The 144,179-nt window shown below is 41.7% G+C and overlaps 1 protein-coding gene and 1 non-coding gene across 6 annotated transcripts; both read right to left on the bottom strand.

Moving 5' to 3' along the window:
- Positions 1 to 9,470: 9,470 nt before the first annotated feature.
- TRNAQ-UUG (transfer RNA glutamine (anticodon UUG)) lies at positions 9,471 to 9,542 on the bottom strand. Its single transcript has one exon. It is a non-coding gene; the product is annotated as a tRNA-Gln (tRNA).
- An 85,808-nt stretch (positions 9,543 to 95,350) lies between these two features.
- Positions 95,351 to 143,683, bottom strand: AKAP11 (A-kinase anchoring protein 11). 5 transcript variants are annotated; one of them, XM_061133187.1, is made up of 12 exons: positions 143,664 to 143,683; positions 132,480 to 132,589; positions 126,652 to 126,768; positions 123,457 to 123,504; positions 121,828 to 121,962; positions 116,732 to 116,996; positions 111,222 to 115,719; positions 108,947 to 109,102; positions 105,730 to 105,813; positions 104,911 to 104,957; positions 101,488 to 101,648; positions 95,351 to 99,138 (listed from the first exon to the last, which is right to left on the bottom strand). In XM_061133187.1, exons 2-12 carry the CDS (start codon positions 132,537 to 132,539, stop codon positions 98,998 to 99,000), a joined length of 5,712 nt encoding a protein of 1,903 aa, XP_060989170.1. In that variant the 5' UTR covers positions 132,540 to 132,589; positions 143,664 to 143,683; the 3' UTR covers positions 95,351 to 98,997. The 5 variants fall into 5 exon arrangements, with proteins under 5 accessions (XP_060989170.1, XP_060989168.1, XP_060989169.1 ...); XM_061133185.1 differs by lacking the exon at positions 143,664 to 143,683 and adding an exon at positions 143,468 to 143,601; XM_061133186.1 differs by lacking the exon at positions 143,664 to 143,683 and adding an exon at positions 143,438 to 143,558.
- Positions 143,684 to 144,179: the final 496 nt, after the last annotated feature.

The following is a 144,179-nucleotide window of genomic DNA, read 5'->3' as shown; positions in this document are numbered from 1 at the left end:
GTGGCTTTTCAGTACTATATATTTACAACATCTTATAAATATTTAGAATTATCATAATAATGGCTCTGCTGACTCACAATAAGTTCTGTATTTTGTGTGGGGACGATTGCCAAATTGATAATCTAGAAAATTGGAAAACCCCGTCAAATTTCATGACCTGTTGGTCCCAAAAGAGTATCTTTCTAATTACGGGAAGAGCCTGAGCACTGAATTTAGCTGTCTTGGAAGTTGATCTGAAAAGATAAACATCCCAAAATTTACCTCTTTGGAAAAGATAAGTAAAAGAAATATTTTCCACTGAAGACTGTGTTCATTGAACTGTATTTTAAAAGCCAAATAGTTCTCAGGACATGTATTAAAAAAATCACAGAAACATGAAGTGCCCACCATGCTTGGGAATGGGGTTCCAGACGAGGATGGAGAAACAGTGAGTGAGAACACCAAGAAATGATGCTACCCATGTACGATCACAGTGCTCAAGAGTGAGCCTGGACTGCTAGAGAAGAAGCTTGGACTCGATGCCAAAGGGTAACGGCTCTCCAGTGTGGTCCCTGGACCAGCAGCATTACTATCATCTGGGAACTTAAAAAATGCAACTTCTTACATATCTAGGTACAAGTGATTCACCTGGCTATACAGCAGAAACTGACACAGCAGTCAGTATAAAGCAACTGCACTTCAATTAGAAAAGGTTTTTTTAAAGAAAGGTAAGGAAAAAAATGCAACTTCCACATACAGACGGCCAAGAGACACAGCATCACTAAAGGTGTTGGAAAGATGCTCAGCATCACTAATTATTAGAGAAATGCAAATCAGTGAACACTGGGGCGTATGTACCCTCTTGAAACATGTTTTTCTGTGGATACATGTCCAGGAGTGGGATTGCTAGACCGTATGATAGCTCTGGTTTCATTCTTTTAGGCAACCTCCATACTGTTCTCAGTAGTGGCTGTACCAGTTTACATTCAATGAGATATCACCTCACATTGGTCAGAATAGCCATCATCAAAATACCTACAACTAATAAATGCTGGAGAGGGTGTGGAGAAAAGGGAACCTTCCTACACTGTTGGCGGGAATGTAAATTGGTATAGCCACTACTGAGAACAGTGTGGAGGTTGCTTAAAAAACTAAAAACAGAACTGCCACTTGATCTAGCAATCCCACTTCTGGGCATGGATCCACAGAAAAACATGTTTCTAAAGGGTACATACACCCCAATATTCATTGTTGCACTATTGACAATAGTGAAGACATGCGCTCAGTCACTTCAGTCATATCCAACTCTCTGTGACCCCATGGACCATGGCCCGCCAGGCTCCTCTGTCCATGGGATTCTCCAGGCAAGAAAACTGGAGTGGGTTGCCATTTCCTCCTCCAGTGATAAAGTATGAAGTGAAGTGAGTGAAGTGAAGTCGCCCAGTTGTGTCTGACTCTTTGCAACCCCATGGACTGTAGCCTACCAGGCTCCTCCATCCATGGGATTTTCCAGGCAAGAGTACTGGAGTGGGTTGCATTTCCTTCTCCAGTCAAGACATGAAGCAATCTAAATGTCCATAGACAGATGAATGAATAAAGAAGATGTGGTATATACGTACGATGGACTATTGTGCATGTGTGTGTTAGTTGCTCAGTCGTGTTCAACTTTTTGCAACTCTTTGGACTGTAACCTGCCAGGCTCCTCTGTCCATGGAATTTTCCAGGCAAGAATACCGGATTGGGTTGCCATTCCCTTCTCCAGGGGAACTTCCTGACCCAGGGTTAGAATCTGGGTCTCCAGCATTGCAGGCAGATTCTTTACCATCTGAGCCACGAGGAAAGCATACACAACAGAGTATAACTCAGCCATTAAAAAAATGAAATAGTGCTATTTGCAACAACATGGATGGATCATCAAACTGAGTGAAGCAAGTCAGACAAAGACAAATATATGATAGTGCTTATATATGGAATCCAAGAAGAAAAAAAAAATGATACAAATTAATTTAGAAAACAGAGGCAGACTCAGAGGCAGCCTTAGAGAAGGAACTTATAGTTACCAGGGGGAAGGATCAGGAGCAAGGGTAGACTTGGAGTTTGGGATTGACATGTACACACTGCTATATTTAAAAGAGATAACCAACAAGGGCATACTGTAAAAAATAAATAAATAATTTTTTTTTTAAATGCAACTTCTCCAGCCCCAACCCAGACCTACTGAATAAGAAACTCAAGGGCTGGGGCATAGTTACCTGTGTTTTAACAACCCCACCAACCAGGGAACTCTGATGCTCCCTGAGTGTGAGAACCACTGCCATGGGGAATGATATGATCAGATCTGGGTGTGTGGGAAACAGACAAGAGGGGAAGGACTTGAAGGTGGGGAGGCCTGGAAAAGAATAGTGAAAGCATTGGTTCATTAGGGAGTTCTGTATTTTATCTATGTTTTAGCAAGTCTAAGATGTAATCAACTATTAGTCACACCATTATTTTATTTATCTCTAGGAAGAAAATGTCTGCCAATTTAATGTTAACACAATGTCTCTTATCATTTGGAATTTTTGTTTTATATTTATTGAAAGGGTTCTGTTAGATTTATCCTGACAGAATTTTACTGTACATCACCCATGGGCATATATGGAAAGGAAAATAAAAGCAAAATAATTTATTTAAGGTGTTCCTAGCACTTTTTCCCATTCAATGTCTGACTCTTCTGGAGTATTTTTCCACTCAAGAGCCATCTGGGGGTTTAATGATGCTTCATTTCTTTTAAAAGTACTCCACAATCAGGGACTTCTTTGGTTAAGACTTCACCTTCCAACACAGGGAGTGGGGGTTTGATCCCAGGTCAAGAATCTAAAGATCCCACATGACTCATGGCCATAAAACCCAAACCATAAAACAGAAACAATATTGTAACAAATTCAATAAATACTTTAAAAATGGTCCACATCAAAAAACTCTTTAAAAGTGCTCCAGTATTGTCTCTTGGAGAAGGAAATGGCAGCCCACTCCAGTATTCTTGCCTGGAGAATCCTGTGGATGGAGGAGCCTGGTGGGCTACTGTCCACAGGGTTGCACAGAGTCAGACATGACTCAGGCGACTTAGCATGCATGCATGCTTTGGAGAGGGAAACGGCAACCCACTCCAGTGTTCTTGCCTGGAGAATCCCAGGGATGGAGGAGCCTGGTGGGCTGCCGTCTGTGGGGTCGCACAGAGTCGGACACGACTGAAGCGACTTAGCAGCAGCAGCAGTGTTGTCTCTGGGGTGTGGAGCTGCTGAGGCCCTCTCTGCAAGTCTAGGTGCGGGAGTATCTACCTCGTGACTGCTGCTCAGCCAACAGAAACTCGACGACGCATCCTGACTTGGGAAATGTTAATGACTGGGAAGTAGTGTCACTGACTCAAAGGACATGAGTTTGAGCCAACTGCAGGGGCTCGAGAAGGACAGAGGAACCTGGCAGCTGCAGTTCATGGGTCACATACTAAGGGACTAAACAACAAAGAGTGGGAGGTGATGGGCCTCTTAAAATTGATGAATTCCCAGTGAAAGCTAATCAAGCCTTAAGGGGCAGGAACAGGAGTGAGAGGAAAGAGGAGGCAGAGACCAGCAACGTTTCATGGGTGGATTCTAAAGCCTATGGGGCCAATTAGATACTGGGGGAGAGGAAGGCAGATGACTCTTCAATTCTAATCTGAGTAACTGGGTGGCATGCCCTTAACAGAAATAAGAAATTCAAGAGAAGGAGTAGATTTTAGAGCAGAAGGGAAGAAGTGGGTAAGAGTAAAATGAGTTCAGTTCCAAACTTTTTTAAGTTTGAAGATCTTGAAGGATAGCCAGGTAGAGATGATGAGGATGTACCTGTGAATACAAATTTATAAACTCAAGCACTGGGGGTTCATGGTGAAAGATACATAATTTTTAATCAGTAGCATTTAAATGGTAGTTGAAACCAGGGGGTTGAGAACTCTTCCATGGTGACTATGTGGAAAACTTGAAGTGAATTGGTGGCAGAACAAAAACAAAATTGAAGACTTGGATAGAAATAAGAAGGAGCATCCAGAGAAAAACTTGTTAGATGATGTCTACATATTTTGGGAGCTCCTCGAAGACAAAGCTGTCTTGTTTCTAGTCTGAGTTACCAGAGTTTTCCTTAACCCAGTAATGAAAAAGGTGGCTCAAGGGCCTAAAAGGTAAACCTTTTTAGGGAGGACTTGGCCAGTAATACCAAATGTGACAGTTGATCCTTTTAGATCAAAGGGCTGCTAAATTTAGTGAATCTAGTTTCATTTCCAGCATTATCACCTCATTTTACAGCTAAAGAAAGAAACAAGAATAGACATGCCCAAGGTCAAAATGTGGCTGGTGGGTGAGCAAAAGCAGGACACTTGTCTCTTCACTCTTGTCCTGGGGCTATTTCTTCAACACTGAGCTTTTCCTCTCAAAGATGGATTATTCCCACTGCTGATAAACCTGTGGATTCAAGCAACCTCAGAGAGGCTCAGATACATCCATGATTATCAGAGAAATGCAAATCAAAACTCTCATGAGAGATCACCTCACTTTGGTCAGAATGGCCATCATCTATAAGTCTACAAATAACAAATACTGGAGAGGATTTGGAGAAAAAGGAACCTCCTATGCTATTGGTGGGAATGTAAATTGGTTCAGTCACTGTGGAAAACAGTATGGGGGGTGCCTTAAAAAACTAAACATAGAGTTGCTATATGATCCAGCAATCTTACTCCTGGGCATATATCCAGAGAAAAACTCTAATTCAAAAAGATATATACACCCCTATGTTCATAACAGCATTAATTACAAAAGTCAAGATATAGAAGCCACCTAAATGTCTATTGACAGATTAATGGCTAAAGATGCGGAATACTACTCAGCCATTAAAAAGAATGAAACAATGCCATTTGCAGCAACATGGATAAACCTAGAGATTGTCGTAATAAGTGAAGGAGGTCAAATAGAGAAAGACAAATGTCATATGATATCATTTGTATGTGGACTCTTAAAAAAAAGACACAAATGAACTTATTCACATAGACTCAAAGACAGAAAGCAAACTTATGGTTACCAGAGGGGAAAGGAGTGGCAGAGAATTAAATCAGGAGGTTGGGATTAACATATACATGCTTCTATACATCAAACAGATGATCAATGTGGACCTACAGTACAGCACAGGGCACCACACTCAACATTCTGTAATATTTTGTAACAGAGAAGAGTCTGAAAAAGAATATATATACACATATGTATGTATAAGGGGCATCCCAGGTGGCACTAGTGGTAAAGAAGTCGCCTGCCAATGCAGGAGACGTAAGAGACTCGGGTTCAATTCCTAGGTGGGGAAAATCTCATGGTGGAGGGCACCTTGAGCAACCCTGGAGCAACCAACTCCAGTATTCTCCAGATGAAGAATCCCATGGACAGAGGAGCCTGGTGGGTTATGGTCCATGGGATCACAGAAAGAGTTGGACACAACTGAAGCGACTTAGCAAGTGCACGCATATATGGATAATTGAATCACTGTGCTGTCCATCTGAAGCTCATGTGACATTGTAAATCAGGTATACTTGAATCTAAAAAAAAATCCACCCATTAGAATGAGCTCTGCTCACACAGCCACCTCACTCCACAGAGCAGAAGAGGGCTGGAGAGAACAGCAAAGTGTCTGGTGTCAGACAGTCACTCCCGGTCTTGCTCTAACAACTGGACATTGTGTGTAGAGCTCTCCACAAAAGAAAAAATGCAGATGACTTGAACCTCTGGGTCATAACTTGAGCCAGAAATTCCTGTAACTCTTGCTACATGTAACAAGATGGGAAGAGACACTGCAAGCAGGCCAAACTAAAACAGAGCAAGCTTCTCCGCTGTGATATTGGGTCTTTAAAAAGGAAACTCATTCCAGATTTTATATGTTGCTGTTATTCAGTCCCTCAGTCGTGCCTGACTCTTTGTGACACCATGGGCTATAGCACACCAGGCTTCCCTGTCCTTCACCATTTCCCAGAGCTTGCTCAAACTCATGTAGATGAGCAAAATTTGAACTCAGTAAAGTCAAAACAAACCGACATCATTCTCTTTAATAATAATTAAGTTGTACTCGTTGTTGTTGTTTAGTTGCTAAATTGTGTCCAACTTCTTGCAACCCCATGAATTGCAACACTCCAGGTTTCTCTGTCTTTCATCATCTCCTGGAGTTTGCTCAAACTCATGTCCACTGAGTCAGACAAAACATGGTTCACTGAAGAAGAGAAAGGCAAACCACTTCAGTATTCTTGACTTGAGAACCGCATGAAAAGTATGAAAAGGCAAAAAAAAAAAAAAAAAAAAAGGAGAAAAGAAAAGGAGTTACAGTACTCCTCTTGCAGCTGATGACATCCTGAAAAAACAAATTTTTTTCTCAAGAGCAGTGATCCTCAAGGACCAGAGAGCTCAACAATGACCCCGAGAGGGTCCCTCTTTCAAAGATTCTGACGTAGCCTAAGTGGGCTCAGCCACTGAAGTTTGAGATTCTCTGAAAATTTATTCCAGGAGACACAGTGAACATAACATTTCCCACATTTCAAAACTCAAAGCTTTCAAAGATCAGGCTTCTCAGCTCATGCCCTCTGCATGATCCTTGCAGGGCCCAAGGATCTGTAGGATGAGACATTTGCGGTCACAGCCCTTGTGGCTTCAGCGTTTTCATCAATAGAGACATATACAGAGGCACAGAGGTTTCCAGAAGCCCCCATCTGGCAGAGATGACTAATGGGGCTTTCCCACTGACATCCTAGCAAAGGTGCCAAAAGTATATTCGTTCCAGATCACAGCCTTCATAGAGCAGTTCCTCCCAAGACATTACCCTGACGGATGACCTGGCTTCCTTTTACAGCCTACGTGCCACCCACCTGAGTAACCTTCCTCTCCAGACTGGGGGGCACAGAAATGCATATCTGGCCTGCATCTCAGAACTAAATCCTTCCCAGCAAATGCCAACCTTGCTATAAACTAGGGAGAGGTCGTTTTTCTCCCACTAGGCAGCCTGCAATTTTCACTGGCTTTTATATCCAATGGCCAAAATAAAAGTGAAAAGCAGCTAGGATCTAGCTAAAATTGCAATCAAAGAAGCACCAAGTGAATATGAAAGCAAATGCAAACTCGTGAAGTCATTATTTGCTGATTGCTATCAGTCGATTGCAGAAAAATCATCAAAGACTTTTGTATAAAGTGTGTGCATACTCAGTCACTTCAGTCGCATCCGACTCTTTGCGACCTGATGGACTGTAGCCCACCAGAATCCTCTCTGTCTATGGGTTTTTCCCAGCAAGATTACTGGAATGGGTTGCCATGCCCTCCTCCAGGGGATCTTCCTGACCCAGGGATCGAAACTGCGTCTCCTGCACTGCAGATGGACTGTTTTCCACTGAACCACCAGGGAAGCCCATAAAGTAGAAGGAAGAAATTGAGTGCTGGGTGATTTCTTCGCTGATAAGCCCTATCTAGTCAGAGCTTGTAAAAACAAAGTTGGGTTAAGAAATACAAAATAAATTTACTCAGAGACCACTCTCACAAAGATAGTCAAGATCTCAAACTAGAGATAAGACCCATATTATCATTGATATGACCCTAATCCAATAATAATTGATCTTTTCCCTTCAATCTGTGAAAAGATTAACCAGTAGCCATAGTAAGAAGTAGGTATCAGGAGCATGAAAAATTACTATTAACTTAGTGACCTTGGGAAAATCACGCAACATTTCTGGGCTTCAGTTTACTCATAAATAAAATAAGGAAGTTGATTTACATATTCTCTAAGGTCCCATTCATCTCTGAAGTTCTGCATCTATAACAGGGACCTTGGCTATTGACAAGTTTAGCTGAGACATTAAGCATGGTGAGGTGGATCTTAGAGTATCAAAATAATTAATCTTTCGACAAAGACAGGAACTCAGATACACATGTAGCAGCAAGAACAGATTAAAGCATTGTAAGGATATCGGAGCTGTTAAGCTGGTCCTGGAATACCAGATCCAGTGAATCCACCTCTCCAAGAATGCCAAATTACTTTCTAAACAGCATCTCAGGGAAGAGAAGCCCTGCTGGTTATTTAAACGTATGATAAATGAGCAAAATGAAATAAGTTATTTTATTGCCAGAGGCCTCAGAGCCTTTCCTGCACTATCCAGTAGAAAATAGTGTGAAAGTGTTAGTCATTTAGTCATGCCTGACTCTTTGCAACCCCAGGGACTGTAGCCCGCCAGGCTTCTCTGTCCATGGGATTCTCCAGGCAAGAATACTGGAGTGAGTTGTCATTCCCTTCTCCAAGGGATCTTCCTGACCCAGGATGGAACCTGAGTCTCCTTCATTGGCAGGCGGATTCTTTACCACTGAGCAACCTGGGAAGCCCTTATCCGATAGAATGTTCCTGCAGTGATGAAAATGCTCTGTATGCGCACTCTCCAATATTGTGGCCGCCAGCCACACGTGGCTGTTCAGCGCTGGAAATGTAGCTAGCACCACTGAGGAGCTGGTTTTGTTTTTACTTTGTTTATTTTTTAAAGGTTTTTTTTTAATGTGGACTATTTTTAAAGTCTTTATAAAGTTTATTACAATATTGTTTCTGTCTAATGTTTTGGTTTTTTGACTGTAAGGCATGTTTGATCTTAGCTCTTCAACCAGGGATCGAACTCACAACCCCCTGCCTTGAAATGTGAAGTCTTAACCACTGGACCCCCAGAAAATTCCCAGGAACTCTTTTTAACTTGATTAAATATTAATAAATATTCATTTCTAGTTAAATAGCCACATGGGGCTACTAATCCATGTAGAGCTGATACCGTACACATTAACGAGTTTAGCCCAAGAGGGATATAACGCATGGAGCATCTCCCAAACTTGTTGGGCCATAGAATGGTGTTTTTAAAGGACTGAAATACCTAGGAAAATCATTTAGGAAGGATTAGGCTTTGAGCCATTGCTGAGTGGAGTGGTTGAAGCCCCAGGAGACCATTCTAGCTAGCTTCAACAAGCTAACTTAGCCATCAGGGGCATCCGTCATCACTCTGTGATATGGACCAGGCTATATATTCTAACATCACCTCACAATTCAATCACATCAAAATTTCCCAAGTCCTGAAAGACATCCTTTGCATCCCATTGCAGGTCCAGTCTGCAGAATTCTACCTAAAACTGGCTGCTCCTTTCCACCAAGCCTGAAACAATGTCAGTCTTGCTTCTGGGCTGTCCCAGGCACTCTGGCCTACACCGGGATACATCATTATCTGAACAGTCATTGAGATAGCGGCATTCCATTTTATAGGTGAGAAACGTGAGGCTCAGACAGATGAAGGGACTTAGTTGCTCAAGGTCACTTGTCTGGTTACCAATACTTGACCTCCATCTTTGCATGTATCCTGTAAAGCATTCTAACCAAATTTTTTATATTTATTTACCTGGCTGAGCTGGGTCTTAGTTGCAGCATGTGAGATCTAGTTCCCTGACCAGGGAATGAACCTGGGCCCCTGCATTCAAAGCACAAAGTTTTAGCCACTGAACCACCAGGGAAGTCCCCTCTAACAATATTTTGAGTTGAATCTTTCCTCCAAATGTCTAGGACCCACAAAAAATTTTTAATTAGTACATTCTTAAAATACCAAAAATTTATACTTGCCTGAGTAGAACAGTTTGTTTTACAAGGCTTGTTCATATATTTCTTGCGAATTATGATAAATGCAAAGAATGTTTACCGATCATGGAATGAAAGAACCCAATATGATTTTACAAATGTGTATAAATCTTTTCCTCAAAGAAACCCTTCCCTGGACCTGGAATAATCATATGCCTCTCAACTGAAAATCCATATTGGTGTGTAAATAAGCAGCTCCAAACTTTACTCACCCAATTATTTGTCCTTTCCTGAGTATGCAATCAATTTGGTGCTTCTAAGTGTCATTTATCTGGACCACAGTCACACACACAACTGCTCATTTTTGCATCTAATTCAGGCTTGGTTCCTCTTGTGACTGCCTGTGGGCCAAAGTCCTTGAATCAATTTGTCATCACATCAGATGTGAGTGCATTTGACTGTGACCTACACAATTTTAGAAATCAAGTTTTTTCAACAAGGTATTGTTTCTTGAAACATCATTTGGCCTTGTGGGAAATTGACTGGAAACTGAAGTTACTCTCTGACTCAGAGTTCCATATCCAGGCATTACCCGAAGAAGCCAAGGCAGTCCCTGAAGCATGTCAATGAGGTGATACTCTACAAATTACACAGGGCTTGCCAGCTACTAATGAAACTCACTGTACTCAATTTGGCCCTTTAGATTAAAATATATTCACTTTCAATCAAATACATGGCAATCACCACTTTATCTGAAATAAATCTGTATACACAATGTTATTGTTGTTTTCATCACTAAATGTGTCCAGCTCTTTGTGACCCCATGGACTGCAGCATGCCAGGATCCTCTGCCTGTCACTGTCTCCTAAAGTTTGCTCAAACTTGTGTCCATTGAGTTGGTGATGCAATCCAACCATCTCATCCCCTGTCACTGCCTTCTCCTTCTGCCCTCAATCCTTCCCAGCATCAGGGTCTTTTCCAGTGAGTCCACCCTTCCCATCCTGTGGCCAAAGTATTGGAGCTTCAGCTTCAGCATTACTTCTTCCAATGAATATTCAAGGTTTATCTCCTGTAGGATTGACTAGTTTGATCTCCTCGATGTCCAGGGGATTCTCAAGTGTCTTCTCCAGCACCACAATTTGAAAGCATCAATTCTTCAGCTTAAGTAATAGCGAACTTTATTATGACATGCACTGGAAAAAATGTATACCACAGTTGAGTGTTCATTACAGTACCGCATGCAATTATGCCATGCTTGGTCATCTCAATGGTCATGAGAAACCTAAAGGAAAGGAAGGGGTGGGGAGTAAATGCAATGAATGCAGAATAGAGGGTTGGCTAGAGGAAGATAAAAAACGGGTCAGAGGTTAAATCTGGGTCATCAGGAGGAAACCTTGTACAAAGTGACCAACCACATGAGGGCCTGGGGAATCTTGGAGATGATTAAAGAGATGATTAAGTGACCAGACTCTCAAAGGCACAGGGGTGGATACAGGGAGGGTTGTGAGGAAGGATAAGGCTAATTAAGGAGGGTTGAGTGGGAAGAGGGGAACAAGCAGGTCTGTGCACAGATCCATGCCGCTGCAGAAGCTCAGGGGGACTATGGAAACTGGGGATGCACCGCCAAGCCTACCATCTGGGACACTGGTTAATATCACAATGCCCCATCCCACTCCAAAGATTGGGAATCTGTGTTTTTAACAAGCACCCCCAGGTAATTCTCATGACAGATGAGTTTGGGAAGCTCAGCCTGTGAAGAAGGGCATTAATGGAAGGCTATTAGCCTTGAATTTGAATCCTGACTCCTCCATCCACCAGCCCTGTGAACTTGGAAAAGACTCTCTTTCCTTGACTCTCTGAGCCTTGGTTTTCTCATCTGCAAAAGTAAAAATGTATTTATGCCCAGTGGCACTCCCCCACAATAGGTATTATTATCATCATGCCCAAGACACGAGTGATTAAGTACCTTGAGATTAAGTACTTTGCCCCAAATCACACTGCTGGTAAATGGCAGAGAGTGAGTGAGTGAGTGAGTAAGTCGCTCAGTCGTGTCCAACTCTTTGCAACCCTATGGGCTGTAGCCTGCCAAACTCTTCCATCCATGGGATTTTCCAGGCAAGAATACTGGAGTGGGTTGTCATTCCCTTCTGCAGGGGATCTTCCTGACCCAGAGACAGAACTCAGGACTCCCACATTGCCGTCAGACTCTTTACCCTCTGAACCACCAGGTAAATGGCAGAGCTGATATCAAACCAGAAGGCACAGGTGGTACAGTGGCTAAGACTCTGCATTCCCGGTGCAGGGGCTCAGGTTCAATTTCTGGTCAGGAAACTAGATCCCACATGCTGCGACTGAAGATCATTTGTGCAACAGCTAAGACCTGGTGCAGCCAAATAGATAAATAAAAATTCTAAAAAATAAATAAACCAGAAGCCACCTGCTCCAGGCGTCTTGCTCTTAAGCCCAACCATGTTCTGCCTCTCCTCCCAGAAAAGAGCACTGAGACCCACAGAGGGCAGACCAGGCAATTTACATTAATTCTTATTCACATCAGATGATAACTTGATGTTCCCACTTACATAAGTTACTCTGTAAATAAGCACAGTTCACGCAAATTAATTTTGAATCAAACTTTTCTTTCCCAAGATTAATATTAATAATTTATAGGAATCAAGCCATGACTCCACCTGGGAGATGGCTCAGGCATATTAATAACTCAACAAACTTCACAGCTAATAATGATACCACAGGTGGTAGAAATGAATATTCAGTAAGGTACCAAGTACTTCCCCCACACCTATTACCTACACTGTGTGTCTAGGTGTAGGTCTGAGCTAACAGAATTCACCATGTGAAACCACCTGCCCCAAGGGGGTTCACCCCTACTCTGCTTTACAAACAGAGTCTCCTCAACATATTCCTTGGCTGGAAATTTGCATTCTCCCCAAAATCAAGTCTTATGAGTTCATTTCTGAAGACACAGCGGCATATATCAAAATGAAGATCTAATCACCCGTTGTTCCGACAATGCTTTTTTATTTTACCAGGATGTGTGAAGTGATTGTTTCTCATTTGTCATCATGCACTGCACTCTGGGTTGGAGGGAAGATGCATCCTGAAAGATAGGACTTGACACCAGAGACTAATTCTGAATTTTCTGTTTAAAGAGCATATATGTATATATATATATATATGGCAGAAGACAGAGTCTATTGGGGGCTGTTTTTTAAAATTCCTACTCAAAATTCTGAGAATAAACAAAAAGAGAAGAAAGACAATGGCCAATCTGTGGATAAAAGAAATACAGGCTTATTCAAGCAAAGAAAAGTGGAGATGAGCAAAATCATATATTTTTAGAAAGCTTCTGTGTTACCATAACCGAAAGTGGGGTCCGACTGCTTGCCACTCAAAAGCCAATTAAGAGGCCAGCTTGGTGGAAAGGAAAGTCCGTTTTATTTTGGAGGCCAGCAACCATGGGGGAGTGTGGACACCTGTCCAAAAGTCAACTCTCTACCCCACCCCCACCTCTGTGCTGACAATCAGCGGGCAAGAGCTTTTATAGGCTGAAGGAGAGGGCTCCATGCAGAAACAGTACAGTCAGCTTTGACAGTCATCTTGAAATCAGTCATCAGTGATCTGACCAGTGTCATTTTGATTGTTTTATGTATAGTTAATCTTCAGTTCTCTGGTCAGTGTGTTCCCCTATCCTTGAGGTCAATTCCATAATTAGAATTATAACAGCTTATGTCATGGCTACAAACTGGTCATCATGTATATAACTTCTACCTGGTGGGGGTTTCAGTATCTATAAGACGAATCACAGGATATGGCTCAGAATATTATCTATAGCTCTTGAGAAGGAACTAAATGTTCCTGACAATGCTTAATGTTGACATTATTATTATTTGGTCTCCTTTGACTGTTATTCTTTGTTTCTGCGTTTTCTCACTTCTCTGATTAAGCTTATCCTTTGGCTGAAGTTTTTCACAGACAAAAGGCAGGCAGAGAAAATAGAAGGGCAAGGACCATAGGGTCCTGCTCCATTTCATTGCCACAAAGAAGAAAATGGTTCTAGAGGAAAATTAATTAGAGATGGCAGGTAAGATTTGAAGGATCCTTCCCTTTTTAAAAGACTAAAATTTCACAACTAGATAATCCTTTCTTTGGCTTTGAGCTATATGCCAGTGATAGCTGGCATAATAATCTGTAGCTGGCATAATCTAATCTTTGTCTTTCTTTGTGTAGAGAATCTATCCTCACCTATTTACATGAACTGTGCCCCCTAAGCTGTAGCTGACTGGATGAGGGCAGTCCACATGACCCAGAAAGAATTGATGCAAAGGCTGGGTTGAGCCAAGCTGATGCTCTTTCTCTAGACTTAGGACTAAGAAGCATGGAGCAGATCATTCTTTAGTAGAGAGTTGAGTGGTAAGTTCGACTAGAGCCAGGATTAGAGATGGTGACATGGCCAGCCAGAAATGATGGGGGAGATATGTGAGCAGGGAGGGAAAGTCAATCTGAAGAAAGAGGAGGTCAGTAGAGACAAGCAGAGAAACAGACCATGTGCCCTGATAATTCTCGTTCTGGAATTTGTGGATTCAGCTTCAGTAACCTGCTTATAATTTATTTCTGGTTCTTGAGGTTCAGTGAGAAGGACCATTGCATTCTTCTTCTACATCTCTTTTATTTGAGCATGAAAGTGAAAGTGAAAGTTGCTCAGTTGTGTCCAACCCTTTGGGACACCGTGGACTATACAGTCAATGGACTTCTCCAGGCCAGAATACTGGAGTGGGTAGCCTTTCCCTTCTCCAGGGTTAGGGTTACCCCAACCCAGGGAATAAACCCAGGTCTCCTGCATTGCAGGCAAATTCTTTACCAGCTGAGCCACCAGGGAAGCTATTTGAGCTTATCTCATGGGTTTTTGTTTTGTTTTAATTCCTTGTCACCAAAGGATCATTGTACCAGATATTGACATTGGTGGGGAACTCACACCTGGCACCAAAGCCAACTCCTATGTCCTCACAATACTTCTTATAAGAATTATCTGACCATATCAAAGCAAAAGAATGCTTTCTTTTCATTCCTCCCCAGTGACAGATGGTCTGCCTTCCAGAAGCTTTTGTATCATCTCACTTGAAATATTTAAAGGAGGCTTCCATGCTCTGGAGTTCTGGGTAGTGAGTTTTCTGTCATAAGAAATGTTCAGAACGAAATTAATTGATCATCTGGAGGAGATGTGTAGGAGACAAATGGAAATACCCAAGAGGTGTTTAAACTAGATCACCTCTACTCATAACCTTCAGTTTCTAGGGTCGCCCTGGCCTCTCTGGTCAGACAGCATGCATGCTTATGCTCAGTCATGCCCAGCTCTCCGATCCCATGGATCGTAACCAACTGCCAGGTTCCTCTGTCAATGGAATGTCCCAGGTGAAAATACTGGAGTGGGTTGCCATTTCCTGCTCCAGAGAATCTTTCTGACCCAGGGATTGAACCCCTGTCTCCTATGTCTCGGGTTCTTTACCACTGACACCACCTGGGAAGCCTCTTTTGTCAGACTGCAAGTGCCCAATCTTCCACCATTCCCCTGCAAACATCTTCCTATGTTCTCGCCTCATTTAGATGAGCTCCCGTTTGCTAATGTCCTTCTTCAAGAGTGACCCTCAGAACCAACCAAATGTGATCTGACCAGAAAAGAAAATGCCCTGCCACTTCTCTTGTCTGCCTTCCCTTCCAAGGAGAGTACACCCTAATGTTGAAACGATGCCTCTGCAATGGCTACAGCTGAACCTGGGGTCACCCCAACTGTCCCGAGTAGTAGCAACCTGGACACAAATTTTGATTAGGAGGCTGGAAAGGAGGGCATGTGCTCAATGGTGTGCAAACCCACTGCCTTTTGGAAAGACACCATCACCTTGGGGAAGCACAGCCAGCAGGTAGGAAGGGAAGCAAGACAATTCCAGAGGTAAGTTTCCCTTTTGCAGTTTCCTCTGATTGACTCTTGGGCTTGCCAGGTGGCACTGGTGGTAAAGAACCCACCTGCCAATGCTGGAGAGCTAAGAGATGCTGGTTCAATCCCTGGATCGGGGAGATCCCCTGGAGGAGGAAATGGCACTCCACTCCAGTACTCTTGCCAGGAGAATCCCATGGACAGAAGAGCCTGGCGGGCTACAGTCTATGGGGTCCGCGAAGAGTCAGACATGACTGAGCATCTGAGAACCTGATTGACCGCAGGAATTCAGCACCATGGAGACAGCCAACCCCAAACCTCCAGAACAATGTTTTCACCTGCCTTCAGCCTAGATTATACCACGGAACTTCCCCCCAAAGAGTCTTCCCTATCCACACTTCCAAGTTTACCTTCTGAGCATACCTGAAACCTAGACATCCAAAGATTCCACTGTGAAAGCATTTTATGGTTTTGAAAAAAGAATCAGAGTAAAAGGTGCCGTAATACACAAGAATGTGTCCCAGGGCAAGGCACAGTGGAATGTTGAGTGAAGAGAGCTCCTTCAAGTCAGCTGTGAGCTGCTTCACTGCAATACAATGACAGACTCCAACTTAGCAGCCCACCACCCACCCACCTACCCCCCCACACACTCACATACACATATTCATATTTCAAATTGTGTCTTAAGCATCAGGACAAACAAGGAACTTCTAGAGATTGATGATTCCCACATTAAACCCAACCTATCAACCTGGGGTGATTGACCAGATGATATTCTTAAAAATACTCTCAAGGATTCTACAGGCGCTTCTTCCCCCACTTCACTCCATGTCATGTGTGTACACAACGCCCCATCAGAGGGCGTCCCCCACTCAAGACATTCCGAAGAATGCTCTATCCATCTCTTTGTGCATTCATTCAAAATTACCCAGCATCTGCCAAGAGCTTTCCTTCCAAGAGCTTTCCCTTCAAGGGCTTACCCTGGAGGGAAGAGTCACAAGATTATGTCTCTACCAGTCGCTCAATACAACGGTGGATGCGTGCTCAGTCATGTCCAACATTTTTGCCACCCCATGGACTCTAGCCTGCCAGTCTCCTCTGTCCATGGGATTTCCCAGGCAAGAATACTTGAGTGGGTTGCCATTTTCTCTTCCGGAGGATCTTCTCAACCCAGGGATTGAACCTGGGCCTCCTGCAGGTTCGGATTCTTTACCGAGTCACCTGGGAAGTCAATACAATACCGTACTGGGTAAATAAGTTGCAAAAGCATAACACATCATAGGAGGCTAGGGGAAGGGAAGGTGAAGGATTAGCAGATTACAACTTCCTGAAAAGCAGGGGAGGTGAACTGGATGATGAAGGCTCAGTCTGAGCATGGGTCGCAGGAGAACAGAGGAGCCTGGCTGTCATTTCCACTGCCAGCCTGAAGGGCTGCAGGGAGTCATTATCCTCGCACGCCTGAAGCATGATGTCTTGAGTGTTCCCGGCAACTCAATTACGGATGCAAATTTTCCGCGGAGTTGACTTCTTGGTCTTCGAGAGCCACGCACACGCTCCTTTGGGCTGTTTGCACGGGGAAAACATTGTTGGGAAAGGAGCCTGAGGACCAACCACTGGAAAGTGCACTCAATTGCACTTTGGTTGAGATAATTGCTGCATTTTTTTGTGTATGTGTTTTTTTTTTTTTTTTAAATTGTAGGCTCTGGAGGTGACCACAAGCAAAATTTGTGACAGACATTTGACACTGAGAAACTGCCGTGTACTGGGTGAAACTTTTCACATCCTCAACCTCTCCCCTCCCCCCAGGCTGGTTTGTTGACTAACAAAGGAAAATTATCTAAAACCGCTGGAGGACGTTAGCCAAGTCTTCCCTTCTGTCGTAATGCTCTTTGTGCTGGGCATCAAGATTTCTCATGGTTACAGGCACACGGATTCCCTTCCAGGCAAGCCCGGTCAAGTTCATGGCCCGGGTGACCTTGGCAGCCCAGCAGCACCATCAGTTCAAGGGTGTTGCTTCTTGAGCTCGAAAGTGCGGATTTGCAGAGACCCCTACCTGCAATGCAGGAGACCGGGTTTGATCCCTGGGTCAGGAAGATTCCCCCGGAGAGGGGAATGGCAGCCCACTCCAGTATTCTGGCCTGGAAAATTCTACAGACAGAGGAGCCTGGCAGGCTACAGTCCATGGCATCTCAAAGAGTTAGACACGACTGATCAACTAACACTGTCTCACCCACTGTCGGCTCCAAAGACTTCATAGCCTTGCTCAGTTCCTGCACAGAACCTCCTTATCCCCTGAGGAGATGTCCTCCTTTGTTCCTTTCTGCCTGTGGCAACCTCTGTCTCCAAGAATGCTGGCGGGCACGACTGGGCAAAGGACACCAGTCCATCAAGTGGGAAAAAAAGATCCCCAGCCTCATGGAAGTAAAACACAGGGCTGTCAGAGACGTTCTCCCTGCCCGCAGCCATCAGGACCCTGTGGTGACTGCCGGCATCACGAGGATGTAATCAGAACTGAGTGAAGAGCTTAGAGAGACACTTACGTGGCAAATCTCCAGCCTCAGCCAGAGTGGCAGGTCCAGATCAGCTGGTGGGAACTCATCAGCTTCCTCCATGGTCATTCCCCAAGGGTACCTCCAACAAGATCCCAGGACTCCTCCAGCTGACTTCCCATGCTGGCTTCCCTCCCAGAGGAGCATCCTTGCCTATTGGCCTTAACAATCCTATTTCTCATTGTCAAGATGGCATGACAGCAATAGTATTAGATTGGGAGGTCATACTGACTTTGTGTCTGCTATCTTTTGGACTGGCAGACCTCAGGAAGCTCTCTCTTACATCACCTGAGAAATTATACTAATATTCATCACCTAGGGTTCCAGGGAAGACTCAATAAGACCGTGGAGGTGAAAATGACTACCTATCCCATGGTTTGTCACAAATGAAAGTAAATGGCCCCACAAACTACCTTAACGAATCAATCAAGAAGCACTTCCGGGGAGCCTGCATGTATGCTCAAGGCTTCCCCTGTGGCTCAGCAGTAAAGAATTTGTCTGCAGTACAGGAGGCTCAGGAGATGCAGGTTCGATCCCTGGGTCAGAAAGTTCCCTGGAGTAGGAAATGGCAACCCATGGCAGTTTTCTTGCCTGGAAAATCCCATGGACAGAGGAGCCTGGTGGGTTACAGTCCATGGGGTGGCAAAGAGTCAGACATGACTGAAGGGACTGAGCATGCATGCGATGAAGATGACAAAAATGGACCAAGTATTTTTTCCCCCCAAGGAACTTATAGCCTAGTTGAGGAAGTGATGTAAGCATGGGCCATAACGAATTTAAAAGCAGTGAACAGGCATACAAAATAAATGTACTCTGTATATGCCATGGAAATCTCAAAGAAGGAGCAATAAGAGCAAGACAGGAAAGTCAAGGAAGGAGAGGTTTTAGCTGAACCTCTCAGGCTGAGGAGGACTTTGACAAGCCCAAAAGACATCCATCCCCCAGGAAGGAAGGCTTTCAAGGAAATGTTAGTGTGAATTTCCACCATCAAAGTTGATCTTTCAAGGGCTCAATTGCCCTTGAATAATTATGAAAACTCAAGCCCAAATCTAGTGTATAAAAGAAAGAAGGGCATCTACTTACTGCCTCCTCCATGAGACTGTCTTAGATTGAAAACAGGAACTATGGTTTGCAGCTCAGACAGTAAAAAATGTGCCTGCAATTCAGGAGACCCAGGTTCAATCCCTGGGTCGGGAAGATCCCCTGGAGAAGGGAATGACAACCCACACCAGAATTTTTGCCCGGAGAATTTCACGGACAGAGGAGCCTGGTGGGCTACAGTCCATGGGGTCTCAAAGAGTTGGACATTACTGAGCAAGTAACACATGGTTTTCCAATCTCAGAAAGAGAACCAAAGGCAAGAAAAAGACAAGAGAAACTAAAGCATGCAGAGGGATGACCATCTGTGTTTGCTGGTTTAGTCTTCCTTCCAATGTGTAATTACCCTGCCAAGGGCTGAGTTGGCCATTTGGAGAGACGATGAGGCAGGTCAAGCAAATAACCCACAAATGAGGAAAACAACCTACAGACCATGGACTGTATGGACTGGGCTTTTCTCTTAAAGATTTGCGTTTGCCAACTAAAAAAAGACACTGCCTCAAAGCATTTTAATTTGGTAGGAAACATCAAATTCACAGCTCTTCAGCAAAGTCTAAAGTGCTACCAACCACCTTACCCCTAGAATAAAACATAGGATGGTATTATTTTCATTTTGTGTGAAACATTCAAAGTTCAGGGCTGGAAAATGGTGTGTGGGCTGATGTCTGATAGTGCAGCCGGTTATTATGTAGTGACTCACGAGAAATTTCCAGAGCTACCACACCTTAAAGTTAAACTCACTCAAGCCAGACAGTAAACTATTAGTAGAGATATTTTTGCAACCATAATTTCTAGTCTTTTAACTAATTTTTTTTAACTTGCAGCATGGCCAGTTTTGTAAAAGTTATAGAGCTTTTTTTTCCCCCTGGCATCAGGGTTTTGGAATATTTATCCTTTTTAAAAACAATACAAAATAAAAACATGCCCTTGGGGTATTTTAAGGAATTTTTCAGCCAACCAACTTGGTCAACCAGCGTTGTCCTGGCGCACTGACTCCACCGTGTCAGCCAGCCCGGCTGCCCACCACAGGAAGGACTCAGCTCAGGACTCTTGTGGTTGTGGCCATGTCTGCCCCAGGTACCCAAAAGGAAGTCTCTCTGTGGCCAGGTCAAGCAAGATGGCACCATGCGAGGAGTGGGAAAAGCTGCTGACAGGACCCCGGAGCTCTGGGAGAGGCTACTATGCAGAGGAGGAGCTGCCAAGCTTTTCTCTGACACCAAATGAAGCAACTAGCAAAGCATGCATCCCTCCAAGATAGCCTTTATCCCTCCAGCTGAGTCCAGTCGGGGTCCCCTGCATTAATATATTTCATGTACCCAGCAGGAACCCACGATGAAGCTGCACCTACCTGCATGCGAGAACCCAGAGCTGGAAGCTTCTGTTGAACATCAACAGGTCTTTAGAGAATTTCCGAAGGATAGAGCTTGAGTCTCAGGATCTCTCTATAGCAACTGTGGTGGTGCTGGAGAAGACTCTTGAGAGTCCCCTGGACTGCAAAGAGATCCAACCAGTCCATCCTAAAGGAAATCAACCCTGAATGTGCACTGGAAGGACTGGTGCTGAAGCTGAAGCTCCAGTACCTTGGCCACCTGATGTGAAGAGCTGACTTATTGGAAAAGACTCTGATGCTGGGAAAGATAGAAGGCAGGAGGAAAACAGGGTGACAGAGGATGAGATGGTTGGATGGCAGCACTGACCCAATGGACATGAGTTTGAATAAACCCTGGGAGATGGTGAAGGACAGGGAAACCTGGCATGCTGCAGTCCATGGGGGTTGCAAAGAATCAGACAAGATTGAGTGATTGAACAAAAACAATAGCAACTGCATTTTCTTCATATAGTTTTGTTTGTTTTTTTGTTGTTGTTTGTTTTGTTTTGGCTGCACTGCAGGGAATGTGGGAATCTTAGTTCCCCAACCAGGGATCGAACCAGAGCTCCTTGCAGTCAAAGCACAGAGTCTTAACCACTGGACCACCATGGAAGTCCCCATGCAGTTTTAATCCTCATAATGATTTGTGATCAGATCTGTGATGGAGAGGGTCTTCGTGGGCTACAGTAGCTGGTCTTTTGATTCTGTATTTCTGAGCTTAGGGCTTTAGACAAACGTATCCACTCTTCAAATGGGATGGATGAAACACATAATATACAGATGTCACTGTCCGTTTATTCCCATCTCTGACACCACGGCCAGGATCTCAAATGCCTATCGTAGAGCAGCGCCTCCCTCTCTTTTTACATGCTCGATAAATGAAGGATTGATGATTGACCTCCAAAGACCCTCCCTTTTCAGGAATGGGGCTGGGGGAGTGGAGGGAAGGCCTTGAACTTGTGGAGGTGTGGAGGCGAGCAGAGGCTTCCTGCCAGGCTCAGCCAGAAGAACCGCGTGGCGGCGGGACCAAGGCCAAGACCAAGGCTGGGAATAGGAGATGGGGAGGATGCTGATGCACTGCAGGCAGGGCTTGGGATTTTTCTGGGTTAGGAATACACCTAACCACCTCAGTCATCAGCCCCTGCAAGACAGAGTCTGACAGAGCGGTTCAAGGACACAGAGGAGTCAGAAAGATGAGGGCTGAAGCCACGTCCGTCCCTGGACTGTTTTGTCTCGGCGCTGAGCTGGCATGCAGCACGTAGGTGCTGAATCAGTGACACGCTGCTGAGTTTGTGGACTGGAGGATGGGGATGGTTGAGGGAAGACTGTATGCTATAGGGAGACAGAGGGTACCACCCTCCCCGACCACAGGTGTCTGGACACAGAGGGTAGTCCACATTCCCGTGTTCTCTGTGTATCTTTCCTGCTTAAATGTCAGCCGTGGTTGGGATGGGTCAGTATGGGGAGGCCTCCTCGGGGTAGGAAATCCCACACTTCTCAGCAGGTTTCTTCTGAACCCAGCCCTCTGTGTTCTACCTAGGTCAGGACTTAAGGGTTGGGGTCTCCCTGTATGCTGTGCTTACTTGCTCAGTCATGTCTGACTCTTTGCAACCCCATGGGCTGTAGTCTGCCAGGCTCCTCTGTCCATGCAGATTCTCCAGGCAAGAATATTGGAGTGGATTGCCATGCCCTCTTCCAGGAGATCTTCCCAACCCAGGGATCGAACCCAGGTCTCCCACATTGCATGCAGATTGTTTACCTTCTGAACCACCAGGGAAGCCCAAGAATACTGGAGTGGGTAGCCTATCTCTTCTCCAGGGAAACTTTGAGGCCCCATATTTCTTGCCTTCCTTACACATATTGAAGGCAGCTTCTAGCTAAGAAAGTCTTCACCCACCTCTCCTTTATCTTTCTAGCAAAGCGCTTCATCCCTCATCCCATCTTGGTGAACGCTGCCCCCTCCCCATGCCTTGCCCATGCTGACAGTTTCAATGTTTCTGTTCAAATCTCTACTAAGATTTATGGGTCCCTTTCTGACATGAGGGACAGGAGGAAAAACAAGGTTCTCACCATGAGTCAGTCCTCTTCCTCACATCTGCTTTGCCTTATGCGCTCATTTCTGTGTCTTCTTCACCTGCAATCCTTCCCACCCACCCCACGCAGCCTCACGACAGTTGCACACCCTGAGTTAGAAGCTAAACTCAGAGGTTTCCTGCCCTGTCCTCCTTCCTTTGAATTTCTCAAAAGCCCACCTGCTCTGCAGAGGTTCCCAGCCATAGAGACCACACACACATGGTATCTTTTATCTACGGGACATTTCCCCCTGCAGTTTGTAGAATACTGTGGCTGCTTCTGCTTTCTAACTTCTGCTTATTTCTTTTCTCCAAGGCAGGAAAGTAGTGTGGTCTGATGAATGCCTAACTTGGCATGGAAATGGAAAGATCTGAATCGGACTTACTGTGTCGCTAAGGGAAAATTACTTTGACTCCCTGGGTAAACTGATACTTCAGCAGTCTTGAGTAAGTAAATAGAAAGCGGTTCAGAGAAGGGCATCCTCCATGGCTGGCCCTTCCTGAAAGTAAGGCACATGATTGTTTCTGTTCGTTACCATAGCAACTAGCACGAGTAGGTGCCCTCTGCATGGTCCTATTCCTACTCTCCCTTTCACCAATTTTGACTCTTTGGTTTCTTCACCATCAGGTGATCAAAGAAGCTCAGACCTTAGACACCCAAAAAGTTAGGGCTTGCCCAATAAGTTCAGTGAATAGCTGTACCCAAAGGCCGGGCATCCATTTTATTTTTATTTATTTCTTTAAGATTTTTTTGATATGGACCATTTTAAAGTCTTCATTGATTTTTTTTTAACAGTATTGCTTCTGTTGTGTGTTTTGGTTTTCTGACCACGAGACATGTGGGATCTGAGCTTCGCTACCAGAGACCGAACTCACACCCCCTGCAATGGAAGACAAAGTGTTAACCATTAGACAGCCTGGGAAGTCCCTGGGCGTACGTTTTAAATAGCCTGGGCCTGGGATCGGTGTAACATACAGAGTTCGCTATCAAGAATTTTGATGAATGACACCTCACTCCCCACTCCTGCACATAAAAGGTCAACACACTTTCAATCTCAAGTGCCAGCAATTCAGATTAGTTAAAGCCAAGAAAGAAACCCATGGGTTTACATACCTTGCATGTTTGACCTCAGGCAAAGCTGGATATGGGGCTTCCCTGGTGGCTCAGATAGTAAAGAATCTGCCTGAAATGCAAGAGACCTGGGTTCGATGCCTGGGTCAGGAAGATCCCCCGGAGAAGGGAATGGCTACCCACTCCAGTATTCTCGCCTAGAGAATTCCACAGACAGAGGAGCCTGGCTGGCTACAGTCCATGGGGTCACAAAGAGAGGTGGACATGACTTAGTGACTAAACAACAACAAACAATACTGAATACTGGAAAATTGCTAAGAGAGTAGATTTCAAGTACTCTTACCACACACACACACACACACACACACACACATAAAGGGCAACTATGTGAGGAGATGTATATGTTAATTAGCTTAACAGTAGTAATCATTTCACTATGTATAGTCAAACCATCATGTTATACAACTTAAATACATACCTTTTTTTAATCACAAAATTTCAAATGTCTTCAGAGCTCTGCCTCTGTCTCCCTCTGCTGGACAGGTGCTCTCCAGAAGGTTGGAAGATGGTTGCCAGCTCAGAGGCCCAGTAAAAGGAAAGTATTTGGTGATCGTTATTCTTGCCTGGAGAATTCCAATGTACAGAGGAGCCTGATGGGCTATGGCCCATGGGGTTGCAAAGAATCGGACATGACCGAGCGACTAACACTTAGCAGAAACGTCCCAGGGAGACTCTGCTTAGGTCCTGGCCCATTCCTGAACTACTCATGGGACACACGGCCTCCCGAGGCAGGGTGGGCTTGGCTTAGGGAATGGAATGTGTTCACCTCCTGAGAAAAGCATTCACTTCCTAGGAGGGGGACAATCAATGCTGGACAGGCAAAAACATGCAGTGTCTCTTCGCCACCCTGAGCTAGTGAGGAGCCAGAACTACAGAGACCTGCAGCAAACTGGGTTGCCCCATGCACCCAGGATCCAGTCTTCTGAATCTTATATTTTTCCAATTAAATCTAAAGAAAGAATTGAGGTCACGCTTTAGCAATGTGAAACGCAACACTGTTGTTGCTATTTGACTCTTTTGCTAGGTTGTGTCCAACTCTTTGTGACCCCATAGACTGCAGCACGCCAGGCTTCCCTGTCCTTCCCTATCTCTCAGAGCTTGCTCAAACTCATGTCCGTTGAGTTGGTGATGCCATCCAATCATCTTATCCTTGGCCACCCCCTCCTCCTCCTGCCCTCAATTTTTCCCAGCATCAGGGTCTTTTCCAATGAATTCGCTCTTCACATCAGGTGGCCAGAGTATTGGAGCTTCAGCTTCAGTATTGGGCCTTCCGATGAGAATTCAGGGTTGAACTGTGGCACTCTACTGTTTTCTATAGTTGGATAAGGCTCTTCCAGTTTGGTGAAGTTAAATACAAATAGCCATAGATTTTGCTGCAATTGTCAAAATGTTTCTATGACTCATGGGATGAATGAGAAAAATACACAAAAAGGTCAAACTTACACTGAAGTCAGATCGTAATCACGTCCCTGAACTGTGACAACCCACGAATCAAGTTTACCACTGAGAGCACACTACTGACTTATTTTTCTCCATGGAGGCTGCTTGACTACCTTAAAGCAGATTATCTATGAATTATCTGAGATCAGCTTTACACCCAGGTTGGCATCCTGTCAGCAGTCTACACAGCTCTTTCCTCTACCACTGAGTCAGCCTGCTGAAACTCAACTGTGACTCCCTGACCCAAGAATCCAAATGTGAAACTACCAAATCACCTAATGAAACACGTGCATGCATGCTAAGTCGTTTCAGTCATGTCTGACTCTTTGAGATGCTATTGACTGTAGCCCTCCTCTGTCCATAGGGTTCTCCAGGCAAGAGTACTGGAGTGGGTTGACATACCTCCTCCAGGGGATCTTTCCAGCCCAGGGATGGAATCAGTGTCTCTTAAGTCTCCTGCATTGGCAGGCAGATTTTGTTTTGTTTTGTTTTTTACTACTAGTGCCATCTGGGAAGCCCCCTGATGAGCCAAAGATCAACTTAAAAGACAACACTCTTTCATTAAACACTGATACTGAAGGCCTTAAGTGGGTGATGATGTCTTATTATGATAAGAAGATCAGGACTATCTCTAGCACTAAGGACGCTCTTAACACCCTGATGGTCTGCCCGTAAGTAGGGATTTCTGAGGTAGGTAGGCTTTAATAGTCAGAGGAGAAGGTCTCGGATACCCTATAGACTGTGTAAAACCCAGCTCAACCAGAAGAACTTTCCCTGACTTTGTGGTAAGTTAATTTTTCTCACCCTCAAACCTCTGCCTAACAGATCAATGTCTTAGTAAAAACAAGCTCTCAAAACTCATAGAGGACTTGCCATGTGACCAGAGTGAGAACCCAAAGATGAACTGGAAGAGCCACCTCTAGGTGAGATGCCATTGTGAGCTCAAGCTCCAAGCTCTACAACTCCAGACACAACAAGGATACAGGAAACACTTTTCAAAATAAAATCACACTGCAATATCAAATAAATATTTTCCATGGAAGAGAAACACACAGTGGTAAACAGGTCAAAGCCATGAGCTTCAAAGTTTCCCAGTTAAGAAGGCAAGAGAGGGGCAAAGTTTGACTCCTCTGGGCTGATATTCCCCTGGGCTGATAGGGAATGAAGCCTTCCAGGCTCAGCACAGGAATAAGGATGGAGCCTGAAGCCACAGGTGCTGCTGACCTTCCTCAGCTATAAAAAGCAGCAGGAAAACCATAGCCACTGCCCTAAACCACTGGCCTTTTTATAAAATCCAGGAAGCTCCAGCGATGAAAAGAAACAGAGACAGCATGGAACCCCATTCTTTTTTAATTGAAGTAGAGTTGATTTACAAAATTGTGTTAGTTTCTGGTATACAGCATAATGATTCAATTATATCTATATAATTAAATTATATATATATATATAATTTTTACAGATTCTTTTCCATGGCGTGCTTAGTCGCTCAGTCGTGTCGAATTCTTTGCGGCCCCGTGGACTGCTAAAGGTATTGAGCATACTTCCTTGTGCTACACAGTAGGTCCTTGTTGGTTATCCATTTTATATATAGTGGTGTGTATATGTTAATCTCAAACCCCTAATTTATCCCTCCCCTCCCCTTCCCCCTCTGGTAACCATACGTTTGTTTTCTATGTCTGTGAGACTATTTATATTTTCTAAATAATTTCATTTATGTCTTTATTTTAGATTCCACATAAAAATGATATCATATGATATTTGCCTTTCTCTGTCTGGCTTACTTCATTTACTATGATAACCTTTGCATGTGAATGTGCTAAATCGCTTCAGTTGTGTCAGACTCTTTGTGACCCTATATGGACTGTAGGCTCCTCTGTCCATGCAAGAGTGCTGGAGTGGGTTGCCTTGCCCTCCTCCAGGGGATCTTTCCAACCCAGGGGTCAAACCCACATCTCTCACGTCTCCTGCATTGGCCAGTGGGTTCTTTACCACTAGCACCACCTGGGGAGCTCCACAATAATCTCTAGGGCCATGCATGTCATTGCAAGTGGCATTATTTCATTCTTTGTATGGCTGAGTAGTATTCCATTGTAAAAATATAGGGCTTCCCTGGTGGCTCAGATGGTAAACAATCTGCTTGCAATACAGGAGAAAAAACATGAAAATGAATCCTTCAGTAGAACATTTTATTATTATTTAGAGTTTAGCTAGCATGAAGAGCTATGAATGAAAGTTAGTCACTCAGTCATGTCCTACTCTTTGTGACTCCATGGACTGTAGCCCACTCTGTCCATGGGATTCTCCAGGTAAGAATACTGGAATGGGTTGCCATTTCCTTCTCCAGGGGATCTTCCTAACCCAGGGATAGAACCCAGGTCTCCTGCATAGCGGACAGACTCTTTACTGACTGAGCCACCAGGGAAGGGCAATGCAGACCAGGGTTCAAATCCCTATTCCATTGTATAAATATACCACATCTTATTTATCCATTCATCTGTTGAAGGAAAGTTAACTTGCTTCATGTCTTGGCTATTGTAAATAGCGCTGCTATGAACATTGGTGTGCATGTATCTTTTTGAATTAGAATTTTCTCTGGATATATGCCAAGGAGTGAAATTGCTGGATCATTTGCCAACAAAGGTCCATCTGGTCAAGGCTATGGTTTTTCCAGTGGTCATGTATGGATATGAGAGTTGGACTGTGAAGAAAACTGAGGGCCGAAAAATTGATGCTTTTGAACTGTGGTTGGAGAAGACTCTTGAGAGTCCCTTGGACTGCAAGGAGATTTAACCAGTCCATCCTGAAGGAGATCAGTCCTGGGTGTTCATTGGAAGGACTGATGCTGAGGCTGAAACTCCAGTACTTTGGCCACCTCATGCGAAGAGTTGACTCATTGGAAAAGACCCTGATGCTGGGAGGGATTGGGGGCAAGAGGAGAAGGGGACAACAGAGGATGAGATGGCTGGATGGCATCACCGACTCAATGGGCATGAGTTTGAGTAAACTCCGGGAGTTGGTGATGGACAGGGAGGCCTGGTGTGCTGTGATTCATGTGGTCACAAAGAGTCAGACACCACTGAGCAACTGAACTGAACTGACTGATGGTGGGTAATTCTATTTTTAGGTTTTAAAGAACCTCCATACTGTGTCCAGTCTGCTCAGGCTGCTGTAGCAAAATACCATAGACTGCAAGGCTTAAAGAAGAGTTTTATTTCTTATAGTCCAGGAGGCTGGAAGTCCAAGACCAGGTGCCAGCATGGTTGGGTTCTAGACTCATTTCCTGGATGTTTTCCATAGTGACTATACCAATTTACATTCTCCACACCCTCCCTGGGCCCCATTCTGAGTGAAGCCACCACCCTGCTTGGTGGCTGCATATATGCATTCCCAGTACATGGGCAGGGAGGAAGCCCAGCTGTGAATAGTCAACCTGGTTCTGGAACAGGGCCTCTGGGAGCTAGGTAGAGTAACATTAAAATCACTAAACAGGGAAGAAAATAACCCAAAGCTAGAGGGAAGGATAAGCCAGTCAAGATGAGCATGCTAACCTAAATTTTAAAGGAAATCTAACTTAAGGAAGTCAGCTAACAATCTGAAAAACCAGAACGATATTCTCTCAAAAATGGAAATACCTGAGTGATCTCAAAAACTATCTTAAGTAAGTGTGCTTGAAACTTCCAAAGAGATAAAGCAATTGCATGTGTGAAGAACAAAAGTGAAAGGCTTTTCTTTTGTGTGTAATTAATATAAAATGTTGTTCTTAAATAGGGCTTTAAGAACTAAGCTTAAATTTCTGATAAATAATCAGGACATGTGAAAAGGGAAAATTAGCTTCCCTTTCAGAGGAGATATTGGGAAACTGCCAGTTTTAAGTCAAAAGTTAACAAAATTTCTTAAAAAAAAAAAAAAAAACACCAAAAAAGCCCAAAACAATTTATTAGGACTGTTCCACTGTTCATCTTTTAAATGACAGAAACTCAAATCAAAGTAGTTTAAAAAAAACAAAGGAGACTTTATTGGCACACTTGACTGAAAAGTCCAAGGGATATGGATTTGGATTTAGGTATGGCTGGATCTAAGTGTTTAAATTATATTATTAGGAGTTTTCTCCTTAATTCTGCCAAAGCCTCTGCTGTGGCTTTATTTTAGGGGGCATCCCACGTGGCACAATGGTAAAGAATCTGCCTTCGAATGCAGGAGACACTAGAGACGTAGTTTCCACCTCTGGCTGGGGAAGTTCCTCTGGAGAAGGAAATGGCAATCCATCCAGTATTCTTGCCTGGAAAGCTCCGTGGACAGAGGAGCCTGGCAGGCTACGTCCACGGGGTCACAAAGAGTTGGACACGACTGAGCACACGCAAACCACACACGTGACTGAAGAACACCTGGTCCTGAAAAATAATCACTTACAAATCCTAAAAATTAAAACTACATTCATTAAAATTAAAACCTCATAGACTGGATAAATACTGAACATAAGTGATGAGAGAATTAGAAAATGGAGGACTGTGCTGAGGAATTCACCTAGAGTACAGCACAAGAGATAAAAGGATAGGAGACCTGAACAGGAAAATGAGAGACATGGAGGACAGATTAAAGCAGAGTTAGTTTACTCTTTCCGAGCCTGTGGTGAGGCAGGCACCGTCATCCCATTTTGCAGAAGAAACTCTGCAGCCAGAGTGTACAGATCCTGCCTCTTTTTTGCTGAGAATCATTGACGAATGCTCATTCTTGGGCCAAAGACGTTCTACTGCAGCCACATTGAACATAACTAGATCCTGTTGGCCCATTGCCATGAGCCCAAAGCTGAAGTTATGAATAATTTTTTAAACATTTTGGGTAGAGTGTGATAAGTAGAATTTGCTCACAGAAGTAGACTTGGGAAGGGAAATGTCTAGCCTTTTCAGGCTGCCATAACAAAACACCATAGACTACAAGGCTTAAACAACAAGGTTTATTCCTCACAGTCCTGGAGGCTAAAAGCCTGTGTGGTTGGGTTCTAGTGAGGACTCACTTCCTGGCTTGTAGACAGCCACCTTCTCACCGTATCCTCACAAGACCAAGAAAGAGTTCTGCTCTCTTCATCACTGTGTATGGGCACCAGTGCCATCACTGGGGCTCCACTCCCTGACTTTGTCCAAATCCAATTACCTCCCCAAACCCCACCTCCAAACACCACCACTGGGGAGAAGGGCTTCAGCACATGAATTTGTTGAGGGGACATCAAAAAATAGTCCATAGCAGGAGGAAAAGCATAGGAGGAAAAGGAGGAGGAAGAGAAAGGGAGAAAAAGAAACAAGAGATGGTGGGGATGGAGAAGACTCGGGGGCACCAAGGACTTGGGCCAGAAATGCACGACCACCACAGGAGATTCTCCCCAGGACCCCAAACGCCTCCCCACCAGAAAAGGAGATGGCTCACACCTGGCTTCAACAAAGAGCCCCCCATGCAAACCCTGCCTCAGTCTTACATCAGTCACAAAATGCTGGGCTTTTTAAGACCCAAAAGGCAACTTGTCTGGCACTCAGCCCCTTGAACTACAAACTCTGTATGTTTTGGAAGCAGTGGATTTATTGACATTCTGCTTATTTAAAATGATGTTTGAGGAAAAAACGGTCTGCTATTTAAGATGCCCCAATTGAAATGCCTTTTCCAAAGAAGAAGATGCAGGTAGAAAAGCACACTGATCATTCATTTCCCACCTCCCCCCACCCCCATCTTGGTCCCTGACACATTAATTATTCAGTGGACTTTCAAGTTAGACCAAATGCTCCTTCCACCCTCTTACATTCCGCTGACACAGGCATTCAGGGAAGATGCTTTAATGACCTTTCTACATCCTCTGGCCTAGCAGCTCTATCCTATACTATTTGAATATTCTCCACTTTATTGTCTGGACTTGGGCAAAAGCCATTTTCAGTCCAGTCATTTATGGCTTTCTTATCTTTGTGATGAAGTTATGATTAATACCATTTAAATAGTCTCTGTTTTATCATCTCTGGATTTTTATGGACTTGAGCAAAAGCCATTTTCCGATTGGTCACTTATGGTTTCCTTAATCTCAATCAAGTGAGAAAAATTCTGTATAAAACTGCATCTAATTTAAGGCTTCAAGATCCAACTATGTATTTCTACTTACCTGTGGTTCCAAATGATTTCAGTATTTCAACTTTTCTTCAAGGCTCCCCAGATCAGCAGAGATGACCTTTCATCACCCCCTCCCCACCTTAGCCAGGAAACTGGTGAATGACTTTTTCCACCTAAGACCACAATTTCTGAAACCACTTCCTCTCCTCACTCTCCTTGACCTCGCTTCAGCATTAGGCCCTATTAACTGCACTCTCCTTAAGACCCTCTCTTTGGCTCTGTGTTGTATGTATGTTAAGAGCAAAGATCGTGGCATCCACAGCACCTGAATTTGAATGGCCGTCTGAAACTTTCTAATTGCAAGACATTGGGGAAGTTGTTTAAAACCTCCAAGCCTCAGTTCTCACACCTCTAAAAGAAGAATGATAACTCCCACTTCAGAGGAAGTATGGTGAAGACAAAATCAACTCCTCATAGAGTGTTTAGAAAGGTCCACAGTCTCTGTGAGAGCTCAGCAGGCGGACCCTCCCCACTTCACATGCCGTCTCCTGAACATTAATTAACTCAACCCAAGCTGCTTTGGTCCTCAGCCACCTCCTTACCTCTGAGGCTCCCCTGCCTCCCTCCCAACCTCACCTGGGGACCAGCCGACTAGCCTCACAGTTTTGCATGCCCTAAATGAAACTCGAAGAGATGACATCCCCTCTGGTCTCAATTTTCATGTCTGTAAAGCAGATGCTGAGTGAGTGAATAAGTCAAGATTCCTCCTAATGCCCCTTCCTGAATAAGCGAAGTCACTTCTCCTGCCTCTTCTCCAGCCCTTTTCTTGCCCCTTCTTGCTTCCTCCCCTCCCTCATTTCTGAGGTCTGGAACAGAATTTGGATAGTTAACCAGACGACGATAGTCTAGGCTGAGAAGTGCTCGTATAAGATTCTGGCTCTCAGCCTCCACCACCTGGCGCAGCTTTGGCTCTGGAGGTGTGGGCTAACACGGATGCTTCTGATAGAAGTGGTTCTTGAGAACCTTCTCAAGACAGTCCAGCTTGCAGGCGTGCGTGCTAACTTGCTTCAGTCATGTCTGATTGTTTGCGACTCTATGGACTGTAGCCCACCAGGCTCCTCCATCCATGGGATTCTCCAGGCAAGAATACTGGAGCAGGTTAGAACACTGGAGCGGGTTGCCATGCCCTCCTCCAGGGGCTCTTCCTGACCCAGGGATCCAGCCCGAGTCTCTTATGTCTCCTGCATTGGCAGGTGTGTTCTTTACCACTAGCACCACCTGGGAAGCCCTAGTTGTTTTGTGAGGAGCATAAAATCCATAAGGAGATTAGGGTGTTTCCTCCCTGCATTAAGCTGACTACGTATGTTAATAAATTATTTCCCTGAGAGACAGCTTGTGTAGCCACTCTGGAGAACAGCTGGCACTACTTAAGCAAACACTCCTTCCTGACACCCTGCTATCCGGCAGTTCCACTGAAGTACAAGGATCCTAAGAAGAGCTGCGTGAGAATGGCTACCATGCTGAAGATTTGGAAGCAGTCTTGGTGTCCACTGAGCAAACAGATTGATAAAATGCATACGAACTTCCCTGGCTGTTCCATGGCTGAGACTTCGCCTTCCAATTCAGGAGTTGTGAGTTCAACCCCTGGTCAGGCCGCTAAGATCCCACATGCCTTGTGGCCAAAAAACTAAAACATGAAAGAGAAGCAATATTGCAACAAATTCAATAAAGATTTTTAAAATGTTCCACATCAAAAATCTTAAAAAAAAAAAAATCCAACCATTTGGTTTAAAATATATATAAACATAAAATGGGTAAATCATACTCTGGAATAATATTCAATAAGCAGAGGCTAAGAAGTAAATGTACACTACAGTATATATGTAACTGATCATAAACCTCATAAACAAAAAGAAGGAATCAAGAATTTATCCTGGCCTTCCTCTATGGGTTATACTGTGAATAACCAAATAATTTATCACTGGAACTTTTGTTATAGAAGTGCTCCAGTTAATAAACAAAGAATGCTGGAATTAGAAGGTCACCATCTTTTAACACCAAATTGTGGCAGACTCTAAGAGGACCCCTGTTTATCACTGGTATTCACACCCTCGAGTCATCCCATTCCCTTAAATACCGATGGGGCCTGTGACTTGCGCCTAATTGATAGAATACGGTAAAGTGACGGGATGTCTCTTCCCTGATTACATCACATACGACTGTCCTTCCATCTTTCCAGCAGTCTCTTTACAGACTGTCTTTCTTGGCTGGCTTTGAGGAGGTAAGCTGCTATCTAAAGAGGTCCAATGGCAGGCTTCTAACTAACAACTAACAAGGAACTGAGACTCTCTGTCAGACTCACCCAAAGACTTGAACCCTGCCAGCAGCCACTAGGCTTGGAAGCAGATTCTCCTCCAGTCAGGCCTCAGACCACACTCTAGCCCTGGTCAACACCTTTTGCAGCAGCCCTCTGAGAGACCCTGAAGCCAAGGTCTCAGCTAACTTGTGCCAGGACATCTGACCCATCACCGTGAGACAATTAATGTGGGTTGCATTTTCCTTTTTTTTTGCAAACCACTAAGTTTGTGACAATAGTGTTATAAGCCAAAAGACAACTAATACACTAATAAACTAATAAGATCCTAGGTTTTGGTTACCAGGGGCTGCTAATATTACACACACACAAAAGAGAAAACCAAATCTGAGATGCTGATGGGAAAAACACAAGACAAGCTGTGAAACAGTCTTGTCCAAAAAAAAAAAAATTATGTATGAGTCTGATGAGGTGTCTACATTTAGCTACCTACTTAAAAGAAGCACAGAGATGAATCACACTGTGGTAAATCTTATAGGACAAACAGCTTGTGTTCTTCAAGCAATAAATTGAAAGGGAGGAAAAAATAAACACAGATTCAGCGGGAAATTTATTGCTTAAAAGAGACTTAAAGAAATATCAGTCAGTCACCATGTGTGAGCCTTAGCTGAGTTCTGATTCGTGCAAACAAATTATGGAAAGAAATGACATTTATGAGATGATTGGAAATTTGAGCACTGTTTAATGACATTCAGGACATATTTCCTTTTAAAGCTATTGATAAGGATATTGTGGTTTTGTTATCTTGTACAGACACACACTGAAATATTTCTGGATGAGATGATCCAATGTCTGAAAGGAAGGAAGTGGGTGGGCTGTAGATGGGATGGGCTTGGCTACAGGCTAATGGTAGTTGAGGCTGAATAATGGGTACAGGAAGTTCATTTACTCTTTTATTTCTTTGGGGGTATATTCAAAATCCCCAATAATAAACAGTTATTTAAATTACAAGTTGACAAGAAAACAATAAATATGTTGCAAGAACACTTATAAACAAAAAGATAGAAACCTTAGAATAGTTTCATATGGAGAAAGAAAGGAGATTGGAGAATGCAGACAAAAATAAATGAGTAAAGCAATCCTACTCCTGGGTATATATTTGAAGGAAACAAAATCAGAATCTTGAAGAGAAATCTGCATCCCCATGTTCACTGCAGCCAAGGTATGGAAACAATCTATGTGTCTATTGATAGATGAATGGATAAAAAAGATGCAAGATATATATATATATATATATATATATATATATATATATAATATTCAGCCATAAAAAGGAAGAAAATCCTATCATTTGTGACAACTGACTGAGTCTTCAGGGTTATTATGCAAAGCAAAACAGATCAGACAGGGAGAAACAAGTATCTTATGACATCACTTATGTTGTTATTGTTCAGTCACCCAGTCGTGTCCAACTCTTTGTAAGCCCATGGACTGCAGCACACCAGACTTCCCTGTCCCTCACCATCTCTAGAGGTTTGCTCAAGTTCAAGTCCATTGCATCGATGATGCCATCCAGCCATCTCATCCTCTGACACACTCTTCTCCCTCTGCCCTCAATCTTTTCCAGTGTCAGGGACTTTTCCAATGAGTTGGCCCTTTGCATCAAATGACCAAAATACTGGAGCCTCAGCTTCAGCATCAGTCCTTTTAATGAGTATTTAGGGTTGATTTCCCTTAAGGTTGACAGATTTGATCTCCTTGCTATCTAAGGGACTTCTCCAGCACCACAGTTCGAAGGCATCAATTCTTTGGTGTTCTGCCTTCTTTAGGGTCCAGCTCCCACAACCGTACATGACCACTGGGAAGACCATAGACTTCACTATATGGACATTTGTCGGTAGAGTAACGTCTCTGCTTTTCAACACACTGTCTAGGTTTGTCATCCCTTTCCTGCCTAGAAGCAATTATCTTCTGATTTCATGACTGCAGCCACCATCTGCAGTGATCTTAGAGCCCAAGAAGAGGAAGTCTGTCACTACTGCCACCTTTTCCCTTCTGTTTGCCATGCCTTAATGCGGGTCGAATGCCATGATTTTTGTTGTTTTTAATATTTAGTTTTAAGCCGGTTCTTTCACTAACCTCCTTCACCCTCATCAAGAGGCTCTTTAGTTCCTCTTTGCTTTCTGCCATTAGAGTGCTATTATCTACATATCTGAGGTTGTTGATGTTTCTCCCGCTTATCTTGATTCTACCTTGTAACTCATCCAGCCCGGCATTTCTCATGATGTGCTCAGCATATAAGTTTAACAAACAGGGTGACAGCAGACTGCCCTGTCATACACCTTTCTCAATCTTGAACCAATCAGTTGTTCCATAAAGGGTTCTAATTGTTGCTTCTTGACCCACATACAGATTTCTCAGGAGACAGGAGAGATGATATGGTATTCTCATCTCTTTAAGAGCTTTCCACAGATTGTTATGATCCCCACAGTCAAAGACTTTAGCATAGTCACTTATATACGAAATCTAAAAAAGCTAGATTTGAGACTTCCCCGGTGGCCCAATGGTTAAGATCCCATACCACCACTGCAGAGGGCTCAGGTTCAATCCCTGGTCAGGAAACAAAGATCCCACGTGCCATGCAGCATGGCCAAAAAAAGAAAAAAAGCTACACTCACAGAAACAGAGAGTAGATGGTTGTTACCAAAGACTGGGGGTGTGGAAAATGTGGAGATGTTAGTCAAAGTACAAACTTCCATGTACAAGATTAATAAGTTCTGAGAATCTAATGTACAGAATAATGACTATAGCTTACAGTATTGTTGTACACATGGAAGTTGTTAAGAGAGTAAATCTTAAATGTCCTCACTTCAAAAATAAAAAGTAACTCTGGGAAATGATGGATGTGTTAACTACCCTTATTGTGATCATTATTTCACAATATATACATATATAAAATCATCAGGTGGCACACCTCAAGCTTACACAATGTTATTTGTTAAATATGCCTCGATAAAGCTGGGGCTGGGGAATGAGTAAGCAAGCAATGAATTAATAAAACAGGTAAGAACCCTACGAGAACCAGTGATGAGAGCAGTTATAAACAGAGGAGTATGAGGAGCTCAACTCACTGCCCACTGAGCTCCAAAGGGAAAAACTACGTGCATACAATCCTGTGTCCATTCTCCCCCATTCTCAGCTTTTCAGGGCTTCTTTATGACCTTCGACGAATTTGTCAATCTATTCCTTGAGGGCACTGAGCCCTCTGTCAGCACCTCCAGGGAGGCCTCCTGAGCAAAGTGTTTTCCTTTGCAGTTGTTGTTTGGAAAATCATTAAAAATTGTTTATGAGAGAGAGAAGAGAAAACTGGGTGTGATGGGAGAGGGTGGTGCGCAGGGGCACTTCTCGGGTCCCACAAGGTCCTATGTCTTGACCTGGGTGGTGTTTGCACTCTATGTTCACTCCGTCATAACTCACCAAGCTGAATATTTGTGATTGATGCACTTTTCTATACAATATTATATTTCAGCTATTTGCATTTTTTAAATATACATTTTTTTCTTGGATTTTCTAGGAAGTCTCAGTTGTCTCAGACTTGATGCCCTGGACCCCATCACATTCAGCAGAAGTTCTATATGCTCTCTCTCTCTCTCTCTCTCTCTCTGTTTTCTTGTACCCAATGGTTGAATTTTAGTCAATTAATTGAGAATAGGATGAGAGTAGGAAAGTAGCTTCATCACTCTCTTGCTATGATTTCTGGCAAAAAATGCTCAACCTCCCTCCACATCATCTTCTTGTCTATAAAGTGACGGTAATAGTAGTACACGACACGTATAAAACTCGCTTAGAAAAGTAACTGACACATAGTTTGCATTCAACCCATCTGAATTTTTTAAATTTCCTATTTGCCATCTTTCCTTAAGCAAATTTCCATCAGGACTCTCATCAGAAGAAACAGTTCAGCAGCCAGGCAAGATTCATAACTCTGGATCCTTTGAGCAAGACCATCACGTAGGACCCGAACCTAATTATCTCTTCTGACACTCTCCTCCCATTCAAACTCCTCTAGTCCCCCAGGCCCAGCTCCCATGCATGCCTTTAGGAAGGTTTCCCTAAACATTCCTGCCACTATGCTTTCTCCTACCTCAGAAAGCTCATCGAATCACTGGGACCCACACCTCGATGGCGTGCATCATCTCTGTTGGAGAAGTCTTCATGAATCCCGGAGGCCACAGCAACTTCACCTACATCTACATGAGAAAAACATCTGTGTCCTGTAAGACCCTAAGGCTCTAAGTGAAAGATCTGAAATCAGCGGCTTGCCTCTGGTCCCCAGCTTCTTTCCTGTCCCCTTTCCAGTCCTTCTCAACTTCTCACTTACCTTCCTGGTGAGGTAAGTACCCAGAAACACTATACTTCTTTCACCGTCTCCCTACCAGACCAGCAAGATTCTGTAACCAGTCAATCACACTTGTGGATTGTCCAGTTCGCACCTTTCTTGAAGTTTATTCACACCTCCAGGGGCACCTCAGCTGGATGTTTATGTTTGAAGTCATTGTTACTTGTATTTATATATGTATGTGTAGTTGTTTAACTCTACTTGTAGAGCAGTAGGTTTCTCCTCCTTTATGAAATTTCAAACACCAGTAGACAGATGATGAATTAATTTGAAGAATATCTTAAAAATGATCTACTCCTTTGAAAGATATTCTGACCTAAAAATAATAATTATTCCATTGAACATTTACAATTTGCCATTACTGTGATGCTTAACAGATTTTAAATAATTTAATCTTCCATTGATGAGATGATTGTTATTTCAGTTTTACAGATGAGAAAGCTGAGACTTGGAAAATTAGAAGACTCAGGTCATTACAGTGACCAAGACTACACAGCCACAGTTTGCGTATGACTAATGAAAAGACCCTGATGCTGGGAAAGATGGAGGGCAGGAGAAGGCGGTGACAGAGGATGAGATGGTTGCATGGCATCACTGACTCAATGGACATGAGCTTGGGTAAACTCCGGGAGCTGGTGATGGACAGGGAGGCCTGGCGTGCTGAGGCCCATGGGGTCGCAAAGAGTCGGACATGACTGAGCTGAACTGAACTGAACTGAATGGAGTGAGAACTCAGAGCCATCACAGTGTCCTAAAAGGACACTTCAGGAGTGATTCATGAGTAAGGCAACACATGGTCTCTCCTTCCCATCCCATCCCCAGATATCTCCTCTCTCACCTCCCCCTGAAAAGTTCTCTGGCGTGTTGGAGTCTGTGTCTTTGACTTTTTCCCCATGACCTGGGAAGCCCTGACACATGGTCAAACTTTCTCTCCAAACGCTGCTCTCACCACTGTTACCCTTTTCCAAATGTGCTGTGCCCTTTCATTCATGTATTCATTCAATCAGTATTTATTGAAAACGTATTATGCGTCAGATGGTAGCCCTGAGAACAGAATGGTTAGCAAGACAGATATGCTCCTTGACTTCCTGTTGCCCACAGTCTGGTCTTTTCCAGACTGCTTCTATGCTTTTCCCTCTATTCATAATCCTCGGCCTTCCTACTACTCCACACCCCACCCCCCAGCAAGGCAAAGTCCTACTGAGTCACAAGATCCAGCCCACACTCTTCCTCCTCTGCCACCTTCCCCAACACCCTGGGGATGACATGCAAAGTACTGAGCAGCCAGTTGGGCAAATCATAATGGACACCAACTGTCAGCCACCAGTTTCCCAGAGCTCCAAGCTTTATTTCTACCCTGCCATAGCCCTAGTCAGAGGTCATCACCCTGCCCGTGGGACCACACAAATATTAAAGTATTTAAAGTCTGTTCTCCATGTCTTCTTGCCTTATCCTCCACCTACTCTCCCCACTGCACTGACACCCACAAACACACGCAAATGTGCCTGTGAGCTTCCCAAAGGCAAGAATCTTTTTTATCTAGGACAGTAGCATACATAATCCAGGTACTACCTAATAGGAGCTCAATACATCTATTAATATATTAAATGAACGAGTTGGGGTAGGAAGTAATCTGGCCTTCATCCCAGAGAATTTCCTCAAATACCATCCCTCTTCAGATCAACATTTCCTACGTGAAGACTCAAAAAAATGTTTTAATTTGTATTAGGCCCATTTTCCTTTTCCTAAAGTGCACCAGTCTTTATCTAATACTTTGGAACACATTCCTATGCTTCTTCTTATTTGCTACCTCTGGTTATCAAGTTATAACAAAATAATTCTGGTATGGACTGAAATGGTGTCTCCTCCCATGTGTTGAGGCCCTAAGCCCTAGCAGAAATCAGCATATGACTGTATTTAGATATAAGGTCTTTTGAGAGGTCATTACATTAAAATGAGATCATTAGTTAGGCCTTAATCCAATAGGAGGCGAGCATGGCAACCCACTCCAATATTCTTGCCTGGAAAATCCGCATGGACAGAGGAGCCTGGCAGGCTACAGTCCAGTAGGTCGCAGAGTCAGACACGACTGAGCGACTAAGCACAACCCAATAGGACTGGTGCCCTTTATTCATTTTTTAAATCCTTTTAACATCTATGTTAATTTTTAATTTTATCTTGGAGTACAGCTGGATAGCAATGCTGTGATGGTTTCAGGTGGACAGCAGAGGGACTCAGTCCTGCATGCACGTGTATCCATGCTGCCCAGGCTCCCCTCCCACCCGGCTGCCACGTAACGTGGAGCAGAGTTCCCTGAGCTCTACAGCGGTCCTTGCTGGCTAGATGACGCGTGCCCTAAAAAGAAGAGGCGATTAGGATGTAGTTGCTGAGGGAAGACCATCTCAAGACACTGGGAGAAGTCAGCTCTTTGGAGCCAAGGAGAGAGGCCTCAGAAGAAATCAACCCTGCTGACACTTTGATCTGGGACTCCTAGCCTCCGAAAGCGGTGAGAAAATAAATCTCTGTTAAGTCACACAGACTGTGGTACTCTCTTATCGTAGCCCTAGCAAACCAATACAAATACCAATCTCCCTTGCAATGAGTTATTGCTGTAGCAAATAACACAACTTTTCAATGCATATGTACTATGTCCAAGTAAATTAGAAACTTCCTGATGTTAGTGAACTTGACTTATTTCTTATAGAATCTCTCATAAAACATCATACCATTTACATGCACAGTAGATACTCCGTGAAAATTTCTCATTTCTTAAACTGCAGAATATATGAGAACATTTCTTTGCCTTCATTTATCCCAGGGCTTCTTGAGATCAGCATTATTGACATTGGAGACTGGAGAATGCTTTCTCACGGGGGCTGCTCTGCGCCTTGTGGATCTTTAACAGCCATCCCAGGCTGGATCCACTACACATCAGTAGCACCAAAGCCCCGCTCTCCCCATGTTGTGATGAACAAAAAGGTCCCCAGACATTCGGAAATGTCCCCGAGAATCCAAGACACTCCTGGCTTTGTCTCCTCCTCCTGTATATCGTGCTCAAGTTCATACAGATCTGGGGATCCCTCGGAGACGTGTGCTATGAATCTCAAGCATCAGAAGGGTATCAAGAAAAGTCCAGATTGATTGGCAGGAGGGCAGCTGGCTCAGCAGAGGTGAGCTGGTAGAGCTACTCTGTCCAGTTTGGCTGTAGGAAGAAGAGTCCCTCCAGTAGGACCAAAGAAGAGGCTAAAAATGTCAGACGGTGGTTTCTGCTGAGTCAGAGCCCAGCCTTCTCTTCCCAAGACTTTACCTCCTGCTCACTGGTCACTAGCTAGGATCAACACAGACAAGGAGTTATTTCTATCTCCAGTAGGATTGACTATTTTAAATGAGTTTGTGGTTCTGGGCCATTTCTTAGTGGAGGAGTCTCCACATCACACAAACCACCAGGGAAATTGCCACTAATTAGCATGCTCGATAAGGACCTTAGGAAAGAAGGTGGCGGCTGAAAGGGCCGGCGCCCCAGCACTGTGGTCTTCCCTCCGAGGCTGGCCGGGCACACGGGGGCTGAGGCTGGGGTTCAGCAGACAGCACGGCCTTTTATTCCTGAAACCACCTGTTTCTTGGAGAACCATCTCGGGATGATCCTCTGGACCCCATCAATGAGAGCCTCTCAGGCGTGGAAAAAAATCCAATGATGACGCAAGGAAGGTAACCCGGCTGGTCTTCTCCACCAAGACGCTGGAAGAACGATGGATCGTACTATGTGGCCAAAAACGGCAGTCCAGTCTGCTGGTTCCAATGTCTCTACTGTTTGAGATCATACCCCCAGGAGGCAGAAGCAGAGGCGGGAAATAAGACAGACTAGGAAGGGACTTCTCATACCAACAGTCAGGAATTTGGACTATTTCTGGACTCGTCAAAATTCCCATGTTGGGAAGTCTTTTTCTCTGATATTTCTGGGGGAACCATATTTAAGACACCAGTGACTTAAATTCTGTAATCCTTTTTAAAAAAAAAATTTTTTTTTTAAAGAAATTTGGCCATACTGCGCAGCATATAGGATCATACATCCCAGACCAGGGATCGAACCTGTGCCCCCTGCATTGGAAGCATGAAATCTTAAGCACTAGACCACCAGGGAACTCCAAATCCCTGAAATTTTGTGCTACAAGGATTCCCAGCCATACATACATTTAAATAACTGTAACAGAGACAATTAAAAGCTCCCCAAAGAGCAGAAGGAAGCCTGGTGTTCTCCAAGTTTCTCTAGAATTGCATTTTTTGCTGCAAAACCCAATATCAGACACATCAACACTTTCCGTTTCCACTTTCTGAATGACTCACCATGCTGTTCACCATCCCAGATGTACCAAGGGTATCAGTGAGACAAGACGTACCCACACTCAGACTTCAAAGGAAGTCTGTGCTGGGTTCTTACTGCAGACCGTCACACCTGCTCCTTCTCTCTCATCTCTGCCTGAGCCCGATTTGACTAAAGGGCACCCACACATCTGGAGCTGGAGTGAATACTCACAGGCCACAGGCTAAATATGTCGAGGGGAGTTTCACAGGGGCCCCCACAGCTTCCCTATTTCCTTTTAGCAAAACAGCATGATGCACAGAGTTCTGCTTATAGGATGCAGCTTGGGGACTTAATAAAGGCAAGGGACTTCTTGCATCTCTTTAGGAAGGGGTAAGATTAGCTGTCATCAACCCTAATGCTCGATACAATTTCCTTTGTCTTTGTACCATTTTCCATGGCATGTTGCATTGCCCACTGAGGTCTTACTTATCTAGACAAAGACAAAAATGGCCCCTTGACTTAGAGCTTACTAGGACAGCGTTACTACTTTTGTAGTAGGTTGTAATAGCTGTAGCATGGTTATTGTTCATTTTATTTAACAAATAAGAAAAAATAGAAAGGCACCAAAACTGATACAGATGCTAAAGACACATAATAAGCTAAAAGGGCCCATAATGTGAAGTGGGGCTTCATCCACCATCTTGGAAAAGAGTGTTAGAGAAGTCATTTTTCTTTTTCCTTTCAACACATACCGTGTTCCGTGAGCACCTGATCCAACGAGAAAATACCAAGTGTGGAAAATTTAGGATATAGCCCAAGCTGCTGTAGCATGGCTACCTCGAAACACAGCCCCTCAAACAGAATGGACACATATTTCCTTTCATTGGAGGAGTGCAGGGGTTTGGGGAAAGTCAGAGCAAGAAGCTAATTTTGTTCCATGAGGTCCTCCAGAAACCCAGGCTCTTCTTCTTATTTTCTTCATTAAGTTTTAATCTACATAGAGTCCAATTTACTTTTTTTTTTTTTAGATTTTGTTTTTGGATGTGGACCATTTTTGAAGCCTTTGTTGAATTTGTTACAATATTGCTACTGTTTTATGTTTTGCTTTTTTTTTGCCAAGAGGAATGCTGGATATTAGCTACCTGACCAGGGATCGAACTTGCATCCCTTGCATTGGGAGGCAAAGTTCCAACCACTGGACCATCAGGGAAGTCCCCAATTTACTCTTTAAATGTACCCTTCTACTTTGGGGCTTCACTCTTTCCCAGAATGTTACCCTCATCTACAGCACCTCTTCTCCACTCCACCCCACAGAAAGGATGAAAGACAGCCAGCCTGTTTTTTAAAGGGAGCTCACATCCCATGGACCAGAATGTAATCACATACTAGCTTCAGGGGAGCCTAGGAAATGGAGCCTGTGTGCCCAACTAAAACTTGGAAGATTCTGTTACTAAAAGGATAAAATGAAAAGTGAATACAACAGGAGATTATGCCACAATATCAAAATCTTAATGAAACTTATGAGCAGGGTTATTTACCAACATCTTTTATCAAATAAGAATGTTATTCAGTCACTAAGTCGTGTCCAACTCTGTGACCCCATGAACTTCAGTACTCCAATCTTCCCTCTCCTTCACTATCTACCTGAGTTTGATCAAACTCCTGTCCATCGAGTCGGTGATGCCATCCAACCATCTCAGCCTCTGTTGTCCCCTTCTCCTCCTGCCCTCAATCTTTCCTAGCATCAGAGTCTTTTCCAATGAGTCTGCTCTTCGCATCAGGTGGCCAAAGTATTGGTGCTTCAACTTCAGCATTAGTCTTTCCAATGTATCAGGGTTGATTTCTTTTAGGATTGACTTGCAGCCCAAGGGACTCTCAGGAGCCTTCTCCAGCATCTTTTATCAAATGAGAATAAAATACCCTTTAATCAAATGAGAATGCAATACTAGTATTTGTATTAGAACATGATTTGTAAACTATCAACAAAGCAAAGGTTTCTTGCAGCAGTATCCCTTATTTGTTGTAAGTATACTTCCATTTTTTTCCCAAAGAATCTGAATCAGAAGTATGAAATTTTCTGTCAAACACAGGAGGCTGTCACCACATAATGTCTTTGATATTTTCCTTTAGCTAGATCTGAAATTTACTTTCAATGACTCTGGCAATCATAAAAGGAAGAAATCTGTGGAGAAAGAATCTTTTCAGCCCAAAGCAATTCTGCAGTCTACGGTTCAGGGTTATCTGGCAACAACAAGAAAACAAGCCAGTGCTGTTCTCTGAATCATATATTTCCTGTGCTATCAACGTTGACTGGGATCGGATCTTAATTTCCCATGAAAATGCAAGAAGGATGAAGTTCTGTGGAACATTCATATTCCTTTAGGTAGTTGTTGCTTTGATGAAACATGACTAATTGTTGGCAGAAAAAACTTCTGATTGAGAGTAGGAAAATAAAAGATGCTATCAGTGTGTTAATGATGAGATTTTTATGGTGTTCCTACCAAACAAATATATGATAATGTTGATTCTAAATGATCAAAACAGTAGTGACTATGATGTTTATCTGTTTAGAAAATACCAGCGCCTGAGAGCAACATTTCTATAATCCATTGTCATGATGTATTGTACTGAGTGGTTGGCTGAACAGAAGGAGACGTCCTTCCAGCCTTAATAGCAGGAATAATAGTAACAATAACAACATCAATAATCACAGCAGCTGTAATTTCTTTATTCCACTATTTATTGGCCACTATGCTAACTACTATTTTATGTAATCTTTCTTATAATTTTCACGATGATTTTGTTGTTGTTCAATCGCTAAGTGTGTTTGACTCTTCATGACCCCACAGACCGTAGCACACCAGGCTCTTCTCTCCTCCACTATTTCTCGGAGTTTGCTCAAATTCATGTCCACTGAGTCAGAGATGGTATCTAACCATCTCATCCTCTGCCACCCCCTTCTCCTTTTGCCTTCAATCTTTCCCAGTATCAGGGTCTCTTCCAATCAGTCGGCTCTTAGCATCAATTGGCCAAAGTACTGGAGCTTCAGCTTCAACAGCAGTCCTCCCAATAAATACTCAGGACTGATTTCTTTTAGGATTGACTGCTTTGATCTCCTTGCAGTACAGGGACCCTCAAGAGTCTTCTCCAGCATGACAATGAAATTGCAAGGGAAATACAGTGGGCATTATTCTCATTTTGTGCTTAGCTGCTCAGTCGTGTCTGCCTCTTAGCGACCCCATGGACTGTAGTCCGCCAGGCTCCTCTGTCCATGGGATTTCCCAGGCAAGAATACTGGAGTGGGTTGCCATTTCCTTCTCCAATTGTCATCTTAGGCTCAGAGAGTGATTGCCTAAGCTCACCCAGTCATTGCAGAGGTGGACATGATAGCGGACATGGTGCTTTCTCTGTGCCCGACCATGTCCCACAAGCAGTGAAGCTGGATTCAAATCCACGGTATGTGTGAGGCGTGTGATGCCTCGCAAAACGAGACTTCTGTTGTCAGAGTCAAAAGCCAGAATCATCACAAGCCTCAGGCTTCCTCCTGCTGTATGCAGTCACTCAAGAGGCTTCAGAGAGTGCAGGTTTGAGCAACCTAACAAGTCCAGCAGTGGTGTGGGATTCTAAAGTAAATCTGAACCCTGGAGCGCCTGCCTTCTCCTGTAACCAGGTACACGTGGTTGAAGTGGGTGAGGGTCAGGCTGGCTGCAGAAATGCTGCACTGAAACTGTGGCTGCCAGCAGCTGTGCTCTCCTCCAAATCCCACAAATTTGTCTGAAGCAGATAAATAAAATGCCGATCTGAAAGATACACCCCACACCCTCAAATATTCGAAATGGAAACATTGAAAGGAAGCCACTATGAACCAAGGGAGAGAGATTCCTTACTGCTTTTTAATCCCTTCTAGTACTTAACAGACCCACTCCAGTGTTCGTGCCTGGAGAATCCCAGGGACGGCGGAGCCTGGTGGGCTGCCGTCTATGGGGTCGCACAGAGTCGGACGCGACTGAAGCGACTTAGCAGCAGCACCACTTAACAGACTGCCTTTCCTGTTGTGTGCTCCATAACGCTCAGTAAATAGTTGTGATCGTCTTTAAGGAGGGAAAAAGTAAAAGGGAGTTGACTAAGCCAGCGACTTAGGAGTCTTCCTTGATTTTAAACAATGGATTTATGACTAGTAAATTTAACCAAGAGTTTTGGCTGGTTGATGAAATAGATGATGGCACCGAGAAAGGGTAAACGGCAGAGTTCTCTGTTGTGACTTCCTTCCATCATATAGATAGAAATAAGAATGCTCTTGGTTGTCAAATTGTTTTTAATTGCAACAGCCTGCATTCACTCATCTAGAATGTAAACTTCCGGATGTGGTATATATATATACAGTGGAATATTACTCAGCCATATAAAGGAACAAAATTGGGGCATTTGTAGTGATGTGGATGAATCTAGAATCTGTCATACAGAGTGAAGTCAGTCAGAAAGAGAAACATGAGTACTATATATCAATACATATATATGGAATCTAAAAAAATGGTACTGGTGAACCTATTGGCGGGGCAGGAGGCAGATGTAGAGAACAAGCTTGTGGACACGGGAGGAAGGAAAAGGTGGGACAGGTTGAGAGCGTACAGTGTGCTGCGCTCTCATAGTCGCTCATGGTCGCTCAGTCAGCTCTGACTCTTTGCAACCCCAGGGACTATAGCCGGCCAGGCTCCTCTGTCCATGGGAATTCTCTAGGCAAGAATACTGGTGCAGGTTGCCCGGCCCTCTGCCAGGGCACCTTCCCAACCCAGGGATCAAACCCAGGCATGGCAGGCAGATTCTTCACCATCTGAGCCATCAGCGAAGCCCATGAATACTGGAGCGGGTAGCCTATCCCTTCTGCAGGGGATCCTCCCAACCCAGGGATCGAACCCAGGCATTGCAGGCAGATTCTTTACCATCTGAGCCACCACGGAAGCCCATATACACTGTCACGTGTAAAACAGATAGCTAGTGGGAAGCTGCTGGGTAGCACAGAGCTCTGTAATGACCCAGTGGGGTACGATGAGGGCGGGAGGGAGGCTCAAGAGGAAGGGCATATATGCACACATAAAACTGATTCCCTTACAGCAAAAGTTAACACAGCATCGAAAAGCAATTATACTCCAATAAAAATAAGAAAAATACAATGTAAACTTCTGTCTGTAAACTACGCTTCAAAAATTTCTAGAAATTCATGATACATGGCTAGTGGAAGATATGTGGACATTCACAAATTATACTAATATTAATTACTTGGGCTATAACTAAATTTAAAATAAACTTGCCCAGTATTATTATTGTAATTATTATTAGTAGTAATTGTATTTACTTGAATCATACCACTCGATGTCTTTGTCCTAAAAAAAATTTTTTTAACCCATAGTTTTCAGTTGTTGAGACAGCTTTTACAATTTCATCTCCCTTCTGCAGAAGCTCATGATTATAAGGGTTAATCAAATATTAATAATAGTGCCTCGGACACTATCTAACTCTAAACATTTATGCTTCAACAAGCTTTTCATCATCTTAGTGTCTCCCACCCGCACAGGGAGGTTTTGGAGGGTATAGTTTCTGTTTTATAAGACATCATATTGAATCCACCGTATCATGACCCCAATAAATTCCCACAAATCTTTCTAAAGAGAATAATCACCTTAACTTGTAAATTCCTTGAAGGGAAAGATTTTATATCTTTTTTTTTCTCAGTAGTGACTACGAAGTCATGTTCATGTGGGATGTTTGATCATTACCTTTGATGAAAAGAAAGAGAAACCAGAGTAAACACGTCAATCATCACATCACTTGATAAGCAAACTGAAGATGATTTCAAGTGATAAGTACCAACAAGGCAAAGAGATGCTTGACATTTTCAGTCATACCCAATATTTCAAAAGTGCAGTTACTGAAGTGTGAACTCTGCCTGTGTATTCAAGGTCCAGTGTTGCCTCAAAGACCCCAACCACAGAAAAGCAGTTTAGAAGCTTAATGGTGACGTTCACATTAATTCTGTTTATATTTACTGAGCAACTACTAAGTCCAGCGCTACTTTGGGAGCTGTGAGAAATACTAAAAAACTAATGAGATTCTATAAAGAAGAGATTATTAATAATTCAAGGCAATTATCTCAAAAATTAATGGTGTATATGGCCTTGTTTCTCCTGGTTTTCTAATGTTTTGTTCTTAGGACCCCTTTAAAATTATAGAGAAACTCAAAAAGCTTTATTTGTATCCATCAATAACTATCATGTTAAAATTGAAAACTCTTAACATGTAGTAGCTCAGTTAAAAATGACAAAACTAACACCACTGCATATTAATAGAAATAATATGTTCTTAGGCAAAATAACTATTTTTTCAAACAAAAAAAGTGAGAAAACACTTTTCTTTGAGAAAAGTGTTGTTCGTTCACATTTTTGCACATTTCTTTAGTGTCTGATTTAGTAGAGAAGAGTTGGATTCTCAAATCAATGTCTATTATGTGAAGTTGCTCAGTTGTGTCCAACTCTTTGAGACCCCATGGACTGTAGCCTACCAGCATCCTCCGTCCATGGAATTTTCCAGGTAAGAGTACTGGAGTGGGTTGCCATTTCCTTCTCCAGGGGATCTTCTTAACCCAGGGATCAAACCCAGGTCTCCCACACTGCAGGCAGACATTGCTTATTAGAACCAATCCAAAGGAGGCTCGTGAGTAAATTCCAGCATAATGAAATATTATATAGCCATTAACAATAATGACAAAGACTTCTACTTTTTTCCAATATATATATATTGTTGAGTGAAAATGCAAGCTGCATAATGCCATTTAGGTAAAGTTGCATACATATACTCAAATTATATAAATTCATAGAAAGGTGTCTGGATAAATGTGTATGGATTTGTTATCTGAAAAGATTTGGAAATGAGGTTCTTTCCTCCTCTTTTCTAAATTAATTAAATGTTTATATTAAGCATGTATAATCTAAAATGATTTGTTTAGTGTAGGACTTTTTTCAAACAAGGCATTTCTTTAAGCTTTGCAACAATTCCACTCCAGAACTGCTTCTCTCCTGGTCACTGGAGACGTCTTTGGCCAGCATACTCAAACTTGATCCTGCCTCAAGAAGCAGGATATCTTCCTCCAAATTTCAGCAGGTAAAGAATCTTCCTGCAATGCAGGAGACACAGGAGACCTGGTTTTGATCCCTGGGTCAGGAAGATCCCCTGGAGAAGGAAATGGCAACCCGCTCCAAGATTCTTGCCTGGAAAACCCCAAGAACCGAGGAACCTGGCGGGCTACAGTGCATGGGGTTGCAAAGAGTCAGCCATGACCAAGCACACACACACAATACTCGTAACAGATGTTGTTTGGAGAAAATCACCAAGAATATTGACAAGCATCACTTCCATTCAGTGGCTCAATATCTCATTGCACTGTTTCCCCTTCTCTTTCCCAGTCATTTCTTTCCATGTTTTCTATTATGAAATTTGAGAAATGAATCCAGGAAATCCTATCAACCAGTTCAATAGCCTCTTTCTAGAAGCCCTTGCTTTTGTTTATGTAGCAGCAGCTACTGGACAGCTACACTGACAGACCCACTTCTGGGTGGAAAATGCTGCAGAAATAAATTTCCTGACATGTAACCTAATAACCTGACAATATGTAACCTAATTTCCTGATATGTACCTCTTTTGAAGCTTCGTCCAGGGTCTGGATCTCTTGTCACACATAGGAGGCAGTACCTATACTCAAAGTGCTTCAGTGACTGGAACATGTTCCACTTATAGAGTAATTATATCTCATTTGGAGGATGAGAGAACCATCCACGGAAATGTTCCTTTCTGTTTCCATAAACATTTAGAAAACATATACGTACCCCAGTGTAGCAGCACTATTCACAACTGCCAAAACATGGAAGCAGACTAAATGTCTGACAGATGAATTAATAAAGAAAACGTGGTACATATTTATATAATGGAATATTACTCAGTCATAAAAAAGAATGAGGTAATGCCATTGGCAGCATCATGGATGGACCTAGACACTGTCATACTAAGTGAAATAAGCCAGACAGGGAAAGACAACTATCATATGATATCCCTTATATGAGTAATCTAAAGAAAATGATACATATAAACTTATATACAAAACAGAAATAGACCCACAGACATAGGAAAAAAATTTATGGGGACTTCCCTGATGGCCCAGCAGTTAAGAATCCACCCGCCAGTGCAGAGGACACGGGTTTGATCCCTAGTATGGGAGGATCCCACATGCCACAAAGCGCTAAGCCTGTGGGCCACCACTCCTGAGCTCTGGGGCCCGTGTGCAGCCATCGCAATGAGAAGCCCACACACCGCAGGAAGAGTAGCCCTTGCTCACTGCAACTAGAAAAAACCCTCATGCAGCAACAAAGACTTAACGCAGCCAAAAGAAGAAAGAAAGAAAACAAGCTTTCGATTATCAAAGGGGAAAGGACAGGGAAGGGATAAATTAGAAGTCTGGGATCAACATATATCTGCTATTCTATGTCAAATACATAACTAACAAGGACCTAATGTATAGTACAGGGAACTATACTCAATATTTTGTAATAACCAAAAAGGGAAAAGAATCTGAAAAAGAGTATAGATAGATGTGTGTGTGTGTATATATATATATGTATATATACATATATATACACATATATATATATAATTGAATCACTTTGCTATATACCTGAAACTAACACAACATTGTAAATCAACTATATTTCAATTAAAAATAAAAAATAAAAGTTACTCCCCCCAAAAAAATATGGGTAAGATCAGATGAAGGGAGAGTTATTAACCAGTGCTAGCTACTTCCCTGTATATTAGATGGAAAGTGAAAGTGAAGTCGCTCAGTCGTGTCTGACTCTTTGTGACCCCATGGACTGTAGCCTACCAGGCTCCTCAGTCCATGGAATTTTCCAGGCAAGTTTACTGGAGTGGGTTGCCATTTCCTTCTCCAGGGGATCTTCCCAACCCAGGGACTGAACCCGGGTCTCCCACATTGCAGGCAGACACTTTACTGTCTGAGCCACGGGAAACCTCTCAATAACCTAAATTTATACTTCAAGGATAATTCAATATTCTTGAAGAGATGAAAGAGGAGTGGAAAAGATGAAATGTCCGTAGGAAACAAAATATTTGGAGCATTTTCTATATATGAGATGTTTCTCTGGTGTTTTCAGACACTCAAGAGATATACATGCAACACTCTTGTGAGACTGGTATTTTTATCCTTGCTTTACAGAAGAGAAATATGAGGCTCAGAGAAGTAGAAAAATGTATCTTGAGGTCACAAAGCTGAGATGGTCTAAAACGTTCCAAAGACTGGGACAAATAAAAATATGGGTTGCCCCCAATCTAATCATTTAATTTCACTTGTATGAATCATCCAATGTGTACATATTAATTTGAGTGAAAAGGACAGAGAGAGAAATAAGTTCTTTGATTTTTAGTAGAGCTGGACTGTAAAACAGAAATGCACTTTACTTTAGCATATTACTTATTATTTTCCTCTTTGTACACAGCAATGTGCTTTATACCCTTGTAAGGAATAAAACAGAATACAGTTAAGTAAACTGCACATCAGAATATTACAATGAACTATATAACCATAATTGAAGGGACATAGGAAAAGTATTCTTGAAGTTCAATTTTTGTCCAGTCTTTTATAGCCTACTTACCAGATTTTTTAAAAAAACAAAATATTTTCTTGGCTTAGCTCACTCTTTTGACTAAAGAATGTAAATTTTCAGGGGCCTAATATTTGCTACCACATCTGCTTTTCTCTGCTCATCAGCTAATCTATGTATGTTTTCCTGACTCTGACTTAACACATTCTAACATGTCCTCCCACAATATGACAGATTGCCATTCTGATCAGTACTAACCAACTGAAGATAGTTGGGAGGAGGGCAATGCCATCATAACAGAAGGAGGAGCAGGCTTCACAGGCATCAGAACGCAACATGTTTGATTTGATAATTATCACAATTAATTACCATGAGAGCAGCTGACTGTGCTGGACCCAGCACTGACATGGGATCTAATTTTGGCACAAGAGGTCATATGACTTTAGAGAAGCCACTTCAACGCCCCGCCCCCCGCTTTTTTTTTTTTTTTTTTTTTGTAGATAAGGAAACAGAGATCTGAGGAGTTAAGATGTTCAAGACTTTTCCAGCTTTAAGGTGCCAAGATAGTAAATTCATGTCATTTTTCAAAGCCACTATTTAACATGGATATGTTTTATTTTTATTCAGTATTTGATTTACCACATTTTAAAAGAAACACTTGAGTCAACAAATCTTTTAGAGTAGGCTCCATTTTCCACCCTGTTTCTGCATTTTTGTAGCCTGAGATATTTTTACTCTGTGTTCATATGCTGGTTCTCATCTTTGGATGATAATTGGGTGGGCTACTGACTGCTTACAACACGAAATCTTTCTGATAATGCAGGAAACTGTAGGCCTAAAGTTACTTCCATCCTGTCTTCTAGTTTTATTCCCACATAAATTATAATTTTCAATTCAACTCCTCAAACATTTACTAAATGCCAACACATAAGCCAGGCAAGGCTTTGAATTCAAAGAATAAACACTTGCTAATAGCAAATACTAGACCACCTGACCTGCCTCCTGAGAAATCTGTATGCAGGTCAAGAAGCAACAGTTAGAACTGTACATGGAACAACAGACTAGTTCCAAATCGGGAAAGGAGTACATCAAGGCTGTATATTGTCACCCTGCTTATTTAACTTATATGCAGAGTACATCATGTGAAATGCCAGGCTGGATGAAGCACAAGCTGGAATTAAGATTTCTGGGAGAAATATCAATAACCTCAGATATGAGGATGACACCACCCTTATAGCAGAAAGCAAAGAAGAACTAAAGAGCTTCTTGATGAAAGTGAAAGAGGAGAGTGGAAAAGTTGGCTTAAAACTCAACATTCAGTAAACTAAGATCATGGCATCTGGTCCCATCACTTCATGGCAAATGGATGGGGAAACAATGGAAACAGTGAGAGACTTTATATTCTTGGGCTCCAGAATCAGTGCAGATGGTGACTGCGGCCATGAAATTAAAAAACACTTGCTCCCTGAAAGAAAGGTTATGACCAATCTAGACAGCATGTTAAAAAGCAGAGACATTACTTTGCCAAAAAAGGTCCATCTAGTCAAAGCTATGATTTTTCCAATAGTCATGTATGGATGTGAGAGTTGAACTATAAAGAAAGCTGAGCACAGAAGAATTGATGCTTTGAACTGTAGTATTAGAGAAGTCTCTTGAGAGTCCCTTGGACTGCAAGGAGATCCAACCAGTCAATCCTAAAAGAAATAAGTACTGAATATTCATTGGAAGGACTGATGCTGAAGCTGAAACTCCAATACTTTGGCCACCTGATGCGAAGAACGAACTCATTGGAAAAGACCCTGATGCTGGGAAAGACTGAAGACAGGAGGAGAAGGAGATGACAGAGGATGAGATGGTTGGATGGCATCACCGGCTGGATGGACATGAGTTTGAGCAAGCTCTGGAAGTTGGTGATGGACAGGGAAGCCTGGCGTGCTGCAGTCCATGGGGTCACAAAAAGTCGGATATGACTGAGTGACTGAACTGAAAGCTAACGGAAAACAGCAAATAACAGCTGACACATATGAAGTACTCACCAGGCATTGTTCTAAGGACTTTATGTTTATTACTCATTTAATTTTCACAACTTGTAAAGTAAGAGCTATTTTTACCCCCATTTTACAGACAAAGTGTAAACTGCTCAATTGTGTCTTACTCTTTGAGACCCCATGGACTGTAGACCACCAGACTCCTCTGTCCATGGGATTTTCCAGGCAAGAATACTGGAGTGGGTTACCATTGCCTTCTTCACCATGTTACAAGTACAGTGAAGAAAATTACCCAAGATGACTCAATAACCAAGTGGCAGAGCCAGGATTCAAAGCCAAGTAATCTTGCTCCAGAGCCCTCGTTCCTCACTATCACGAAGAAACACCAACTCATAAGCAAATAAATTTCATCTAAGAGGGCTTCTCCACTCCTGTGGGATTAGTAAAAGCAGAAGACAAACCCCCTCCCAAACCTCTGAATCCAAATTTCTAGCAAGAGGATTCAACCAGCATTATATGTTTAAAAAAAAAAAGAAAAGAAAGAAAGAAAAGCTCCATGGAAGAGACTTCCCTGGTGGTCCAGTGGTTAAGACTTCACCTTCCAATACAGGGGGTGTAGTTTCGATCCCTAGATGAGGAGCCAAGATCTCATATGCCTCTGGGCCAAAAAAAAAAAAAAAATATATATATATATATATATATATATATATATATGTATGTATAATACACACACACACACACATATATATATATATCAGAAGCAATATTGAAACAAATTCAATAAAGACTTTAAAAATGGTCCACATCAAAATAAAATCTTTAAAATTTTTTTAATTAAAAAAACAATCAAAATCCTCCACAGATGATTTTGGTCCAGTTGAAAAACACCATCATACAGACCCTAATAGACTTGTAGTGAAATTGGAGGCATGGTTGGGGGCACCCAGAGTGGTTCGATAAGCGCTATTCAGGAAAGACTCTCCAGAGGACTGACACATCCTTGCATGCTACGTCACTCAGTTGTGTCCAACTCTTTGCGACCCCATGGACTGTAGCCCCCCAAGCTCCTCTGTCCATGGGATTCGCCAGACAAGAACATTAGAATGGGTTACCATGCCTTCCTCCAGGAGATCTTCCCTACCCAGGGATCGAGCTAGAGTCTCTTACATCTCCTTCATTGGCAGGTAGGTTCTTTACCACTAGCACCACCTGGGAAGCCTAAATAATACATGAACAGGCTCCAAAAGAGTGAGTAGGAATCTTCCAGAAGGACAAAGAGAGAAAGAGGAAGGTCATGTGTGGAGAGGCACAGAGGTGTCTAGTACTGGGGGACTTTATTGTGGCTGAGTGTAATACTGAGGGGTGAGCAGAGAGGTAATTTGGAGACTTCATCATGGGCTTATCCAAGATAACTTAGCATCCGATCTGCATTTTTGAAAAATGCCTTTGACCACTGCATGGAAAGATTAGATGGAAGGGAGATTGTAGGTGGGACAATTAGAGTCTGTCAGAAGCCCAGGAGAGAGGCATCTCCTCTCTCCTGGAATTAAGTTGGAATTAAGAGGAATTAAGTTGGCCAGCCATTTTAGGGATGAGGAGGAAGGAACAGTTCAGGAGAAGAGAATCAACACAACTTAATGGTGTGTTGAGGTGAGAGGGAAGGACCAGTCAAAGAGAACTCTACAGCTTTTGACTTTGGTAAGTTGATGGCTGATGGTGCTATGAACCAGAATAAAGGAGAAGAGAGAAGTTCTGAGGCTCCATGGAGCTTCTGCAGATGGCAAAGAATCTGCTGATAATATGGGAGACCCAGGTTTGATCCCTGGGTCGGGAGGATCTCCTGGAGAAGGGAATGGCAACCCACTCTAGTATTCTTGCCTGGAGAATCCCATGGACAGGGGAGCTTGGTGAGCTGTAGTCCATGGGGTGGCAAAGAGTCACACACAATTGCATGAGTAGCTTGCAGTGCCTAGGCAGCATGCAGTCAGATATAGAAGTCTAACACACAAGGAAATAAAGAGTAGTAAGCTTTCAGGGCATGTGTATGGTCCCGTAGACACAGATATCTGAGGAATACAGGGTCTCCTTCAAATTCCAGAAAACCTCCCTATCCACCTGCCTGTTAGGGAGGTTCTGGACACATGTTGGCCACATGGCATGCAGGATCTTACTTCTGAACAGGGATCAAACCATGTCCACTGCAGTTAAAGCACAGACTTTTAACAACTGGATCACCAGGGAATTCCCTCCATGTACCTATTTATAGCACTCTCTACCTGGTACCAATGAGTATACCTATCTGTCCCCTCTAGTAGGTGATGAGTTGCTCAATGCCAGGGATTTGCATCTTTGACTCCCCAGCAGCTAACACAGTCGTAACACAGATGTACCTGTCTATGCTTCTCCAGGTAAAATGTCACCGCTCCCTTCTTTCAAAACATGGGGCTCATCCCTGCTGTGAAGTGCAAGGTCAGGTCCCAAGAGAGAGATTAGCCCTTCATTCATTCATTAACTCAACATTTATTCACCACACACTTGGGAGAAACAAAAGGGAGAGCTTTGGGCAAAGTGATAAAGAAAATTTCAGGGCATGGGGATCAAAGGTGGTCTGATAAAGGACTGCAGGAAAAGTTCAGAGTCAAGAGGGCAGAAACCTTTGCCCCCAGCAATTTTTCTCAACTCAGCAGCCAGGGTGATCCTCTCAGAACATAAGCTGGTGAGTTGATGGAGGCTGGCTGGTTGAGGCTAGCCTTGTTAGGCCAGTGGGGGACCACTGGGGCATCTCTCCCCATGGTTCTTCAACAGCTACCCGGGAGGACTGCTTTGTGTTTTCAGGGTACCCAGCAAGAATAGTGGAAAGTCCATGGTCTCTTGAGACATAGAAATTCTCCCTCAAAGAAATTTGGTCAAAGAAGAAATACAAAGGATGGGGAAGTAGAATTCATCTCTTAATAAGAAGAGTTGTGGGAACTTCCCAGGTTGCCTAGTGGTTAGGATTCTGGACTTCCACTGCCATGGCCCAGGTTTGATCCCTGGTCAAAGAACTGAGATCCCACACACTGCAGGGTGTGTCCAACAGCAAGAAATTAAAAATAAGAAAAGGTGCAAATTCTCATTATCAGAGAAATGCAGATCAAAACCACAATGAGGTACCATCTCACGCCAGTCAGAATGGCTTCCAAGTCTACAAACAATAAATGCTGGAGAGGGTGTGGAGAAAAGGGAACCCTCTTACACTGTTGGTGGGAATGCAAACTAGTACAGCCATTATGGAGAACAGAGTGGAGATTCCTTAAAAAACTGGAAATAGAACTGCCATACAACCCAGCATTCCCACTGCTGGGCATACACACTGAGGAAACCAGAACTGAAAGAGACACGTGTACCCCACCCAACATTCATCGCAGTACTGTTTACAATAGCCAGGACATGGAAGCTACCTAGATGTCCATCGGCAGATGAATGGATAAGAAAGCTGTGGTACATATACACCATGGAATATTACTCAGCCATTAAAAAGAATGTATTTGAATCAGTTCTAATGAGGTGGATGAAACTGAAGCCTATTATACAGAGTGAAGTAAGTCAGAAAGAAAAACACCAATACAGTATACTAAAGCATGTATATGGAATTTAGAAAGATGGTAAGGATGATCCTATATGTGAGACAGCAAAAGAGACACAGATGTAAAGAACAGTCTTTTGGACTCTGTGGGAGAAGGCGAGGGTGTGATGATCTGAGAGAACAGCATTGAAACATGTATATTATCATATGTGAAACAGATCACCAGTCCAGGTTCGATACATGAGACAGGGCACTCAGGGCTGGTGCACTCGGATGACCCTGAGGGATGGGATGGGGAGGGAGGTGGGAGGGGGGTTCAGGATGGGAACACATGTACACCCATGGCTGATTCATGCCGATGTATGGCAAAAACCACTACAATATTGTAAAGTAATTAGCTTCCAATTAAAATAAATAAATTAATTTTTTTAAAAAGAAGAGGTGCAAATCACCATGGCCATTTTGAAAACCAACCTTAGAAGGAGACAGAAGGAATAACTGAGCTCTGCCATGCTGAACTCAGATTTTCCCTCTAACTTTTTATCAGTACTGATTTTTTTATCCTCAACCCCCATTCCAGTTTCCCTCACCCTGCCCAATGGCAACCACTCTGATTTGTTCACCGTGCATCTTTTCTTCGTATGTGTATATGTGCTCAGTCGTGTTTGACTCTTTGTGACTCCATGGACTGTAACCCACCAGGCTCCTCTATCCATGGAGTTCTCCAGGCAAGAATACTGGAGTGGGCTGCCATTCCCAACTCCAGGGGATCTTCCCGACCCAGGGATCGAACCTGCGTCTCTTGCATCTCCTGCATTGGCAGGTGGATTCTTTACCACCGTGCCAGCTGGGAAACCCGTTCTCGAGATTCATGTATCGGTGTTTTGTGTGCACGTGCTTTTACTTCGTGTTAAAGGTATTTCATGTGTATCTCACCCTGTTTCTCACTTTACTCATCTTCGTACCTTTAAGATAGATCTATGATGCTCCATCTAACATGCTTGTGTTTGTGGATCTACCTCACTTGATCATGATTGATTTATAAAACCATTGTTGGATTCAGCTAACATTTTAAGAATTACGCATCTACATTCAAGAGTGAAATGGGCCCATATTGTTTTATAGTTTTAGAATGTAGTTTATATGATACTAATTTTTGGTTCTTATGGCAATTTCCTTTATGGCTTAATAAATGTTCCATTTTCTTTCTCAGTCTCTGCCTGTGTCCCTCTTTTAAAATGTCTATGTGTGAGGTTCTCTTTATCTTGCTAATGGGTCTTTTAATCTTTTATCTGTAATTCTGGGAAGTTAGTCTCCATGATTTCTCCATGGATTTCTTTTTTTATATTTTTCTCTTTCTGATGATTCCTATCAGATGAATAATGGCATTTCTACTTCGGTCTTTGGTGCCCTTGGATTTGACTTTTCTCTTAAATTTCCTCTCCAGTTCCCTTCTGGCAAAGTCCCTCAATCTTATATCCTAAATCACAAGCTTGGTCTCAGATGTACTCTTCCAAGTATTTATCCCTTCTCTGTGTTACTGATTCAACTATTAAATTTTTCATACATGCTTCTAATTTTTTTTTTTACTTCTCAGTTGGTCTTATCTTATAGTTCTAATACTGTGCCTTATCATATATATATGGCTTCCCAAGCGGCACTAGTGGTAAAGAATCCGCCTGCCAATGAACAAGATGAGGGTTCAATCCCTGGGTCAGGAAGATCCCCTGGGGTAAGAAATGCCAACCCTCTCCAGGATTTTTGCCTGGGAAATCACATGGATAGAGGAGCCTGGCGGGCTACAGTCCACGAGGTTGCAAAGAGTCAGACATGATTGAGTGACTGAGCACATCCAATATATATATGATGTGCCATGCATTCAATCATGTGCTGTATATCAGGGACAGCTGGGTCAGTTGGGTCTCTATCACTATATGGCCTATGCCATCTGACTCATCTTTTAGGCAGTAACTTTCAGGTTCATTTCCTTTGGGACCAATAGATTCTTTTTCTGGGCATGTGTTTTGGAGAAGAGTCCAAGCCCTAGTTTGTGTCACTGTGGGTGATTTTTAGGGGTGAGGACGAGCTTCATGTAGGGAGCCCCAGGCATCATAGAAGCATTGTTGCTTGCTCCCATTTGCTACTCCATCATCAAGCAACCACTGTAGCCAGAATTTTGCATTTAAATCCCTAGGGATGGACAAAGCTGGAACGACATCACCTCCTCAACCCAAGACCTGTAGGGAGAGGACTGGACATCAGCAGGTTGTCTACACCTGTTTCTTGCCTCCTCCATCCAGAAGGACTCTTACCCTGCCCTGTGGTCACCCCAGACCCCTGGTACCAGCCCTGCCACTGCAGAGTTCCCTACTGATGCTGTAACAAGTTCCCACAAACTCTGTGGCATAAAACAATAGAAATGCATTGTCTTACATGCACCCCAATGTTCATTGCAGCACTGTTTATAACAGCCAGGACATGGAAGCAACCTAGATGCCCATCAGCAGATGAGCGGATAAGGAAGCTGGGGTACATATACACCATGGACTATTACTCAGCCATTAAAAAGAATTCATTTGAATCAGTTCTAATGAGATGGATGAAACTGGAGCCCATTATACAGAGTGAAGTAAGCCAGAAAGATAAAGAACATTACAGCATACTAACACATATATATGGGACTTAGAAAGATGGTAATGATAACCCTATATGCAAAACAGATAAAGAGACGCAGATGTACAGAACAGACTTTTGGACTCTGTGGGAGAAGGCGAGGGTGGGATGTTTCGAGAGAACAGCATCGAAACATGTATATTATCTATAGTGAAACAGATCACCAGCCCAGGTTGGATGCATGAGACAAGTGCTCGGGCCTGGTGCACTGGGAAGAACCAGAGGGATCGGGTAGAGAGGGAGGTGGGAGGGGGGATCGGGATGGGGAATACATGTAAATCCATGGCTGATTCATGTCAATGTATGACAAAAACCACTACAATATTGTAATTAGTCTCCAACTAGTAAAAATAAATGAAAAAAAAAAAAAAAGAAATGCATTGTCTTATATGTCTGGAGGTCAGAAATCCAAAATGAGACTCACAAGGCTGAGGTCAAAATGTTGGCAGGGCTGGCTTCCTCTGGAAGATCCAGGGGAGAATACACTTCCTTGTCTTTTTCAGCTTCTCATGGCCACCTGAATTCCTTGACGTGTGACCTTTTCATCTGTCTTCAAAGTGCATCACTCTGACCCCTGCTTCCAAGGTCACAGCGCCCTCTCCTCTGATTCCTCCTGTGTCCCTCCTATGTACCAGCCTCCCAGATAATCCAGGATAAGCTCTTCCTCTCAAGATTCTTAACTCAATCACATCTGGAAAGTCCCATTGTCATATAAAAGCAACATAGATTTCAGGAATTAGGATGTGAACTTATTTAGGAGTCATTATTCTGGTGACCACAACCATATCATAGAAGTAGGCTGAGGAATCTCAGGTTATACAAACACCTCTTTTGTGCAGAGTATTACATTAGTAGGGGTGTTTGGAAGCACAGAGTTTATAAATAAAAATGAGATGAGATCTCTCCCTATGAAGAAATATATCTTAGAGATAACATTTAGAAAACAGATGTGTAGATTAACAGGATGTGGGCTGTTTGTGAAATCAACCAGCTTCAAGATTCAAAAGCTCCTATACTTTGGCCACCTGATTCAAAGAGCTGACTCACTGGAAAAGACTCTGATGCTGGGAAAGAATGAGGGCAGGAGGAAAAGGCATGAGAGCGTGAGGTGGTTGGATGGTGTCACCAACTCAATGGACATGGGTTTGAGAAAGCTCTGGGAGATGGTGAAGGACAGAGAGGCCTGGCATGCTTCAGTTCACCGGGTCACAAACAGTCAGGCACGACTTAGTGGCTGGACCACAGAGGTTCAAACCTGTCATATTTCAGCTCCGTCCTGTGGCACGGCTGTGCCAGGCCCTTCAGGTTCTGGAGTATCACCGCTCCCCTGGGCTTGCACTTCTTGTAGTATTAGTCTTTTTATTTTTTTATGGAAGGACAGGAATTTACAATATTGTGTTAGTTAAAGGTGTACAGAAAACTGATTCAGTTACATATAAATGGGCTTTCCCTGTGGTGCTGGTGGTAAAGAACCTGCCTGCCAATGCAGTAAGTATAAGAGGCACAGGTTTGATCCCTGGGTTGGGAGGATCCCCTGGAGGAGGGCATGGCAACCCACTCCAGTATTCCTGCCTGGAGAATCCTCATGGACAGAGGAGCCTGGCGGGCTACAGTCCATAGGGTCACAAAGAGTCGGACACGGCTGAAGCGACTGAGCAGGCGCACATATATATGTAGGTGTGTGTTTTGGAGAAGAGTTGAAGCCCTAGTTTGTCAAAGTCCCTTTTATTTCAGTTCTTGTTATCGAGCAGGTTCCATGCCAGCAGATTCTCTTGGAATTCAGAATCAGAGAAGTGGGGGAAACATGCAAGAAGCCCGGCTCCTGTCCTCAGAAGCAGCTCCATCTGTTGGGAGACACACGTAATGAATGGTGGAGACGACCACCATGTACAGGAGCAGGGCCATCACCAAGTTCCGGGGGGGGGTCTGGCTGGCCACCAGCGGCCAGCCTCAGTGGAAGCCTCACCTCCTTCCCAGCTGGGGAGGAGATAAGAGGGAACCGCAGCTACAGAGGCCCGGAGACGTCCTGGAAAGAGTATGAGGCGCGTGGGGCCATCTCAGTGGCTCTGCCCTCCTCCAGGGCTGTTGGGAAGAGATCTGCATCAGAACCCTCCCTCACCGCCCCCTCCAGCCTCCTGACTCCCCTCCTTTCTCCTCGCCTTTTTCCCTAGAGGGGGAGCCAGGCAAGAGGCGTTACAATACAGGACATTTCCCCCCATCAAGTCCTTACATTACAGCCAACCCAATGCCAAGGGCTTAACAAAAGAGGGGGGCTGCGGGGCGGGGGTGGGTGGGGGGCGGAGGGAAGCAGTTGCACAGTGTTATCAGCCCTCAAAGGGCCTCCTGACCAGCGTTTCATCTCCGGAAACTTTTTATCTCACGTTATTACAGCACCTGCCTTGAAAGGCCCAAGCACCTCACAGACACTATGCTGCCCCTTGAACGCAGATAGGGACTCAGCCCTCAGATCCTCGCTTCTCAACTGAGAAAAGGAGCCACGCAGATCTCAGATCTCCCGTGCGGGTGGTTTAGAGAGCTGAAGGGTGCTCAGCCTCGGAAACACTCCCGACTCCGGGACACCAGGCCCTGACGGATGGCAGAGGGTGCCTAAACTGCAGCTTTGTTATGAAAGACAGAATCTGAAAATCGTCAGGATTCTCCCAGCTGTCTTCTGCCTTTCATTGTTTGCAGCCCCGCCCTGTAGCTAGAAGGGAAGAAAGACGGAAAACACGCCCCTCGTTCCTCTCTTCCGTGGAATTGATTTCCACGATGTCAAAGAGGAGAATACATTGAATTTTTCAGGCCGTGGAAAATGAAAAATGATGATCCTATGATATAGATTGAACTAGATACCTCCTCAGGTATCTTAGCTCATTACGAGTATGTCTCCTTTATAAACAATGAATGAGGAAATCCACAAAGACCAGACTGACGTCATAATTCCTTTCTGGCTAATAATGACTCCTTAAGCAAACAGAAGTGTACGGCGCCCAGCTCCTGGTGCTAAAGCCCCCTGTGCACACTCCCTTGCTGTGAGGACCCTGGGAGACTGGCGGCCTCGATGGGTTTATAGATTGCTTCCTTCGGGCACTGTGTCAGGGTGCAGCAAGCATCTGCTGTAACCCTGCCCTGACCTTATGGGCAGAATTCCCGGTGCGGGACATGCTGATGCTGAGAACTCAGCTTTTGATCTGCGCGTGCGCACTGGGTACCCGCAGCCCAGCCTCCAGGGTCCACGTGGATTACCAAAAACAATGCATTCAGGTCAGGGAGTGACAGTAGGTTGGCCATGACTCAAGACCAGTTCAGAAGCGGAGGGGACTCTGGCAGATCTCCCATTGTGGACTGACTGGTGGCATTCAGAAAACCACCATCACGAAGTCACTATGGTAATTTTATTCACAATTTCCAGTGGCTTACTTGAATGGGTTATGTTTGCTCCACAAGTAACACAGTGCGCTGCCATCTTTTCACCCCAGATGTGTAATTAAATCATCCTTCCCGGCCGTGTCTGTTTTCTAAGCTTAAAAACAAATGATTGTATCTCCTAGGGGCTTCCAGGGAGTCTGTAATTCCCAAGCATTTGATCCACACCCACTTTAGCATCTAAGGAAATATCTGAACCAGATGACATGAGGTGAGAATTTCTAAGAACGTGGGTGCTCTTTGGAAGAGCATTTTGAAAATTATAAGGGAACAAACTCAATGATTTTCAGGCTATGGCTTAAAATAGATTGAGAAAGAAAGAATTGGGGGGCACAGGGCAGGGTGGGAGCAGGACAAGAAGAAAAAATTAATAATAATAAAGAAAAATTAGAGTCAAAATTCATCTGTACCCTCTGCAAGGGTTGAGAACCATTCCTGACTTTTTCAGTTCCCTTGCATCTCCTGATGTTGGACCCTAACACAATGGGTGCAAAGTAGCTGTTGCCGACATTCATTCATTCGATTCAAAAACATTTTTTGAGCATTTATTATCAGCCTGGCACTATTCTAGGTACTGATGATACAACAGGGGCCAAAAGAGATCAAAACCCCTTACCTTGCAGATCTTACACTTTAATACTTTTGAAATCATCATCAACAGGATAGAGAGAGAGGATAATAAAAGCGTTGAGATCACAGACCCTATGTCTCCTTTGGCATCACAGCTCACCCTAGGACTGGTGAGCGGGAGGAGAGTGTGTGGAATGGAATGGAACTTAGCAGGGAGGTCACTGATTGACTGGGGCCTGAATTTATCACCGCTGTTTACACGGCTGTTGTAAAATAGATAATTGCTTCTATTGCCTAATCTTCTTTTGAGAATCTCTGAATAGTTTCTTTTTCTTTGCATGGTGCAAATATAAATATTTAAACGTCTTATTTCAAATAATGCACAGTCACTTGGCTAGCCGTATGAGTAAAACTGGATTGGTCAAGCAAAAGAACCCTAACTCAAAATACTTAGGAAAAAAAGGGGAACTTATTTGCTCACATGATGAAGACAGCTAGGAGGTCATGCTAGCATCAGACTCATTGGATCCCAAAAGTTCACAAGGTCTTCTTCAGGACGCCTACTCTTTTCCACAGTTTCTCATCTTTGCCTCCTTCCCTCTTGGCGTCATTTTTGGCAAGCTCCCTCCACACAGTGGCAAAGGTGGCCTCCTACGATCCCAGCTTTGTGTGATCCTTTCCCTTGTAATTGCAAGGACCAGAGTGACCTTAAGAACCCCAGGGACTCCAGAAATGTAATCAGATCATCCTCTCTGTACCCCCCACCCCCGCCAATCTGAACTCGGCTTCTCTCTGTGTATCAACTTCATTATCCCTCCTATCAGGCACTTCCCTAGGCAGAAGGAGAAGGGGAGCTTGGGGTCAGAGATAGTTCCAGTTTTACATAATCCCAGCTCTGCAGCTCTGAGGGAAAAAGAGAGCTTGCCCTCTCTGCATTCATATAAAATCCCTAGAGGCACTCCTGATTGCTCTGGCCTGGGTATGAGACCATCAGGCCAGCTACCATGGCCTTGGGGAGAATCTACCGCAATTGGCCAGGCCTGGGTCATGTGCCCACTACTGTAGACAGAGGCAAGGGAGGGTTAAGTTCAGCTGGCAATTTCATCAAATTCAAATGCATTCCTCTCCCTCACCTCCTTTTGATTTGCATTGCTTTTAGGAAAATGACCTAAATCTTTCCTCGCTCCTCCTCAGTTGCACTAACTCAAGTGTAACTTTCAAGTGCCCAGTAACCACCTAGAGCTCTGGCTTGCATATTGGACAGTGCAGCTCCAACCCCCTGGCCTGGCCTCTCTTCTTTTACCCTGGGGAATTCAAAGCATTTTTTTTTTTTTTCCTCTTTCTTTTTTTAAAATGTATTTATTTATTTTTAATTGGAGGATGATTGCTTTACAATATTGTGGTTCCTGCCACATATCAACAAGAATCAGCCATAGGCATACATATGTCCCCTCCCTCTTGAACCTCTCTCCCACCTCTCACCCCATCCCACCCCTCTGGGTTATCACAGAGGACCAGATTTGAGCTCCCCGCATCAAACAGTAAATTTCCACCGGCTATCTAATTTTATATATGGTAATGTGTATGTTTTCACGCTACTCTCTCAACTCATCCCAGTCTCTCCTTCCCATCTGCGCCCACAGGTCGGTTCTCTATGTCTGTGGCTCCACTGTTGCAAAGCATTTGTTTGAACAGGAAGCTATTGTACTAGTTTACTACTGCTGCTGTACAAATTACTATAAACTCAGTACCTTCTTGGAACCTTCTTAGATTACAGTCTGGAGGCCTAAGTCCAAAAGGCGTCTCACTGGGCAGACACAAGGTGCACAAGGGCCGTGTTTCCTCAGGAGGCGACAGAGAAGAATTCGTTGTTTTGCCTTTTCCAGCTTCTAATGCTATATTCTTTGGCCAGGACATCTCCCTCTGTCCTCAAAGCCCGATCACAACCTCTTCAAATGCCTTCCTGCTTCCATCATCACATTGCCTTCGGCCTTCTATGTCAAATCTCTTTCTGTCTCATTCTGGCGATTCCATGTAGGGCTCATTTCGGATAATCTCCAAATTTCAGAATCTTTAACCATATTTGCAAAGCCGCTGATACCATGTAAGGTAGCATTAATGGATTTCAGAGATTTGAACCTGGAATATCTTTGGGGGACATTATTCAGCCTGCCACAGGGTAGGTAGAGGTAGAATGGGCATTTTAAACAGAAGAAACAGCCTGCACTAGGACCCACTTGTGGATTGGAGAAAGTGAGTCCTTAGAAGTGCAAGACCAGTGATACTGAAGTGTAAAGAGAGAGGAAGGGTGAATGAGATGAGGCCAGAAGAGTGGGCAAGAACCAGACCATTGAGAACCCATGCCATGAGAAAGATCCCGTCTTTTTCCTAAGATAAATGTAAATCCATTAAGGATGAGGGAAAGGAGTATATTTGCATTTTTAAAAGCATCACTCTGGGACTTTCCTGGTGGCCCCGCAGTTAAGATGCTGTACTTCTACTACAGGGGACATGGGTTCAATCCCTAGTTGGGGAACTAAACCTCACGTGCCACAGCTAAGATCCCCCACGCTGCAGCTAAGACCCGGTACAACCAAATAAATGAAAATAAATATTAAATAAAATTAAATCACTAAAATAAAAAAATAATAATAACATCACTCTGTGTGGAGAAAAGGGACTTGAGGAGGAGGGCCCACGAGGATGGCGGAAGACCTAGTCAGGATGCTAAGGCAAGAGTCTTGCTGAGAGGTGGGGCTGGCCTGGACTGCAGTGGGACCATGGAATTGGAGAAGTGAGACAGAACTGAGAACTAATTAGTGGAGACACTGATAGGAATTGGCAATGAGCTGCACCCAGAGGAAGAGGGGAGGAGAGAGCAGTCCAAAGGATGAATCCTGGATTTTTGGCTTTCATTGATGATGTCATTCAGAAAAATTGGAAGAAGATCAGGAAGGGGTATTGGGAGAAGGGCAGACAGGTTGAATTTAGTTTTGGACCTATATTTGTAGTGCCCTGGAGATGTCTAGTAGGCATACTGGCCTGAGGCCCAGAGATATGAATTTAAAACTCATCAGTATAGAAATAGCCCCAGAAGCCTTTGTTTCAGATGGTAATGTATTGGAAGAAAGAAGGAATGAAAAGAGGAGAGTGTCTAGGACCACACCTTAAGAAATACCAATACTTGATGGCTCAGTAGAAAGGGGAAAGTCTTTTTTTTTTTTTTTAAATTTTATATTGTAGTGGTTTTTGACATACATTGACATGACTCAGCCATAGATTTACATGTGTTCCCCTTCCCGATCCCCCCTCTGGCCTCCCTCTCCATCCCATCCCTCTGGGTCTTCCCAGTGCACCAGCCCTGAGCACTTGTCTCATGCATCCAACCTGGGCTGGTGATCTGTTTCACCCTTGATAGTACACTTGTTTCAATCCTGTTCTCTCAGAACATCCCACCCTCGCCTTCTCCCACAGAGTCTAAAAGTCTATTCTGTACATCTGTGTCTCTTTTCTGTTTTGCATATAGGGTTATCCCTATCAAGCTACCAACAGTATTCTTCACAGAACTAGAACAAATAATTTCACAATTTGTATGGAAATACAAAAAACCTCGAATAGCCAAAGTAATCTTGAGAAAGAAGAATGGAACTGGAGGAATCAACCTGCCTGACTTCAGACTCTACTACAAAGCCACAGTCATCAAGACAGTGTGGTACTGGCACAAAGACAGAAATATAGATCAATGGAACAGAATAGAAAGCCCAGAGATAAATCCACGAACCTATGGACACCTTATCTTCAACAAAGGAGGCAAGAATATACAATGGAAAAAAGACAACCTCTTTAACAAGTGGTGCTGGGAAAACTGGTCAACCACTTGTAAAAGAATGAAACTAGAACACTTTCTAACACCATACACAAAAATATACTCAAAATGGATTAAAGATCTAAATGTAAGACCAGAAACTATAAAACTCCTAGAGGAAAACATAGGCAAAACACTCTCCAACATAAATCACAGAAGGATCCTCTATGACCCACCTCCCAGAATATTGGAAATAAAAGCAAAAATAAACAAATGGGACCTAATTAAACTTAAAAGCTTTTGCACAACAAAGGAAACAATAAGCAAGGTGAAAAGACAGCCTTCAGAATGGGAGAAAATAATAGCAAATGAAGCAACAGACAAAGGATTAATCTCAAAAATATACAAGCAACTCCTGCAGCTCAATTCCAGAAAAATAAATGACCCAATCAAAAAATGGGCCAAAGATCTAAACATACATTTCTCCAAAGAAGACATACAGATGGCTAACAAACACATGAAAAGATTCTCAACATCACTTATTATTGGGGAAAGTCTTTTTAAAAAATTGAAAAGGGGGACCTCCCTGGCATCCAGAGGTTAAGATTAAACCCTCCATGCAGGGGGTGCAGGTTTGATTACTGGTCAGGGAACTGAGGTCCCTGGCCTCCTGACCAAAGAACCAAAACGTAAAATAGAGGTAATACTGTAACTAATTCAATAAAGACTTTAAAAGTGACCCACATCAAAAAATATTTTTTTAAAAAATGGAAAAGGAATAGTCACAGAGAGAGGACTGTATTAGAAAGGCCAAGGGAAGAGTGTATTTCAAGGAGAAAGTGGGCAACAGGGTCAAATATTGGTGAGAGATTAAGTGGGATGAGGAGTAAAGACTACCCATTGGATGTGACTGCAGCATCTGAGTGCTATATGTTTACAACCTCTCCTCACCACCAATAACATACACACACGTAGAACCTTGCACATGGCATGTATTCACTAAATGTTGATGTATTACTTTAACAAATATGCACCGCAAGGTAGGAGGCAGTGTGTGTGGTACAGTGAAAAGAGCTCTGAATCCCAGTCCATCCACTTGCTAACTGTTGTGAATCAAACCAGTTACCTCTGAGTTTTGGTTTCCTCACCCATAAAATGGGGATGGTAATGGTGAGTTTAGTAACACCACTTTATTCCTCAAGGTATTTTCTGGTGTGTTATATTATCTGACCTTTGTGTATGTGCTAAATTACTTCACTCGTGTCCCACTCTTTGTGACCCTGTGGACTGTAGCCCACCAGGCTCCTCTGTCCTTGGAATTCTCCAGGCAAGACTACTGGAGTGGGTTGCCATGTCCTCCTCCAGGGGATATTCCCGAGTCAGGGATCGAAACTGTATCTCTTATGTTTCCTGCATTGGCAGGTGGGTTCTTTACCACTAGTGCCACCTAGGAAGCCCATCTGACCCTTAGCACAACCCAGTGATTTTTGGCAAACTATAGGTTAAGCGAGGCATTCAGGGCCCAGAGCTGGTCAGTTGCTGAACCAGGGTCTCTTGACTGCCAGTCAGGTGCTCTCATAAGAAAAAAGACTCTCAGGATCTCAGAGTTGTTGCTTTTTATTCCTAGAGATGGATGGCCGTTCAGCAGTCATTCCAGGGGCCTGATATGATAGATTCTGAGTGTGAAGCTAGAGATATAAAGGTGAGGGAGAGACAGTTTCTGCCCTCTAGGGGGTCATGGTACCATAGATGAAACAGATACTATAAACAGATAATTATAAAAATCACACAATAAACTGTCCAATGTGGAGCCTTAAGGACAATGCACTGTGGGGACACAGTGGGAGGAATGGTGAGGTCTGGAACATAGGAAGAGAAAAAAGACCTGGAAAGTCTCAGCAAATGAGAATCAAGCTTAAAAATACATCTTTGGGCTTCCCTGGTGGCCCAGTGGTGAAGAATCCACCTGCCAATGCAGGGGACAGGTGTTTGATCCCTGGTGTGGGAATATTCCACATGCCTCAGGGCAACTAAGCCCAAGAACCACAACTGCCGGAACTCTAGAGCCCATGTTCCGCAACAAGAGAGGCCACTGCAATGAGAAGCCCGTGCACTGCAACTAGAGAGTAGGCCCCACTCTGCAACTAGAGAAAGCCCTCCTGCAACAACAAAGACCCAGAGCAGCCAAAAGCTAAATCGATCAATCATTTAATAACACATCTGAAATTAAACTATGGTTTTCTTTTGCTTTCACTAGAATCATGGGATTTGAGAGCCAGGAAAGACCTTTTAAAATTAACACCCTTGTATACCAAAGATGGCAGCATTGAAGACGAGAGAGTAACATGCCAAGCTCAAGAGCTGGAAAAAAAATCCTGGAGTCCCAGGTCCAGTGCAAAGTTCTTTATGTCAGGAATGCGGTCATCTAACACAGAAGGCTCTGCTAGGTGCTCAGATGGGCCGGCCTGTCGGTTGCCCTCATCTGAAAGGGGCCACTGGAATCATGAGGGCCTGAGCCTGGGGGAATTGGTGGGCATTCACTGGAAAATTATAAGAAAGATACCATCTTTTGTCTATGAGAGAACAACAGTGGTTTCTCCTTTTGAATAACTGTATATCCTATAGTAGAAAAACAGGGGAAAACAACAGGCTGGGGGAGATCCACCAGAACTTTCATTAACACTGGGGATAAGAACAGATTGTGAATAAGGAGAAATGTCTACTCACTGTGTCTAGATCAAAGTAGGAACCATGGCAACCAAATCTCTACATTTTAAAAAAATATTGAAATGCAAGCTCCACAATTTCAAGACTCTTCAACACAGTAATTATCAAAATTGTATAAGGTGTTAGTTAAGTGAAATAAAATATTAACTTCAATAATCCAGACCCATTTAAAGAATGACAGAGGGTTAGGAAGAAAAATCCGACTCTTCAAAAACAAAATAAAATCTATCATTTCAAGCAGACTAATAGATTGCTGTCAAGTAAAGTCCTTGGAAGTTAACAGGAAGATTGTGTAGATCAGTAACGTCAGACCACGTACCATTTGCTTGTGAACATACACCTGTAACAAAACTTGATGACCCCTAAGAGGTTAGCTTGCATCCTCTATGTCTATGTCTCCATTCCTTCCCTGCAAATAAGATCATCAGTACCATCTTTCTAGATTCCATACATAAGCGTTAATATACGATATTTGCTTTTCTCTTTCTGACTTACTTCACTCTGTATAGTAGGCTCTAGGTTCATCCACCTCACTACAACTAACTGGAATTCGTTCCTTTTATGGCTGAGTACTATTCCATTGTATACTGTGGACACAGTGGGGGAAGAAGAGGGTGGGACAAACTGAGAAAGTAGCATTGACATATACACACCATCATGTGTAAAATAGATAGCTAGTGGGAAGCTGCCGTGTACAACACGGGGAGCAGAGCCGGGGGCTCTGTGATGACCTAGAGGGAGGGCTGGGGGAGGGGAGGGGAGGGGGGCTTCAAAGGGAGGGGGCTTACATATGTATATATAATATATATGCAATTATGACTGATTCGCACTGTTGTACAGCAGAAACCAACGCAACACTGTAGAGCAGTTTCCTCCAGTTAAAGAATAAATAAATTAGTCTCCTGAAAGTCAAACCTAAGTCATACACTTTGTAAATCCTATCTTTATAGATTGTGAAAACATAAGCTTCTATCAGCCGCTTTCTGAACTGCAATTCCAAGTGAAATTCAAATAAATTATTTGGAAAGTCCCTTGAATTCTATGGAAAGGAATTAGACCTGTGGGTCATTTTTCTGATTCTTCTTGTGATGCTTTCTTAAACAATTTGAACAAGGAGGGGATAGTATAATCAAAGACCGTTAACCAAGTAAGGAGCACACAGATCTGTCTGGAGATAGCGTTTTTAAAAGTAGACGATTAAGAAGACCAGAAACAGTAAGGCCGTTTACCCAGTGTTGTTAAACAATGAGGCTGTCTACACAAGCGTATTTTCCAAATAGCAGCTGGTTTCCCCTTAAATGACAACACTTCAAAAATCATCTTGATGAAGATTATTTTAACATGTACTACAAACTTCCTCACTAGCTCACTTGAGCCAATTCATTATGCTTTCGCTAAGCATCTTTTTTTCAATGACGTAACATTCCCAAATATTAATATTTATTGTGATAGTGGTACAACTTATCCCCGGGGTTGACTGGAGTTTCTAGGGTTTTAGAAACCCTATGCTATGCTTTCTTAATTATTCTGTGGCCCTTTCCACAATTTGTCATTTTTTTCATACAATTGTCTGTGTGCCTTTCTCCAGCAGTCTACTGGACTGTTATTTTTATTTGTTATTTTTAAAAAGTCTTATTATTCCCCTTTTCCATTGTGAAATAACACATTCATTCCATAAAACTTGAAAGATTGAGGAAATTTTTAATTAAGACCCAGCACAGCCAAAAGAAATAAAATTATTTTTTAAGATGACCTTTGGAAAGTTGTTTGCAACACAAGGATTGGAGGCAATCTTATTATTCCATTTATAAGGGACTGGATCTATAAATATATGTGAAATGAAATACTGTGTTATCATTAAAAGAATTTTGTGGGTCCATATTGCAGATACAGAATGATCACTAAGATGTGTTATATTCTGAAAATATAAAGTGCAAAACAAGACATATATGCATATATGGGATCTGTGTGTGTGTGTGTGTCCACACACACATACACTTACACACATTTGCTTCAGATTCAGAGAGAGGGGAGCAGATACACATATGTGCTGCAGAAATTCAGGCTGATTCTGCAAGGATACTTAGAAATGTACCAGGCACTGTCTCAGGCTTGCTGGGGGTGGTGTGGGGCAGGCATCAGGAGGCTCAGGGTGTGAGTTTCATTGACTAGTTACCCTCTGGTACTTACAGAGTGTTCTGGCTGTTGCTTTATCCTGGGTACATATTGCTCTTTCAGTTCTTTTGACACCAATATTAATAATTCATTTTGTTTTCAAAAGCATCATAATGATAGCGGAAATTTATCTTTTACCCTGTGCCAGGCAGTAAGGGCTTTTACATGCATAGTTTTATTTAATCCTCACAATAACCCTGAAAGGTACATACTATTATTATCTCCATTCTACAGATAAAGAAAGTAAGAAACCCGGGAGCTAGGTAATCTGGTCTTCATCACACCTCTGGGATGCAACAGAGCTACGATCTAAACCCAGGCAGACTGGCCCCCAAGCCTGCATTCTTAAACCCAAAACACACAGGCTACAAGCACAGAACAAAAATAAAAGGCATCAAAGCATTTATAAAGTCAGAACAGAGTTAAACAAATTATTTTCAGGGACAAAAATTTCCAGGCAGGTACAAGGATACTGGTGCATATTTTTTTCCCATTTCTTCCAGAAAGTTCAAAACCAGAAGTGACACTGGAGTGGTGAGTGACAGCAGCCTTCACCCTGAAAAGATGCTGAATATTTATATAGCGTCTAATGTATATATAGAGTGTTTCCCAGGTGGCTCAGTGGTAAACAATCCACCTGCCAACATGGGAGACACAAGAGACCCAGGTTCGATCCCTGGTCAGGATGATCCCCTGGAGAAGGAAACAGCAACCCACTCCAGTATTCTTGCCTGGAGAATCCCGTGGATGGAGGAGCCTGGCGGGCTACAGTCCACGGGATCACAAAGAATCGGACATGACTGAGAAGCTGAGGGCGGACGGAAATGTATACGTGAAGTACTCTCTCTATTGCTGTCACTTGAATAACGAGGAAAACATTCATTTGTAAAATCCCTCAACAGCGTCACTCCTATGTGCCTTCCCAGTCCTTCTCCCACGTGTCTTCACAGGTGCCATGCTGGGCACAGAAGCAGTCATGTGGCTCTACACGGGGTCCTGAGGATAAGCCCTGCAAGGCCCACTCCTGAGCTCCGCTGTGCCGGAATCACTCTTGCAACGGTGTCTTCCTGCCAGTCACAGTCCTAGACGTCCTTCAAGATCACGACCACATGCCACCTCCCACAGGAAACGTTCCTGACCATCTACACTAAAGCTCCCCCTTCCCTGCTCTGGAGCTCTCTCTTAACACTCGGTTCACTAGACATGCAAACACAATCAGTGGCTCGGAGGAAACGTAGATGACGAAAATGCCTATCCAGTGGCCCCCTCTGCCTTGCACTGTGGGTCGCAGAAGAGCAAGAATAAAATGTTTCCCTTAATTGCACTACCCCCCTCACCCTGTCTGGCGCAATATTTGAATAGCAATTCATGAAGGTTTACAAGGAATGGCGCACAGGGAATGGCATGAGTCATTAAGAAAACCTGAAATCGATGGAAATGTGGGAAGTGTGAGCAGTCACCCATGGGCTCTGGGATGTTAGTCATCTTTGCTCCACTCTGAGGAGATGGAGGGGTCCCTCATGTGAGAAGCAGGGACTTGCTGTCCGAGGAAGTACACATTTTGAAACAGAGGTGACATCCTGCTTTGTGTATGTTCAGTTATGTCCAACTCTTCGTGGTCCTGTGGACTCTAGCCCGCCAGGCTCCTCTATCCATAGGATTCTCCAGGCAAGAATACTGGAGTGGGTTGCCATGCCCTCCTCCAGGGGATCTTCCCGACCCAGGGATCAAACTCGCATCTCTTATGTCTCTTGAATTGGCAAGCAGATTCTTTACCACTAGCGCCACCTGGGAAGCCCTTGCATCCTGCTTTAGGGTGACTGATATAACCCTGGATTCCCTGGTGTCTCAGACGGTAAAGTGTCTGCCTGCAATGTAGGAGACCCGGGTTCGATCCCTGGGTCAGGAAGATCCTCTGGAGAAGGAAATGGAAACCCACTCCAGTATTCTTGCCTGGAAAATCCCATGGACAGAGGAGCCTGGTAGGCTGCAGTCCATGAGGTCACAAAGGGTCGGACATGACTGGGCAACTTCACTTTCCTTTCCTTTTCCAAAATTAAATAGACCTGAGAATTCCTCAATTCTAAATAGACCTGGAGAATTGCTAATGGCACAAAACGAGCTTCTGTTCACCCTTACTCTCTCAACCTCACCGCTGGTTTTGTGTGGTGTGTGTTCAGGATGGGAAGGGCTTGGCAGAATACATATCCACTTGATATTAGCAAGAGGAGTGTTGGCGGTTGCTGTTGTTTTAGCTTTAGGGGTCCTTGGCTCTGAAGTACGTTAAGGATCCAGAGTTAATAGAGTTGGTCCACATCTAAACAAGAAGAGATGCTCTCCTCGCTGCAGGATGAAGCAGAACCCTGAAGGAGAGATGCAGAAAGAGCAAGGGGGCAAAAAGCCAAGAGGGGAACTTCCCTGGTGGCCCAGTGGATGGACACAGATTCTGTTCCTGGTCTGTGAAGATCCCACAGGCCATGGAGCAACTGTGCCCCTGAGCCAGAACTACTGAGCCTGTGTGCTGCAGCCTGTGTGCCCTAGAGTCCTGCCCACAACAAAGAGGCCCATACACTGCAATGAAGAGTAGCTTGCCGCTAATAGAGAAAGCCCGCACAAAGGAATGAAGGCCCAGCACAGCCAAACAAACAAAAGAAGTCAAGAGGAAAGGGGGCTTCTTGAAGCCTGTACAAGGTCAGCTTCCCTTGTCCAAAGAAAACTCGAGAAGATATCTCCAAAAGAAACACATGTGCCACGCTCTGCCCCTGGCAGTGCTCCTAACAGGTCATGAGGGAGAATGGACGCTGTGATGATCAATCAAGCCCACCCGTGAGCCTTGGCAACCACTGCAGGATAGGATCCAAGAGCCAGGTCTCAGCATTTAATGCTTAGTAGTATTCTAGCTGCTTTCTGTCAGATTGAGAAGAAGAAATGGGTGAGGGGTTAGCATGGAATCCCACTGAGATCCCCTCAGAGGAAGAGAATGAAGGAGGTGACTGCAAGGTCAATGCTGGGTGGCTGGAAGCCCAGAGGAGCACCCTTGGGGGGCAGACAGGAAAGTACCTCCTCAGTTGGGGGTAGATCTGGAGAGGAACTGGCCAGACGTGCAGAGCAGCTGAGGCCAGAAGAGACAGAAGCCCCAGGAGAAATAAAGAGGCAGACCCTGTGCAGAAACCCTGGACGAGCATCCTAGGAAAAAGATGCTTTGTTCAATCCAGGAAGATAAGCAAGGATCTTTCTTCCCTATTTCTGTATCCATCCTTTGACACCAGCCCTCTTTTTTTAATATAATTTTATTTATCTTGGCTGTGTTGGGCCTTCATTGTAGTGCAGGCTATTTCTAGTTGCAGTGAGTGGGGGCTACTCTCTAGCTGTGATGTGACGACTTCTCGTTGTGTTGACTTCTCTTATTGTGGAGCACAGGCTCTAGGGCACGCGGGCTTCAGTAGTTGCGGCCCCCAAGTTCTAGAGCACAGGTTCAACAGATGTGGCACACGGGTTTAGCTGCTCCTCAGCATGTAGGATCTTCCTGGATCAGGGATCAAACCTGTGTCTCCTGCACTAGCAGGCAGATTCTTTACCACTCAGCCACCAGGGAACTCCCAACACCAGCCCTCTGATAATTTGGTTACTTGGTTTATTTACCTAGATCCTCCAATCAAATTATCCTTACACACTTTTAGGCGTTTGATGAGTTTAAAGGAGAAAAAATAAACTCTTCAGCATCAGTTTTCTCAGCCATAAAGTGGAGGTGATATGTCTAACTCATAACGTTATTGTGAAAGCCAAACTAGGTAAAAGGGTTTTTTATCCAATTAGACAGATTTCAGCGAACATAAGTTACTTTATTGCCACTGTTAACATTACTTTTATCATTATTACAGACTTCAGTGGAAACTCAGAAGAAGTCTTCCCACTGACAGATCTTTCTAGACGTAGCTAATCATGCAAGTTGTTAGGGTTGCTGTGGTGCAGTTCTTGGATTGGTTGGCACACGCCGGCATCAGATAATTTCAGATATGGGTTTTTTTTTCCTTCTTTACTTCAGGAATGAAATGACAAATTCCTCCCAGGTGGCAGCAAGAGAATTAAAAGTACAGCCCATCTGCACTCTTGCCTCAAATGGGGGGAAAAAAAAAGACAGCAAGCTCATTTCAAATGAATCTCTGCCATAAACTCCAGCCCAGCAACAGATGGAATAAAAGCCCCGTGAGACAAAACACAACACCCCTAATCCCCCAATAAAAAAAAAATGATCAATAAGGCTAGAGCACTTTAAAAAAAAAAAAAAGGAGTTCTTCCAGAATGCTACAGGGTGCCAGGAATCATACCGGGGACAGCTGCTGCTGACAAGGTAGCCTGCAGGGGAAGGTTGCCTGGAGGAGGTTCTTCCACATCTTTGGCAGAACTGAGAGAGGATATGTGTGCTGGGGGAGGGGAGGATGGGGGCAGGGAGAGTGACAAGGTGTAGAGAGGAGGAAGAATCATCAAAGTGGATAATGTGGGGCTACACCTAATAATAACTAGTGATTCCTGGCCATGAGACTAGACATTCAGCAGCTTAAATACGCCATGAGGTCTAGGAGTACATAAAATTTGTTGTGCTCACTAATTAGAAATGCTACCAGATGCATTCTGTAAAGGTAAACAGATGTTCAGAGATGGCGGAGGAGCCAAAGCAAACATGGAAACCAAGGAAGAGCCAAGAAGAGCAGGAGCCGGTTGCCTTCCTGCTGGGATGGTTCTGGGTACGGTGGTTGCATTTGCAACATCACCGTAGACAGTTCAACAAGAATCAGAAATGTCTGTGGATTCAGTGTATTGACACAGCATCCATGGCTTCGGGAACAAGTTCTTGGTCTTGGGACTCGCCCGGCCCTTGGAAGGAAGACTCCACCTTCCAATGCAGAGGCCTGGGTTCCAATCCAGGTTTGGGCGTTAAGATCCTGCGCGCCTCGAGGTCTGGCCAAAAACAAACAACAAAAAAGATAGGCTCTGGGTCTAACCCAGTTATAAAGTATAGACGGCCATAGCTAAGGACGGCGGGAGAAGTGCTTACCCCTCTGCACGTCTGCGTGGACACACACACAGCGGCACGCACTCAGCACCCCGGGCAAACCATTCCTACAGTCCTGGTCTTCTCGTACAATCCACCAGAAGGACACCGAGCCCACCCCTGCCAGCCCTCAGCTTTGCTGTCCAGGGGTCTTCTCTGACCCTCTCTCAGGGAAGTCACCGGGAAGCCGCTGAGACGGCTCCAGCTCCTCGCTGCTGGTGACTGAGACAGCTCAGTCACTCCTGTCACCCAGAAGTCCTGCCAGGCCCAGCAAGATGCTTCCCTGATGCTGTCTCGGGGGATCCCTAGCCTCTTGATTGGATTTGAATGCCTTGGCTTCATATGTGACAGAATAAACTCAGAGAGACTTTGAAGATACAAATTATTCTGTAACTTCTTTTTAACCACTTGGTCCTACATTTAAATAAGTAGGCCATTTGGAAATGTCTGGTTTCCATGGTTGGAAATGATCAATCTTGAATTTTAGACTGTGTTGGAGACTATTTTTAATATGGATATTTTTTATGTGGATATTGTTTTTAATGTGGTTTCATATATATATACATACATATGAGCATATATATGTGTGTGTGTGTATATATATATATACACACACACACACACACAAATAAAATTAAATACATTTTAAAATGTGGATTCTTGGAGCAGCCTTTGGTGGCTGAAAGTCTCAGAAGTGCACCCACTAAACCACAATAATGGGACTATGTCGAAAGGATACAGGAGCCAACTTAACAAATCCCCAATATGCAAAGCAGGAGGAATTTGATTAACAAACTACTATTGGATTATAACCCAATATCTATGAGTCCATACTGATATAATAAAATGATTGAACAGATCAATGGGGGAGAATAGACAAATTCCCTAAGCAGAAGAATCCCAGTGCTACTCCCCCGGCAAGGAGGTGGACTATATATAACTCCCCACTCTCTCAGTGTGGGCTACCCACAATGACTTCCTTTCAAAAAAATACAGTATGAAAAGGTGGGGGAAAAGAAAACTTTATAGTGGAGAAACTCGTCAAAACTGGCTCAGCCGGATGATCAAGGTGAACATCAAGCATGAGTCATGTTGATGCTACGAACCCCTGATGGGATGTGATGGGAAGGGCACTTTACCTCTGTGGTCTTCCTTCCCCAAACCCATAACCCCAGTCTCGCCATGAGCAAAACATCAAACAGATCCCAATCGAGAGACAGTCTACAAAACTGTCTCCAGGACTCGTCAAAAGGTCATCAGAAATAAGGAAAGTCTGAGAAACCATCACAGCCAGGAGAAGCCAAAGGAGACATTTATCTGACAATCAAACGTAATGTGGTATCTCAGACAGGATCCTGTCATGGAAAAAAGGGCATAATGTGAACAAAATGTGGATGGTTAGTTAATAATCACACATCAATATTGGTTCATGAAAATGATAACATGTGTACCGTATTAGTGTAAGAGTTTAATAAAGAACTGGGTATAATATAAATGGGAACTTTCAGTGCCATCTTTGCAACTTCTCTGTTAACCTAAAACTCTTCTAAAATTAAAAGTTTTGAGAAATTAGGATTCCTGGGCACCCCATTCCCAGAGGCTGTGGTTTAGGAGGCCTGGTGCAAGGCTCGCCCACGGACAGGTGGAGGGAGGGAACCAGGCGACGCCACAGCAGGTACCCGTGCCATCTTTTAAAAGGCTACCGTCCAGATACATTTGCTTGAAAGTGTTTTAGTGGTAGTCCCTCGGTCATATCTGACTCTGTGCGACCCCCTGGACTGTAGCCAGCCAGGCTCCTCTGCCCACGGGATTCTCCGAGCAAAAACACTGGAGTGGGTGCCCATTCCCTGCTCCAGGGGCTCTTCCCGACTCAGGGACTGAACCCAGGTCTCCAGCATTGCAGGCAGATGCTTGACCATCTGAGCCACCAGGGAAACCCCCATATTTGTTTGGGGAGACAAACAAACGACCAATAAAATGTCTACCTCTCTCCACATTTGAGTACCAGAGGCTCCAAGGTTGAAAATGATAGATTCATACCTGCCTGGCCCATGAATAACAGTCCAAGTGCCCAGTCACCCTGAAAATGTTGTCCTATTACCCCAGGGCCGTTCACCAAAGGACACATTTCCTCAGGTTTTGACAACCCCCAATATGATCACATTCACCGTATTACGCTTTAAACCGCGATGGTGATAACACACTGTCCTCTGGCTTCCAGCCCTGCGAGCTAGCAAGACAAAGAAAATAAAAGAGGAAACAAAAGACGTTGCTTCCAGCAGCCCTCAAACTGAACACAACATCACATGGCCAAAGTTATGCATTCACGAGGTGGGGAGCAGGGGCAGGGTTGGTGTGTGTATACCCTCAAAGCTTGATCCACCAGGGCTTAGTTGTACATGGTCTCATGGTACACTTCAAAGCCCTAGGATATTTACTCTACATGTGGTCCATTCAGAGAAATACAATTTTAACTAAGGAGTGGTCTTCAATTTTAAATAGGAGCCTTGAGACTATTGCATTTGTTTAGTCAGATAGCGAAAGACAGGAAGGACTGGCATGCTGCAGTCCACAGGGGTGCAAAGAGTCAGACTGAACAGGTTAGAGAAGATAAACATGCATGGCTGTTAGAAATCTTACTGTAACGTTAGAAGAGATTGTTAGTGTCTGTTATGGAATGGTCGGAGTATCTGTTATCCCTCTGTGGATAGGGAATGCCTTGACCTCTTTCTTCATGTAGTTTGTTCTCTTACTGGGCAAATTATTCACTTCCTGCAAATATGACATTTCCATATCGACAGGATGGTTAGTTACTCCCAGCCCATATCATTTGCCTTAACTTACAGACTTTGCTGAAGCATCAGGAAAGACATAACTCGGTGTGTGTGTATATGTGTGTGTGTTTAACCAAAACAGCTGCATCACTTGCTGAAGACAGCCCTGTGAGCAGGGCAATGAATGTGAACATACGCCGTCTTCCATTACCTGGTCATTAGCACTTTCTTACTGGTCACCCGGCCCCTGCCCCAGCATGGTGATCAGACTAATGAGCTTGTCCTGTGTACCAGCAACAGTCTCCCAGACAACATTTTCATGACTAGTTTGCTTCCTCCCTCCTGGGAATGAATTGTAACATTCTCTCTTTTTGACTAAAAGGCAATAAATTCTGAGCCTAACCAACCTCAGAGGAGGGCTAACAGTAATATCCGACAGGCTAGCCGTCTTTCAGAGGGCCCACGATTATGTTTGCTTTTGGAAAACAGCCTAGAATTGGAGATTTGGGGTCTGAAATAGAGAACCATGGAAAAAAATTCATTGAAGAACTTCAGTCCACATCCACGTTGCCAACCTCAAATGATGAGTTTCCATATAGAAAACAAAAATAAAGACAAGGACAAGATAAAGTTTATGACATGAATCATCAGAACCAAGTAACCAGGATATTTCCGTCCACAAGACCTCAAAACAGACTCAAATGGCACTGAAATCAATTGCATTTCCCCATTTTTAATGGCACAAATTTCATTTGACTTAAGCAAATGATATCATACGGTGGGGGTGGGGAACAGTGACATTTAGCTACATGTAACTATGGTGGACAATTTCCAATATGACATTTTAGACCTCTAATAACTTCTGAACCTCCAAAATCCCACGGACAGAGGAGCCTGGTGGGCTACAGTCCATGGGATGGCAAAGAGTTGGACATGACTGAGCAACTAAACAACAACGAATGGTTTGGGGGGTGCTTTCTGTTCTTCCAGGATCCCAAAGAAAGCTCACTGTCTTATACATGGACAGCATACATTTGTATACACAGGTATTCCTGACTTCCATAGCTTCAGTTTTGAATCCCAAAATACTCTGCAAATGCCAAATTCAGGGTTGCAGCTAAGCAACCAATCAGATCCCCAATCCTGTTCCCAGGACACAAATTATTCCTGATATTTAAATAACGCTTCTAATCACAGTCACTAACTAATCCTCACGGCGCTCGGTACGGATCAATGTAAACATTGGCCTCTTTATGCAGGCATGATGAAGGGAACTATTACAGGGAAGTAAATTCAGCATGGGGCACATCCATGGTGAGAGAACCAGAATTTCAAATGAAGAGTTTGTCTCTCGGTTCTCAGCTCAAGCCACTTTTCTCGGCGTTACTGAGAAGTTGCCGCAGAGACAAGAAATGGGCCAAGCAGAAATCACTCTATGGAATGGTTCTTGATACTTAGGCTTGCAGACATCTGAGGCTGCCTCTTGGTTGACATCTTTCTTTGCTGGAAATGCTAACAGACCTTCTCCAGGATGGGAAAGACAGGTGAACAAATACTGGCTAAAAGGGAAAAAGACTCGGTCATTGCATCCTGTTTTCTGTTAGACCACAGTGTCTAGGTCTTTTGGAAAAATTGCTCGAGACAAATTTATCACCTTGTTGTGCCTTGTCAAAGCACCTTCTAGGGTCAGCGGCGTCTGTGTGTGCTCTGCAAACAATCTCCGCATAAGCTGGCCACTGTATTAGGTGCTGAGGATATAAAGACCCACAAGACACCTTCTCTTCCAGGAAGCCCAGTACAGAAAGATACAGGGAAGCCTGACCCATCCTCTTGAAAACCTATACCTGAGTGTCCCAGCTCAGCGCTTAGCTGGAGAACTGTCTGCCCTTGAAATGGCCACCTCTTAGCCTTCAGATGACAGCAGAAGAGTTGACTCAGAAGTACAATGCAAGTCACAAATGCAAGCCATGTATGTGGTTTAAGTTTTCTACTAGTCACAGTTTTTAAAAGTTATTTAAAAAAAAAGTGAAGTGCTTTTGAATTATTTTTTAATTTAAATCAATATGTCCAAAAGCAGTATCATTTCAACAGCTAATCAATAAAAATAAATGGTTCATAATTTTTTTTTTCATACTGACGCTTTGAAATCTCTGTATATTCCTCACATAGTACTAAATTTAGACCAGCGGCCTCTCAAATGACTACCATGTTGTTTAGCCCAGCTCTAGCGCTCTGCCTGGCCTCTCTCACTCTGGGGAGCTCAAAGCATTTGTTCAAACAAAAAGGTAATGCATGTAGAGACATGGATGGACCTAGAGTCTGCCATACAGAGTGAAGTCAGCCAGAAAGAGAAAAACAAATGTCATGTATTCACACATATATGTGGACTCTAGAAAAAAGGTATATGTGTGTGTGTGTTAGCTGTTCACTCATGACCAGCCCTTGGCAATCCCGTGGACTGTAGCCCGCCAGCCTCCTTTGTCCATGGCATTCTCCAGGCAAGAATACTGGAGTGGGTAGCCTTTCCCTTCTCCAGGAGATCTTCCCGACTCAGGGATCAAACCTGGGTCTCCTGAATTGCAGGCGTATTCTTTACCATCTGAGCTACCAGGGAAGCCAGAAAAATGGTATAGATGATCTTATTTACAAAGCAGAAACGGAGACACAGACATAGAGAGCAAATATATGGATACCAAGGGGGACAGGGAGGGTGGGAGAAACTGGGAGATTGGGACTGACATATTGATACTCTGTATAAAACAGACAACTAACAAGATCATATTGTGTAGCTCAGGACCTCCACTCACTGCTCCATGAGTGACTGGAATGGGATGCAACTCCAAAAGGGAGAGGATAAGTGCATACCTATGTCTGATTCATTTTGCTGAACTGTAGCAACTAACACAACTTTGTAAAGCAACTGAACGCTATACACCAATAAAAATTAAGTTAAAAAGAAGAAAAGTTAATGTATTAGTCTCCTGTCGCTGCTGTAACAAATTGCCATAAATTTAGTGGCTTAGCACAAATTTCGCCCTTGTCACAGGTCTGTAGATCAGAAGTCTGACTTCGGTTTCACGAGGCTGAAATCAAAGCGTCATCAGGGCTGCATTTCTTTTAGAAGCTCTGAGGGGGAGCCCACTTCTCTGCCTTTTCCAGCTTCTGGAGATAGCCTGCACCCATTGGCCCTTGACGTCTTCCTTCACCTTCAAAGCCAGCCATGCCCTGCCTCTCACTCCTCCTCTCTAACCACATCTTCCCCCAACAGCAGCCAAGAAAGAGTCTTCTAATTCAAGAAGGTTAAATTGGCCTACTTGGATATTCCAAGATACTGTCTCCATCTCAACTTCACCACATCTGCAAAGTCCCTTTGGCCATATGAGGGACCACAGTCACAGTTTCTGGGGAGAAGGACTTGGGCTTGAGGGGCCACTACTCTATTTACCACAGGTACCAAGATTTGTTATCCCTTATTACAGAGAAGAGTAAACATTTAAAATTGAGGACTGGGACTTCCCTGGTAGTCCAGTCGTTAAGACTTTGCCTTCCAAAGCAAAGGTTGTGAGTTCTATCCCTGGTGGGGAACATAAGATCCCACATGTGGCAAAAAAAAAAAAAAAAAAAAGCCCAAACATAAAACAGAAGCAATATTTTAACAAATTCAATAAAGGCTCTTAAAAATGGCCCACATTAAAAAATCTTAAATAAATATATTTATTTTAAAAAAAGACAGCCTTGATTAAAAATTAATTAACTGATTAAATAGAATTGAGGACTTAGGAGAGAGTCCTTCCTTTTGTTCCCAAGCTCATTTAGATTTCTGCTCTTGGAAAAGAAAGAGAACTACTTTCATGAAGTTCTACCTATATCTCAGGATGAGTCTTTTCTCCCACAGGCCACTGGCCATTCACTCAAAAAACATCTGAAGGTTTTCTAGATACCAGACACAAGCCAATCCTACAAAATAATCACAACCAAAGGAAAATCATGACATTGGGTGATCATTCTTCTTCAACGTTAAGAATTTTTATATTATTAGTAGTATTATTAATAGTATTTTATTTTAAAATCTGCTTACAATATTGGAAGTGCACTAGAAATATGATATCTTCTTGAAAATAGTGTTACTAATTTTCCAAAACCTGTAGGTGTGTCTCCTATAGAATATTTTCAACTCTTTAAATAATCATAAATCACTAATGAAAAGAAATAACCAAGGAAAATTCCAAACGAAGAACAATAATTTTTTTAAAAATCCCTTTATCAGAATAATCAGAATCATTAATACATGGAGTCAGAGGTCAAGGTGGAAATATAAGCAAAGACCAATGCATCCAATATTTTCATAGGAAAATGGTTTTTTTAAAGACAATATTGTGAAGCAATTGTTTTTATCCACATATATAAATGTATCTTTTGATTCTAAGTTATTACTTGCAACAGCTTTCTGCCAAGAAAGCATGCTGTCTGTTACCTAGCTAATGACCTCAGCACCTTTGGGAATAATTATAAAACCAAAACTGGTCAGGGCAGGAACAAACACCAGATCACAAAGTCCAGCCCCCTCACTTTACAAAATAGGAAACAGGCCACACTGGGAGATCTAGTTACTTGCTCAAAGTCCACTAGTGGCTCAATTGGAGCCAAAACCTCAGACTCCAAACCCCCAGGACACTGTTTTTCCTTCTGGCCTATTTGGGAGAGGCAGATCTCTCTATCCATCCCTCTATCCATCCATCCAACCATTCATCCATCCATCCATCCATCTATTCATTCATCCCTCCATCTATTCATTCATCCTTCCATTCATCCATCCATCTATCCATCCATCCATCCACCCTTTCATTCAACAAACATTTGCTGAGTGCCCACCACATGCCAGACACTGTTATAGCATTGAGCCCACAACAGAGAAGAAAACCAGCCAAGCTCCAGTGCTTACGGAGCTTCCACTCTAGATAATGAAGACAGTACAAATACATACTTATCTCAGGTGGAAAGGAGGCTAAGAAGGAAAATAAAGCAACATAAGGGGATAAAGAGGGGCCTCCCAGGTGGCTCAGTGGTAAAGAATCTGCCTGCCAACGCAGGAGACACAGGTTTGATCCCTGGGTCAGGAAGATCCCCTGGAGCAGGAAATGGCAACCCACTCCAGTATTCTTGCCTGGGAAATCCCACGGACAGAGGAGCCCAGTGGGCTAGAGTTCACGGGGTCACAAAAGAGTCGGACACGACTTGGCAACTAAACAACAAGGGGATAAAGAGTGCTGGAAGGTGGTTGCTGTTTCCCATGCAAGCTCAGGGACAGCCATACTCATAAGGTGACACTGAGCAGAGAATAAATTTGAATTACAATTTACAGTACACTCAGAATAACAGCTGATCATAAACGGCAGGGACATAATGAAGCGCTAATAGGAAATTCCAGAAAAATTTTAGCAAAGCTCCTGAGGAGTGACTGAGGATGCGTGTGGAGGGGAGGCAGGTGGGACACAAAAGATTAAGAAGGAAGGAGGTGGCTTGGACCCCCGAGGAATGCTGGTGGTGACAGGCTGCTCCCCGGAGCTTGCCGGTGATTGCACAAGGAATGGCACGTCCCTGTCCCGTGTGCCCGGCACTGTCTGGGGCGGGGGGCTGGCCAGGATGACAGGTGCCATGGTCACAGGGCAGCAGTCCAGCCCCCTGAAACTGACGCCTGAGCCTGAACAGAAGCCTGAAACGCTGGGGAGAGGGATGGAAGAGGGGAAGTCAGCAAGCAAAGGCCCTAAAGTTCAGGCTGGAGCAGGAGCCAGGTTCTTTGAAATAAAGAATGCCCGCAAGTGCCCGAGATATGGCTCAAGCCGGGGGGAGCTGTGCCTCAGGATGCATCTCAGGGGCCGCAAAGAGTCGGACACGACTTAGCGACTGAACAACAAGGCATCGTGCAAAGTTGTGTTAATTCTCGGGCTTTTTGGCAAGCCGTAGGCTGGGCTGCTCTACCACCTAGCGGCTCAACGTGAGACTGCAGCCTGAAGACCGCGGCCTCCACGGTGTTTCAGCTGGGTTCTGCGGCCCCTTCCCAAAGACTGCCTCTCGTCCTAATAAAGTGCCCGACGCCCCGGGGCTGGCTATGGGGTTTCCCTGCTGTGAACCCCGTGGGAGAGGCTGCGAGGATACCTGCAGGAGGGCAGGGTCTCCAGCCCGCCTGATCTGTGACGGGTCCAGCCTGGCAGGGGTGTGCAGAGTACCACTGTGGAGAAGCTGCCGAAATGACCACCCCGGCCCGGAGCTCGGGCTTCTGCGGTTCCTGGATCACGAGGCAGCTTCCCGGGAGATCAGCATTTCCCCACTCCTGGCTGAGGACGCACTCGGCCGGGGCGCTGAGCCCTTCTTCAACATCCCCTGGCTAAATGGTGTCCTTTCACCCGGCACTGCTGCCTGTCGACCGGGCTAGCTCTGGCTTAAAGCCTTCCTGCGTCCTTCCCTCCCGACCCCACCGCCCTCCGTCCCCTCCCGTAGACCCAGTTCCTTTGCAGGGCCACAGGCACTTCTTGCTGCAACCTCAGAGTAAGAGCGGACAGGGCTTCCCAGGAGGCGCAGCGCAGGAGACACAGGTTCCATCCCTGGGTCAGGAAGATCCCCTGCAGGAGGAAATACCCACTCCAGTATTCTTGCCTGGAGAATCCCATGCACAGAGGAGCCTGGGTGGGCTACAGTCCACGCTCAGTCCCTCAGACGTCCGACTACTTGTGACCCCATGGACTGTAGCCCGAGAATACTGGACTGGGTTGCCATTGCCTCCTCCAGGGGATCTTACCGACCCACGGATGGAACCCGCGTCTTCTGCCTCTCCTGCACTGCAGGCGGCCACGAGGTAGTAAAAGAGTCGGACACAACTTGGTGGCTAAACAAGAGTGGGTAAACCCAGCTTGTGTCAGCAGCTGGAGTGGAGTCCAGATGTGGGAATACAGACCAGGAAATGCAAGACAGACGCAGAGATAAGATAGCCATGGCTTCTCTTCCTTCCTCTCCATAGACAGCAGTCTCCTCCCTCACTGCCACCTACCCCAACTCTAAAAGGCTGACATCAGAAATCCTTGGTAATGTGTACCTTTTCAGGGCACAATTTGGGAAACAGAGACGTTTCCAGCTTTTTTCCCTTAATCTTCAGTTGTGCTTAAAAACTGAATCTCTCTTCAAAGTTGTTTTTAGAAACATTTGAGAAAACACCTAATTAATATGCCCCACAACCTCTTTGAACAAATTCTGTTGAGTAATCTGTTTTGAATGAATATTTTGGGTGTGAAATTTTACAGCGTTATATAAAGCATGTGTATAATTTGAAGAAAAATAATAAAGTGAACATCCAGGGATCTACCTCTCATAAACAGGACATCACTGGTACCTTAGAACAATATTACATTCTCTCCCTATCCATGTCCCATCTCCACGGTAATTCACTATCCTAAGTTTTGTATTAATTACTCCCTTACAGTTCTACACACATGTACACATATTTGACTATTAAGTGGCTGTATGGGACTTCCCTGGTAGCCCAGTGGTTAAGAATCTGCCTGCCAATGCAGCGAACACGTGTTCAGTCCCTGGTCTGGAAGATCCCACATGTCGCGGAGCAACTAAGCCCTTGCACAAATACTGAGTCCAAGAGCCCTAGAGCCGTGCTCGAGAGAGGCCGCCGCAGTGAGAAACCCATGCCCCTCGACAAGAGAGTAGCCTCCACTCACCACAAACAGAGAAAGCCTCCATGCAGCGGCGAAGACCCAGCACAGCCGAAAGTACAGTAAAATTGTTTTAATGAATGCATGGTATATATACATATCTGTGTGCACGCATGCTCAGTTGCCATGTCGGACTCTTTGTGACAGGCTCCTCTGTCCATGGGATTTCCCACGCAAAAATACTGGAGTGGGTTGCCATTTCCTCCTCCAGGGGATCTTCCCGATCCAGGGATCAAACCCGCATGTCCTGCGCCTCCTGCATTGGCAGGCAGGTTCTTTACCACTGAGCCACCTGGGAAGCCCACACATGTATGTGTAGATGTATATATTACAACATAATTCAGTCATCATAGAGGACTGATTCCACAACTCCCTTGTATGCCAAAATCTACAGATGCTGACATCCCTTATATAAAGTAGTGTAGCCTAATATTTTGGCAACCCACTCCAGTGTTCTTGCCTGGAGAATCCCAGGGACGGGGGAGCCTGGTGGGCTGCTGTCTATGGGGTCGCACAGAGTCGGACACGACTGAAGCGACTTAGCAGCAGCAGCAGCCTAATATTTGCACTTAACCTACGCACATCCTCCTGTATACTTTAAATCAACTCTAGATCACTTATAATACCTAATACAATGTAAATACAAAGCAAATTGTTGTAAACACAATGTAAATACTATGTAAATAGTTGTAGACATGCAGCAAATTTAAGTTTTGCTTTTTGGAACTTTTTGGGTTTTTAAAAAGGTATTTTCAATCTGCAGTTGGTTGGAATCCAGGGGCACACAACCCACAGATATAGAGGGTCAACTGAACATAGTTTTGCCTGTTTTTGAACTTTATGTAGATGGACTCACTCTTTTATATTCTTCTGTGACTTACTTCTTTGGCTGTTTTTGCAGCATGTCTATGTTGAAGCATGTATCTGTCATCCTTCTTTACCACTGTGGACTATTCCATTGGATGAACATATCATAACTTATACTATTGATAAACACTGTACACATCTCCTGGTCTTCATAAGCAGCATTTTCTCAAGAACTTCCATCTAAGGGTAGATGTGTCACAGGGCACACACAAGTCCACCTTAACTAAGTAATCATCCTTTTCCAAAGCAGTTGTCCTCATTTCACAGATCAGGTTGCCCTGCAAACAGACCAGGATGTTCCTGGAAGGAAGTTTACTGGGAGGGGGTGCTCTCAGGAACAACTGTGAGGGATGAGGGAAGCGAGATTTAGATCTACCATCTTATTTTGTGCTTTTCACTTTTTGCCCCAGTTGTTTTTCTATTTTTTCTTGGCTTCTTTTTTTCTCCACTAGTTTTAAGTATATATATAATTTATATTCTTTTACTGGTACTCCTAGAAATTTATTTTAGCTTGCTGCTTGAATAATCTGGAAAAGTAGACAAGTATGTGTAAGCTCTTCCTGGGAAATCTAACATGTATATTGTTTTTACTGAAGAATTGTTAAGTTTTTTTAAACTGTGAGTGGTTCATCCATCATTTCTAGAAAATTCCCAACAATCATCTTTTCAGCTATTGATCCTGTTCATGCCCTATTCTCCTTTTACTAGTTCTCCTTTCCCTCGAGGTCACTTAACTTTAATATATCACATCTTTGTCTTTCTACATGTGTGTCTTTCTCACACTTTCTACATGGCATTCTGGACAAATTTTTTCAATTCAATATTCTACGCCATGACTAATCTGCTATTAAACTCTTAACACTGAGTTTTTTGGCTCCATTTTTTTTTTAATTTTAGAAGTTTTTACTTGTTTTTTAAAACTATTTCCTTGCTTTCTGCTGTTTTTAATTCAATTTCCCGATATATAATAATTTTTATCACAAAAAATTCATCCTTTCAAATATAAAATTCAGTCATCTTTATTCAGAGTTGTACAACCACTTGTTATGGTTTTTCAGTTGCTAAGACATGTCGGACTTTCAGTTGCTAAGTCGTGAAAGTCCATCTCTTTGCAACCCCGTGGACTGCAGCACACCAGGCTTCCCTGTCCTTCACTATCTCCCCCAGTTTTCGCGAACTCATGTCCATCAAGTTGGTGATGCCATCCAACCATCTCATCCTCTGTTGTCCCCTTCTCCTCCTGCTTTCAATCTTTCCCAGCATCACTGTCTTTTCAAGTGAGTTGGCTCTTCGCATCAGGGGTCCAAAGCATTGGAGCTTCAGCTTCAGCATCAGTCCTTCCAGTGAACATTGATGGTTGATGTCTTCAACCACTACCTCTGTATAATTCCAGAACATTTTCATCACCCAAAAGAAACCCTGCACCCATTAACAGTTATTCTCCGTTCCCTTCTTTCTCCAGACCCTGGAAACAATTAACTGTCACTATGGATTTGCTTATTCTGGACATTAGATATAAACTGCATCACGCAACATGTGACCACTTGTGTCTGCCTTCTCACACTTAGCATTTTCAAGGTTCATCCATGTTGTAACGTGTATTGCTACTTCATTCCTTTTAATAACTGAATAATATTTTATGGATAAACATTTTGTTTATTCTTCAACTGATTGACAGTTAAGTTGTTTCTACTTTGGGACTGTTATGAATAGTTCTATAAATATTCATGCACAAGTTTTTGTAGAAATCTGTATTTTCATTTCCCTTGAGAATCTCCTTAGGAATAGAATTGTTGAATTATATAACTTTGACTTTTTGAGGAACTGCTCACATGAGAGTTAGCCTATCAAGTCTCACGAAAGATTTTTAACTTGAGTCACTGCCAAAGTTCTAGAGAAGTTTTCTTCCAGTCCTCAGGGTGGGAGAGTTGTTCTCCCAACCCCAACTTCACTTTTATACTATGGGTGTAGTCATCTGAAGTCTTCACTTTGGTCATGCCCAAAAGTTTGATGTGATGGTTAAGGAAAAACGCTTCAGTTTGGCTAGGCCACAGGGCCAGATACTTGGTCAAACACATCTAGAGTGCAGGTATATTTACCTGAAAAGGAATTCTTTTTAATGAGATGAAGATTCAAATCAGTGGATTTTGAGTAAAGCAGATGACACTGCATTGTGTGGGTGGGCCTCACCCAGCCAGCTGAAGATCTTACGAGAAAACAGACTGAAGTCCCCTCCCTCTAAAAGAGGGAGTTCTTCCAGCAGACTGCCTCTGGACTACAGCTACATCAACTCTTCCCTGGGTCTCCAGCCTGCTGCCCGCTCAGATTTTGGACTTGCCAGACTTCACAATCATGTGAATTAATGCTTTAAAATAAATCCTTCTCCTGTGGTACATACACACAATGGAATATTACTCAGCCATTAAAAAGAATACATTTGATTCAGTTCTAATGAGGTGGATGAAACTGGAGCCTATTATACAGAGTGAAATAAGCCAGAAAGAAAAATACCAATACAGTATACTAACGCACATATATAGAATTTAGAAAGATGGTAATGATAACCTTGTATGTGAGACAGCAAAAGAGACACAGATGTATTGAACAGTCTTTTGGACTCTGTGGGAGAGGGTGAGGGTGGGATGATATGGGAGAATGGCATTGAAACACGTAAACTATCATTTGTGAAGTGAAGTCACTCAGTCGTGTCCAACTCTTTGTGACCCTGTGGACTGTAGGCCATCAGGCTCCTCCGTCCATGGGATTCTCCACGCAAGGATCCTGGAGTGGGTTGCCATTTCCTTCTCCAGGGATCTTCCCGACCCAGGGATCGAACCCGGGTCTCCCACATTGCTGGCAGACGCTTTACGGTCTGAGCCACCAGGGAAGCCCATCCTATGTGAAATGAACTGCCAGTCCAGGTCTGATGCATGAGACAGGGTGCTCAGGGCTGGTGCACTGGGATGACCCAGAGGGATGGGATGGGGAGGGAGGTGGGAGGGGGATCAGGATGGGGAACACATGCACATCCATGGAGGATTCAAGTCAATGTGTGGCAAAAACCAATACAATATTATAAAGTAAAATAATAAATAAATTTAAAAAAATTATTCTCAACAGAAGATAAATAGGTATCGATAGATACAGATAGATATAAATAGACAAGTATCAATAGATATCAACAGATAATATAGATACATGTAAATACACTCCATGGACAGAGGAGCCTGGCGAGCTACAGTCTACAGGTCGCAGAGGAGTCAGAGACAATTTAGCAACAACATGTATTTTTACAGGTGGTTTCATCATGTTTTTGTATTTCAGTTTTTAATTATGGTGAAACAATATAGTGTGATGAGTAGAACTTAGGCTTTGGAGCCTGACAGATCAGGGCATCACCACTGTGCCTGCTGTAAAAAATTTCAACCTCTCTGAACCTGAGTTTTCTCATAGGAAAAATAGGAATCATAACAAGATTGATGTCTGGATTCGATGACATGGAATGTTTGCCATAAAGGTAAATAGGATTATTGGGTGAACAAGTGTTGCATTTGGGTGGCTCCTTTCATTTTCTATTTTAACTATTTTTTAAAATGTTGCTAACCCTGTTTCTTTAGAGTTCAATTTCCTTCTTAGGAAAATAGTATTCACTTCAGTAGTTTTTCTTCTCAGCAGAGGTAAACATAAACTCTTTCAGTCTATTAGGAATTACCTTAATTTTTATGATCACTCTTGAAAAACAGCTTAGAAAAATATGAATTTCTAGATCTGATGGTTAACCAGCACTTTGAAGTTATTCTCTTTCAGCACACAACTGTTGAGCAGACTAATTGAACTCTTGTGCCATCTCAAAAAGTCAGGAAGCCACAATTTGTCATTCCTTTCTCCACATAAAATGCCTCATTAAAATAGATACTGTATCTCTGGTATTCCATCATGCCCGCCGGATAGTTCTGTTGAAAAAGGAAATGTAAACCTGAATCTGCTCCTGGTAAACCCAGGCTGGCTTCCCCTTCTTTCATCTCTACATGCTCTTAATAATTAGGATCTGTTCTCTGTTCAAGAGCAATAAAGTCACCAAGTCTGTAATTTCTAGACTCTCCTTCCCATCTCTGCACAATCCTAGAGAGGTGAAGAGCTGCTAGAGAATCATTCAGATTTTCTAAACACATCAAGTAAATCATCTGCTTTAAGTCAGTTTGCATCTCAAACACCTATAGGGCCCCAGCAGGCAACACAAGTGAGCAAAGTGAAGCATGTCCGGCCACAGGCCAAGAGAAACACAAGGCTGGACCACAGGAGCAACCATCATGCAGCTCCTGTCAAACTGCTGCCTCACGGGAGTCCAATCAGAGCACGTGTGCGTGCAAAGTCGCTTCAGTCGACTGCTCCAACTCTCTGCGAGCCAGTGGACTGTAGCCCACCAGATTCCTCTGTCCATGTGATTCTCCAGGCAGGAACATGGAGTGGGTTGCCAAGCCCTCCTCCAGGGGACCTTCCTGACCCACGGATCAAACCAGTGTTTCTCGTGTCTTGTGCACTGGCAGGCGGGTTTCTTTACCACTAGCAGCACCTGGAAGCCCCCAGTCAGTACTCCAGGGCATCCAACGCTTCAAAGAGACACTGAAATACAGAACCTATTTAAATGTGAAATCTCCTTATTTTTAAGCGTTGGCAATTGTTTTAAAAATCAGATCTCATACTGGACCAAAGCAGAAGCTTAACAGTGGGCTGAATCCAGAACACAGGAGTCCAGTTTTAATCCCTTGCTCTAAACTAAAAAATCGAAGTGTCTGTTTAAAAGATGACATGGGGCGGATGACGGGGAGAGGCAGGAAGACCTAAAACATCAAATATGAAGCTTCACTCCTCTTGAAATGTCTCATCTTTTTCCAATCTAAAATATAACCCTTCTTGCTCCAGAGCACAAAAGTAAAATGAGCGAGGTGATTACAAAGCTACAAAGGACAGAGAAAAAAAAATACAACCACCACTCCACTCCCAAAAGGGGCAGCCTTCCTGAACTCTTGTTTCTGCTGTAAATGATGCTGCTAAAGGCTCTTAGATTTTTACTCCAACCCTCTTTGCATAATAGCACCAACAGTATATTCATCCTGGGATATGTGGCTCTTCCATCTTTCATATTTTAAATGTGAGGTAGTTTGTAGGTAGTTTGTGAGGTAGACCATTTGTCTCTCATCCTCCCTCCTTATCCCAGCTAAAACACAGATCACAAATGGTAAGAGAAAAAAACGCAACCACCACTGCACTCCCAAAATGCAACTTCCTAAACTCTTTACTGTTTCTGCTGTAAATGATGCTGCAAAGTTATTCAAATGTCATTTGTCACAAGGTCCCATTCCTTTTGAAATCTTTCTCCTCTTTGGAATTACAGTCAAAAGAATATCATTTCAGAGCATTTTGTTTTCTTGGTTCCTGAGATGTACTCATAGCCAAGCCATTATATGTGATCATTATTTCCTAACATTTTGAAACATTCATGAAAAGCTAGAAAATCACTAATTCCAAGGCTGAAGACACTTAACATCAAATTCCATTAGTAACAAATAATCAAGCACCTAGCTTTGAAGTGCCTGATGCTATATAGCATAACAAAGGTCTGATCTCTATATCCTACAGAAGAAGTGCTCAGTCCAGGCTGGAGAATTCCCTAACACACAGGCAATCACAATACTCATTTTGCACCAAAATCCAAAAAGCAAACAGCCTGTCAAGTCATCCTGTCAGCATTCAGAGGAACTCGAATAAAAACTTAGGATTCAGTGTCCAATTAAAAATACTCTAGTTTCCGTTCTTCTTTAAAATCATGTCAGAAATACAGAGGTTGTTTGATGTGCCTTCTATGCTTTTGTTTTAGTTCAGTATTGAGTGTGTTAACAAGATACTACAGATTGAAAACCAAAGTCAGGCATCTCTTAAGTTTATTGGGAAATTCTTAATTGGGAGAGAAAGATCACAGACTTAAACAATTGGAAAAAATAAAAGAACAATTGACTGCAAATTATCACAAAGGTAATTTCTGAAATGTTTATTTTTGAGCCACTGCAAAAACAAAATTTTAGTGCATCCTGAAGTTCATATTTTGATAAATGAACAAATTACTGAAAAAGCAAAAGAAAAAAGTTACTGTTATACAAGATCTTAATGGAATAATTCAGCACAGTCAAATAAACAGCTATAATTATTCAAAGCTGCTTTTGCTTTATAGCTGGTATATTAAACAAGAATGTGAATTATTACTATTAACACTGCACAAGTAACAAAAGGTAGCAAATCCAGCAATATTAAAACCTGAAATTAAATAGTGTTCAAACACTACAACAAAAAACAAAACAATGAACTTCTAGAACTATGATTCTACCCATGTGAAAGGAATGTACACATATGATAGGAAAAAAATAAATAAATAAAGTGACAAGTGTGACCAACACTGCATCTGCATCTCCAAAGCAGGAATACGGTGAGTCAATGTACGCAGGGCCTCAAACAAGAGTGAGAAAAAAAGCATTTCACTTGAGCACAGCTTTGTAATTCCCACGGGAGCTCTACTTCGCTCGTGCTGGTGACGGGTGGACAGAGTTTGAAATGGAAAGGATTTTCCCTACACCCTGAATATGGATGCATTATTATTTTTCTTAATTCTGTGGAAAGTTTCCCTTGGAAAAAAAAAATTTAAAGCAACAGACTGATGGGAAATTGATCATTTTAATTGTGAGAGAGTAATATTTACTAATCTGAATCTAGACCCTGGTAATGAGTCAAGGTTAAACATTGCATCCGGGGAATGTGCATGATATTAAAACCACGTGGGTAAACCATCTTTTACTTTATACCTGGTGCATTTAATAAGTAACTAACTTCTCCTACCAGCAAAATAAAACCTTTATTTAAGCAAAATGAAAGTATTATGAGTTAAATTAATTCATATCAAATATCTAAAAGGGTAAATGGAATGGTTGTCAAACTATGAAGATGTTATCACATATATTCACTAAGTAAATGTTCTCAAAAATTTTAAAACTCCATTAAACCATTAAACTGTGTTAAACCATCCCATAGATACTGTAATTTTCTTCTGTGATTTATAAATGAATCATTCCTTCTGTGAAAATCAGGAAATAAATCAAAATCAAAATGAGTTAATACCCCAAATATAAATGGAATTTTAAACTTGGCTTGGAAAAAAAAATTCTGTCTGAAACAATATTCTAAAACCCCGTCCAAGTCCTCCTTCACTTTTTTTTCACAGTTCTCCAATGGTTCTGAAACTGATAAAACAGAAAATTCAACCCAAAGCACGTCACAACTTTAACAGTTCTGAATAAGACATGATATTTCATAAGGGCCAAAGTATGCAGAATGGCACTATTACAGTATCATAATAAAATTACATCAAATAGATTTTTAACAAAATAAGACAGAGTCATCCTCAACAAACAGATCTGTTCTGAAGGCTAAGCAACCAAATAGATCTACATCTTTGGAAAAATCACAAAGTGCCTTTAAACGAAGTAAGTTTAGACTGTTCTTGATTAAAAGATACTGTTCTAAACTCCAAAGCTCTCTCTCTATGTAAGGAGGCTTAACCCCCGCTTCTTTTCATGTTTGCCAGCGTTTAACATTTTTCTCTACATCCCTGCACTGAACCAATACTTGTGGAGCTCCACTGTGATCAGCACTACACACGCTAGTGTCCGAGGACTGGTCTGCTGGGCCACAGTGGCTGAACAGGGAAATCGGAATACAGCACAGCTCCAGAAAACGAACAAAAACAAAGACAGGAGGAAAATCTTACCATACAGGAAATCAACATTTTCAAGTAGAGTTCTACAGAACATATTGTCATTTTAGCTTAAAAGAAATTCAGAACTGCTGTTAATAACACCCGTACACACACTAAAGATACCAAACATAATTTGATAGCTATACACTTGTAAAAATTCAACCTAAGCTTAATAATCAATTAATTTATGTTATATCAACCTGCTTCCTAACAATTAAGAACCTAGTCCAGTGCTGCTGCAGATCAAATTCTAAGAAGCTACAGACAGACTCAATTCTGCTTACATACATTTCCTACATTTCTCCAACCTTAAAAAATACCCGAAGAAACTTTAGAAAATTTATTTTTAAGGCCTGTTCTATTTCTTCATCTTAAATTGAGAAAAATAGAAGCTTCTGTAAGTGTAACCTCAAAACATTTAAATAGATTTTGGCATTTTTCTTAAGAAGCAATTATTTCTCTGCCATAACTATAATTCAAATCAATGCAAGTGCCCTGTTCCTTGTCCCCCGGCAGGTGCTACTGTCCTCGATACTTTGTGCAGCTTCCAGAAGAGTCAGTTCTCAGGAAAAAAAAGAAAAAGTGAGAGCAAAACCAAAGCCTCCAACAAAAAAATGATTTCCTCTCAATTAAAAATCTGCTAATGGAAGAACCAAAAATTCACACACACATACCCTCACATAAAACACAATCCTGGTCCTCTATTCAAGTCAACTCGCAGCTACTAAAGACGAGTGGTACAAAATGCAGAGCCCAAGAAAGACCGTATCAGGGGACTTTACAAAATAGTAGATACATTTTACTGGGGAAGGGGTTGGTGGGAAGGTCCCATTTTTTCTAGAAAAAGCTTATCCCTGCTAAAGTGGAGTTTTAATTTAAAAATCCTTGCTAAAGGATTTTTTAAAAATCCCAACAGAGGAAACAATTATTGGGCTTCTCTAAATGCATTTCCAAATGAACATTAAGTTTTAAAATTTCAACATGTTTTGCACCTTTATTTTCATTTAAAGAATAAGTTGGGGACTCAAAATAGTCAAAAAAGAAAAATTCTTACTGCACAATCTTTGTAGACATTTTATTTTAAAGCACCTTTTTAATGTTAACAGTGGGTTTGTAACCAGAAAAGAGTGAAATAAAAGAGGGCACCCACCACTAGCAAGGTTAAAGTTCTCCTTTACACACACACACACACATACATACACACACACACACTCACTCACTTTCATGCCAGAGCAATTGGCAACATTAGCAAATAAGATCATTTAATGAAAGGCTTGGGAAACTATCATTTATAGTATTTATAGAAACCTAAACTACTGTTTATAAGAAATTAAACAACTAGGGGGATTCAAAAAAATACCAATAGCTGAACCATGAAAATAAAATTGACCTTTAAAAATAGAAAAAGATGTCAGAAAAATAAATTAGCCTCAATGCTGTTTTTTCGATGTCAGATTTGTTATTAACAGGAAACCATTTGCTTGAAAAGGAGCAAAATTATAACTCTTTATCCCTGGAACCCACCTTCAGCCACCTCAGTGCAATTTCTAGCAGCACTATTTGGATGCGAAAAGAATGCCGTCAGTCAATGTTCCTGAAAGTCTCACAGTCAGACCTTCCTTCAAATTCATGTTCTTAGGGTCTTAACACACTGCACATGTGTACAGAAGAATAAATGAAGATAATATTTGACAGATTATGAAAATATGAACTATATACACCATATGATGACACAACACACTTAATAAGCACTATTTACTTTCCTCCCAATTCACGTTGAATGTTAATATTCACTACTCAAATTTTACCCTATGCATCTTTATCTGTTTCTTCCTCTCCCAAAACAAATAATAAAATATACTGGTTTGGAGTTTGTTCTATGCATTTTCCAAGAGCCAATCAAACAGGGACTTGCATCTCTCCTCACTGGACATCTTCTCCATCACCTCATAGTATTTAAGCACGGCCTGCAGGAGGTCTCCCACCTTCCAGCCTTTTTCCTGTAGCCGTCTTGAAAGCTAGTAAAAAAGGAAGATAAGCCAAACATTAACCGAAAGCAATTTTTTAACAATTTCATTTTTCTTTATAACACCGGATGAAACTGCTGTTTGCAGCAAAATACTCTTTCCCAGTTATAATAAGGTATTCTCCCCTAAACTGCCAGTCTTTACACAAATTAAACATTTTTCCTTCCTGGCTTTTATAAATACTCTCCTTCACAGAGTGACACTTTGGGATTGCGGGAGCCAGAACCCCACAAACCTCACCCAGCACAGTGTCTGTGTGGGCGTGGAGAGGCTCCATCTCTACAGGAAACTCTGAACTGAACTAAATACATTTGCCACACCCTCAACTGGGAACATAAAATAATAAAAACGATGTCAAGATTAATAAAAGGATATGGATTTTCCTTCCACAACGTACAGTGTGGCTTTCTCCCCTGGAATACGCACTCCAGCCTCAACAGAAACAAGTAAGAAATGTTCATGTTTCAGAAAAAAAGTAAATAAATATTAAATACTGTGGCAATCATTTTGTAATATGTACAAATATCATTATGTTGTTCACCTGAAACTAATAAGGTGTTATATATCAATTATACCTCATTTTTTTAAGTATAAAAATACAGGTTTAAATAAACTATCATCACTAATCTGAACATGTCTTCAACTCAGATTTTTTCCTATTTAGTTGTAATACAAATATGCTTAACCTTTTCAAAAATAGCTTTACTGTGATATAATTCACATACCACACAATGCACCCATTTAGAACAGACCAGCTAATGATTTTTAGTGAATTCAGAGTTGAATGCAACATCACCACAAACAACATTAGGATACCTTTATTACCCAAAAAAAGTCGTACCTGTTAATAATCACTGCCCATTCCTCCCAACCCCGTAAACTCAAGATAATCACTAATCTACTTTCAGTTTATAGGTTCGCCTATTTTGGCCATTTTAACGGAATCACAAAATATATGGCCATCTGTGACCTGGCTCCTTTCACTTAGCATGACTTCAAGGGTCCTCCACCTCCAGGGTGCAGCATGTCTCTACTTCAGTCCTTTTTACTGATAGACAACATTCCACTGCATGGACTGACCACGTTTTATTCATCAGTTAATGGACATTTAGGATGTTTCCACTTTTGGCCTATTGCGAATAACACTGCCTTGGACATATGTTTTCATTCCTCTTGGGTACAGACCTAGGTGGAGAATTGCTGGGTTACATAATAATGCTGTGTTTGACTTCCTGAGGAACTGCAAGAATGTTTTCTTAGGTCATGTGGGGATGCGGCTCCCTTACCTCAGCATCATTACACTCAGCTCCGCCTAAGGCCTTCCTTAGCCCTCAATTTATCCAAGACTAAACGACTTGAAAATGCTTGCCTCCATACAGTCAGTTCTAACACTTTTCCTACCCATTCTTTCCCCTTGACAATTCATTTCCTGAACATCCCCTTTCTGTCTTATTTTCTCCCTCTGCCTCTAAACAGAAATCTATGCCGGAAAAATTCAAGAAGTCTAAATGAAAACAAAATACAAAAATCATTTTTTTTATATATCTTTTTCACATACTTCTTTCAATAATATTTTTGTAAATTCTGAACCGGAAATCAAGAGTAACTTGACAATTCCTTTTTTGTTATTATTGATCATTTTATATTGGTTATTCTTTGAACTGCTCTACATTATATAGTAAGATTAAATGAAAGTTCTGATAAAGAAAAGTCCTGGACAAAAACCTTAAGGCTGCAAACTAAAAATTTTACCTAATAACGTAACTGGTACACAGTAAATTATCAATAAAAATATTCTATTAATGCACCTAATCTGAATGTTTTATTATTAGAACCCTACTAAATGCTCAAAGTGAACTATTGTCCCTTATTAAATGTTTATAACCCTTTACTGGCTTTTGCTTATGCTAGCTTCTCATACTAATGACACTGGATTAACAGAAGAAGAGACATAATTATGCACCAATTAAGTACAAAGAATAACTCAATCTTTTCATATGAGCACATGAAATGCTTATTCAAGACACCCAGCTTTGAGGACTTAGGATGTGCCAGGCACTGGATTAAGCACCTTTTAACAGTGTTATATCTAATCCTCACAAACCTCTGCCAGGTAAATTCTGTGCTCATTTCCACAGCCCAGAGAAAAAGACTGCGACTGCTGAGCCCGCCCAAGGCCAGACTGCGAGAGTGCAGCAGAGCCGACATCTGAGCCCAGGCACTGGACCCTAATGCCCGCGCACCTGCCCACTGCTATCAGCGGGCGCCTATCAGACCAACTGTCTGACACAGGGCGGCATACGCTGCGCCCTCCCACCCCACCACAAGGCAGGCACTTACTTGCATAAACTCCTTCTTTGCAGAGTCATGAAAATAAAGTTCTGCAACTTCTGCCTCAGAAGCAACGAGCCACTGAAGAATAATCCTTAGCTGGGGGTCTACTGTGCATGGCTCCATGTCAATATTTGTAATTAGCAGAGTCTTTCCATCTTGCTCCAAACCTAAAATTTAAATTTTTAAGCAACATGCAGTGAAATCCATTAATTAAACTCTCAGTACACTGGTTTCTAAGGATATGTAAGGCATTTTCCATTTCTTAAGATTCCAAGGAATTTTCCAAAAAAATCATCTTTTTTGCACCATAACACCAACTAAAGCATTCCTTTGAAAGGGCAAAATAATGCTAAAATAAAGAAATAGTTTGATCATCTGTGATAGCACAGTGCAAAACTCTATTCTGAGGCACTGAATTCAACTGGCAATTCACAAATGCCATAATTTATGTCAAAACATAATCCACAGGTATGGCAAATAAAACTAAAATGCTACAATTACAATCAAAACACAAATAAATATATTAAATGGACTTTCAGAAAGCTCTCTGAGAAACAGCAGCAGGAGTGAATACTCGGATCACACATATTACAGCCTAAGAGCTCTTCTAAGCTCTTTAGACACAACTCCCTCACCCCTCACAAGCACCCTAGGAGGAGGGAACCGCTTTCATCCCATTTTACAGGTGAGGGATCAGGGGGAGAGACAGACCAAGAATCTCACAGCTGGGACACAGCTGAGTCAGGATATTAACATTGGCAATCTGGCTCCATGCTCTTAATCACTTCACTTTTCAGGCAAAATATGGGCAGGGGTGGGGGAGTCATATGCAACCACTTACATCCACAAAAACAAACCAGGGACTTTTCTGATACACTCTTATAAGACACTATTCTCATTTATTTTTTTTAATAAAAATTATGTTTTCAACATAAAAAAAAGATGAATCTCTGTTATAAAACTAAACCAATATCCTGTGTTGAATATCACTGCTTAGTGGTGGCTGAGCAACCAGCAGTGCTGAGGCCCGGGCCTCCCCAACAAGAGGCAGGCAGGGGGACATGCGGGCAGACACCGCACCGATTTGCACCAGTAATGGACATTTGCTGGTGAATGTCCCTGAGTTTTTTTTTACAGTTGGCAGGGCATTTTAGACCACTACTAATTTTTAGGGTTCCTACTGACCTGTAAGATTTTTCATTTAAAAAAATTGGTTCATGCTATTCTCTTAAAATAAATGTATTATCATTTCCTTCCTTTCCACACTCTGATTCTCAATCAAAAATGGGTCTGGCAAACAATAGTACCATAGTCATTGGGCCATTCTATAAATCCTGCAGAGGTCATGGAGTTGAAAGTTTCCCTGTACCACTAGATTTTTCAGTTCAGGGTGTCTGGCTGCCTGAGAGTGATCTCTAAGAGAGGTCATTCAACTCTAGTGAAAAGAAAAAGAACTGACATCCTCCAACTACAAACAAAAATAAATAAATAAATAAAAGCTTGTTGCCTTAGGATTTCCATAATAATTCTGAATTGTTTTTAGTCCGCAAAAAATAAAGCAAATATTCTCCCCTGGCTGGCTCACATGGTAGAGAATCTGCCTACAACGTGGGAAACCTGGGTTCGGTCCCTGGGTTGAGAAGATCCCCCGGAGGAGGGCATGGAACCCACTCCAGTATTGTTGCCTGGAGAGTCCCATGGACAGAGGAGCCTAGGGGCAACAGTTTATGGGGTCGCAAAGAGTTGGACACGACTGAGCAACTAAGTATAAACAAACAAACAGTCTATCAAAAACTCTAAGAATACTGCCCGATCCCCCTGGAGAAGAAAGGCTACTACTTCAGTATTCAGGCCTGGAGAATTCCAAGGACTGTATAATCCATGGGGTCTCAAACAGTCCGACACGACTGAGTGACTTTCACTTTTACTTTCCCTTTTTACCCCTACTTTATATCTGATAAGAAAAAAACTTACTTCCAGAAACCCTATATGAAAAATGGCTACTTAGGAGTGGTTTTAGAACTAAAATAATAATAATCTTAGGTCTGAGGATTTGGACTCAAAACTGATACATGACCTTTCTAAACAAAAAAATACAACTGGTAATAAAACAACTGGAAACCCTGGTAGAAAGTACATTTTAAGAAATTTGTTCCTGCAATTTTCTGTTTGCCTACTTCTAAAGAGATGATTAAAGAATCACTGGTTCAAAAACTAATGTCTAAACATGAACATTCTTACATGCCACTCTATAGAAGACATTATCGGTATTTTCAGAATTAAGGGAAAATAAGATTTTTGGGAAAAAACTCAACACCCATCTAAATATAATGAAAACTCAGGTTCAACATGAGAAGTTTTTGAGATTTGCTAAAGACATTCTAATATATTTAATTAAGAATTACAAATCACATTCCAGAACTCTAGTATTTACATATTTGGAACCATGATCATTAAAGGAAGAAATGAGTAAGTATATTCTTCAAATATATGTGTGAGTATAAGACTGGAACTAATGGAAGGGAGAACTGGTTTAAAAGTATCTTTTATTTATTGATTTTTATAAGACTGACATCAAATACTAATTCTAGAAATAACTAGTTTGAAAGGAAAACAAATTGACATGTGATAATTATAATATTTATATCTCCTAATATAAGAATTTTATATTTTAAACAAAATAATTATATGAAAAGACTATTGTAAGTTTCTCCCTCAAATAACTGAATACTTCTTTTAATGTAGTTCGGTCTTTACACTGATGAGTACCCCTCCTTTTAGTTTAACAATCAAATAACACAAGCTGCTCAGCAATAGATCTGACATTAGATAGATTAGTTCAAGAATACCCTGATTTGGAATATTTCTTCATCTTTCAATTTCTTTATTATCTGTGTAATAAGAAATGTAGACAAGAACTTCTCCTGGGTCTACTCCAATTGCAAACTTCTATAATTTTAATGGAAAACAATTTAAAAATAAATCAACGTTTGTTCTAATAAATAATTTCAAGTCACACTGAATAGTTTAAATGAGTAACAGTGTGTTGAAGGGATCTCAAAAGACATTAATAACCAAAAGGGAAGGGGGAAAAAACCATTATGGAATAATAAAATGATTTTTTTCTGTTATTATTAACAGTCTTCAGTTACTATTTCCGATCTGATAGGGCTCCATCTAGGTTCTTATAAATGTCTTTTTTTTGGTATGTTTATATTGTTTGAATGTTCCAAGTCTAGTAAAATAGCACATAAATTAATGAATTTAAACAAAACAAAAAAGAATTTGTTTTGTAATGTAAAAACCCTGATAACTCAGCAATAATACAGTGTCTATTTGATGAAAATGCACAAATATTAAAGACTTTCCTAAAGAACCTTATACAAAAAACAGGTGAACACTTTAAAAAACAAACAAATAGCCAGTTACCTTCTACATCAGTCTGATGCTCCTCTTCTTCATCATCTGGCCCATCACTTACCAAATGAAGGTAAAGAAGCAGTTAAAAAGAAAAAACTTTAATTAATAATGGTATTAAAGCCAAATCTTAATGTGACCAAAAAAATGAATGTGACAATATGACATATGACATTTAAAAGGGGGAGAAATGACAATAAAAAAGGAAGCTTTGCTTCTCACACCATTTCATGTTAAAATCTCAAGTGCCAATGATGCCTAAAGGGAAGTCATCAGTAACAGAATTTCTACCTGACTATGATATACAGTGTCAAGTAATTACACAATAAAATTTAAAATAATATAAGCCAAAGTATGCTAATTTGGCTTTAGATAACACAGCATTTGAATATCACAGAATGCCATGAATAATTATCAGTGCTTTGGTTGATGCCATTTGTATATTTTTAACAGTTAAAAACACATCTTTTCCTATACTTTTCTTATACATGAAATAAAACTATATACAGAAACAAAAAAAAAACAACAAAAAAACAGAAATCCTGTAGGAAGCAAGCTCTTTTTAATGAAACAGTCATTGGTAGAATGAAAAATAGCAAGCAGTGCAAGGCATGCATAAAAGTAACACATTTTACAATTAGGTGTCAGTCGTATCTTAGCAGAGTTGAATTTTTTCATTAGATGTAAATTTATCAAGCAGAATCATGTCAAAGATAGGAGAAAAGCAGGTTGACACATGTTGGCACTCTAACCCACATTCTTTTAAGAATATGATATCATGCATTAGTGGTGAAAGACTCATCAGTGTTTAGATTTCTGGACTGGACCAACCTGTCTGATGTTGGAAAGGATAAATTGTCCTCACACAAATCTCCTTCTAAACCAAGACTGCTCCAGCTACTGCTGTTACCATTACTGCCAGAGGAAGAAAAGAACAGAGCTGAACTAGAAAATGAATGGTAAAAACAACCCTGGTTTTCCTTGGAATGGCGTCCATCACTGATAACTGAGGATGTTCTGAAGCTGCCTCAGTGGGCACAGAATCCGTGGAGTTATGTGAATACCATCATAACTACTACACGAGGTGTTCAACAGCTTCAGAGATTAGGGAGTTTTCTTACTTGTCCTCAGCAGTTCATGAAAATTATTCTAAATTTATATTTATTTTACAGATTCAGACAGTGACTTTTAGGACAGTAAATGAAAGGAAGAACAAAAAAGTTTCACAATGAAATTAACCTCTATGGCAAAACTTAAGACGTAATTTGTAAAAAGCCAATGCTCTTCAGTTTGGATAAAGTTTACACAAGGTTAACTTTCTCTCGAGTCTTTTTTTTCCCCTGAGTCTTTAAAGAGTGCACACAGTGATGGCCAGGGTGGGGAAGGAGGATGAGGAAAGGATGAGAAGGAAGACACTGAAACATATTCCCAAGAAGACCTCGTCTAACTACGGGGAGAAAAGATGTTCATTATTATGTCAATTACCTTCATTTCATACATTATGTATAATTCAGCAGGTGGCAAATAATACACATTTTCTTCAGAATATTGCATAGCCAAGGTCTAATCAAGCGTTACACTTGACAGATCAGCCAGTCACTAACACCCCATGGATACCTTCCTACACTGCCTAATCGGAAGAACGCAACTACATTCTACAAGTGCGGCAAAGCGACACACACAAAAAGCAACTGTGTTCAGAAACAAAATCAAATTCAGTTTTTCAGATTAAAATCTAAACATGCAATTTTTAAAAATTCTTATCATAATTAGTAAGTAAATAGTGCTTACTTAGCTTAATTAGTAAATAATTAGTAAGCACATTAGTTTGCAGTGATAAGCAGCTGTATTTTCCCATAGTAGGCTAGACAATTATAAAAATATTTACACAATACAAAATTTGAGTTCTAAAAATGAATTAACATAAAATCATCTTTTATGCATCAATAAATGTTGATAAGGTTACCAAAAAGGGGCTGGTTAATTTAAAAGTTCTAAATAGTTTCCAGGCTATCTCAATAATTAACATGTACATATTAGCATTATCCAACTGTCACAAACCGTAATGCATTACAGAATAAAAATTAAAACTGATCAGTGTCTTTTCAGCATTACATTCAAACAAATATAGCTCTAGTGTTAAACCATGAAACCAATTTTGCCTACATAGGTCTGGTGACAGACAAACCAAAAACAAGAAAATATGGAAATACAGAATGGTTAAACAGCTGTGAGCCAAACAGAGAGAAAATTAATTATCTCAAACACCATATTTACTTCTATTAATAGAATGATTAAGCACAGAAAAAAATTACAAAATTAAAATTTTTACCCATTTTTACACTAAAGTCATGTATCTTAAGTGTGGTCTCCTTTAAAATCATCTGAGGCACTTATCAAGTATGCAAAATCTTGGGACTGCCAATGACCCAGTGAATCTTAATCTCTAGGAGGCAAGCACACCAACCCTAAATGAGCCCCACTAAGTGTTTCTTTGTGCCGGAACCTTAAATTCACACAGTATCATTAGTTCTTATTAATTCTATGGTCAATTAAACCACAGGTTTTTTTTTTTCCTGGACAAAATGCTATCAGGTCAGGTTTTTCCCATTCAAGTAATTAATTTTCTGAACCTAAAGATATTTACTCACATTAAACACAACTGGTTTAGCCTCAGCCTGATTTGGTCTTTCTGAACCCTGGTTCTGTTAACAGGATTACCTTTTCATCTCTGTTTTGAGTCACTCACCAATAATGAGTGTTCTACACCACCAATAAAATAACACAAGAGGAAGAACCAAGGGCTGACCCTGGTAGGCGCTTCCCTTCTTTTCATCATATTGGACAGCATTCCATATTGAGTCGTTCAACCAGCTACAGTCCTTTTATGGCCACTAGCCTCTAAGTTCTCCCACTTTAACACTAGGATTTCATAAGCAACAATGTCAACTCCACTGAAATTCTAGAAGCCTGTTTCTCAAAGTGAGAGAATTTAGTGTAAACATTCTAAAGCTATGGAGAGGGCCAAATGATAATCTGTGACATTACCCCACTTCCTACTACCAGTTTTAAAGACTGCCTTTTTTGGATTTAAATTTTGTAAAATACTGGCAGCTTGTGTCACATTTTAAAAACTATGACAATAAAAATATAAAAATATTAACACTCACTGGTTAATCCAAGCATCAAACCAAGTACTCTGAGATGATGTGTTCCAACAGCTGAAAAGCCATTTCCTTTCCTTCTGCTTCCTCATCCCGTCTTCCCTCCCCCTCCTGCTAACTCCATTCCAAGGGTCTGCTCTGCAGAAGCGTCACAGGGTCCTTTCCACATTGCCCGAAACCCCCTCCTCTCCCTAGGCTCAGCTATGGTCAGTGTTCACTATTTCCAAATATCACTTAATGTGAATAAAGATTTTGTAACATTTTATAGGTTAATCAGGAAGGTCTGTATGGCATCACGAATAAAAGAAGTAATTGTATTATAATTAATAAAATATTCTAAAACTGGTTTTAGGAACAAGGTTAACTAAGAGAATGATATATGAAGCGCCTTCCATTATATCATACTGTATTTTTGTAATGAGTTTACCTATTTCCAGTCATTCAAGTATAGCTGCTCAAGTTAGTCCTCCTGAATGGACAAGTAAGGAATCCTTCCCCTAGAAAAAATTACTACTCTAATATCAAGAAAATACAGGGCCATTTTGATGTCTTTTATAGATAACTATTCTTTTTCCAGCCCTTTAAAGTGAGAAAGAAAATTATTTTCTCAAAAGTTCATGAGAAGGCCAAGTATAGCATGACACATATAAAATCAAATGTATGACATATTTTTCAATTATTGGCACAAAGAAATTTAGTCTAGCTAATTACTATATTTAATAAATGTCAAACCATTAGAAATAACATTGTAACAAAATCCACTATGATAATAATGGTTAGGTTTACAAATTCAGAATTTTAAGATCAAATTCAACATAAATTTAACTTATTTCTGAGGAGTCCGAGTACCTAAACTACACAATTACATGCAAAATCATAGTTACCTTTCACTTAGATGGTGGAAACTGCTGCTTTCATCCTGGTGTTCATCTTCGAAACTTAAGTTGGACCAGCTCCCAGTACTGTCCTCACCAATACTGAGATGCATCTGCTGGCTACCAAGAGACTCAGCTGACTGAAAGTCTTCTGTTTCCTTTGGACTAGAAAAAAGAAAGAAAATAAGTCCAAAAGCATCAGGTTCTGAATTGTATTATAAATAGGAATAGCCACTTGATAATAATGATGACAAAAACAAGAAATGGGACCTTCAGAGTTAGACCAGTGGTCAATCCAACCCTTTGTTTGGGTCTGCTAATAAAGAGACTTGGCAGGAGAGCTTATTAATTTCAAAATTAATTGAGATACCCACTGATATTCCTAACCTACTCTGTTCATCTATTATGGGTCCATCCCAAGCACATCCTTTATTTAAATTCTCTTTAAAGCAGTTCATATTTTCAACTGGAACACTATGAAGGAGCACAAGTTCCTAACTCTGCCACACCTGCTTTGTAAAACAGTATTTTCATTTGTACCAAAAATTACCCCTTTTCTGGCTTTAAGAACAAAAAAAGTACTTCAAGGAATTCTAGACTGTCAATTGAGGCTACAGTAAGACTAGCCAAATCTCTTCAAGACTCTGAGCATGGATCATAATCCCTCTCATTTTTTTCTCAATGAAAAAACATTACATCATAGTTTTATTCTATCTTCACAAGAAACTCCATTTGCTGTTCAATTACTGTGTATGCCCCTTCTACATTTTATTCTTGACTAACAGTTTAAAGTGATGTTTTAACTTTTTGTTGAAGTACAGTTGATTTACATTATTTTATTAGTTTCAGGAGTACAACACAGAGATTCAGTATGTTTGAGGATTATATTCCATTTAAAGTTACTACAAAATAATGGCTTATATTTATTTCCCAATGCTATACAATTTATCCTTGTTGCTTATTTTACACATAGTAGTTTGTGTCTCTTAACCCCATACCCCAATCTTGCCCCATATTTTCAAACATGAAGAGGGGAAGTGTTAGTCTTCTGATCAAAACCTTCCATGCATCTGGTATTATAACCTCTCATGCCCTCCACTGGGCTCCCGCTCTCCCTGGCTCACCAGCCTTAGCCACACAAGCCTCTCTGCTGTTTCCCCAACACGCAGTCCCACTAACCTTGGCTGGGAACCCCATTTCCCTGATTCCCACTTAGCTTACTGTCTCTCCACCTTTGTCTCACTGCTCAAATGTCACTTTGTCAGAGCTGCTTCCTGCTACCTCTTCAAACTGCACGCCCACCCCCGCCTGCTGCTACCCACTGCCACCTCCAGCACTAGCTCCCTGCATCTCCCTATCTTAAGATGGCCAAGAAAAGAGGCAGTGCTTGTCACTGCATTGACAAAAGCTACTAAAATATCCTGGGTTACCATGTGGCTCAATGAAATTCCTTCTCAAGAAATTTTCTCTTTCCATGAGACTAACAAAAATAATCCTACAAACTAATAACACAAGTCAGACCTGATGTTTTCCCAGGGAGAGAGAAGGCTGAAAGTGAAAATCTGAACTAAGCTGTTAGGATCACTGAGCACAAAGCACGGTCTCTGAAACACACAACACTGTAGGACTATCACAGAAAACTATCCCTCAGACAGCGGCTGATCGAGAGGAGTGGTGGCAGGAGTGAACTATTTAGAGAACGCTTGCTTTCTTCATGGGGCTTCCCTGGTGGCTCAACTGACCAAGAATCCACCTGCAACACAGAACCCTGGGTGGGTAAGACCCTCTGGAGAAGGAAACGGCAACCCACTTCAGTATTCTTGCCTGGGAAATCCCATGGACAGAGAAGCCTGGCACGTTCAATTATGCTCTTTGTAAGAAAATTACTTTGTAAACAGAAATAAAAACATCATCTCAGAGTGGTACATTAATATGGTGATACTCAGTATTGGCTGTATGAACTTCTCCAGCTGTTTCCTTGAGTCAACCTTACCTACTCTACAGCTGTGTCAACTTGGGCAAGGTGACCATCTCCTCTAAGCCTCACCTTCCAATTGAGGAAATGGCTCATACCTTCCTTCCCCCAAAGGGCTGCTGGGGGTTAATGAGACAGTGTCTATGAAAAGTAACAGGTAGGATATAAATGATATGCAAATACAATAGGGAGTATTTCTTTTTGTTCATTTAAGATTAAAAAGAATCACATCTTTCTGAACATCTTTGTAAGACATAAATACTCAAGGTAACTCTTTATTGCAAAACCCAAAAGAAATCAGAAGCTTACCTGCTGATGGCCTGTCCAGCACTGACCACTGCTGACGTCAGTATCTCTGTGCTGAGGCTTTCAGCAAAGCTGACGCCTTCCTGTCCGATCCCACTGTCAGCTACCTGGCTGGTACTGCTCAGCTCTCTCTCTGCCTTTTCAATCGCTTCAGCAACTATCTTCTCAGCAAGCACTGTCTTCTTATCGAGAGCAACGTGAATCTGAGGGACATCGAGATGAAAAATCCTAGATTTCTGATAGAAGTTGCTAAGTTGTGAATTAGAAACTGCCTTACTACCAGCAAGCAGATCCAGCCTGGGAAAGCGAGGAGACGAATTTCCAGTGCAGTCATGGAGCTCTTTACGGCCACAGTATCGGCAAGCCTGACCCACCAGGGGTGGCAGCTTTTCTGTGTTCCTATCGATCACTTTTGCGGCTTCAGACACGTGGAAGATGGCAGATCCTAAACCCAGCTCTAAAGTGTCGCCCACGACTTTGTTAGCATACTGCTCTATAGCTTGAACGACAGTCTCTCCATAGCCACACCCACTCAAGCTGCCTGTACTCTGAGAAAATCTGTGATTCTGTGAAGAAGGCTGGAGAGACCTGGGAAACTCTGGCCCAACGTGAATCTCAGTATCTCCGTCACATGCGTTTTTTCCATAAAGGCAAGAATCTGTTAAGGACTTTGGCAAGCCACCTGTCGATGCCATCAGCTCTTTTGTAACATCTCTTGTGATGCTGTGAGCAAGAGAAGTTGAAAAACTATGTAGTTCCGAGCACTCATTTCTGCACATATCCCGTGTCCGTTCACAAGTCTGGTTTTTATGAAGGTAACTTCCACCACTTCTACTTTGTCTTTTTTTATCTGCTTCTTGCTGGTGTTCTTTATTTAAAAACAGTAACAGTTCATCATCGGTTTTCACCTGTGAGCTTTGCACAGGGAGTATTCTGGAGCCGCACTTTACTTCGGCTGCTTTAGCTGCTTCTTGTAATCCTGACTTAACGGACCGATAGGCAAGTCTGTTGGCGTACTGGTCCATTATTAACTCACCACTGCCACCTTCCTGTTTGAGCACTTGGATAATGTGACCTGCATACTCATCTGTCACACTTTCACAGCTGGGATACTTGTATGTCAGACCTGACAGACAAGAACTTGGTGGTAAAGGAAGAACAAACGGATCTATTCCTCCTGGGTGTGCTACAGCCTCTACATCCACCTTCTCTCCTGACCTATAATCTTGATCACCATCAACACAACTGTTCCTCTTCCTCCTGAAAAACATGGAGCTCCTAACTTTTGCTATTTTTTCAGCTTCCGTAATGACTTCTGCTGCCATATCACCTGCAAAACTGCATAATGCTTGTAAGCTTTCATCTGAGCAATTTAAAAAAGCAGGAGATAGGCTTCTTTGACTCTCCACATTTAAGCAAGGGCTTTTCACCCTGGCTTCTTTAATCACTTTATTATCCAAATGGGAAGCCGCCATTTCGGTTGCAAGAGAAACGATGTGTGTCGCTAATGCGTCTGCAAACTGAACTTTCTTCCCCGCTGGCTCCAACTTCACGTCCACCTCTGGCAGCTCTTCGCCTTCACTACTTTCAACTTCTTCTGAGAGAGACCGCATGAGCTTCAACATGAACTCTTCTTTTTCTATTGCATTTTGTTCATTTTCAGACAAACTGCTTACAGACGAGTTGTGAGGTGTGGACGGTGGTGTGGCTGGTGCAAACTCTTTTGCTAACTCCCCCTTAAGTTTTTTGGTTAACTTCTTGATATCCCACTCACAAGGAGCCTGGGATGGAACCAGAGGAGTTGATGGAGGGGTGTCAGGTATTATGTTCCCATCTCTCATTTTCTGTTTATCTTCCAAGTGCAAACCATCTGCACAGGTAAGCACTGTGGATGAGAAAGCATGTGAATGGGGAAAAGAGTTTTCCTGCCCCAAAGCCAAGGGCTCAAGGGCTGAATTATGCAAATTCTGCTTTTTCACAGATTTGTCCTTAGCAATTTCCTTCAGATTGGGTTTCTGGCCTGCCACCGCTGGACAAGGTGGTAGTGTCGCCAAAGAAAATCCAGGAGCCACAGAACCTTTACCTTCTGGAACACAATCCTTTCCTTCTGAAAGTGAACAGTGAGTTAAATGATCTTGAGCTTCAAGAAACTTGGGGAACTCTTCCAAGATCAACTGTGACTCGTCTCCAGGAACAGGCGAGTCTTCCTTGAGGAGGACATTTTTATCTACATTTAGGATCACTGACTTGCTTTCATCTATGGAATGTTTGATAATAGATTTAGATAACCGTTCGGCAAACATGTCCTTCTTGCTAGCCTCACACTGTGGCAGTGCCGCTTGATCCCAGTAGAAAGAAGGGGTTTTTCCCTTCCCTGTTTGAGTTAAACAATCTGTGTGTTCTTCTGTTTTTGCAACTTTGGAAGATGTCACTGAATCTATAGTTTCATTTACTATCGTATGCACCAGTGCGGCAGAAAAATCGCTAATAATCACAGGATCATTTGTTAACTTTGAAGAGCTTTCTGTTTCAACAACATCACTAGTTGGTTTCACCTCACTCTGGCTACCAGGGTTGTGGTCTGAAGGTAAACAAATATTCCTGAGACAAGCTAGCTCCTCTTCTTTGTTTTTTGTGGCAACACCCGCCGGGGTAGGACCACCATTCAAATGACTATCATCACACGACGGATGAGACTTTGTCTGATACGTATTAGAAGAAATGCGGTATGGGAGAAGGGCACTTCCTGCCAAGGGCACTGGTATTGAAGTGACAATTCCTGAAGTACAGAACAAGGCCTGCTGCACTGTGTATTCCTTCTTATACTCCTGCATGGGTTTTGTCACCATACCTGTCTGACTGTTAGAAGGAGGGGAACACACAGAAGTCTGTGTCACTGGCACTACATCTTCTGTGCTCACATCCTTTATGTTTTCTGGGGAAACACTAACTGCTGCCTTTGTGGTGAAGGTAACATCAACTTGAGACAGCTCAATGAATGCTTCCTGTATTACAGATTCAGACAGATCTCTTGCATAGGACTTCACCACTCTGTCTTCATAGTGAAATGACCGACCCTGCAGAGAGGCAGGTGCTGGAGGATATGAGAACTGACACACTTCCATGATGCCTTCAAAAACAAGCTCTTCAGCGAGATCTGCAGCAAATCTAGTGACGGTGTTAGTGAAGATCTGTTTCTTTACATACTGCAGATCTTTTAAAGCATTTGAAAATGCCTCACTCACCAAAAAACTAGCCAGGCCACTAATGGCTCGTTCTTTCAGCGAAAAAGCACGTTGCCTTCTCAGTTCGTTAAACGCCATTTGAAAAACGGATGATGTCAATTTGATGGCTAACTGGCACAAGGCATTGGTACACGAAGAGACCCCTTTCTGTAAGTCTTTAAATGCACTGCCAAAACTTTTTTCCACGAGATCTGCTGCAAACTTCTGAATGCTATCAATCATTAAGGATTTATTTTTAGATTTACTTTTTTGATCAAGGCTTCCATGCTGAAGAGCTACCACTTTATTTTCTCCCTTTTTAACACTATCAGTGTTGGATGTTGCATTAGTATGTTGGCTATGAAGAACTGAGCCCAGAACTTCACAGGAAAGGCTAGTTGCATAATCTTCATAGGTGTAATAAAGAGAATCAGGATTTTCATGAATCCTATCTCCACCAATATCTGTTTGGCAAAAGCATTCAGCTGGAGTACACCCCCCAAGAGGACTGAAAGCAGAGGATCGAATAGGGCTAAACAAACCACTGTCTTCCCCTGAGGCCTTCACGGGGCGGGGAGAATCTGGGGCATCATGCAGGTTACTGTAAGGGGATTCTGGTTTACGAGGAGTTGGCTTCCTAATGTTAGCTGGGAGAGCTGGCCAATCAAACTTGAATTTTTGAGGATTCATAGTAGTGGTTACAGAGCACAATTTTTCATGTTTGTGCCCTTTCTTTTGTGATGGCTTCCCTACAGCAAGATCTTTCAGAAACGGACAAGCAGTCTCTAAGGTTTGTTCTAGTTCATCAAACTGATCGAAACTATCGAAAAACTCACTCACTTCTGAGTCTGAATCCTCAATATCATCTTTTGTCACAGGAATTTTAGGTAACTCAAGTTTTGCTTTCAAACTTTTTTGATAACCTTCTTCATCCAAGAAAATAACAGGACTTGGACTTGAGCACTCTGAGTCAGACGAGTAGGCAGGAGAAGAGGAGAACAATGGTTTCTGGGCATCACTACCTTTCTCTGAAGTAGCAAAGGACCTATAGAAACTCCTCTGGACCCACGGCTCAGTGACTGATGTTGTGACTGAAGTTCTCACTGGAGGCAGTTTTTTATGTTCCAGAATGTTTATTAAAGAAGTTGAAGGTTTAGCCAATGACTTCTGCTGCTCAGAGCCAACCAGAACCCTGAAACCATGGGTATCCAAACGGCGACCTGAAATAGTCTGTGAAGCAGCATCACACTGGCTCCTTAGTGCAATTATGTTTAATCCTAGAGGAAAAGAATAAAATGATTATTCTTGAAAAGAATTTTTTAATTGATTTAAATCAATGGGAATAAGTAGACTTGAAGCATGAAATACTCATTTGTATTTTAAGTATCTTCTATACTATTCTGTTTTAACACAGGGATCCCCAACTTCCAGGATGTAATGCCTGATAATCTGAGGTGGAGCTGATGTAGTAATACTAGAAATAACGTGTACAATAAATGTAATGCACTTGAATCATCCCAAAATTACCCCCTTCCTGCCCCAGTTCCATGGAAAAACTGTCTTTCATGAAACCAGTCCCTGGTGCCAAAAAGGTTGGGGACCACTGAATTAACAGATTCATCTCAAGCTGTACTTAAGAGCAAGTATTCAGTTCAGTTGCTCAGTCGTGTCCAACTCTTTGCGACCCCATGAACCGCAGCATGCCAGGCCTCCCTGTCCATCACCAACTCCTGGAGTCCACCCAAACCCATGTCCATTGAAGGTGATGCCATCCAACCATCTCATCCTCTGTCATCCCCTTCTCCTCCTGCCCTCAACCTTTCCCAGCATCAGTGTCTTCTCCAAACAGTCAGCTCTTCGCATCAGGTGGCCAAAGTATTGGAGTTTACCCATTACTCAAATATTCTCATTCTACCCCACATCTAGGAATACCTGGTCTATGGAATATCTAGCAAGCTGTAACATGTTAGAAACACTAATATTTAGGTGACCCTGCCAGCTAACTCAAGTCTGAACTTAGGCATTTTCCAAACAGTTAAACTAATAAGGGAAACAGTGTCTGAACAGTACAACCTAATAAAAGAAAGAGCAAAACTAAAAACCAGGTAACAATGACCTTAAAGGACACAAGAAAGTTAATTCCTCAATCAGAAAAAAAAGGTATCAATGCTTAAATTTGATCAAATTTCTAAATAAATTTCAACTGAACAATCTGTCTTAAAACTTTTAAAACTGAACTTTAAACCTTAATTATCTATTTAAAGAAAAAAAATCTAGTGAAGAACAAACCATCATTATATGGTTTTGAAGTCTCTTCCTCCTCTAACTGCTCAAAAGCAGTGACAAAGTCATCTTCAATGGAAGACACAGACTGGTTAGTATCATCATCGTCTTCATTGGTGGCCTCGAGTTGGTGCTTGTGATGCAAATATGTGTCCAGGGTGTACCTTATGCCAGTAGCGTATTTACTTAGGAGACTAAAGATAAAATCAATTTTAAGTCTTGGTAATGTAGGTGACACTCTCATGACACAAAGCATTCCAGGATGTTGACTCTGGGAAAAGATAAAAAGATTATAACAATTTTAATTTCAAAATATACTATTTTGAAACATACATATTACCTGGAAATGAAGCCCAGAAATAACACAATACCATTTTTACAAAAGGAAAAAAAAAGAAACACATGCCTCCTAAAAGGCTGCCTGATTTTGTAATGTTTAATTACTTTCTTCATTCTTTCTCCACAACACTTCTCACTTTCCAATCTCTTTTTCTCCCACCTTTCTCTTATCCATGTATTCAAATTCTACCTATTACGTCTCCTTAAATGTCAAAAGAACTTGCCATCCATTTCTGTAGCAATGATGCTTTCCTATATCACTATACAGCCCTGTGCTTTTTCTTAATCATTCACCTGGTTCACCAACTGTATTATTAACTGCTTGAGGACAGGAACCAAGTCTTAGTCTTCCTGTATCCCACTTTCCTGTAGCTTTCAGCATGCTAACACATTCTCGTCTATCATAAAAGAACTGTCCCTTCCTTTCTCCTAAATTCCCCTAGCATTTCAATTTCCAAGGTTTATAGCTTTGATTAAAAATAAAAAGTCAACAGAATTTTCCCATACATATTATTTTTTAAAAGACAAATGTTGACAAATGACTTGTTCAAAAGACTAGAAATGAGATAAAATAGCTGATCACCTCTTCTAGTAAATAAAACAAAGTAAATATAAATGAAGAATCTAATTAAGGAAATGAGAACAGTTCTACTTTTATCTGTAAATCTCATAAAAAACACAGTAGTCTATAATACTTGAAGGAATAAGTAACGTAAATTTAAACCTACTGATTCAATTTTTAAGAGGGAAAATATGCAACGCATTTTTGTTTGATGCATTATCAATAAATTAACACTTAGTAAAGAACTAAATGTTCAATGTTATGAAACTAATGACCTCACTGAAATGGTGACATTTTTGCTTATAAATAAGGAACACATCTTCAGGTATTGATTTAACATGAAATTTTTTAAACCAGAAAATGAGTTAAAGTATATTCTTTAAAAGATACAGCTCAGTATTTACATAAATTTGGAGTTGGAAAGAAGGAAAATTTTATATGATTTACACACAGGTAAAAATTCAAGAAATCCAGAAATAATCAATTTTCAGGAAAAAATTAATATGTCTTACATACCACTTATGGAGTTTCACACATGGAAAATCTAATTTAAAGCTATGACCAAAATTATTTTACCCTTCACTGATTTCAAAGATTCATAAGTTAGATTTCTTATGAATTATATTTCCTTGAGATGGTATTAAACAAAAAGAAGCTTCACCCAAGCATTTTAAAGTTTAATGCTCTAAATTAACCTCTTCATGGATTGCAGCCTTGTTGTAGCAAGGTGGCTTACGTAACTCAATAAAGCTATGACCCATGCCATGCTGGCCCACCCAAGACAGACAGGTCATAGTTGAAAGTTCTGACAAAACGTGGTCCACTGGAGGAGGGAATGGCAACCCACTCCAATAATCTTCCTGGAGAACCCAGCAACACTATAAAAAAGGAAAAAGTTATGTCACCAGAAGATGAGCTTGCCCAGGTCAGAAGGTGTCCAATATGTTACTGGGATACAGGAGAGGGCAGTTACAAATAGTTCCAGAAAGAATGAAGACCAGGGGCCAAAGCGGAAACATGTTCAGTTTTGGATGTGTCTAGTGGTGAAAGTGAAGTCAGATATATAAAGAACAATACTGCATAGGAACCTGGAATATAGGTGCATGAATCAAGGTAAATTGGATGTGGTCAAACAGGAGATGGCAAGATCAAACATCAACATCTTAAGAATCAGTGAACTAAAAGAGACAGGAATTAGCGAATTTAATTCAGATGACCATTTTATCTACTACTATGGGAAAGAATTCCTTAGAAGAAATGGAGTAACCCTCATAGTCAACAAAAGAGTTTGAAATGCAGTAACTGGGTGCAACCTCAAAGATGACCGAATGACTTCGGTTCGCTTCTAAGGCAAACGATTCAACATCACAGTAATCCAAGTCTATGCCCCAACCATTACTGCCAAAGAAACTGAAGTTTACTGGTTCTATGAAGACCTCTAAGACCTTCTAGAACTATCACCAAAAAAAAAGATGTCCTTTTCATCATAGGGGATTGGAATACAAAAGTAGGAAGTCAAGAGATACCCAGAGTAGAGTAACAGGCAAGTCTGGCCTTGGGATTGCAAAATGGAGCAGGGCAAAGGCTAACGGAGCTCTGTCAAGAGAACATGCTGGTCACAGCAAGCACCCTTTTCCAACAACCCAAGAGACAACTCTACAGATGGACATCACCAAATGGTCAATACTGAAATCAGATTGCTTATGTTCTCTGCAGCCAAAGATAGAGAAGCTCTATAGTCAGCAAAAGCAAAACATGGAGCTGACTGTGGCTCAGATCATCAGCTCCTTATTGAAAACTTCAGGCTTAAATTGAAGAAAGTAGGGAAAACCACTAGACCATTCAGGTATGACATAAATCAAATCCCTTATGATTAAACAGTAGAGGTGATCAACAGATTCAAGGGATTAGATCTGGTAGAGAAAGTGCCTCAAGAACTACAGAAGGAGGTTTTTAACACTGTACATGAGGCAGTAACAAAAACCATCCCAAAGAAAAACAAAGGCAAGAAGGCACAGTGGTTGTCTGAGGAGGCTTTACAAATAGTTCAGCAAGGAAGAGAAGCAGAAAGCAAAGAAAGGGAGATACATACCCAATTGAAAGCAGAGTTCCAGAGAATAGCAAGGAGAGATAAGAAGGCCTTAAACAATGCAAAGAAATAGAGGAAAACAACAGAACCAGAAAAGACTAAAGATCTCTTCAAGAAAACTGAAGATACTATGCAAACATTTCAAGGAAGGGCACCAAAAAGGACAGAAATGTTATGGACCTAAAAGCAGCAGAAGATATTAAGAAGAGGTGGCAAGAATACACAGAAGAACTGTACAAAAAATATCTTAATGACCCAAATAACCACAATGGTGTGATCACTCACCAGGAGTCAGACATCCTGGAGTGTGAAGTCAAGTGGGCCTTAGGTAGCATTTCTATGAATAAAACTGGTGGAGGTGATGGAATTCCAGCTGAACTGTTTCAAATCTGAAAGATGATGCTATGGAAGTGCTATACTCAACATGCCAGCAAATTTGGAAAAGGCAGCAGTGGCCATAAGACTGGAAAAGGTCAGTTTTCAGTCCAATTCCAAAGAAAGGCAATGCCAAAGAATGTTCAAACACCAGATAACTGCACTCATTTCACATGCTAGTAAGGTTATGCTCAAAATCCTTCAAGCTAGGCCTTAGCAACACATGAACTGAGAATTTCCAGATGTACAAGCTGGATTTAGAAAAGGCAGAGGAACATGAGATCAAATTACCAACATTCATTGGATCATGGAGAAACCCAAGGAAATTCCAGAAAACCATCTACTGCTTCACTGACTACACGAAAGCCTTTGACTGTGTGGATCACAACAAACTGTGCAAAACTCTTAAAGAGATGGGAGTACCAGACTACCTTACTTGTCTCCTGAGAAACCTGTATGCAGGTCAAGAAGCAACAGAATCAGACAAGGAATAAGTGATTGGTGCAAAACTGTGAAAGGAATATGTCAAGGCTGCATATTGACACCCTGCTTATTTAACTTATATGCATAGCACATTATACCAAATATATGCATAGCACATTATACCAAATTCCAGGCTGGATGAATCAGAAGCTGGGATTAAGATTGTTGGGAGAAATATCAACAACCTCGATATGCAGATGATACCACTCTAACGGCAGAAAGTGAAGAGCAACTAAAGAAAAGAGTCTCTTGCATGGGTGCTAAGTCTCTCAGTTGTGTCCAACTTCTTTGCAACTATGGACTGTAGCCCGCCAGTCTCCTCTGTCCATGGGATTCTCCAGGCAAGAACACTGGAGTGGACTGCCATGCCCTCCTCCACAGGAGCTTCCCATCCAGGATTGAACCAGAGTCTCTTGTCTCCTGCGTTGACAGGTGGGTTCTTCACCACTATTGCCACCTGGCAAACCCAAAAGATGGTCAAAGTAGAGAGTGAAAAAGCTGGCTTAAAATTCAACAATGAAAAAAACTCATGGCATCTGGTCCCATCACTTGATGGCAAATAGAAAGGGAAAAGGTGGAAGCAGTGACAGATTTTATTTTCTTGGGTCCAAAATCACTGCAGACAGTGACTGCAGGCATCAAATTAAAAGACGCTTACTCCTTGGAAGGAAAGCAATGACCAACCTAAACAGCATATTAAAAAGCAGAGATAGTACTTTGCTAACAAAGGCCTATATAGTCAAGGCTACGGTTTTTCCAGTAGTCATATACAGGTGTGAGAGTTGGATCATAAAGAAAGCTGACCATGGAAGAACTGATGCTTTCTAATTTGGTGCTGAAGAAGACTCTTGAGAGTCTCTCAGACAGCAAGGAGATCAAACCAGTCAGTCCTAAAGGAAATCAACCCTGAATATTCACTGGAAGGACTGATGCTTAAGCTGAAGCTCTAATACTCTGGCCACGTGATGTCAAGAGCTGACTCACTGGAAAAGACCCTGATGCTGGGAAAGACTTAAGGCAAAAGGAGAAGCGGGAGGCAGAGGACTAGATAGTTAGACGGCATCACCAACTCAATGGACATGAATATGAGCAAACTCCAGGAGATCATGGAGGACAGAGGAGTCAGACATGCAAAGTCTGACATCTGCAAAGATTCGGACAGGACTGAGCAAGTGAACTACAACAGTACTAAATTAAAAGTCATTTATAAAATGTGCCAACAAAAACTAATTAGAAATAATATATAAAAGTTACCTGGCTTAGAGGATCATGGTTTATGTCTGATGATTTATTTATATCCTTCATACAAATAATTTCATTTTCATTTAGACTGCAGAAGTGCAGTGAATTCAGAAGATCTGGGAGTTCCAAAGAAACTGCAGCCAAATCCTAATGTAAAGCAACAACACAATAAATAACACTGTAGCGTAACACTTTAAGTCCCCTATATTGTGGCCCTGAACTAAAATCGTATGGTCTACTTGTTATTGTTGTTCAATCATGTTGGACCCTGTGCAGCCCCGTGGACTGCAGCACGCTAAGGTCTACTAGTTAGTTAACTTTCCAGTTCATAATAGCTAACACTTGCAGTTTATTGACCACCATCAATTGTTTAGAAACTCAAAAATAAAATGTACTAAAATATTTTAAAATTGACAATTTTTGTAGCATTTTAAACATAATGATACCAAGCTGTAACAAGATTTTACATGGTACCTCACACATCAACAACAACAAGGCATTTAATAGTTATCAGCAGCAAATGTCAAACCTGGAGTCCTCAAGTTTAACCATGAAATTTCTCAAATGGGATTCTTGCTTTTACACTTCTTTGGCGGTTAAGTTACATATTTGTATAATCCACGTCTATTTTTCTGCCTTTCCTCTCTTTAGTGAAAATTTTATGAAGATGTAAAGAAAAAGAAAATGCCTGTTTTTCTTTCCATTTGCCCCTTTCATGTAACTGTTTTACCCAGTGCAAGAATTATTACCATCTCTGACCATTCATACACTACTTTCCTTCGTAAACATGGTTTTATCAGTCATTCTTAAAGATGAAGTGGAGTATGAAAGAAATAACTTTGGATAAGTCTTTTCAGCCTTATATTCTCGCAACTGTATCTTCTCTTGTGCCCTCTGTCTAAACTATTTCCTTCAGGCAAAGGCACAATCAAGACACACAGCAAAGGTTTCTTTTCTTATCACCAGACACGCATTATCTTTACAAACAATGCAGTGCTAGTGCTGCTGCTTCTACTAAAAGATGCTTTACTGACACAAAAGGAAATACGACAAGCACAAACTTTAAGAAGCAGTACACTATCACATCTACCCGAGCTTCAACTCCTCTTCACATAAGTGTGCAGCTTTCCTCTGCTGATCCTAATCTCAACTGTCAGTCCCTCTATAAACACCTGCCTAAATCAAACAGGCTAAAATTTTTACACTGATTCTTCATTATTTTTTACAAATTTACTCTTACTTTAACAAATTTAACTCTTTTCTCAATTAAAAGCATAAGAATATGACTGCTGGAATTAGATTATAAAAATCATCAAAATAAAAAATAAATCTTCCATTCTACATTATGACAGATGCAGAAAAAGTTAGCCTGTGGTTTGCAACCTTCTCAGATAAATGACTTTTGCGGTCCCCTAACCTAAAACTGCTTTCCGTAACAGAAACACTCAGTGAAAACACTAAGTGAAAATGTCGAGGACACGCTCAAAGTTGACCTCAAAATGTCCTCTTTTACCTTTAAATAGGAATGATAACAGAAGAGTTTAATGTAACTTTGGGCTAATAAGGCAAATTTTCCATGCTCTCAAGATCTGTTTCAAATAATCGCTCATGTCCCTTTCCAGTTCAATAAACCGACCATACCTGTATATGAGCAGCATCTGTTTCTTCATTAAAACCTAGAAATGTGACCTGGATAAAAAAGGAATAAAGGTCCATTAAGGTTTTAAGTCTCGTTTCGATCAGATTGTTGACAGAGCTGAGAAACAGAAAGCAAAGCACACAAAGCATTAAAATGCTGCTGCAAGACAATTAATTCTTTCAAAGATGATCACAAATGTTCTTCACCAAAGGCCTGGCTCTGTAATTGGAGTTCCTGAACCTCTCCCACACCCACTCATCAGAAAGTTCCATCCTCACCCTCAAGCATGAAGCACATGACTTTCCTCTCCACAGCCTCTGCCGCCACTTCCCCCCACACACGGCCCCGTCCTCTCCCACCTGCCTCAGGGATCATCCTGTCATTTCCCGGCCAAAACCTTTCCAAGCTTCTCAGTGCACAGTCCTAATGCAGGTCCCAAGGCTTCGGCTTAGCTGGTGGCTTCAACTTTCCCTCACCTTCATTCAAACACATGGGCCCCCTCTCTGGGTCCAGGACTCGCCTGATTGTTCCTGCCTAAGGGCTTCAGAGTGGTGCCTTCAACCTGGACCCCTATTCCTTGGATGTTTACCTGTCTAGCTTCTTCTCGTTCTGCTGCTGCTGCTGCTAAGTCACTTCAGTCGTGTCCGACTCTGTGTGACCCCATAGACAGCAGCCCACCAGGCTCCCCCATCCCTGAGATTCTCCAGGCAAGAACACTGGAGTAGGTTGCCATTTCCTTCTCCGATGCATGAAAGTGAAATGTGAAAGTGAAGTCACTCAGTCATGTCCGACTCTTTGTGACCCCATGGACTATATAGCCCACTAGGCTTCTCCGTCCATGGGATTTTTCAGGCAAGAGTACTGGAGTGGGGTGCCACTGTCTTCTCCTCTCGTTCTTCTAGTTCCAACCTAAACGTCACCTCCTCAGAGAGGCTTCCCCTGGGAACCTCCCAAGCTACCTCCTGACTGACTCTCTGTGATATCACATTTATTTCCTTCAATGCCTTTACATGGAGATTTCTCTACAAAAGTTTATAGAGATCAAATTTTTAAAGACAATCTAATAGTCTGAGGAAACGTCATATTATTAAGCAAAACGGACAAGTTATAGAAAAATGATATGGACTATACACACAATTTCAATCTTATTTTTAAAAATGTACACCAGGAAAATAATTCTGGAAGTTAATATACCAAATTATAAGGAGGGATTAACTTTCAAAGATGGAATTATAAGTGATCTTATTTTTCTCCACTTTTTTCCCCCTATGATTTTTTCTTTCCTCACAGGATTAATGACATTTTTTTATATACTTTCAGTATTTCTTATTTTTCTATATGGAATATGTACAGTTTTATAACCTGAATAGCATTACTTTAAAATTTTATATTTGCTTGTCTTTGACATCATAAGAAGAAAATTTGGCTGCTTGAAGCTAGACTAGTAAACTGTCTACCAAGTAAGTTCTGTGACTAAAAATATGAAATAAGTGGCAACAATACAGATAATCAATTCTCAAGAATTAATGGAAAACAGCATAGTTAAAATACAAAGCAACACTCAATATAGTTTTGACATCTTTCTGATGACTCAAAAGCAAGTCAGAATCTTAAGATTGTTGCAGAATCTTTATTCTCATTAATTACGAGCACTGCCTTCACAGAAACATTACAGTTAACTTCCCAGTGTCCAGGTAAGCCATTAACCTGCAGGAACCTGTATCCTTACATATAAATCTTAAGGCAACACAACTCGTCTCCCACAGTTGTGAGGGTTAATAAGAGAACGTGGAGGAAAGTGCCCAGCATATCACAGGCACTCAATAACAAAGAGACACTCAAATAACAAGATTCCTTTCCTCAACAAAGATACTTGGGAAATATATACACCCTCACATGAGATAGAAATTCCTTCTATTCTTTCAAGCTTCCTTTTACTGAACACAAGAGAGAGAAAATAGGCTGGCATGGGGTCTGAAGGTGCCAGCAGAGCGCTGCATCTTGCAGTGCTTAAGGAGCGTGGGCCCACAGGGGCACTGCACAAACAGCTGGAGCGAGGCGGCTGGGAAACCAGCCGAGGGCAGAGGACACAGACTTGTCACACTCGGCAACAGCTGAGGAGATTAGGAGTGGCTTGGCCTAACTAAAATAAAGTAAAAAGGGATAACAAACAGGAGAACAGCCAAGACACAGAGAACTGAGCTCACACAGAAAGAAGAGGGTCGGGTCAGAAACCACTACAGGCCTGAAAGCTGTGCTCACCATCCTATGCAACTACTTCAGACACAGTTTCTCAAGGAATATGAAAGAAAATCATACCCAAAATAATAATCAATACTTTTATTAGAACCCTGATTTCAAAAAAAAATTTTTAATCAACATATTTATCAGTTTTGAGCTTCAATGACCCCAATACCCTGTCTCTCTTCTTTGGTAAATAAATGTATAGACGGACTATGGTTATATATTGTAGAAAAAAACTTTACCCCTTTTTATAGTAATAAATTCAAACAAAGATTGGAAACATTGACACAACAGAGAAAAAGGTGAGCAAGTAGTATATCATATCCTTAAGTGGCAAATATCTTACTTCAAAATAAATATATCACTACTATTTCATTTTGAATCAAAGCGCTGAATTTAAACAACCAATAAATGAGTATTAGAAATAAGTATATATTTTGTTTCAGAGTAGAAAATTTCAGAATGTAAGTCCCAATTACTGAACATAGTAGAAATCATCTGATACAGAGCTGTGTGTCTGATGAGTGGTCAGTAATGTCTGTGCACTGAATTAAATGTGTGCATTATAATACACTAAGATGACTATGCTGTGTGTGCGTGCTAAATCGCTTCAGGTGTGTGGGATTCTTTGCGATCCCGTGGACTGTAGCCCACCAGGCTCCTCTGTCTGTGGGATTTTCCAGGCAAGAATTCTGGAGTGGGTTGCCAAGCCCTCCTCCAGAGCTCTTCCTGACCCAGGGATTGAACTCACATCACTTATGTCTCTTGAATTGGCAGGCAGGTTCTTTACCACTAGTGCCACCATATTAGCAGGTACTTAAAAATAGGTATTTCTCACACATGAATTAATGTGCAGAGATTTTAAGCATTTAAAAACAGACCACGCAGTTCTAAGATACATGAAAATACAGTGTGCTGTATTAGGAAAGGGTGTAGACAGTAATCCGTCAAACCTCAGTCAAATTGGCATGTTCATCCTGCTTCAAACAGTCCTCAGCTGATACATTGCATAGTTCCTTATCACTCTGCAATAAAGACTTCACAGACTGGAACACATCTTCATTGAAGCTCTGAAAACAAAAGATATTCTTAATTTACTTAATTCTAAGACAATGAAAAAGATCCTGGTGATCGATTAAATGTACAGTCACTAACTTTCCAATGAATATTCACTGGGCACCTTTTGATGTAACAGAACTCAACTCAGCTGAGAGAAAGAAAGAACAAAAGGCTGAAGCAGAACTCCACACGCTCAACACACAACAGCACAGGCTCTCAACCTGCTGGAGACCGTGAGGCCCTCAGCCAGGTCCTCTTCCTTTCACCCTGCGCTGACACCGAGCAGACCGCATACCTGATTTCCAAGTTACTGGCAGAACAGAAGCAACAATTTATAAGATGATGATGGGGACGGGGCTTACAGTAAGGTATGCTAACAATGTGATTAATTGCATAGCAAAGTTGGAGATGGAAAAATGAAAGAGGTAATAACCCAAAATAAGGCTTTTAAGGGTTCTTAAAGCAGCAATATGATGAAAGAGGGAAGGCATTCCAGGTTTGAAAGAAAAGGGTGACACAACTACAAAGAAACAGAGGAGGAAAATTTCATAAAGAAATGAGTATTATAGTTGGATATAAAGAGAACATTAATTTCTACCTATTCCCCTTCTGATTTGTTGATCTGCAATTCTGGCAAAAATGTCCTTATTCTCTAATGTTCCCCTGTAGAAATCCTACATATTCCAAGACTTGTGAAGATTTCCCATTCCTCAGTCATAATAAAGCTCTCCCAAACTTCCTACTGTATTGTTTGCACATTAAGATCCTTTAATCTATATCACAATGTATTATAATTACTGCTTTTGTATGTATGTCTTTCCTACCTGTTAAACCAAATTACTGAAGTAATTGTCATTTACTCAATCTATTTCCCCAGATTTCAGTACCTCACACACAATATGAACTCAACAAAGAGAAGAGATGCAAATACGAAATCAAAGCAATTAACAAAAAAAAAGTAATGTTAAATCTGAACTTTCAATATGAACTCAGAACTCTAAACATATGTACTACATTTTTTCCATTGATAGATCATAGAATCAATGATGCTTAAGAGCAATGAGCATACCCAGCACACAAATTTTGGTTTCTAAATACCATTCACCAATTAAAAGAACTAGAAGTTCCCTGAGTGAAGGAATTCCAGGTCTGAGGCAGAAATATATGAAGTGCAACTCAACATCTTACTGTGACACAATGGAATCAAGTGTCTCAAAAGAACACAGAAGCTTGAAGAACACTTGAAGGAATTCCAATTGGCCAAATATGGGATAATCTAAGCATCACAAGAATACAGATGGTAATGGAGTACGACAGCTTAGTTTAAAAGAAACTACAAGTCCATTAAAAGAGACAGATAAAAGGGTAGGGGTTGGAGGACTGTGCTACTTACCTTAGAATGCTGGCCAACAAATATGAACAGAATGACAAAATTTAAAAATTCCATTCCCAATATAACTACTGATTCAGGAAAGGACTATCAATGTATCCTAATCCACCAGATTAAAAGCTACTAGGGAACAAGATACAGTGTTTTGCCACATTACCCTACAGATTACTTATTAATCGCATTACTTACAAGGGGATTATGTGTCTTTATGCTGGAGATAACTGGTGGTTTATCAGAGAGTTAAGGCAGTTAAGGGTAACTAACTACCTGGTCAAGCCTGGCCTTAACAAGATGCACCTTCTGATCTGACACACTAGAACGACCATGACATCATCCGTGAGGTGCTCCTACTGAACCTAACCACAGGGAAAAACAAGTGAACTCAGAATATGGAGATGTTCTACAAGATAAGTGGTACAAACTCTTCCAAAGATTTGCCATCATGAGAAAAGAACCTAGACCAGAGATGGAGCCGACGGGGGTGGGGAGATCAAAAAGATACAATACTCAAGTAGAGAATGTCAACCTTGCTTGACTCCTAGTTGAGAGGCAAGGGGAAAATCACAAGGATACTGAGACAACTGGGGAAATTTGTGCATGGATTGCACATTAAGACCGTGCTACTAAAAAAAAAAAAAAAAAAAAAAAGACCGTGCTACTGAATTAATGATTTTCTGAAGGATGGTAATAATGCTGATGTTCTTAAGAGACGCATGCTAACATATTAAGACGAAAAGTAAAATAATGTCCATAGCCTACTCTCATTTGGTTTCAAAAGGGAAGTGTGTATGTACATATATACACACACAGATAAAATGGGTTTGGTAAAATATTAACAGGGTGAATCTAAGTGAAGAGTGTATGTGGTGTTCATTGTACTGCTTTCCCCCCCAATATTTGAATATTCAAAATTTTAAATGATTCTCCTTTCACTAATGAGTGGAAATTTTCAGGCTAAAATATGAACACGAACTCAAAAAAGGAAAAAATATGAAATGTGAAATCTGAACGTAAGCAGTTAACATAAACTCATGAAAGTAAAAGAACAACAGTCACAGTTAGTACCCAGATCTTGATTTCTAAATCAAGAGGTTCTGTGGAGAAAGAGCCCATTCCAGGTATGAGGAAGGTAAAGCAGAAACAGGTCAGTCTTGTACTAGAAAGCAAGGAAGCAATTAAAGAATTATAAGCCTGAGACAATAGGACTTTGGCATTGCCTGAAGGGGCTTATAGGGACCAAGTCTGGGGCAATCTGAGCACCTTAAATAAACGAGTGAATAAATAAATAAATAAATAAATGATTGCAAACACATAAAAGATGAGAAAACATAGTTATTTTAAAATCAATGCTTCCAGAGCAACACAAATAAAAACTACTTGCTTCCATTTAAGGAAGCAAATTCCACCAAATCATTCATCTGAAAATTGGTAATCACCATTTTGCAACTTTCAGGAAATAGCTGCAGGATAGGACCATCAAGGGATGCAAAAAGTATTAGATGAAAGTCAAAAGAACAAGATGCTTGCACACTGCCAAGTATCATCCCATAGATATCTGCTAACTAAAAAACAGAATATACAGTTTTAAAATGGACAACAGTTACTACTCTAATCAACTGATCAATTCTAGCATCACTAATCATTAGGAAAACCTGCAATTTTGTCTTCTCACTACCCTTTAGTATCCTGGCTAAAAATTTTTAACTTGAATCTAAGTTAAGCCTTTACACCTAACTTCTAGTTTATATGAAATATATAGAGAGGGGAGAAGAAGAAGTTAAATAGCACTGTGAGAAAACAACCAGACAAATGCAGAATGTGGAACACTGTACAAGAAACTGGCCTGGCCCATTCAACAAGTCAGTCTTGAATTTAAAAACAAAAAGAGAAACTCTTTCAGAACCACTCCTCAAAAATATGAGTCATAACCATCAAATGCAATAGGCGCCTACACCGAACCCAAATGGGAGTGGGGCGGATGAGGGCCTAAAAAGACATTTTCAGAGTAATAAAGGAAATTTGAGTATGGCTGGGTATTAGATATAAGGGGATTATATTTAATTTTCTTGAACGTGATCATGTTTGGATCACGTGAAGAGACATCAAGAATGTTAACTTTTACAAGGATTTACTGTATAGCACAGGGAACTATATTCAACATCTTGTGATAACCTATAATGGAAAAGAATCTGAAGCTCTATACCTCAAATTAACACCATATTGTAAATCAATTATAGTTTAAAAAAAAATAAAGACCATTAATTTTCAAATGGTTCTGCCAAAAATTAAATACACACACAGAAATAAAACAAAAATATTAACTGCTGAATGGGGTGGTTGGTATGTAGGTTTACATGTACTATAGTTTCTCTATATGCTTGAAATTTTCATAATAAAATGTTAGAAAAAATTAATGGAATAGAAAGTGCAGTTCTTTCTGGTTCTCACAGTCCCTGATTCCCAATAAATATTCAAAGTATCTCTTTATCTTTAATGTAAAGTAAAGTGAAAATCTAGAAAATCTGAGTATACCTTTCAATTTCCACATTAGCAAACAGGGAAGTTTTTGTCAGATATGTGTGTGTGTGTGTGTGTGTACACACACCTTTTGAAATAAAGATGTCAAAAGTTGTACTGTGCATGCAAAACACACATACATACAAAGAGTACACATAATATTCTCTTGAATATTGAATGAATGAACAGATTCATAAACTACTATCTAAAAGGGTTTCCCAATATTCAAGAGAATTCAAACCAGAACTTTATCATGTGTCTAATATAAACAATGGGCTAATAACAATATTAAATTAACAGCATGAAGTTTCAGCTGTGGCTGAATACACTGGTGAATTCAAATTAAATAGGTAGGTAGTACAATGCCTAGAGTACATGGTTTCTAGCTCACTATTTTATTTTCTGTATATGTGCATTTCTTAGTTCTAATATTAATTTAAAGCAATCAGTACAATTACTAATTTAAAGTTATGGATCCAATGGCTAATCTGAAAAAACTGTAATATACCTATAGTTTACAAAAAGTAAAAACACAGAGAAAATAGTTTTTACTGTGAAGTGAAGTGAAGTGGCTCAGTCGTGTCCAACTCTTTGCGACCCCATGGACTGTAGCTCATCAGGCTTCTCCATCCATGGAATTTTCCAGGCAAGAGTACTGGAGTGGGTTGCTATTTCCTTCTTCAGGGGATCTTCCTGACCCAAGGATCGAACCCAGGTCTCTTTTTTCAAATTAAAAAGGGGACCTACTAAGTTTAAAGGTCCCTGAAAACACAAGGGACGTATTACTTAAAAATATAATTACTACAGAAACTAGCACAATATTATAAAGCAATTATCTTCCAATAAAAAAATATAAAATAAGTTAAGTTTACTTTCTGCTTTCCAACTCTGCAGGCACCTTTTTCGACAACCACTCTATTCCAGTTAGCAGTCAAACCCAAACATTTCTTAGATCTCTGAAGAAATGACTAGCTAAATGAAAAAGCAGGCCTCACAACTTTTAAGAACACTAGCAATGAGAAGCTGGAAAGAAGATCGGCAGAGGAGACAAGAGCCACTACAAGAGAGGAGAGAGAAAAAGCTGCAATGCAAGACGTCAAAGACCATTGATCAAGCAAGGACTTGTCAACAGCGTCACATAATGCAGGAGATGAAGCTAAAAAAAGGGCTGACAAAGAATGCTAACCATCCTCCAGTGTTCATTCTCCCTTTCGTCAAGTGACACCCCCACAGTGTCAGTCAAGAAAAATGTCAAGAATGAAAGGGTAACAAAATCATCACAAGAGAGGAAAAGAGAGAGGGTGCTTCCTCAGACTAGGAACCCAAAAGCATCAGGAATCACATTTCATTTGCCCGCTCTTTATTTTCCACCTGCTACCTAGCCTAGGGCCAGGCATACTAGCAGCCCTCAAGTTTATATCTGCTGAGTGAATCAGTGAACAGTAATATTTTGAGGTAAAGCTAAAGCTATGTAAGAAAAGTCACACCTGATGCTTATATTGTGAAGAAGAGGAAAGAAAACCACTGAGAAGAAACAGGGAGAGATTTTGATCTTTGGGAAATAAAGTTTATTGTCTCCATGATTTCATGTCACTATTTTCATACATCCCAATCTCTGCATTTTATCATTATTGATTTCAATAATTAAGATTCATTTAAAAACAGTAATATCAATTCCTTCTTGGCCTTTTGGCTAAGATCAAGTGTAAAAACAGTAATATCATAACACAGCTGCTTAAAGACTTTGACTTCAGATAAAGGATCAACATTTTTATTAAAACTATCACTAAAAGGAATCTAATATAGTGAACTTACTTTTCTGACAGATGCTCTAGTTTTCATGTGATTGGTCCTGAAAGACTGGAAGGTCGCCATAACTATACTGCTGTTGTATGTAGTCAATGAAGAGTTAATCCACTAAAGACCTAAAGAAAAAATAGTAAAAAAAACTAATTTATTGATCTGAGTAATTCAGGCAAGCATTTTGTCCTAAAATAACTTCTTCAAATTCAGTCACTTAGAAAAATGAAAACTAACAAAAATTCTCAGACATAAAAATATATTCAACAGTCTAACATGAATATTTGAATATTCATGAAAACTATGAATACTGGCACCTTAATGAGATCAAATTACTACAAAATGTTATTTTTAGGTTCAAAATCATTATATATTCAAAATTACCCATATCTAGTCAGTCTTAGTCCTTTTTAATTACAAGTAATATCTGAAAGCCTTAATAAGAAATATTTCAAAAACTTTCAAAAAACCTAAAACATAAAATTTCACAGAAAAAGCCTCAACCTTCTTGTCTCCTAAAAGTGACTCTATTCCTACAGCAACTGTAAATGCTTTAGACATTCTTATTTCTTGGGGAGAAAGGTTTAATAATATACAAATCAGAATATGAAATCTGTACATATCAAATAAAATCAGATAAAAACAAATCCCTTCTACAGGACTCTTAAGAGCATACCAATGACAAGAATTCAAAAACATCCAATTCAAATCATTAATATCATAGTATTTAAAACACACACACACACATACCCTCCTTGGTAGAAAATGCTAGAGCTATGTCACTTTTTATCAATGCTTTAATGAAACACCTTTGAGAGCTTAAATCAACTTGGGTATTAACCATTGAATACCGACATTTGACCACCGTAACTTGTCCCTTCATTCAAAATCTATGGGCACCAGACACTATGGATACAGGTATACAACGAGGCATACACAGCACTTCTGGGTCAGAGCCTTACAAGGAAAATGCTTTATTACTATAAAGGGCAGGAGTGAGAACTAAGTTCTAAATCCTTAATACTAAAAAAAATCTGAATAGAGACTGAAGACATGCCTAATCAGTTTCAATCAAATTGGTCTTATCAAGAATTACCTAGTTGAGGTTTTCAAGACATTTGGTTGATATTAATTTATACTATGAAGAGATTTATACACAAAACCAAACTTCAAACTAGTCCCCCACAGAACTGCAAAAAAAAAGAAAGAAAATCTAAATTATAGTGGAGTTCTAATTTTATATTCTTTCGCTACAAAGATAAAACTGAAGTTTCAGTGCCTGCACACACATGCACCTCACTTTAGGGATTCCTAGATTCTAATTTTTCACAAAGAATTATATTTTTTATTTATTTTTTATTTCTTAGGGGGGCCACACTTTTGGGGAGGATATCAGCTCCCCAAATAGGGATCAAACCTATGCCTTCTGCAGTAGTAGCGCAGTCTTAACCACCAGACTGCCAGGGAAGTCCCAGAATTTAATTTTTTTAGACAGAGAATTTCTATTCTGAACTAAAATAAACTTCTATTCTACTCTGGTCTCTTTAACAATAAAACGTGATTAATGACTGGAATTGAAGCAGAGTTGTCAGAAAGACAAGGAATGTCCAGATAGCACAAGATAAAGAGCGATACACTGGACGCAGAAAAATAGCATTTGAACCCCCCTTGTGATTCTCATTAGCTCTGTTCCCTCTAGGCAAACTGCATTATCTCTCGATCTATTTCCTCTATGTATATATCTGGGTGTATATGATGTATATTAACCTCAATGTATACTATCCTACTTACTGGACAAGTTTATTGTAAGAATCAAATAGAAATTTATGAGGCACTTTAAAAACTATAAAACATAGGTAAAAGAAGAACTAAAATATTTACTTACAGACCAAAATGATTAACAGGACCAAAATTCTCAAAACAAGGTATAAATATAAAGGTTTATGTAACCAAAGCACAGAAATAATCCTTTTCTTCGTCCCAGTCCAAGACACTCTCCCTTCCCCCACGTCCCCCGCCCCAAGTTCTCTACAGCTACCAAAAACCCTCAGAGACAAGTGGACTTGCCTCAAACTTCACATAAAACATATAAAATATTAGAGACCAACACAAGGATGCCACAACAGTGAAACTCTAACTCAGCTCCTGAGTAAACTGGCACCACCTTTCTGGAGGGCAATTTCGTAATGCATGTCAAAACCCTGAAAACCCCCCTACACTCTGACACAGCCACTCCACTTCTGGGAATTAATCAAAGGAAAGAATGTCTCTGGAGCAGCCAGGGTTCTAAAGAGAGCTTAAAACAAAACCAACAGCTGTGCTAAAAGACTTCCTTGCACATATCATTCTATCCTTAGGACCAGCAGAATCCAGTTCTACAGTGAGAAAAACAGGCGAAGAAAGTTAACCACTCACCAGGCCCACACAGTGAGCAGTAGAGGGCTGAGATGCAAATCCCGATCTTCAAACTCTAGCACACAGGCGCTTGCCCTCCTCTCTGGAGTGCACAGAGGCCTGAAAAGCTGTTCATCGCACTTTGTGATAGCAATAAGAACCACCCCAGATGTCAGAAACAGAAAGACTGAATGCCCGAGAGTGCCTTCCCACCATGGCATGATGTTGGCCATGGTACACAATGCGCAAGGACAGACAACCAGCATGCAAAGCATCTTCACTTTCTCTGACCCCTAATCTTCCCCAAGAGATGGAGTTGCTAAGAGAGATGGGAGACAGCAATTACCTTTGCAGCTGCTGAATAAAGGCAACACAAGCAAAGACTAAACTTGAATTCAATGGCGGCGTCACCAAACATGAAACTGAACCATTACCTCACCAGAAGGTGCACACGGCAACAGGACAAGCCCCCGAGGCAAGAAGCAGTCACAAGGCCTTCGGGGAAGGCCAGGGGCCTCTGATACAACATCTGTATCTGACACCGTGTGCTACCCCAGCTCACTACCTGAAATATTCCTGAACGGCAGACCTAAATAGGACACCCTTCTCAAAGCTGAGAACTAAACAATCTAGTATGAGCCTACAAAGAATCATTCACACACACACACACACACACACACACACGACACTCTGAAGAAAAAAAAAAAAAACTCCAAACACACTCAAGCCACCCAAAACTCACATTATTTATTTTTAGAATTCAAGAAACTAGTTTTAATCCCACATTTACACTCTGCTTCACTCACTGAAGAAAAATACTTGCTGAATCCTACTCTACTACTTCTGTGTTTCACTTAAAACATAAGCAAAACATTAACCTTGCAGAGAAAAGAAATCTATCAGAGAATATCTATGAAACAGTCCATATAAGTGAATCCAGCATGAGATGATATGACTCATACTTCTGATAAAGCAAACAAACAAAAATCTCTTTAGAAAAGATACAAAGGCAGACAGAGGGAGAAAGAGAGTAGGGTTCCTCACTATCTTTCATAATTACAGAAGATGTACTTTCAAACAGATTTCACAAAAGGTGCAAAAATACAGTATTTTTCCCTTGAACATCTTTATGTTAGGATAATAAACTTTTCCCTTAATGCTTTTTTGTTTTTGTGTTCCATTCTGGGTGACTAAACAAGTCCTAAACAGAAAACCACTAAGGGTTTTTCTCTAGAGTCAAATAAAGTGAACGTGGACAATGTTTTACTAAGCAGCTCAAAGAAAAGAAAGTAGAGATGGACAAGCCACATGACTGAAAAGTAAGCTATTAGAGCTCAGGAAAGCCACAGGGTACAAAACACCACCATGAAATAAACGAAATCTTGTGAGAAGCAGAAAAAGCTGAATAGATACTGCTGAAACGGAAACAACCAAGAAAGTGTTAAGAAATATCACAAAGGAAAAATAAATACCACAGAATGTAAAAGGTAACAACTGAAAACTAGAAAAACCATTATAAAGAGCACAGAAAACAGGTATCGGACACTTTGAGTAAATTGTACCTATCCTGATCCTGCGATTTCACTTCTTAAAATTTATCCTATATACATACTCGCACAAAATTCATGAGGATATATGTGAAACAATATTCACTAAGACAAAAAAGGATGAAAACTAAAAATAACCTATAAATTATAATCAATTCATATGACTCTGTTGGAAAGAAAGCAATATATACTGACAATAGTCCAGCATGTTCACAATATATTAAGGGAAAAAATAAGCTACAGAACAACATAAACAGTGTGCTCTCAGTGATTTTTTAAAAAATCATATACATATAATTTTTTAAAAAATTATATACATACAAAACTGACACTGCATGCTTCCCTCTTTTTGAGTTTTGAAGACAAAAGTCTGTTATTGTATTTGTATTCAAGCACAGTAAGCATTCAAACATCGGCTAAAAAAATAAAAAAATAATTTTAAAGTACAAAGTAGACCTTTAAATGTTGAAATGGATACCTCTACATTTAATGAATTATTTCTGAAAATATGTCTCCAATAATTTCTAATTTTATAATATTTGGGAACATATTTATAATAAATACTCCAAATACATATTTTGGCCAAATCCCAAATATCCAGTGTTAAAAATAAATATTCTGTTGAATATAAATACAACTAAATAGGACAAAATATGTGAAACATTAGTTTCTGACACTATGAGACAAGAGACAACACAAGACTTGATCTATGCAAGACTATGATCCAAGAGGTCATAACACAAGGAGACGCATGCCAAGCAGTATGGCAGTCTCACCGAATTGAAGCAACAGGGGCCAGAGTTTGGAAAGGCCAAGGTGCTTAGAATTTGCAGAACAGAGTACTGGAGGAAGAGCTCAGACAGTAAGAACTTTACAGACCTGCAAGGTGGGCTTCCTATGGTCCTTGGTCTACTGTTGATATGTGCTGAGTAGCTGAGGATGGGGAAATAATTTCCAGAGAGCAGTAGGCCAAATAGTACCTGGAGCCACACAGGACTTGGAATAAGTCCCACCAGCTAGCGTGGGAAAACTCTGTAACATATCAGGCAATGGATGGACTCCTCAGAAGGAAATTTGCCTCAGTTGAGGAACTGAGTCAGCACTAAAATCTGTTCTGGACTTACCCTAACAAAGATAAAAGTCAAGCCTCAAAACAACCCAACAGATTCCAAATAATCTAGCTGTATACTCCAACTAACTCCACCACTTAAGGAACACAACGAAACTGAGCAAGTAACAGCATAAAATTCAATGGCTGGCACACAGTCAAAAATTATCACATATACAGAGAAAAATAATAAGACCCATAAGCAGGAGGATAAAAGTCACTAAGCGCAGATCCAGAAATAACCAAGACAATAGAATGTACAGAAAAGATGTTAAAACTATATTACAAATGTGTCCCATACAGTCAAGAAGGGACAGAAAACATGATTACGATATGGAGAGAAACAGAAGATGCAAGAGATTCAAATTGAACTTCTAGAGATGAAAATAAAGTACATCCCAGATGCAATTAATAGCAGATTAGACACTGCAAGAGAGAAGCTCAGTTAATTTAAAGACATAGCAATAGAAACTACCCAAAATGCTGCACAGAGAAACTTAAAAACAAACAAATGACTCACCGTAAAAGATGAATAACTGGAATCCCAAAAAGTGTGGGAACAAGGAGCAACATATTAAGACAAAATGGCTCAGAATGTCCCAAAGTTGATGAAAACCATAAACTGACAGATGTAAGGAAGATTAACAAACCCTAAGGAAAACAAACATGAGGAGGACTTCACTAATACATACTATAACCAAATTTCTGAAAACGTGTGATAGAGAGAAAACTCTTGAAAGCAACCAGAGAGAAAACTACACATTACATACATATATACATACATACAGAGGAACAAAGGCAACAAATTTCTTATTAGAAACTATGCCAAACCATAAAATAAAACAATAGGGAAACATCTAAAGAATGTCAACCCAGATAGCCATTCCCAAATATCTTACAAAAATTAAGAGAAAATAAATTTATTTGAACTTAAAAAAGCTATGAGAATTCATCACCAACCATCACTATAATCAGTGTTAAAAAAATTTTTTTTCTACAGGCAAAAGAAAAAGAATACCACATGCAAATCTGGATCCAAACTAAGCACAATATCTCAAAGGGTTAATAATAAGGGTAATATAAAAAATATTTTAATTCCTTAAAAAATAACTTAAAACTGAAAATAACAATGAATTATGGGGTTTACAACATACATATAAGATGTGTGACAAAATTACACATAGCATATCATGTGTTAAGAGCTGAAAAAAATACTGTTATACACTATACAAAAAGTGATTTTGATAAGTTATCTTGTTAACCCCAGAGCAACCATCAAATACAAAGCAAAGTGGTGTGAAGGGGTGCTATCTTCTTTTTGCAGATAAGGAACCCAAGGCTTCCTCTTCACAGAATGGTTATAAGGATACAATTAAGTAATACATTCAAAAACAGTACCTGATGTAGAAAGAACTGAAAAATGTTAGCTTTTTCCTTGGGTACAGTCCTGCTGTTTGATTTATAAAATCTAAAAATATCACAGCTATCAGTTACTACTTTGTTTTGTCTTTTAAAACAATCATCATTCATGTAAAAAGAAGTGTGAATGTTATCTGATTATCTACTAAGATATCTGCTTCTCTATAATTTCCTGTATATGAACAACAAACAACAACTTAAAAAAATATCCTAAAATACTGAGGCTGTGCATTCAATGTGAATACGCGTCCTAGAAGGTAGGGTAATAATATTCTTAACCTTTTGCATAATCCCCACCTACAAGATTATTCCTAACAAAAAAGTATGTTCAAAATTTTAACTCAGGAACACATTCCTCCATGTCAGTGGCATCTGTGATTTCACAGCTCTAAGAATATACTGCTGAAAAGGCACTTAAGCAGCTCATGCAAATAATAATAAAGTTCAACCCCGAACTGCCAGCAGCAGGAATGAGTGAACACATCCTCTTTGCAGATGGGCCCAGTGCTTGGCACATATGAAGCATTCTAAAATTCTGTGCAGAACCTACTAACCAACAGAATACACGAGGCATAAAAAAAGAGTGTGAAAGGTAATTTTAAGGTTTCAAGCTTGGGGAGCTGTAAGTGAAGCCAACTAGACAGTAAGTGGAAGATAGCGTTATTTTATGTCATGATAATATCCAAAGAGCACCTAAAAAATACATTTAGCTGTGGTAGTCAGAGCTAGAGACACTACTCTAGGAATTATCTGTATATAGAGAGCTTGAAAGCTGACCCTAGAGACTCTGACAAGACAGAAGACAAACATGACGAACAGTCCTCAGGCAGGTAAACGAAGAGCCACAATCAGTGGCAGTTAAAGCAAGTGAGGTAGCGATTTAGGAGAATTTAGGTGTCACTGAAGTCAAGAAACAGTTTTAAGTATAAAGTGGTCAGCACTAGACTTAGCCAGGAATGACAGTTTCTTCTTCAAATGCTGCAGAAGCCACACCACAGTATCCACACACAGCGTGCCCTCAGTCAGTCACACCACATCCCTTACACTCTGCCAGGCAGGCACTGTTTAATTGCTGATAAACTGAATTTATATTTTTCACAACAGAAGTTGCTGTTTTATACCCATTTTTACATAAGAAAACTGAAGCACACAACATTTACTTCAGCGGTCCTCCAACCTTTCTGGCACCAGGGTCCAGTCTTGTGGAAGACAATTTTTCCTCGGACTGGCAGGGCTGGGGAGAGGGGGATGTTTTCAGGATGATTCGAGCACATTATATTTATTGTGCACTTTATTTCTATTATTATTACATCAGCTCCACCTCAGATCATCAGGCGTTAGATCCTGGAGGTTGCAGGCACCTGATTTACATACACATTTGGCACTCATATACCTAGAACCTGTCCTGAAGGAGACCATTGCTGAGAACAAGTTCAGAGTGCTAAGGGGAAAATTCTAACTGGAGGAGGTCAGAGTACACCGGAAGTACCCACCTTTTCCTGCCTGTTCACACCCCCTTTACTACAGAACTTGTAGTACCCAGCCTGAAAAAATAGAAACTGTGGGACTTTTTTTGGGACTTTTGTGTAAGGCACACCTACATCTTCTCCCCCATCTTTCCCCACCCTAGGCCAACAGGACTACAAGTAGGTACCTGACCTATTGGACTACCTATCTCTCCAGAAATTCGGAATTAAGACGTGGAGATATCTCGAGAGAACCACACTGCAAAATCAAAACATCTTGTGTTGGCACTAAAGCAAACCAAAGTCTCATGCAAACCGAAGGTATGGGGAAGCAGAAACCAAGAACTTGAAAGAGTCAGTCTGAAAGAAGTCGAAACAGACATTACAGAGTAACAGAGACACAACACCCATGTCATGGCTTCCCAGAGAAAAACTGGCTGGGTAACTGCCTGAAGATGTTCTGGTTTCCAGAACGCTGAGCTGGACTTCAGACACTTCTGTCTGACAAATGCTCTTTTTAAGTAAGTTAATTCAAATGGTTTCTGTTTCTTGCAGCCCAATAATCAAGACATTAAAAGAGGGCAAAGAAAAAACACTGGGTAAGCAGTTACTATGTGCTTCACAGTAACTAAGGTTTTAAAACTCTCCTGTCAGGGAGGAAGAAAAAGAGGCTTTGTAACATCAACGAACAGATCTGCTGGACTCCCAAACACAAACTCTTTATTTTACACTGTACCTCTTTTTCACTCAAGTAATATCTAATCTGTTCCAATCCTCTATGCCATTTATCTATTTTTTCCCATGAAACATGGTCTGATTAGTACAAAAATGCTAACTTCTTTTCTCCCGTCCAGTCTCTAACCTATACATTTCAAATGACTTTATGCTAGTATTTTATAATAAACATTAATATATGAAGATGAGTGACAGAATATAGTCACTTGGATCTGTCTGATTTGTTTGTAAATTGATGAAGTAATTTTCTTTCCTTACTTTACCAGTTTATACACTAACCCTGAACTCAAGCCCAGGCCAGCTTAGATCTTTTCCTAACCTATCCCATTCCTCATTTCCTCCAAATCATTGATTTTACTACTAAAATGCAGGCAAGAAAAAGAACAGTTTAGCTTACCTAAATAATCATCCTACCCAAAGTGACTTCAGTTACAAGTATCTACATCCTAAACCTGAAAATCTTGCCAAAGTGATAAAAACCAGTTTAAAAAAAAAAAAAAAACTGTTTTTCTATCCCTGAAAATCAGCTTCCCAAGATGAAATGGCAGAGAACTTCTTAAATCTATACAAGTCTCTTTCACCCATTCTCAAAAAGACGTTGAAGTTTTTCATGTTTTCTCCAAGTACAGACAACAGCACAGCCTACTATCATTACTGGAAATTTCCCGGAGAATAACCTAAACTGTATCATCTGATTTGGTTTGATTTCCTTTTCCAGACAGTTAAGTTCCTGGAATTTCTCATTTAAAAAAAAAAAGAAAAACAAATGTACTATCCTTCTTCCAGCCTTGAAAGGCAAAGGAAGACTTCTTCAGCTTCTAGACTTCTCCGAAGAGTTGAAAAGCTAGAGAATTTCTCACTGTGGCTCAGGGTCTTCAGCAGGTCCCATATCCTCAATAACTGGGAAATATCATTAGCCTGGAGGTAGACCACTAGGCCCTTATTAACAGAGCAGCTATGTGGGTACAGATATTCATCACTAGGTACCAGTTCAATTTGGGGAATTGGTTCTGACTGCCCTTTACATTCTCAGATTTCTCATAAACTTCTGTTACAGCCAAGAGTAAAATTCAGTCAACCTTTGGGTCAGTTCTGCCACAAGGGCCATAAAGAAGTATGCATAAACAGGGTACTACTTGAAAAATATAACTGTGTATTTAAAAAGCTTCATTAAAATGGCACTATCTAAACTGACAGTGATTGTGCTGGGCACTGGGATGCCATTTCCTCTAAAACCATAAATAAGACAATAATATGACATTAAAATAACTGCTGAGAACCCTAAATTTTCTGAGGACATTTCCTATTTCCAGACATACCAAGATCAGCATCAATCAATATATCATCCAACAAGGTGGAAAGAAGCTAAGGAAAGCTTATGAGTTTTGCAAGGGACTGAGGAATTACAAAGCTGAAAAGCGTACCAGAATGTTTAATGCCAGGCTGCAAAAAGGCAATTAGATACATGTCTCAGCAGTATTTCTCACCCTGAAATTTCCTTAGCATCTTAAGCTTAACCACCTTCAGTTTAACAGGGGTTTCAGTGGAAGGAAACCAGAAAGACTGTCACCACGTCATACACTGTGGTTCAGATTCTACTGCCATTGTTATTCTGCCAACGTTTTTAACACTTTGGTCACACCCACGTATTTTTTTTTACGTATTTTTTTTTTTTAATAAGGCAGTTTAAGTGCCTGGAATAAAAGAATAAGTCTACCCAGTCCATTCAGATGAGGGGTGGTGGTCTGCATTTGAGCCGTTTAACAGCGCTGAAAGAAATCTGAGACCAGATAAATCCAAGGAGCACGCCGAAGAGATGCTTGACGCTTCCCGTTTGTCCCAAGATTTAGGGTGTACCCGGTTCCAGGGCTCAAAAGGGTCTGACAGAGGATGGCTGTTGGTTCGGGGGACAAAGTGCATCCTCCTTTTCCTCGCGCAAAGGTTTCTGTGCGTGCAGCACGCAGACCAGCGAGGCACACGCAGCAGCACGCACGGAGGGGCCCCGGTTCTGAAGACCACCTTGGGGGACGGAAACTAAGCCTGTCACCCAAAGGGCTGCCGCCCCGCCGCCGCCCTCAGACACCGGGAAGACCGTTCCGGAGGCCGAGGACGTCCGTCCCCGTCCCCTCAGACCCAGGGCCTCGGGCTTCCTCTCCTCTCCCCGCCCCGCTCCTCCCTCCGCCGTGCGAAAGCTCAGCTCCGGGCAGCCCCAAAGTCTGAGCCGGGGCCGTGGGCCGCTCCCGGCCGCTCCATCCAGCGAGGCCCCACGCCCCGCCGCCGCCCCAGCCAACGGGTACCGCTCACCTCAGCGGGCGGACCCGCGCCAAGGCTCACCTGGGGGGCCGCAGCCTCCGCAGCTCACAGGCATGACACCCGCCCGCAACGACCAGCGGCGCGAGCGGCCGAGGAGGCGGGCGCCCCCCTCCCGCAGCGGCCCCCAGCCCTCCCCCCTCCCCGCCCCACGGCCGGCCCGCCCCCCGCCTGCCCGCCCGCCCCCGGCTTCCGCCACCGCAGCTCCAGCCCGCAACACCTCCGAGAGTCCTCACGCCTCCCGCTCGCTCTCGCGAGAGAGCGCCCCGCCTCTCGCGAGAAGAACTCCGCGACCAAGCCCGCGCAAAAAGTGGGTGGGCTTTTTAAACAGGAGAGAAGGAACAGGAAAAAGCCTTCCCACGTGCTCCGGGGCCGCCAGCCGGATGGCCGCGCGCGTCACGTGACCACGCCCAGCGGCGTTCCCATTGGTCAGAGTCCGTTTGGGCCACGGGAGCTTTAAACTCGAGGCTGACCTACGAACCTCCCGCAGACGTCTTGCGCGCTTCCTGGTCCGTTACCTGGGAAACCGTTTAACCCTTTCCTCGGGCAAAATATCCAAATCTTGGCTTGCTCTGCGGTTCTTGTGTAAGGCCCTGCCTCCTTTCCTTCGTCCCCTAGGTTTTACCGCCGGAGGTCAGCTGGGCTCCTTCTTCGCCCCAGATTACCTTGTGCTTGCTTCTGATTCCAGGGGCCCCTGCGGCAGCCCCTCGAGATCCGACGGCTCCAGAAGGGCTCA

This window comes from Dama dama, chromosome 30 (assembly GCF_033118175.1).
Source record: "Dama dama isolate Ldn47 chromosome 30, ASM3311817v1, whole genome shotgun sequence".
Classification (NCBI taxonomy): domain Eukaryota; kingdom Metazoa; phylum Chordata; class Mammalia; order Artiodactyla; family Cervidae; genus Dama; species Dama dama.
This window is presented reverse-complemented; position numbering and strand designations above follow the sequence as displayed.

What these genes read in the sequence shown, in the direction of transcription:
- AKAP11 (XM_061133187.1), bottom strand. Translation starts at nt 132,539, where the DNA reads ATGGCGACCTTCCAGTCTTTCAGGACCAATCACATGAAAACTAGAGCA. An exon ending in CTAGAGCATCTGTCAGAAAA is followed by an intron (nt 126,769 to 132,479) that starts GTAAGTTCACTA and finishes TTTTGTTTTCAG; the next exon opens with AGCTTCAATGAAGATGTGTT. An exon ending in TTCAAAACCATATAATGATG is followed by an intron (nt 115,720 to 116,731) that starts GTTTGTTCTTCA and finishes CTTTTCCTCTAG; the next exon opens with GATTAAACATAATTGCACTA.